Here is a 120,258-nt window from a genome sequence, read left to right as displayed (position 1 = left end):
CCAGAAAGAATGAAGGGATGGAGCCAAAGCAAAAACAATACCCAGCTGTGGATGTGACTGGTGATAGAAGCAAGGTCCGATGCTGTAAAGAGCAATATTGTGTAGGAACCTGGAATGTCAGGTCCATGAGTGAAGGCAAACTGGAAGTGGTCAAACAAGAGATGGCAAGAGTGAACGTCGACATTCTAGGAATCAGCGAACTAAAATGGACTGGAATGGGTGAATTTAACTCAGATGACCATTATATCTACTACTGTGGGCAGGAATCCCTCAGAGGAAATGGAGTAGCCATCATGGTCAACAAAAGAGCCCGAAATGCAGTACTTGGATGCAATCTCAAAAATGACCAAATGATCTCTGTTCCTCTCCAAGGCAAACCATTCAATATCACAGTTATCCAAGTCTATGCCCCAACCAGTAACGCTGAAGAAGCTGAAGTTGAACAATTCTATGAAGACCTATAAGACCTTTTAGAACTAACACCCAAGAAAGATGTCCTTTTCATTATAGGGGACTGGAATGCAAAAGTAGGAAGTCAAGAAACACCTGGAGTAACAGGCAAATTTGGCCTTGGAATGCAGAATGAAGCAGGGCAAAGACTAATAGAGCTTTGCCAAGAAAATGCACTGGTCATAGCAAACACCCTCTTCCAACAACACGAGAGAAGACTCTACACATGGACATCACCAGATGGTCAACACCGGAATCAGATTGATTATATTCTTTGCAGCCAAAGATGGAGAAGCTCTATACAGTCAACAAAAACAAGACCAGGAGCTGACTGTGGCTCAGATCATGAACTCCTTATTGCCAAATTCAGACTCAAATTGAAGAAAGTAGGGAAAACCACCTGACCATTCAGGTATGACCTAAATCAAATCCCTTATGATTATACAATGGAAGTGAGAAATAGATTTAAGGGCCTAGATCTGATAGATAGAGTGCCTGATGAACTATGGAATGAGGTTCATGACATTGTACAGGAGACAGGGGTCAAGACCATCCCCATGGAAAAGAAATGCAAAAAAGCAAAATGGCTGTCTGGGGAGGCCTTATAAATAGCTGTGAAAAGAAGAGAAGCAAAAAGCAAAGGAGAAAAGGAAAGATATAATAAGCAACTGAATGCAGAGTTCCAGAGAATAGTAAGAAGAGATAAGAAAGCCTTCTTCAGCGATCAATGCAAAGAAATAGAGGAAAAGAAGAGAATGGGAAAGACTAGAGATCTCTTCAAGAAAATTAGAGATACCAAGGGAATATTTCATGCAAAGATGGGCTCGATAAAGGACAGAAATGGTCTGGACCTAACAGAAGCAGAAGATATTAAGAAGAGGTGGCAAGAATACACAGAAGAACTGTACAAAAAAGATCTTCACGACCCAGATAATCATGATGGTGTGATCTCTAATCTAGAGCCAGATATCCTGGAATGTGAAGTCAAGTGGGCCTTAGAAAGCATCACTATGAACAAAGCTAGTGGAGGTGATGGAATTCCAGTTGAGCTGTTTCAAATCCTGAAAGATGATGCTGTGAAAGTGCTGCACTCAATATGGCAGTAAATTTGGAAAACTCAGCAGTGGCCACAGGACTGGAAAAGGTCAGTTTTCATTCCAATTCCAAAGAAAGGCAATGTCAAAGAATGCTCAAATTGCCCTCATCTCTTAAAGTTAGGTTAGGGCATGTCAGTGGCCCTTTATCCACTGACAAATGAACTGAGGCGGTTCTCTGCTGTTGTGACACATTTCTGATTGTGGCCGGGTGGCATCATTACAGCTACAAAGGTTGCATAGAAGTTGGAGAAAGGGCGGTCAGGGTCAAGCCCCAGAACTCACCTGACAAGGTCCCATCGCTGCCCCTGAACCCAGACTCTGTGACTGTCCCCTCTGACCCTGGACACATACTCTAATAGTTAAAAAACCATAAACACCTGGTAGTATCTACTGACTTTTTAAAATTTTTCTAAAAATTTTAAGTATAGTTAATTTATATAATATGGTATTAGTCTCAGGTGTACAGTACATTGAATTATATATATATACAATCCACCTGCAATGCAGGAGACCTGGGTTCATTTCAATTCCTGGGTTGGGAAGATCCCCTGGAGTAGGAAGTGGCACTCTACTCCAGTATTCTTGCCTGGAAAACCCCATGGACATAGAAGCCTGGCAGGCTACAGTTCATTGGCTTGCAGAATCGGACATGACTGAAGCGACTCAGCATGTACACACGTGTCTCATAAAACCTAGCCAATAGCTTAAATCTAATTAACATTTATTGAACCTGCTCTTGGTGGTTCAAAGGGGAAGGCACAGGAAGCTTAGCAGAGAAGAGAAGGAAATAAACAGACCCGAAAAGCGATTTGCTCAGAGGTCACAAAATGGGTTGAGGAGGAGAGGGGGAGGGGAGGAGGGGAAAAGGTCAATGGCACACGCACCCTGATTTGTGTTTAAAACTCCAAAATCCCGTGGGCCCCTCGAAGCCTTGGATCCTGATGCCCCCACCCCAACATTTGACCAGCATTGTGAGAGGAAGGTTTCAAAAGAATTTCTATGAAGAAATCGAGGCACAAATGTACCAGGAGAGATCACTTCAAAGCCAGCAGAACTTCAGCAACTGTGGCCTCAGCTGTCGGTCTCTTGCACGTGTGCATGCATGCTCACGCGTGTCTGACTCTTTGCAACCCCGTGGACTGGAGCCCGCCAGGCTCCTCTGTCCAGGCGGTTCTCCAGCCAAGAATACTGGAGTGGGTTGCCATTCCCTCCTCTGGGGGTCTTCCTGCCCCGTGATCGAACCCCAGCCTCCTGCATCCCCTGCTTTGGCAGGTGGACTCTCTACTGCTCGGCCACCAGGAAAGCCCTGTCTTGGTCCCAGATGCATACTCATTTGTGTCTTTCCTAAGCCAGGACTTTCAGTGGCAGGCACTGAGGGGCAGGCCTGTGAGAGCCAAACCTCTGTGGGTGAGCCCAGCTGGCTGCCTAGCACCCAGCTCTGAAACTTCGTCTGTTGGTACAAAGCTACTCTGCCCGGGGAGGTTTTTTTAATTGCTAGGTGAAGCGGCAGATGTGAAAAGATCTGAGAACACAATCATTCTCAGGTGTAAGTAGTTTCGAGTAGTGAAAGTGAAGTCACTCAGTCGAGCCTGACTCTTTGCGACCCGGGGACTGTAGCCCACCAAGCTCCTCTGTCCATGGGATTCTCCAGGCAAACATACTGGAGTGGGGTGCCATTTCCTTCTCCAAGTTTTGAGTAGTAGGGCGTGTCAAATACACAGAAGACCCTGCTCCCTGATGTTGACAAGCCTCCTGCAGGGGTTCAGTGGGCAGCTCATCCAGGGTCTGTTTCATTCATCCAAGGCGCCAGAGGCACAGAAAACACAAATCAAAAGAAACAGTGGAGAGGGAATTCCCTGGTGGTCCAGTGGTTAATACTCAGCACTTCCATCGCCATGACCTGGGTTTAATTCCTGGTTGGGAAACTCATATTTCGCAAGCCCCAAGGCATGGCCAAAATAAAAAAAAGAAAACGTGGAGCTACCATAGGCCACAGCAATTCCACTTCTGGGCATTTGCCTCAAACAGTTGAAAGCAGAAACCTGGAGACTTGTCTGTACCCCCATGACCACAGAAGTGTTATTCACAAGGGCCACAGGAGGAATCATCCCAAGTGTCCACTGACTAATGAGTAGATAAGCCTAATGGGGTGTATGCCTCCAAGGGGATGCTACTCAGCCTTCAAAAGCAAGGAAATTCTAACTAATATGCTATGGCATGAATGAGCCTTGAGGACATCAAGCTAGGTGAAATAAGCCAGTCGCAAAAGGACAAATGATGTCTGATTCCACTCATAGGAGGGCCCAGTCACAGGTCGTCGAACTCAGAAACCAAAAGGAGAACAGTGGTTGCCCAGGGCTGAGGGGAGGGGGATAGAAAGCCAGTGTTTCAAGGAGAGGGGCGGTGTTCACTTTGGGATGAGGATGAGGGATGCTGGTTCTAGAGAGGAATGGTGGTGGGTGTTACACAAGATGTGAATGTGTTTAATGCCACAGAACCCTACACTAAAAGCGGTTAGAAGGGTCAATTTTACAGAGTGTATATTTTGTTGTTGCTGTTGTTTAGTCACTGAGTCATGTCCAACTCTTCTGCAACCCAAGGGACTGTAGCTTGCCAGACTCCTCTGTCCATGGGATTTCCCAGGCAAGAATACTGGAGTGGGGTGCCATTTCCTTCTCCAGGGGATCTTCCCGACTCGGGGATTGGCTCCCACATGGGCAGGTGGATTCTTCACCTATAAGCCACCTGGGAAGCCCCGGTATATATTTACTGGGATTTAAAACGAGAGGTAATAAACAGAAAGTCACAGTCGGATATCAGAGCTGGGACAGGAAGCACGTGACTTGGAGAAGGGAATTCAGTCAAAAACCAGGCAACACTTGTTGAACCAGCAGCAGCCCAGGGAACAATGTCTCCTGGAAGTGGACCCCGGCCACCCTTTTTCCCCATCACGGCAGTATCCGTTAGCTGATACAGGTAAGGTGGTGCTCCCTGCTTCCCTCTTGGCAGAGTGGAAAGAGCTTGGGATCGATTGTCAATCAACACTTGAGTTCTTGTTCTTTCTCTCCCTGTCTCCCCGTAAGCCCAGAGGCTGAAGTTGCTACAGAATTTCCTCCGGCTCCTTGGTCCTTGCATGAGGAGCTCATGTCAGCCATCTCTCTGAGTCCAACAGCCTATTGCTCGGTGGTTATTTCCTGTTTTTGTCCTTTCTCTTCCTCTCCTGCTCTGTCAACCACACCACCCTCTTAGAAGTCTGGAGCTGCCTTCCCGCCACGGCCCACATGGGTGGAGGTCATCTGGACTGAGCTCAGAGCTGATGCTTAGGGGACAAGTATAGTCCCCAGCCTCTTGGGGTCACACCCAAGGTTCCTGATGAATCCCATTCAGTGAAATCCTACCTGGTTAGAAGGGACTTTCCTATCCTGTGGCTCATACTTCCAAGGAGCCTCTTCTTTCTAGATAGGTAGGAATTTCTCGTTTCCCTTTGTATTCTTTCTGTAAAATGTAATATGTGACACGTAATGAACACTTATATGTAACATGCATGTGCATTGCACAGTGAGATAACCTGACGATCAGCCCGGAACCCAGCACTCAAGGATGAACTGCCACCAAACCTTCCATCTACCTACTGTGCCACTCACCTCCACCGAGACATAAACAACCTCCCTCCCAAAGTCTGTTGTTATTGTTCTCTTGATTCTTTCTTTAATTTAGTGCTTTATCACACCCATTTATTTTCATTTTATGAAATAGTTGTAGAACCTATTCTGTGTGCCAGCTACTGTTTTGAATACCTTTTAAATATTTTCATTTAATTCGTTTAATCCACACACCCTTCCCATAAGGAATGTGCCATGGTTAATCCCATTTTACAGAAGAGAAAACTGAAGCACACAGAGATAAAGTGACTTACTCAGGGTCACACAGAAACCAGGTCTTCTGGTTCTTAGTACAAAAATTTCTCTAGGGCATATATCTAAGGGTGGAATTGTGGGTTATAGGATATAACACTATTCAGCATTAGAAGATAATGCCTCATTATTTCTCAGAGAACCAAAATACACCCTCACCAGCAATATACGAGTTCCTATTGACCCACGGCCTCTCCAACAGTTGGTCGTGTGGACTTTCTTAACTTCTGCCAATCCAGTAGATATAAAGTGGTTCCTCATTGTGGTTTGAACTTCCCCGGCTTTTACTGAGTTAAAGCATCTTTTCGTTAGTTGAGACATTTTGTTTTCTTTAAAATATTCATGATGTCTTTAATATACTCACAATTATCAGTTGTTTATTCTAGCAGTGGTGACCTTGAGGTCTTGCTCTGGAAATCTTTCCTTGCCCCAAGGACATAAACATACTCTCCTGTATTTTCTCATGAGCTCCCCCAGTGGCCCAGCAGTAAAGAATCTGCCCGCGATGCAAGAGCCGCTGCAGGAGCCCAGGGTTTGAACCCCTGGATCAGAAAAGTCTCCTGAAGTAGGAAATGGCAACCCACTCCAGTATCCTTGCCTGGGAAATCGTATGGACAGAGGAGCCTGGTGGTCTACCGTCCATGGTGTCACAGAGTTGGACATGACTTAGCAACTAAACATATTTTCTTATAAAAGTTTTTAAAGTGTTCTTTTACATATGAATCTTTAAATTAGATAGAATTGATTTCTTCGTTCCATGTGAAGTAGAGACAAGTATAGTCCCCAGCCTGTTGGGGTCACACCCAAGTTTCCTGATGAATCCCATTCAATGAAGTCCTACCTGGTTAGAAGGCGGATTCTGTCAAAACCCATCTTTTTTCTCCCTACAGTTAACCACTTGATCTAGTAGCATCATTCATTTATATCTCCTTCTTCCACCCCGTGATCTACAATGCTAGTTTTGCAGAGTTTCATGCAAGTCTATTCCTAGGCACTTTATGCTGTTCCATTGGTTAATCTATCTACATCTATACCAATATCATATTTTAAAGTAAGTCTTCATACTAGTAGCAAATTCCCTCATTTTATTTTTCTTTAGGAGTGTCTTGGTCCTTTTGTTCTTTCCATAATAAGTTTTAGAATCATCTTTTGTGTACCATGAAACCCTTATTAGGATCCATTGGAATTTCATTAAATCTGTGGGAAGAGGATTGTCCTCATTATAGTATTGAATCTCTTAGTCATGAACATTGGCTGGTTCTACATTTATTTAAATTGTACTTAATGTTTTTCAATAGTGTTTTATAACTTTCTTACTATAGGTCTTATGTACATTTTGCTATCTTTTTGCTTCTGTATATATACATATATATAATTTCTATCTTTTTGCTACTATACGTAGTGTGCGTTTTAAATTACTTTTTTCCCCTGGATACTCCATGCAGCATGCAGAACTTCCCTGACCAAGGATCAAACCTGCGGCCGCTGCAGTAGAAGTGCAGAGTCTTAACCACTGGACCATCAGGAAAGTCCTAAATTACAGTTTTGTATATTACCGTTATACACAAAAGCAATTGCTTTTTGGATGTTGGTCTCACAGCTAACTGTCTTGCAAAAATCTCTTATTTTGAATCATTCACCCAATCGATCATTCATTTGGATTTTCTACCTAGGCAACCATATCATATGAAAATACTGATGGTTTTACTCTTTTCCCATGCCTAGGCCTTTAATTTCTTTTTCTTGTTTTACTATATTGTCTAGGACCTGTGGGAAAATGTTACATAGAAGCAGAGATAGTTGTCATCATTGTATGGTTCTGGATTTTAAAGGAAATGTCCTAAAATTTCCTCATCAAAGAAAATAATACATATGTAAAATAAATAATAGTACGTATAAAAACTGTCTCTGATTTTCCTTTATCACATTAAGGACATTTCCATCTAGCTTGCTGAGAGCTTTTGTCATGAAAGAATGTTGAATGTCATCATTTTTTTTTCATAGCTCTGTTAAGATGATCATATGTTTTTTTCTTCTTAAAACCATAATGTAAGTTTTTAGTCTGGGCTCCTTCAAAAGCAGAGCTTGCAACAAGGACTACAGTTCAGGTAGATTATTTAATTATTGAAGCCAGGAGGCAGGAAATAAGGAACAGGAAGACTGGGGCAGGGAAGGAGTGAAAGCCAATAGAGGACGCATAACTGATGTTGCAGGTGTGAGCAAAGGAAGCTCAAGTCTGTCGGGACCTCTGATAGGTCTACAGGATGCTGGCCAGCATCGCCTCTCCAAAAGGACGAGGCTGGAGCTGTATCTGCCAGTTCTTGGCTCTTGTTGGTCGAGGGTTTCACATTAGGGAACTTGACACTCCTAGGCTTCTGGGAAACACTAGCGGGTAGCTAAGTGACTCCTAAAGCCTTGAAGAAGATTGAGAAAAAAAAAGGAAAAAGAAACATGGTGTAAACCTGAGGTGGGACCTTGGAGCATAAGGTGAGTCTAAGGTTGCAGGAAGTTATCCACTGTAAATGCAGCTGATTTTAGAGAAGGGCATAAGCAATGTGACTTAGAGCACCACAATTTACTACCACCAACAATAATAAATGACGTTCATAGCTTTCTCTCCTATCATTCAACCAACTTTTCATAGCTAAGCCTAACTTGGATATGATGTCTAATATTTTCAATGCATTCCTAGGTATTTTTCTTATTTTTCATGTATATTCATGAATGAATATAAAATATAACATAAACAAAATGTATAATATAAATATAATATATAAAATATATTCATAATATAAATTAAAATATAACATAAAATGTAATTTAATTAAAAATTTTCTGTTTCATCTAATTTGTCTCATTTTGGTATTAAGGTTACACTGGCCTCATAGAAAGAGAGCATGTCCTACTATTTTCATTCTCAGAAACAGCTTTTGTAAAATTAGAATTATCCCTACTTAAACCTTTGTAACACTGTCTAGATTTGATGTTTTCTTTGTGGGAAGATTTCAAATTATGGATGTAATTTTTTTAATAGCTGTAGAACTATTCAGGCTTTTTCTTTCTTCAATCAAGTTAGGTAAGTTCTACTTTTTCTAAGATTTGGTCTACTTGGTTTCATATTTCTTGGCGTAAATGATTTATAGTCTTTTAATTTTTAACTTCATTGAAGTGTAATTGATTTACAACATTGTATTAATTAAATGTTCGATTATGGTAAAATACGCATAACAAATTTCACCACTTAACCATTTTTAAATGTCTATTTGGTTGTCTTACATTCACATTGTTTCACAGTGGATCTTGAACCTTTTTTAGCTTGTGAAACTGAAACTCTACACCCATTAAACAAACAGCTCAGCATTCCCTCCTGCCCCCAGGCCCTGGCATCCACTGTTCTACTTTCTGTTTCTATGAATCTGTATAGTCTTCCTTGTGATTTACTAGATATATTATTTTAAGTTCCTGGACTGGCCTATAATGTACAATATCATGTAGGCTTCAGGTATTCTACACAGTGGTTTGGTATTTGCATACATTTTGAAGTTATCCACAATAAGTCTAGTATCTACCTCTCTCCATACAGAGTTATCAAAACATTTGACCATATTCCTTATGCTGTTTTACATACCCGTGGCTTATTTTTCAATTGGTGCTTTATACCTCTTAATCCCGTTCATCTAGCTTGGAGCCCCTTAGTCTCCAGCAACCACCCATTCGTTCTCTGTACTTAGGAGCCTGGTTTTGGTTTTGTTTGTTTTGTTTTTCAGAATCCACATACAAGTGAGATCATATTTGGTAACTGTCTTTGTCTGATTCACTGCACTTAGCATAACAGCCTCTAGGTTCATCTGTGTTGTTGAAAATGGCAAGACTTCATTCTTTATGGCTGAATAATATTCTGCACATCTTTATCCATGCATCCATTGATGAACACTCAATTTGCTTCCACATGTTGGCTGTTGGAAATGATTCCACAGTGAACATTTATGTGCATATATGTCTTCGAATTAGTGCTTTTGTTTTCTTCAGAAGAATACCCAGAAGTAAAATTGCTGGATCATATGGCAGTTCTATTTTTAATTTTCTGAGGCACCTCCATACTTTTTTCCACAGCAGTTGTACCAATTTACAATCCCACCAACAGTACAAAAGCGTTCCCTTTTCTCCGCACCCTTGCCAATGCTTTTTGTTTGTTCCCTTTTTGATGATAACCATTCTGACAGTGGTGGGTGATATCTCAATGTGGTTTTGATTTGCCATTTCCCTGATGGTTAATGATGTTGATCATTTTTCACATTTGCTTCATTATTCATAATAGAGAGATGTTGTATTAAAATTTCTTGCTATGATGATGGTTTTATCTCTTTGTTTTTCCTTCAAACTAAGCGCTCACAAGTTTAGAACTCTTATAATTTCCAGATGAACTGATCCTTTAATCTAGGTACTCCCTCTGTCCCTAATAAATATTTTTGTCTTAAAATTCCCTTTTGCTTGATATGAACAGACCTTTCCTGGTTTTATTTTGGTTAGCTTTTCAGGCAAAAGCTATCTTATCATTCTTCGACTTTCAACCATTTCACACTGTTATTCATTCGACATGCCTCATAAAAAATGTAGATCTAAGTTTTCTGTTTAAATATTTTTAAAATGTAATCTGAGATGAGAATTTAGGAATGATTGAACAAATGACTCCCTATAAACCTGGCTAAAAACTCAGTTTAAAAGCTTGCATTTTCTTTCTTTTTGGCCATGCAATGCACATATGAAATGTTAATTCCGAGGGGATCAAAGACTAGGGCTCCAAGGCTCACCCTCTGTGTGGAAGCGAAGAGTCTTAATGACTGGATACCAGGGAAACCCGAAAAGGAAAATCCTAAAAGCCTGCATGTTCAACAACAATCCATAGTTGGCAAGAATCCTAACCAAGAAGATTGTCTTTCAAGGTGGTGTGTTTGAGCTATTTTTCTGTTCTTGTTCAGTCTCTAAGTTGTGTTGACTCTTTTTAGACCCATGGACTATAACATACCGGGCTCCTCTGTCCTCCACTGTCTCCATTAAAAAAAAAAAGCAGTTTTAGGTTTACAGCAAAACTTAGGGGAAGAGGAGGCTTGCCACATACCTCCTGTCCCCACACATGCACAGCCTCTCCTGTTACCAACATCCCCCACCAGAGGGTCCATTCCTTATGACTGATGAACCTGCACTGACACGTCGTTATCACCCAAAGACCGCCGTCGACATTACGGCTCAGTCTTGGTGTCTACATTCTGTGGGTTTGGGCAAGTGTGTACTGACACGTATGCGCCATTGTTGTAGCAAACAGAGCAGCTTCTCCGTCCTAAAGTCCTCTCTGCTCTTTCAGTCCGTGTCTCCCTCCCTTTAATCCCTGGCAACCACCAATTCTCCAACCAAACGCTCCTCATTCCTAAATTCTCACCGCAGTTCCATCACCTAATATCATTGTGATTTAGGCAAGTTATTAACTCACCTGAGCCCTGAACTTCCTCAGATGCACAATCAAAATTGGTAGATTTGGTGTGATGATGAGACAATGTATTAAAATCTTGACTTAGTCCCTAACAGAGAGTTCAGTTCAGTTCAGTCCAGTTCAGTCTCTCAGTCGTGTCTGACTCTCTGCGACCCCATGAATCGCAGCACGCCAGGCCTCCCTGTCCATCACCAACTCCCACAGTTCACTCAGACTCACGTCCATCGGGTCAGTGATGCCATCCAGCCATCTCATCCTCTGTCATCCCCTTCTCCTCCTGCCCCCAATCCCTCCCAGCATCAGAGTCTTTTTCAATGAGTTAACTCTTCGCATGAGGTGGCCAAACTACTGGAGTTTCAGCTTTAGCATCATTCCTTCCAAAGAAATTCCAGGGCTGATCTCCTTCAGAATGGACTGGTTGGATCTCCTTGCAGTCCAAGGGACTCTCAGGAGTCTTCTCCAACACCACAGTTCAAAAGCATCAATTCTTCAGCACTCAGCCTTCTTTACAGTCCAACTCTCACATCCATACATGACCACAGGAAAAACCATAGCCTTGACTAGCCGGACCTTAGTCGGCAAAGTAATGTCTCTGCTTTTGAATATGCTATCTAGGCTGGTCATAACAGAGAGTAGGTATAAGGAAATGCTAGTTTTCTTTTCCTTTCTCCTTGTCTTAGTTAACGTGAAATCACATTTAACTAAGGAAAGAGACAGGAAAGTGCCTGGGGACCCTGTGTATCCCAGAAATCTAAGAGGGAGGGGGCCAGAGGAAGGAGGAGAATGTCCAGCTATCGCCTCCCAAACCCTTTTTCCAACTTGGAAAGTCCCTCCTAGGTTGACCCCAATAATGAGTCCTGTGGGATTCGGGGTTCCCCAGATCTGGGGCTTGTAGCGGTGACTGTCCTGTGTCCACACACACATGAGTCCCGGTTGCTCGCCCCACCCCTGATGGCAGCGTGCCAGGAGAACTAGGCTATGTCCTGGCTTCCTCTGCCCAATTTCTTATAGACCTGTGGCCCTGGGAGCTGGCCTTCCACATGGCCCGCCCAAGACCACTCAGATAATGAGAGGAAATACGGTCATCAGCTTACAGAAGGCTGGGGGTTCCGGACTGCAGCTGCAAGTCCTCCCCCGCCGCCTGCCTGACCGGAGCCCTTCACCTCTCTGCAGGCAGTCCTCAGCTGTTCCCTGTGAGCCTGTGGACGCCACCCGAGATGTCCCCTTTTGGTGGCTGGGGAACGCTCGCAGCCTTTCTCGCCCTGCTCTGCTGCGAGGTGAGCCTGGGGGTCCAGACTGGGTGCGTGCCAGCCAGAAGGTAGGTCACCTGTACCCCTGGTATCATGCGGAGAAGTGGGTCCTGGTCCTGAAGTTGCTGAGGCTTTGAGCACAGCAGCCACCTGCTACGGGTGTGGGCTGCTGTGTGAGCCTGGCTTCCCCATGACCCCATGACCCTGGGGCAGCAGGTTGGGGTCTTGGCCTCCACACACTGGATTGAACGGGCCCCATAACTTCAGGGTGTGTGGATGTGGCAGGTCGTGGAGACTGATGAGGAAATGAAGGGAGGCTGAGGCTCAAGGGAAGGTGAGGGCATGTCCCAGCTGGTCTTCAGAGGTGACCGAGTGGACAGCAGAGGTCAGTGGAAAGTGAAAACGAAGCCCCTTCCAGGGAGTCCAGGGGACGGTGAAGGAGAATGCCTCCATGTGCTCAGTGCTCTGTTTTGGAAATCCTGCCAGGTGCTTTCGTGGCAACCATGCAGGAAAGGGATTACTAACCCATTTGACAGATGGACAAACTGAGGCTCAGAAAGAGAAAGCACTTTGCCCAAGACACAGAGCTGGCAAACTCGGGATTTAAATGCAGCTCTCTCTCTCCCTGTAGAGCCTCCCTCTTGCCCCAGCTGAGAGCTAGGGGGGGCGTGCGGGTGTGGCGGGGACACAGGGCACAGCCCTGGCCCAGCTGGCCAAGACCACTTCAGATTCCTCACCTTCTTCCTCCCTGGGCTCTGGCCACCCTGGCCTCCTCTCTGCCCAGGGTCAGTGCTGGTGGTTTTCTGCCCTCAGCAGACACCTGCCAGCCAAGCTGCCCTCATCTCCTTCATCCTTAGCTCAAATGTCACCGTTTCCATGAAACCTGTGCTGAGCACAGTATTAACATGGCAGCTGCACCCCACTCCCTATTTCCTTTCCCAGATACTTCCCACCAACGGACAGACAGGTTAGTTTGCTTGTTGGTTACTCTGTGTCCCTCGCGGCAGTGCGAGCTCCACAGGGGAAGTCTTGGTCTTCTTCCGTTTCTGAGGGCTCCACAGAGCCTAGAACGGTGCCTGCCACGCAGCCGGTGTTCTCCAAGGATTTGCATAAGAGAGGGAAGGAGTGCGGGAGGAGCCGAACTCATGGACACGGGGCCTGAGAGGACACGATCCACCTCCAGTTCAGGGAGGCCTTCACAGAGGAGGGGTCATTTGGGCTGGGGGGCGAGTTTGAATATATTCATCTTGGGGATAGGAGATGTGCACGAGAAAGTCTCACCTGGAGGTGAGAAGCTGGAAGAAGAGCAGGCAGGGGCAGGGAGACAGCTAGGGGGTAGCCCCGTTGGTCTAGACCACAGGCAATAACGTCTGCACAAGAAGAGAGGAGCAGAAGTGCCCTAATCAGAGTGCCCACCACGGGCAGCTCCTCCAGGCAGGGCAGCGGGGCTGTCTGCTGAGCAGTGTTTTCTGGTCTTCCAGGGTCTGGTGAGGAGTTGTTCGAGGTACCCAAAGAGCCAAAGCATCTGATGGTGGGGTCTGGAGAGTTTCAGGTAATTAATTGTACTGCCAATTGTACGGACCCCAAGAAACTTGTTCTGGAGACAGCCCTACACAAGACTCTCCTGGAGGGCCAAGCTCAGTGGAAGTTGTTCAAGGTCGTCAACATCTCCGAGAACGTGGAGCTCCTGTGCAGTTTCACCTGCGGCGGCAGGCAAGAGATGAAAGTTTTCATCATCACCGTGTTCTGTGAGTGTCGCCCACGGGCCCTGCTCCCCGAGGCCGGAGCCTGGGTCTGCACACAGAGCGGCTCTGTCACTGCTCCTGGGCACTGTCCTATGGTCCCCACCTCCCTGGGCTCCTGGATCCAGGCCACGGGCTCAGAATCTGCTCACTCCCTCCCCTGGCCTCCTCGAACCCTGCCACAACCAGGATTTTGAGATTTGCTCAGAGGCAGACAATCCAAGCAAGGTTTAGACAAATCTAAAAGTCATTTCCACAGTCCCCTCCCAGCTGCGGAGCACCGCCATCACCAGAACACCCTGCATTCCGTGACAAGCAACAGGGACCCCATCAGGAGGGCTGGCACAACCACCACTGACCCATTCACCTCCTGGAGAGAAGGTCGAGGTTTTATATCCCCCTGAGGGCCCTTTCCAAATGTGTGACCATCACATACACACACACCTGCCCACCGGCCACAGAGACCATGGAGAGACCGGGGTTCTCCCAGAAGCTCGGCACCCAGGGTATCACCCAGAACAGTCATCAGTGGATCAAATGAGTGTAAAGATGTCCAAAATCTACATATTATCCTGGGGTAATGGGGGCTAGGTATTCTAGTTCAAATATGAACCCAGAGAGATGTCCTGGTGGTCCAGTGGCTGAGACTCAGCACTCCGAATGCAGGGGACCCGGGTTTGATCCCTGGTCAGGGAACTAGATCCCACATAGCACAACTAAGACCTGGCTCAACCAAAGAAATCAATCTTGAGTTAAAAAAAAAAAAAAAAAAAACACAGGAACTCAGGGAACTGTGGAGTTTAATAGTAAGGGATAGTGATAGTTTTAAACCTGATCCTGAAAACCAAGGGAGGTCTGACTCTTGCCCCCACCTCTGAAGAATCTCACAATTCATGGCCCCATTCCAGTGAGTACTCCCTTCTAAGTTTCTCTCAACAAAACTATCCAACTGTTGAATTTTTGAAATTTCTATTGAATTTATGGAGAGGAAAGAGATACAGCTAAAACTTTAATCTTTCTAGTTGCCTGAACTGATTCTGAACCTTTTCTTTGTAGACACCAGGGCACCTCCTTTCTTGTCCATTGCAGAAGTCATCAGGTCCCTGAAACTACCACCCAGACATCCTTCACCCTGAACTGCTTCCTCCTGCCCACCCCAGCCCACTTCCTGAGGACACCGTGGTCACAGGGGAGGGTCTGGGCCGGGTGGGGCCTGCCGGAGCAGCATCCCCATCCTGAGCAGACCTCCCTTCCGCTTTCCTGCAGACCCTCCAAAGCAAGTGCTCTTGACACTGTGGCCCACCTCAGTGGCCGCAGGGACACTGTTCACCATCGAGTGCAGGGTCCCCGCCGTGGCGCCCCTCGAAGGCCTCACTGTCACCCTGCTCCGTGGTACTGAGATCTTGTACAATCACACCTTTGTGGGGACAGCACCTTCCCTCCATGATGCCTTGGTCAGCCATAACACCACAGCTCACGGGGAAGACGGCCACCATAACTTCTTGTGTGAGGCCCAGATGGACCTGCGCTCTCACGGCGGTGGCGTCGTCCACAGAGTCTCAGATCCCCAGAGGCTTGAAGTCAAAGGTGAGGCGGAGCCCACAGATCAGGAGGGGGTACCTCCACTTTCAGCCCTCAGGGGAAGAAAACGCCTTTGCCCGGCTCTCTGCCAGCTCAGGGGAGGCACTCGGGGAAACGACACTTGGTCCCTGGGGTTCCCTGGAGCGCCTGGCGAGTTCCTGGCTTGGACCCTGACTAGTTGCTTGGTCATGAGTGAGCTGGGTGACCTTAACCAAGTCAAGCTCCTCTCTCTGGCCTTGACCGCTCTCTGCAATGATAAATTTGACTGGACTGACCCCGAAGGTCCCCTGGAGTCCCGCTTCTGTGACCCTAGATGGTCAAGATCCTCTGTCTTCAGAGAGTTTGGCCAAAGCTCTCTCATCTCTGCCCAGGGAGGGGCTTGGCCTGGACCTCGCCACAGTGCAGACCATGAGGTCTGGCAGCGCATGGCAAGGGCACCCTCTGAGTCCATCAGCCCTCATGGTCTCACAGAGGCCGGCTGCTGGCCCGGACCCCGGTCCTCCTTCCCTCCAGTGATAACACCGTTTGCCACTCATCTCTGCAATGCAGAGTGACAGCAGGCTGCCCAGGGGTGGATGGCTGGGTGACGGGTAGACAGCTGGCCCTCTGGAGCCTGGCGCCTGGGACCAGAGGACTTCTGTGACCTCTAGCCCTTCCCTCCCCAGAGCCCGAGCCCAACACCCAGATGGTGATCATCATCGCGGTCATGATAGTGCTGCTGCTCGTGTTTGTGACATTCGTCTTCCTGTGCTTTGTCTTCAGCCAGAAGTGGCACCGGGGGCGGACAGGTCATTACCCTGTGCATGACCGTTGGAGACGGCTGATAGAGAGCCACCGGGCACAGACCCTGTGAGCAGCGCGGCCACTGTCATGGCGGCCACTGAACTCAGTGTGGCTCCTTAGGCTGCGGTCCAGGCCTGGGGAGGGACCGTGTGAAGCAGCCTCAATACAAACACCTGTTCTTAAGCCCGTGTCCTCGTGTCTCCTCCTGGGAATGGCCAGGAGGGGAGCCACCAGGCCTGGCTGAACTTCTGTCTCCAAATGTCTCCTCAGCCTCCCTCCGCCCTCTCCTTCAGAGGCCTTCCTGAGCCCCAGCAAACCCAGACCCTGGTGTGCCCCCAGGCCTACCCGCCCGGGCACCCAGCACCCAGCCTGAAGGGACCCTGAGTGACTCCTTCCTCCTGAGGGAGGGTGGGGAGACCCGCCCTGGCCCAGAGGGGCAGAGAGACACTCTGTTCCCACGTGGCCCTCCAGGACATGGCTCTGACTGCTCTCTTCTGCCAACAGAGCCAGCATCCAGGGGTGAGTGTGGGGGCCCAATGGCTTGGCTCCAGGAACCTCCCCGCCAGGTCTCCCCCGCCACTCTGGGCCTTCCAAGAGCCATGGAAACAAAAGCTGTCCTCGCCTCTTACCTCCAGTTCTGTTACTGGGCCAAATGGGGACCCCACAGCCCTGGTCATCCAGAGAGAGGGGAAGGGGAGGAGGTCGAGGGAGGGCTCCGTCTCCCAGGCCTCTGCCAGCCGGGCAGCGATCAATGGGACAGGGTTGGCCTTCATGTGGCTTCTGGATCCTGGACGGTGTAAGGTATAGTTCGGGCCGAGGCAGAAAGCGGAACAACAACCTCAATAGCAATAGGTTACCTTTATTCAGGCAAGGAGGGGCGACAGCCAGCCTAACAATCAGGCTGAGTGTGGAGAGGGATCAGGGAGGCCCCATATTTGTAGGGAGGCTTGTGGAAGGGATAAGGGAGACATTAATCAGGCGGGATGTTTTGGGTATTCTTTAGTTGAGATGGCATTTGTAGTTGGGCAGGCGGTGATAAGTCCTCCGGGCAGTTGTAGGGGGTGGAAGGTTTCTGGACAGGGGATGATAAGTCTTCTAGGCATGTGTGGGGGTAGGAGGTTTCTGGACAGAGGGTGATAAGTCACAGATAGATGGAACCAGCCTGTAGCATCAGGGCGGGACCTAAAGTTTTGTTTTGTTTTCTCCGATGTTAGATGATTCAGCAAGGGCCTTTGAAACTGTTGTTTTCTTTTCTCGACCCAAAAGACTCCTTCAGACGGGGCTGTAAGGGGCTTTCACCAGCATCAGAGATCAGGTTGGTTCAAGGTCTCCATGTGGTGGAGACAGGACTCATTCACCTCAGGGACAGGGCCTGGTTGGGGCTGGGGTGGGGTAAGAAGTGTTGCCAGGTGTAGAAAGGGGTTGGCAGGCACGAGGGGGACCCGGGGGCTCCAGGGCTGTGCTCAGTCGCTTCAGTTGTGCCCGACTCTTTGCAACCCCATGGACTGGAGCCCCCCAGGCTTTTCTGTCCATGGGATTCTCCAGGCAAGATACTGGAACGGGTTGCCATTGCCTCCTTTGGGGGATCTTTCTGCCCAGTGATCGAACCCCAGCCTCCTGCATCTCCTGCTTTGGCAGGTGGACTCTCTACCACTCGGCCACCAGGAAAGCCCTGTCTTGGTCCCAGACGCATACTCATTTGTGTCTTTCCTAAGCCAGGACTTTCAGTGGCAGGCGCTGAGGGGCAGGCCTGTGAGAGCAAAACCTCTGCTTGTGGGTGAGCCCAGCTGGCTGTCTAGCACCAGCTCTGAAACTGCCTCTTGGTACAAACTACTCTGCCAGAGGAGGGTGTTTTTAATTGTTAGGTGAAGTGGCGGCTGTGAAAAGATCTCAGAACACAATTGTTCTTAGTTGTAAGTAGAAGTGTTTGGTGGTTGGCATGTCATATACAGGGAAGGCCCTGCTCCCTGATGTAGACAAGCCTCCTGCAGGGGTTCAGTGGGCGGCTCATCCCCGATCTGTCTCCTTCATCCAAGGTCCCCAGGAGCACAGAAACCACACATCCAAAAAAAAAAAAAAAAGTGCAGAGGGAATTCCCTGCTGGTCCAGTAGGGAGTAGTAGTTTCCCTGCTGTGACCCGAGCTTAATTCCTGGTTGAGGAGCTAAGATCCCCAACCAGGGAGTCTTCAGCATTTGTGGCCTCAACTGTCTTGTCCCTTGAATGCATGCGTGCATGCTCAGTCATGTCTGACTATTTGGGACCCCATGCACTATACCCCGCCAGACTCCTCTGTCCTTGGGATTTCCCAGGCAAGAACACTGGAGTGGGGTGTCATTTCATTCTCCAGGGGATCTTCCTGACTCAGGAATTGGCTCCCACTTTGGCAGGCAGATCCCTAAACAATGAGCCACCTGGGAAGCCCCAATATATATTTACCGGGGTTGAAAACAAGAGGTAATAAACAGAAAGTGATGTTAGTAGGGGTCCGAGCTGGGAATGGAAGCATGTGCCTTCTGAAAGGGAAAGTCAGTTAAAAACCAGGCAACACTTGTTGAACCAGCAGCAGCCCAGGAAACAACGGCTGCTGGAAGCTGGACCTCGGCCACCCTCTTTCCCCGTCACGGCAGCACCCGTTTGCTGATACAGGTAAGGTGGTGCTCCCTGCTTCCCTCTTGCCAGAGTGGAAAGGGCTTGGGATAGATTGTCAATCAACACTTGAGTTCTTGTTCTTTCTCTCCCTGTCTCCTCATAAGCCCAGGGGCTGGAGTTGCTACAAAATTTCCGCCGGCTCCTTGGTCCTTGCATGAGGAGCTCATGTCAGCCATCTCTCCGAGTCCAACAACCTATTGCTTGGTGGTTATTTCCTGTTTTTGTCCTTTCTCTTCCTCTCCTGCGCTGTCAACCACACCACCCTCTTAGAAGCGTGGGGCTGCCTTCCCGCCACGGCCCACATGTGTCCAGGTCATCTGGACTGAGCTCAGAGCTGATGCTTAGGGGACAAGTATAGTCCCCAGCCTCTTGGGGTCACACCCAAGGTTCCTGATGAATCCCATTCAGTGAAATCCTACCTGGTTAGAAGGGACTTTCCTATCCTGTGGCTCATACTTCCAAGGAGCCTCTTCTTTCTAGATAGGTAGGAGTTTCTCTTTTCCCTTTGTATTCCTTTTGTAAAATGTAATATGTGACACATAATGAACACTTATATGTAACATGCATGTGCATTGCACAGTGAGATAACCTGACGATCAGCCCGGAACCCAGCACTCAAGGATGAACTGCCACCAAACCTTCCATCTACCTACTGTGCCACTCACCTCCCACCCAGACATAAATAACCAGCCTCCCAAAGTCTGTTGTTATTGTTCTCTTGATTCTTTCTTTAATTGAGTGCTTTATCACATCCATTGATTTTCATTTTATGAAATAGTTGTAGAACCTATTCTGTGTGCCAGCTACTGTTTTGAATACCTTTTAATATTGTCATTTAAATAGTTTAATCCACACACCATTCCCATAAGGCATGTGCTATGGTTAATCCCATTTTACAGAAGAGAAAACTGAGGCACACAGAGATTAAAGAGACTTGCTCAGGGTCATACAGATGAAGAACGGGACAGGTCGTCTGCTTCTTAGTGCAAGAGTTTCTGTAGGGCATATATCGAAGGTGGAATTGTGGGTTATAGGATATAACACTATTCAGCATTAGAAGATAATGCCTCATTATTTCTCAGAGAACCAAAATACACCCTCACCAGCAATATACGAGTTCCTATTGACCGACAGCCTCTCCAACAACTGGTCGTGTGGACTTGCTTAACTTCTGCCAATCCAGTAGATATAAAGTGGTTCCTCATTGTGGTTTGAACTTCCCCGGCTCTTACTGAGTAAAAGCATCTTTTCATTAGTTGAGAGGTTTTGTTTTCCTTGAAATGTTCATGATGTCTTTAATATACTCACAATTATCAGTTGTTTATTCTAGCAGTGGTGATCTTGAGGTCTTGCTTAGGAAGTTGTTCCTTGCCCTAAGGACGTAAACATACTCTCCTGTATTTTCTTATGGATTTCCCTGGTGGCTCAGCGGTAAAGAATCTGCCTGCAATGCAGGAGCTACTGCGGGAGGGGAGGCCTGGGTCAGGAAGATCTCCTGAAGTAGGAAACGGCAACCCACTCCAGCATTCTTGCCTGGGAATTCCCATGGACAGTGGAGCCTGGCAGTCTACAGTCCACTGGTTCGCAGAGTTGGACACGACTGAGTGACTAAGTATATATTTTCTTACAAAAGTTTTTAAAGTGTTCTTTTACATGTAGATCTTTAAATTAGATAGAATTGATTTCTTCATTCCAGGTGAGGAATGAAGGGATACATCCCTCCCAATGAAGAGAGCAATGTAGGGATCTATTTCCCATCATTTTTCTCCATATAGTTAACCAGTTGATCAAGCATCATTCATTTTTATCTCCCTCTTCCACCCGGTGATCTACAGTGCCATTTTTGTCAGGTGTGTGAGTTTCACGCAAGACTATTTCTGGGCACTTTTACACTGTTCCATTGGTTAATTTGCCTATATCAACACTGAAATTATATATTATAGTAAGTCTTCATATCTAGTAGGGCAAATCCCCTCATTTTATTCTTCTTTAGGGGTGTCTTGGTCCTTTTGTTCTTTCCATAATAAGGTTTAGAATCATCTTTTGTTTTCCATGAAATCCCTTATTTGGATCCATTGAAATTGCATTAAATCTATAGGAAGAGAATTGTCCTCATTATAATATTGAATCCCTTACTCATGAACATGGGCGGGTTCTACATTTATTTAAATTGTGTTTAATGTCTTTCAATTGTGTTTTATAACTTTCTGACTATAGGTCTTATATTCTGCTGTCTTTTTGTTTCTGTATATGTGTTACTTCTATCTTTTTGCTACTATACATAGTGTGCCTTTTTAACTACTCTTTTTTCCTGGATACTCCTGGCAGGGTGCAGAACTTCCCTAACCAGGGATCAAACCTGTGGCCCCTGCAGTGTAAGTGCAGAGTCTTAACCACTGGGCCACCAGGGAAGTCCTAAATTACATTTTTGTATGTTACTATTATATACAAAAGCAGTTTCTTTTTGGATATTGATCTTACAGCTAGCTGTCTTGCTAAAATCTCTGATTATTTTGAATCATTTGTCTGATCATTCATTTGAATGTTCTATCTAGGCAACCATATCATATGAAAACACTGGTGATTTTGCTCTTTTCCCATCCCTAGGCCTTTAATTTCTTTTTCTTGTCTTACTATATTGTCTAGGACCTCTGGTAAAATGTCAACATAGAAGCAAAGATAGTGGGCATCCTTGTTTGATTCCAGATTTTAAAGGAAATGCCCCTAAGATTTACTCATTAAAAAAATAATACAGATGTTAAAGAAATAATAGTACATATGCAAACTTTGTCTAAGTTTCCTTTGTCATGTTAAGGATATTTCCTTCTAGTCTGCTAAGAGGTTTTATCATGAAAGAATATTGAACGTCATCATTTTTTTTCTAGATCTGTTAAGATGATCATGTTTTTTCTTCTTAAAACTGTAACATAAGTTTTTAGATTGGACTCCTTTAAAGTAGAGCCTGCAACAGGACTTCAGTTCAGGTAGATTATTTCAGGTGGATTACTTAATTACCGAGGCCAGGAAGGAGGGAGTGAAGGAATAAGACTGGAACAGGGGAGAGAAAGCCACCAGAAGATGCAGAGCTGATGCTGCAGGTGTGAGCAAAGGGGGCTCAAGCCTTCCAGAATCCCTGATAGGTCTACAGGATGCTGGCTAGAACTGCCTCCCCAAAACAAAGAGGCTGGAACACGTTTCTCCTAGCTCTTGGCCTCTCCTTGGTTGAGGGGTTCATGTTAGGGAACTTGACAGTCCTAGGCTTCTAAGAAACACTAACAGGTATCTAAGTGACTCCTAAAGCATTGAAGAAGACCCTGAGGCAAAAAAGCAAAACAGAAGCATGGTATAAACTTGAGGTGGGGTCATGGAACATAAGATGAGTCTCAGGTTGCAGGAAATTATCTGCTGTAAATACAGATGATTTCAGAGGAGCGCAGAAGTATTGTGACATAAAGCACCGCAGTTCACTATTCCCAACAATAATACATGACATTGGCAGCTTTCTCTTCTATCGTGAGACCAGCTTTTCATAGCTAAGCCTAACTTGGATATGATGTCTAATATTTTTAATTCACTCCTAGATTTGGTCTGTTTGTATTTTTATTTTGCCTTTTTATTCATGAGTGACACTGGCTTCTAATTTTTCTATTTCATCCTATTCTTGTCTCATTTTGGTATTAAGGGTACACTGGCCTCTTAGAACGAGAGTGTGTTCCTGCTATTTTCATTCTCAGAGAGAGTTTTTGTAAGATTAGAATTATCCCCACTTAAACTTCTGTAATGCTATCTAGACTTGATATTTTCTTTGTGGGGAGAGTTCAAATTATGGATGTAATTTCTATAATAGTTGTAGAACTATTCAGGCTTTTTATTTCTTCTTCAATCAAGTGAGGTACTTTTTGCGTGTCTGCAAAGAGTCGGACACGACGGAGCGACTGCACTGAACCACTTTTTCTAGGACTTGGTCTGCTTGGTGTCATATTTCTTGGAATAAATGATTTAACTTTTTAATTTTTAAGCTTATTGAAGATTTACAATGTTGTGTAAGTTAATTTTCAATTATGGTAAAATACACCTAACACAAAATACCCCACTTAACTGATTTTAAATGTACATTTGGTTGTGTTATATTCACATTTTTTCATGATGGATCTCAAAACTTTTTTATCTTAGAAAACTGAAAGTCTATACGCATTAAACAAACAAACAACTCACCACTTCTGCTGCCCCCAGGCCCTGGCAACCACTGCTCTGCTTTCAGTTTCTATGAATCTGTAGTCTTCTTCTTTGGGAATGGCAACATACATTACTTTAAACTTTTAGACTGGCTTATGATATACAGTATTATGTCACCTTCAGCTGTGCTACACAGCGGTTTGGTATTTGCATACATTATGCGAATATCACCACAATAAGTCTAGCATCCACCTGTCTCCATACAAAGTTATTCCAATATTACTGACCATATTCCTGATGCTGTATTGCATCCCTGTGGCTTGCTCTGTAATTGGTGCTTTGCACCTCTTAATCCCATTCATCTATTTTGGACCCTGCTCAGCCCCTTTGCCTCCAGCAACCACCCATTTGGTCTCTATAAGTAGGAGCCTGGTTTTGGTTTTGTTTGTCTTGCTTTTCAGATTCTGCACATATGTGAGATCATCTGGTATTTGTCTTTCCCTGTCTGAGTTATTGCACTTGGCATAATGCCCTCTAGGTCTGTCCGTGTTGTGGAAAACGGCAAGATTTCATTCTTTATGGCTGAATAATATTCTGTTGTGTAGCTATACCAAACACATCTTTATTCAAGCATCTATGGATGAACATTCAGGTGGCTTTCTCATGCTGGCTATTGGAAATGATGCCACAGTGGACCCTGGTGTACATATATGTCATCGAATTAGTGGTTTTGTTTTTTTCAGGAGAATACCCAGAAGTGAAATTCCTGGATCATACGGCAGTTCTATTTTTAATTTTTGAGGCACCTCTACACGTTTCTCCACAGCATTTGCACCAATTTACAATCCCACCAAGAGGACACGAGGGTTCCCTTTTCTCCACACCCTTGCCAGTGTTTTTATTTGTTGTCTTTGATGATAACCATTCTGACAGTGGTAGGGTGATGTCTCATTGTGGTTTTGATGTGCCTTTCGCTCATGATGAATGATGGTGAGCATCTTTTCACATTTGCTTCATTATTCATAATAGAGAGATGTTGTATTAAAATTTCTTGCTGTGATGATGATTTTATCTCTTTGTTGTTCCTTCAAGCTAAGTGCTTACAAGTTTACAACAATTATAATCTCTGTATGAACTGACCATTTAATCTAGGTACTCATTGTAGCCCTAATAAATATTTTTTCTCTTAAATTCCTTTTTCTTCGATATGAATAGAACTTTCCCCACTTTTCTTTTGGTTAGCTTTTGCCTGGTATATCTTTTTTCATTCTTCAACTGTCAACCATTCACCACTCTTATTCATTAGATGTGTCTCATAAACGATGTAGAACTGGGTTTTGTGTTTTAAATATTCTAAAGGGTAATCCGAAAAACTTCCCCGGATGTCCAGTGGCTACGACTTCCAGCTTGCAATGCATGGGGTCTGGGTTCCATCCCTGGTCAGGGAACTAGATCCCACATGCCAGAACTAAGACTTGGCGCAGCCAAGTAAATATACGCATTTTTTTAAAATGTAATCTGACATGAGAATTTAGAAAGGACTCAGACCATGTCTTCCTCTAAAGCTGCTAAAAACTGAGTTTAAAAACCTGCAGTTTCTTTATTTTTGGCCATGACATGCGCATATGGAATGTTAGTTCCCCAGAGCAGGGATCAAACACTTGGAAGCAGAGTCTGAACGATTGGACCCACAGGGAAGTCATACAAGCCTGCACTGTCAACAACAATCCGTAGCTGACAAGCACCTGACCCAGGAGGCTGCCTTCCAAGGTGCTGTGTTTGAGCTATTTTTCTGTTGTTGCTGATCAGCCTCTAAGTCGTGCCGACTCTTCCAGCCCCATGGACTATAACACACCAGCTCCTCTGTCCTCCACTATCTCCATTTTTTTTTAGTAGACTTCTTTTGAGAAGAGCAGTTTTAGGCTTAGAGAAAAACTTAGGGGAAAAGGAGACTTGCCACATACCTCCTGTCCCCACACATGCACAGCCTCTCCTGTTACCAACATCCCCCACCAGAGGGTCCATTCCTTATGACTGATGAACCTGCACTGACACGTCGTTATCACCCAAAGACCGCCGTCGACATTACGGCTCAGTCGTGGTGTCTACATTCTGTGGGTTTGGGCAAGTGTGTACTGACACGTATGCGCCATTGTTGTAGCAAACAGAGCAGCTTCTCCGTCCTAAAGTCCTCTCTGCTCTTTCAGTCCGTGTCTCCCTCCCTTTAATCCCTGGCAACTACCAATTCTCCAACCAAACGCTCCTCATTCCTAAATTCTCACCGCAGTTCCATCACCTGATATCGTTGTGATTTAGGCAAGTTATAATTCACCTGAGCTCTGAACTTCCCCAGATCCACAATCAACATTGGTAGATTTGGTGTGATGATGAGACAATGTATTAAAACCTAACTTAGTCCATAAGAGAATAGGCATCCATGAAATGCTCATTTCCCTTTCCTTCCTCCTTGAATTAGTAACGTGAAATCACATTTAGCTAAGAAAAGAGACAAGAAAGTGCCTGGGGACCCTGTGCATCACCAGAAATCTAAAAGGGGAGGGGGCCAGAGGAAGGAGGAGGATGTCCAGCTATCGCCTCCCAAACCCTCTTTCCAACTTGGAAGGTCCCTCCTTTGTTGACACCAATAAAGTGTCCTGTGGGAGTCAGGCTCCCCAGATTTGGCACCCTTGTGCACACATCACACACACGAGCCCCGGGTGTCCGCCCCACCCCACACAGGACCGTGCCAGGAGGACTAGGTAAGTCCCTCTTATCAGCTGACTCCTGGCTTCCTCTGCCCCACTTCTTGCAGACCTGTGGCCCTGGGAGCTGGCCTTCCACGTGGCCTGCCCAAGACCACGCAGATAATGAGAGGAAATACGGTCATCAGCTTACAGAAGGCTGGGGGTTCCACATTGCAGCTGCAAGTCCTCCCCCGCCCACTGCCTGACTAGAGCCCTTCACCTCTCTTTAGGCAGTCCTCAGCTGTTTCCTGTGAGCCTGCAAACGCTACCTGAGATGTCCCCTTTTGGTGGCTGTGGAACGCTCGCAGCCTTTCTTGCCCTGCTCTGCTGCCGAGGTGAGCCTGGGGGTCCAGACTGGGTGTGTGCCAGCCAGAGGTTAGGGCCCCTGTTCCCCTGGTGTTGTGTGGAGAAGGGGGTCCTTGTCCCGAAGTCTCAGAGGCTTTGAGCACAGTGGCTGCCCGCCACAGGTGTGGGATGCTATGCAAGCCTGGTTTCCCCAGGACCCCATGACCCCGGGGCAGCAGATGGGGGACCTGGCCTTCACACTTTGGGTTGAATAGGCCCCATAGCTTCAGGGTGTGTGGATGTGGCAGGTCGTGGAGACTGATGGGAGACCAAGGGAGGCTGGGGCTCAAGGGAAAGTGAGGGCACATCCCAGCTGGTCTTCAGAGGTGGCCCAGTGGACAGCAGAGGGCAATGGACGGCATCGTCTTCTGCTGACCATCAAAGTGCAAACGAAGCCCCTTCTGGGTGGTCCAGGGGACGGTGAAGGAGAATGCTTCTAGGTGTGAGCACTCTGTTTTGGAAAACCTGTCAGGTTCCTTCATGATAACCATGCAGGAAAGGGATTACTAGCCCATTTGAAAGATGGAGAAACTGAGGCTCAGAAAAGGAAAGCATTTTGCCCAAGGCCACAGAGCTGGCAAACTCGGGATTGAAAGGCAGCTCTCTTTCCCTAGAGAACCTTTCTCTTTCCCCAGCTGAGGGCTAGGTGGGGACGGGTGGGTGTGGCGGGAACACAGGGCACAGCACAGGCCCAGCTGGCCGAGATCAGTTCAGTTTCTGGGCCTTCTTCCTCGCTGGGCTCCAGCCATCCTGGTGTCCTCCCTGCCCAGGGTCTTGGCGCTGGGGGTTTTTTGCCCTCTGCAGACAGCTGGCAGCCAAGCTCCCCTCATTTCCTTCCTCCTTTCCTCAGATGTCAGTGCTTCCATGAAACCTGTCCTGAGCACAGTATTTAATGTGGCCTCCCCACCCCACTCCTTATTTCCTTGCTTGGGCACTTCCCACCAATTGGCAGGCTGGCTAGTTCGCTTGTTGGTTACTCTATCCTTCACGGCAGTGCGAGCTCCACAAGGGCGAGCTTTGAACTTCTTCCGTCTCTGAGGGCTCCCCAGAGCCTAGAACCGTGCCTGCCTCGCCGCCGGTGTTCTACAGGGATTTGCTGAAGAGAGGGAAGGAGTGGGGAGGAGCCGAACTCACGGACACGGGGCCCGAGAGGACACGATCCACCGCCAGTTCAGGGAGGCTTTCGCAGAGGAGGGGTCATTTGGGCTGGGGGCGAGTTCGAATAGAATCTCCATGGGGAGAGGAGATGTGCATGAGGAAGACTCACCTGGAGGGGACAAGCTGGAAGAGCAGTCGGGACAGGGAGACAGCTAGGGCGCATCCCCCTCGGTCTAGACCAGAGGCAGAAATGTCTGAACGGAGGGAGGAGCAGAAGGGACCCGTTGATGAGACTGCGCATCGTGGGCAGCGCCGCCGGCAGGGCAGCGGGGGTATCTGCTGAGCAGTGTTTTCTGTCCTTCCAGGGTCTGGTGTGAAGGCGTTCGTGGAGCCAGAGCTTCTGATGGTGGAGTCCGGAGAGTCTCAGTTATTTAATTGTACTGCCAGTTGCACGGACCCCGAGAAGCTTGTTCTGGAGACAGAGCTAAACAATATTCTCCTGGAGAGCCAGGCTCAGTGGAAGCTGTTCCAGGTCGACAACATCTCCAAGGACGTAGAGCTCCTGTGCAGTTTCACCTGCGGCGGCAGGCAGGAGACGAAAGTTTTCAACATCACCGTGTTCTGTGAGTGTCGCCCACGGGCCCTGCTCCCCGAGGCCAGAGCCTGGGTCTGCAAACCCACACAGAGCGGCTCTGTCACTGCTCCTGGGCACTGTCCTATGGTCCCCACCTCCCTGGGCTCCTGGATCCAGGCCACGGGCTCAGAATCTGCTCACTCCCTCCCCTGGCCTCCTCGAACCCTGCCAGCAACTGGGATTTTGAGTTTGCTCAGAAGCGAACAATCCAAGCAAGGCTTAAACAAATCTAAACATCGTTTCTCAGAGTCCCTTCCTAGCTGGGGAGCACCCCAATCAGCAGAATACCCCACATCTCGTGACAAGAAACAGGGACCTGATCAGGACGGCTGGCACACTCTCCAGTAACCCATTCACATTGTGGAAAGAAGGTCATGGTCTTTTCTCCCCCTGAGGGCCCTTTGCAAATGTGTGACCATCACACACACACACACCTGCCCACCAGCCACAAGAAACCATGGAGAGACCAGGGTTCTCCCAGAAGCTTGGCACCCAGGGTATCACTCAGAACTGTCATTAGTGGGTCAAATGAGTATAAAGATGTCCAAAATCTACATATTATCCTGGGGGTAATGAGGGCTAGGTATTCTAGTTCAAAAATGAACGCAGACGGATGTCCCTGTGGTCCAGTGGCTAAGACTCAGCACTCCCAATGCAGGGGACCTGGGTTTGACCCCTGGTCAGGGAACTAGATCCCACATAGCACAGCTAAGACCTGGCACAACCAAAGAAATAAATATCTTTTTTTTTTCTTTTTTATTAAAGGGGACTCAGGGTACCATGGAGTTTAAACGCTAAGGGATACAGATAGTTTTAAACCTGATCCTGAAAACCAAGGCAGGTCTGACTCTGGCCCCCGCCCTTGAAGACCCTCACAATTTATGGCCCCATTCTAGAGAATACTCCCTTCTAAGTCTCTCTCAACAAAACTATCCAACTGTTTAATTTTTGAAATTTCCATTGAATTTATGGAGAGGAAACAGACACAGCCAAAACTTTTATCTTTCTAGTTGACTGAACTGATTCTGAACCTTTTCTTTGTAGACACCAGGGCACCTCCTCTCTTGTCCATTCCAGAAGTCATCAGGTCCCTGAAACTGCCACCCAGACATCCTTCACCCTGAACTGCTTCCTCCTGCCCACCCCAGCCCACTTCCTGAGGACACCGTGGTCACAGGGGAGGGTCTGGGCCGGGTGGGGCCTGCCTGAGCAGCATCCCCATCCTGAGCAGACCTCCCTTCCGCTTTCCTGCAGACCCTCCAAAGCAAGTGCTCCTGACGCTGTGGCCCACCTCAGTGGCCGCAGGGACACTGTTCACCATCGAGTGCAGGGTCCCCGCCGTGGCGCCCCTCGAAGGCCTCACTGTCACCCTGCTTCGTGGTACTGAGATCTTGTACATTCAGACCTTTGTGGGGACAGCACCTTCCCCCCAAGATGCCGTGGTCAGCCATAACACCACAGCTCACAGGGAAGACGGCCACCATAACTTCTTGTGCGAGGCCCAGATGGACCTGCGCTCTCGCGGCGGTGGCCTCGTCCACAGAGTCTCAGATCCCCAGAGGCTTGAAGTCAAAGGTGAGGGGGAGCCCACAGATCAGGTAGGGAGACATTCACTTTCAGCCCTCAGGGGAAGAAAACGCCTTTGCCCGGCTCTCTGCCAGCTCAGGGGAGGCACTCGGGGAAACGACACTTGGTCCCTGGGGTTCCCTGGAGCGCCTGGCGAGTTCCTGGCTTGGACCCTGACTAGTTGCTTGGTCATGAGTGAGCTGGGTGACCTTAACCAAGTCAAGCTCCTGTCTCTGGCCTTGACCCCTCTCTCCAATGATAAATTTGACCTGACTGACCCCAAAGGTCCCCAGGAATCCTGCTTCTATGACCCTAGATGGTCAAGATCCTCTTTGTCTTCAGAGTTTGGCCAAAGCTCCCTCATCTCTGCCCAGGGAGGGGCTTGGCCTGGACCTCGCCACAGTGCAGACCATGAGATCTGGCAGCACATGGCAAGGGCACCATCTGAGTCCATCTGCCCTCATGGTCTCACAGAGGCCAGCTGGTGGCCCAGACCCCGGTCCTCCTTCCCTCCTGTGACAGCACCATTTTCCACTCGTCCCTGCAATGCAGAGTGACAGCAGGCTGCCCAGGGGTGGGTGGCTGGGTGACGGGTAGACAGCTGGCCCTCTGGAGCCTGGCACCAGGGACCAGAGGACTTCTGTGACCTCTAGCCCTTCCCTCCCCAGAGCCCGAGCCCAACACCCCGATGGTGGCCCTCATCACCACTGTGACAGTGCTGCTGCTCGTGGTTGTGACTCTCGTCCTCCTGTGCCAGTACCGATGGTGGACAGGTAACACCTGAGTGCAAGCCGCTTAGAAGAGGCTGATAGGGAGCCACGGGGCACAGCCCCTGCGGGCAGCGCGGCCACCGTCATGGAGGCCACTGGAACTCAGTGTGGCTCCTTAGGCTGGTCCAGGCCTGGGGAGAGACCATGTGAAGCAGCCTCAATACAAACACCTGTTCTTAAGCCCGTGTCCTTGTGTCTCCTCCTGGGAATGGCCAGGAAGGGGAGCCACCAGGCCTGGCTGAACTTCTGTCTCCAAATGTCTCCTCAGCCTCCCTCCGCCCTCTCCTTCAGAGGCCTTCCTGAGCCCCAGCAAACCCAGACCCTGGTGTGCCCCCAAGCCGACCCGCCCGGGCACCAGGCTCCCAGCCTGAAGGGACCCTGAGTGACTCCTTCCTCCTGAGGGAGGGTGGGGAGACCCGCCCTGGCCCAGAGGGGCAGAGAGACACTCTGTTCCCACGTGGCCCTCCAGGACATGGCTCTGACTGCTCTCTTCTGCCAACAGAGCCAGCATCCAGGGGTGAGTGTGGGGGCCCAATGGCTTGGCTCCAGGAACCTCCCCGCCAGGCCTCCCCTGCCACTCTGGGCCTTCCAAGAGCCATGGAAACAAAAGCCGTCCTCGCCTCCTACCTCCAGTTCTGTTATTGGGCCAAATGGGGACCCCACAGCCCTGGTCATCCAGAGAGAGGGGAAGGGGAGGAGGTCGAGTGAGGGCTCCGTCTCCCAGGCCTCTGCCAGCCGGGCAGCGATCAATGGGACAGGGTTGGCCTTCATGTGGCTTCTAGGGCCTGGATGGGGCTCTAAGGATGAGAAATCAGAGATCAGGTTTGTTCACGGTCTCCATCTGGTAGAGACGAGATTCATTCACACCGGGGAGAGGGCCTGGTTGGGGATGGAAGTGGGGTAAGAAGGGTTTCCAGGTGTAGAAAGGGGTTGTTAGACACGAGAGGGACACGGGGGCTCCAGGGCTGTTTGCAGCTCCCTGATGAAGCTGGCGTGGGCTCCAGAGTTGATGTCTGTTCTCATATCATGAGGCTCTCAGCATCATAGTAGTGAGAGAGTCAATTCCTAAGTAGGTTGATAAGAAGTCTGGGGTCCCCAAGGAGGAGGAGAAAGAGGTCTGGAATTCTCAAGGAGGAGGAAAGAACAAACGTCTTTTTTTCTCTCCATTCCTTAGCCTTCCACACATGGTATTGGTGGTATAACCACTAAGTCGTGTCTGACTCTTGTGACCCCATGGAGCCCGCCAGGCTCCTCTGTCCCTGAGATTCTCCAGGCAAGAAGCAAGAATACTGGAATCGGTTGCCATTTCCTTCTCCAGGGGATCTTTCGGACCCAAGAATTGAACCCAGGTCTCCTGCAAGGCACGGAGATTCTTTCCCAACTGAACTATAAGGGAAGTCCTTAGTCACATAAAATGCTTTTTTCTTTAAGCCCAAAAACTGATGATTACAACAACTCAATTTAAACTCTGTGCTGAGGATTATATAACAACAATGTATCCTGCTTGAGGGCAGTTTTTCCTTCATGAAAACCTTCGGGCTAATCCTGTTATCTTAAAATGTAAATTATGGGAGTGGGTCTAGCAAGATCTTTTCTTTTGATTTATTGTAATAATTAACTTAAAAAGTCTATAACTCCCTTGCTAACGCTAGTGAGGGGGACACTCCCCATTCCCTTCTGATGTCTACGTCAGAAACTTTCTCTGTGCTTTTCATACTTGAATAAAACCCTGCTACACAAAAGCTCTTGAGGGATCAAGCCTGGTCTCTGGTCCCTAAGCTAAATCTTCTTTGGAGATGATGAGTCTGACACCCTTCACTGTAAGCTATCAGTAGTCTGGGGGAAGAAGCACCCTCACCGTGACTACCTCCTTCCTCAGTGGACCCCAAGGAAGAAAAGTTAAGGGGACAGAACCTTGTCTGTGGTGATGATAATAAGACCACCCCCCACCGCCCCAGGGCACGGGGCCCTTCCAGCATTCCGATCTATCCCTTGGCTTAGGCCCTGCTGACCACCCACCCGGTCCCTACCTGAGCCGGGCACACATCTGCACACACAGTTCCCATGCCACTGGTGGGTGGGGGTGGGGGCACGGCTCTGCTGAGATGGAGAAGAGAAAAGAGATCCCCCAAGAGAGTTCCTGGGGTGGCCTCAGCAATTTCACCCACAGGTCTCCCCACACCCCCCCTGGCCCCCTGGCTACCTCCTTCCACCCCAGGGCAAGGCCCTACAGCCCCCAGACTCCCAGCCTCACTGAAGCTCCCCTTTTCTCAGATGCTGGATGGTGGTGCTGAGCCTGAGTCGAGTCCTGCACGCGGGGCTGGTGTAGGGGAGGGGAAGGAGAGGGCCTGGCCAGGGGTGCCTGGGGCCCAGGGAGGCGTTGGGCAGGGCAGCTAGTGTGGTGGAAAACTGGGGGCCCAGGGAGGCGTCGGGCAGGGCAGCTAGTGGTGGTGGAAAAGCAGAGGGCCTCCTCCTGGCGTCGCGCCTCCTCCTCCTGTTGACCCTCCAGGGAGGCCTGGGCTTTTTGCAAATGGAAGGGGACACAGTATCAGACTCTCCCTGCCTCTGGTCCTGTCGGGGCGGTGCTCAGTCGCTCAGTCGTGCCCGACTCTTTGCAACCCCGTGGACTGGAGCCAGCCCGGCTTATCTGTCCAGGGATTCTCCAGGCAAGAGTATGGAACGGGTTGCCATTGCCTCCTCTGGGGGTCTTCCTGCCCCGTGATGGAACCCCAGCCTCCTGCATCTCCTGCTTTGGCAGGTGGATTCTCTACCACTTGGCCACCAGGAAAGCCCTGTCTTGGTTCCAGACGCATACTCATTTGTGTCTTTCCTAAGGCAGGACTTTCAGTGGCAGGCGCTGAGGGGCAGGCCTGTGAGAGCCAAGCCTCTGCTTGTGGGTGAGCCCAGCTGGCTGCCTAGCACCAGCTCTGAAACTGCCTCTTGGTACAAACTACTCTGCCAGAGGAGGGTGTTTTTAATTGTTAGGTGAAGTGGCGGCTGTGAAAATATCTCAGAACACAATTGTTCTTAGTTGTAAGTAGAAGTGTTTGGTGGTTGGCCATGTCATATACAGAGAAGACCCTGCTCCCTGATGTAGACAAGCCTCCTGCAGGGGTTCAGTGGACGGCTCATCCCGGATCTGTCTCTTTCATCCAAGGCCCCCAGGAGCACAGAAACCACACATCGAAAAAAATAGTGCAGAGGGAATTCCCTGCTGGTCCAGGGGTTAGTAGCAGTTTCACTGCTGTGACCCAAGCTTAATTCCTGGTTGAGGAACTAAGATCCCCAACCAGAGAGTCTTCAGCATTTGTGGCCTCAACTGTCTAGGTCCCTTGAATGCATGCGTGCATGCTCAGTCATGTCTGACTATTTGGGACCCCATGCACTATACCCCGCCAGACTCCTCTGTCCTTGGGATTTCCCAGGCAAGAACACTGGAGTGGGGTGTCATTTCATTCTCCAGGGGATCTTCCTGATTCAGAAATTGGCTCCCACATAAGCAAGCAGATTCTTATACAATGAGCCACCTGGAAAGCCCTGGTATATATTTGATGCTGCTGCTGCTAAGTCATTCAGTCGTGTCCGACTCTGTGTGACCCCATAGATGGCAGCCCACCAGGCTCCCCCGTGCCGGGGATTCTCCAGGCAAGAACACTGGAGTGGGTTGCCATTTCCTTCTCCAATGCAGGAAAGTGAAAAGTGAAAGTGAAGTCGCTCAGTCGTGGCTCCCCCGTCCATGGGATTTTCCAGGCAAGAGTACTGGATGGAGTGGGGTGCCATTGCCTTCTCCAGGTATATATTTACCGGGGTTTAAAACAAGAGGTAATAAACAGAAAGTGATGTTAGTATGAGGTCAGAGCTGAGACAGGAAGCACGTGACTTCTGAGAAGGGAAATCAGTCAAAAACCAGGCAACACTCGCTGAACCAGCAGCAGCCCAGGGAACAATGTCTGCTGGAAGCTGGACCTCGGCCACCGTGTTTCCCCATCACGGCAGCACCCGTTTGCTGATACAGGTAAGGTGGTGCTCCCTGCTTCCCTCTTGGCAGAGTGGAAAGGGAAGGGCTTGGGATAGATTGTCAATCAACACTTAAGTTCTTGTTCTTTCTCTCCCTGTCTCTCCATAAGCCCAGGGGCTGGATGGAGTTGCTACAAAATTTCCACCGGCTCCTTGGTCCTTGCATGAGGAGCTCATGTCAGCCATCTCTCAGAGTCCAATAGCCTATTGCTCGGTGGTTATTTCCTGTTTTTGTCCTTCTCTTCCTCTCCTCTCTGTCAACCACACCACCCTCTTAGAAGCGTGGGGCTGCCTTCCCGCCATGGCCCACATGTGTCCAGGTCATCTGGACTGAGCTCAGAGCTGATGCTTAGGGGACAAGTATAGTCCCCAGCCTCTTGGGGTCACACCCAAGGTTCCTGATGAATCCCATTCAGTGAAATCCTACCTGGTTAGAAGGGACTTTCCTATCCTGTGTCTCATATTTCCAAGGAGCCTCTTCCTTCTAGATAGGTAGGAGTTTCTCTTTTCCCTTTGTATTCTTTCTGTAAAATGTAATATGTGACACATAATGAACACTTATATGTAACATGCATGTGCATTGCACAGTGAGATAACCTAACGATCAGCCCGGAACCCAGCACTCAAGGATGAACTGCCACCAAACCTTCCATCTACCTACTGTGCCACTCACCTCCCACCCAGACATAAATAACCAGCCTCCCAAAGTCTGTTGTTATTGTTCTCTTGATTCTTTCTTTAATTTAGCTCACCCACAAGGGGAGGGGCAGAGGACATAGGAGAATGTCCACCTAACTCCTCCCTTACCCTCTTTCCAACGTGGAACGTCCTTCCCTTGTTGACACCTATAAAGTGTCCTGTGGGAGTCAGGCTCCCCAGATTTGGGGATCTGTGTGCAAACATCACACACGCATGAGCACCGGGTTCCGCCCCACCCCGCACAGGACCGTGCCAGGAGGACTAATTTTGTCCCGCTGATCAGCTGACTCCTGGCTTCCTCTGCCCAACTTCTTACAGACCTGTTGCCCTGGGAGCTGGGCTTCCACGTGACCTCCCCAAGACCACTCAGATAATGAGAGGAAATACGGTCATCAGCTTACAGAAGGCTGGGGGTTCCAGACTACAGCTGCAAGTCCTCCTCCGCCGCCTGCCTGACCAGAGCCATTCACCTCTCTGCAGGCAGTTCTCAGCTGTTCCCTGTGAGTCTGCGGACACCACCCGAGATGGCCCTTTTTGGTGGCTGGGGAATGCTCGCAGCCTTTCTTGCCCTGCTCTGCTGCCGAGGTGAGCCTGGGGGTCCAGACTGGGTGTGTTCCCGCCAGAGGATAGGGCGCCTGTTGCCCTGGTGTCGTGTGGAGAAGGGGGTCCGGGTCCCGAAGTCACTGAGGCTTTGAGCACAGCGGCTGCCCGCCACAGGTGTGGGATGCTATGCAAGCCTGGTTTCTTCAGGACCCCGGGGCAGCAGATGGGGGACCTGGCCTTCACACTTTGGGTTGAACAGGCCCCATAGCTTCAGGGTGCGTGGATGTGGCAGGTCGTGGAGACTGATGGGAGACCAAGGAGGCTGGGGCTCAAGGGAAAGTGAGGGCACGTCCCAGCCAGTCTTCAGAGGTGGCCCAGTGGACAGCAGAGGCCAATGGATGGCATCGTCTTCTGCTGACCATCAAAGTGCAAACGAAGCCCCTTCTGAGTGGTCCATGGGATGGTGAAGGAGAATGCTTCTAGGTGTGAGCACTCTGTTTTGGAAAACCTGTCAGATGCCTTCCTGACAACCATGCAGGAAAGGGATTACTAGCCCATTTGACAGATGGAGAAACCGAGGCTCAGAAAAGGAAAGCACTTTGCCCAAGGCCACAGAGCTGGCAAACTTGGGATTGAAAGGCAGCTCTCTTTCTCTCCCTAGAGAACCTTTCTCTTTCCCCAGCTGAGGGCTAGGTGGGGGCGGGTGGGTGTGGCGGGAACACAGGGCACAGCCCTGGCCCAGCTGGCCGACATCAGTTCAGATTCCCGTCCTTCTTCCTTCTTCATGGGCTCCAGCCATCCTGGTGTCCTCCCTGCCCAGGGTCTTGGCGCTGGGGGTTTTCTGCCCTCTGCAGACAGCTGGCAGCCAAGCTCCCCCCATTTCCTTCCTCCTTTCCTCAAATGTCAGTGTTTCCATGAAACCTGTCCTGAGCACAGTATTTAATGTGGCAGACCTACCCACTCCCTGTTTCCTTTCTTGGGCACTCCCACCAATTGGCAGGCTGGCTAATTCGCTTTTGGTTACTCAGTGTCTTTTGCGGCAGCGTGAGCTCCACAAGGGCAAGCTTTGAATTCCTTCCGTCTCTGAGGGCTCTCCAGAGCCTAGATGGTGCCTGCCACACAGCCGGTGTTCTACAGGGATTTGCTAAAGGGAGGGAAGGAGTGGGGAGGAGCCGAACTCATGGACACGGGGCTTTAGCAGAGGAGGGGTCATTAGGGCTGCAGGCGAGTTAGAATATAACCTCCATGGGGAGAGGAGATGTGCATGAGGAAGACTCACCTGGAGGGGACAAGCTGGAAGAGCAGTCGGGACAGGGAGACAGCTAGGGCACATCCCCCTTGGTCTAGACCAGAGGCAGTAATGTCTGAACGGAGGGAGGAGCAGAAGGGACCCGTTGATGAGACTGCTCATTGTGGGCAGCCCCGCTGGGCAGGGCGGTGGGAGAGTATTGTGAGAGTGTTTTCTGTCCTTCCAGGGTCTGGTGTGAAGGCGTTCCAGGGGCCAGAGCATCTGATGGTGGGGTCTGGAGAGTCTCAGTTCATTAATTGTACTGCCAGTTGCACGGACCCCAAGAAACTTGTTCTGGAGACGCACCTAAACAAGACTCTCCTGGAGAGCCAGGCTCAGTGGAAGCTATTCAAGGTCGCCAACATCTCCAAGGATGAGAAGCTCCTGTGCAGTTTCACCTGCGGCGGCAGGCAGGAGACGAAAGTTTTCATCGTCACCGTGTTCTGTGAGTGTCGCCCACAGGCCCTGCTCCTCGAGGCCGGAGCCTGGGTCTGCACACAGAGCGGCTCTGTCACTGCTCCTGGGCACTGTCCTATGGTCCCCACCTCCCCGGGCTCCTGGATCCAGGCCACGGGCTCAGAATCTGCTCACTCCCTCCCCTGGCCTCCTCGAACCCTGCCACAACCAGGATTTTGAGATTTGCTCAGAGGCAGACAATCCAAGCAAGCTTTAGACAAATCTAAAAGTCATTTCCACAGTCCCCTCCCAGCTGCGGAGCACCCCCATCACCAGAACACCCTGCATCCCATGTCAAGCAACAGGGACCCCATCAGGAGGGCTGGCACAACCACCACTAACCCATTCACCTCCTGGAGACACGGTCATGGTCTTATCTCCCCCTGAGGGCCCTTTGCAAATGTGTGACCATCGCACACACACACCTGCCCACTGGCCACAGAGACCATGAAGAGACCAGGGTTCTCCCGGAAGCTCGGCACCCAGGGTATCACTCAGAACTGTCATCAGTGGGTTAATTGAGTATAAAGATGTCCAAAATCTACCATATTATCCTGGGGGAATGGGGGCTAGGTATTCTAGTTCAAAAATGAATCCAGACAGACGTCCTGGTGGTCCAGTGGCTGAGACTCAGCACTCCGAATGCAGGGGACCTGGGTTTGATCCCTGGTCAGGGAACTAGATCCCACATAGCACAACTAAGACCTGGCTCAACCAAAGAAATCAATCTTTTTTTTTTTTTTTTTTTTAAAGGAAACTCAGGGAACCATGGAGTTTAATAGCTAAGGGATAGAGATAGTTTTAAACCTGATCCTGAAAACCAAGGCAAGTCTGACTCTTGCCCCCACTTTTGAAGACCCTCACAATTCATGGCCAATTTCCAGTGAGCACTCCCTTCTAAGTCTCTCTCAACAAAACTATCCAACTGTTTAATTTTTGAAATTTCCATTGAATTTATGGAGAGGAAACAGACACAGCCAAAACTTTTATCTTTCTAGTTGACTGAACTGATTCTGAACCTTTTCTTTGTAGACACCAGGGCACCTCCTCTCTTGTCCATTCCAGAAGTCATCAGGTCCCTGAAACTGCCACCCAGACATCCTTCACCCTGAACTGCTTCCTCCTGCCCACCCCAGCCCACTTCCTGAGGACACCGTGGTCACAGGGGAGGGTCTGGGCCGGGTGGGGCCTGCCTGAGCAGCATCCCCATCCTGAGCAGACCTCCCTTCCGCTTTCCTGCAGACCCTCCAAAGCAAGTGCTCCTGACGCTGTGGCCCACCTCAGTGGCCGCAGGGACACTGTTCACCATCGAGTGCAGGGTCCCCGCCGTGGCGCCCCTCGAAGGCCTCACTGTCACCCTGCTCCGTGGCACTGAGATCTTGTACATTCAGACCTTTGTGGGGACAGCACCTTCCCCTCAAGATGCCGTGGTCAGCCATAACACCACAGCTCACAGGGAAGACGGCCACCATAACTTCTCCTGTGAGGCCCAGATGGACCTGCGCTCTCGCGGTGGTGGCCTCGTCCACAGAGTCTCAGATCCCCAGAGGCTTGAAGTCAAAGGTGAGGGGGAACCCACAGATCAGGAGGGGGTACCTTCACTTTCAGCCCTCAGGGGAGGAAAACGCCTTTGCCCGGCTCTCTGCCAGCTCAGGGGAGGCACTCGGGGAAACGACACTTGGTCCCTGGGGTTCCCTGGAGCGCCTGGCGAGTTCCTGGCTTGGACCCTGACTAGTTGCTTGGTCATGAGTGAGCTGGGTGACCTTAACCAAGTCAAGCTCCTGTCTCTGGCCTTGACCCCTCTCTCCAATGATAAATTTGACCTGACTGATCCCGAAGGTCCCCTGGAGTCCCGCTTCTGTGACCCTAGATGGTCAAGATCCTCTTTGTCTTCAGAGAGTTTGGCCAAAGCTCCCTCATCTCTGCCCAGGGAGGGGCTTGGCCTGGACCTCGCCACAGTGCAGACCATGAGGTCTGGCAGCGCATGGCAAGGGCACCATCTGAGTCCATCTGCCCTCATGGTCTCACAGAGACCGGCTGGTGGCCCGGACCCCGGTCCTCCTTCCCTCCAGTGATAACACCGTTTTCCACTCATCCCTGCAATGCAGAGTGACAGCAGGCTGCCCAGGGGTGGGTGGCTGGGTGACGGGTAGACAGCTGGCCCTCTGGAGCCTGGCACCTGGGACCAGAGGACTTCTGTGACCTCTAGCCCTTCCCTCCCCAGAGCCCGAGCCCAACACCCCGATGGTGGCCCTCATCACCACTGTGACAGTGCTGCTGCTCGTGTTTGTGACTCTCGTCCTCCTGTACCGGTACCGACAGCAGACACGAAACACCTGAGTGCAAGCCGCTTAGAAGAGGCTGATGGGAGCCACGGGGCACAGCCCCCGCGAGCGTCGCAGACACTGTCATGGCGGCCACTGGACTCAGTGTGGCTCCTTAGGCTGGTCCAGGCCTGGGGAGGGACCATGTGAAGCAGCCTCAATACAAACACCTGTTCTTAAGCCCGTGTCCTCGTGTCTCCTCCTGGGAATGGCCAGGAGGGGAGCCACCAGGCCTGGCTGAACTTCTGTCTCCAAATGTCTCCTCAGCCTCCCTCCATCCTCTCCCTCAGAGGCCTTCCTGAGCCCCAGCAAACCCAGGGCCTGGTGTGCCCCCAGGCCGACCCGCCCGGGCACCAGGCACCCAGCCTCAAGGGACCCTGAGTGACTTCTTCCTCCTGAGGGAGGGTAGGGAGACCCGCCCTGGCCCAGAGGGGCAGAGAGACACTCTGTTCCCACGTGGCCCTCCAGGACATGGCTCTGACTGCTCTCTTCTGCCAACAGAGCCAGCATCCAGGGGTGAGTGTGGGGGCCGAATGGCTTGGCTCTGGGAACCTCCCCGCCAGGCCTCCCCTGCCACTCTGGGCCTTCCAAGAGCCATGGAAACAAAAGCCGTCCTCGCCTCCTACCTCCAGTTCTGTTATTGGGCCAAATGGGGACCCCACAGCCCTGGTCATCCAGAGAGAGGGGAAGGGGAGGAGGTCAAGGGAGGGCTCCACCTCCCAGGCCTCTGCCAGCCAGGCAGCGATCAATGGGACAGGGTTTCCTGTCATGTGGCTTCTGGGGCCTGGATGGGGCTCTAAGGATGAGAGATCAGAGATCAGGTTTGTTCATGGTCTCCATCTGGTGGACTCGGGACTCATTTACCCCGGGGAGAGTTCTGGTTGGGGATGGGGGGCGGGGGGGGGGGTAAGAAATGTTTCCAGGTGTAGAAAGGGGTTGTTAGGCACAAGAGGGTCACGGGGGCTCCAGGGCTGTTTGCAGCTTCATGATGAAGCTGGTGAGGGCTCCAGTGTTGATGTCTGTTCTTATATCATGAGGCTCTCAGCATCATAGTAATGAGAGTTAATTCCTAGACAGGTTGATAAGAAGTCTGGGGTCCCCAAAGAGGAGAAAGGGGTCTGGAATTCTCAAGGAGGAGGAAAGAACAAACATCTTCTTTTCTCTGCATTCCTTAGCCTTAGTCACATGGTATTGGTGGTTTAGTCGCAAAGTCGTGTCCGACTCTTGTGACCCCATGGACTGTAGCCCGCCAGGCTCGTCTATCCCTGAGATTCTCCAGGCAAGAAGCAAGAATACTGGAATCGGTTGCCATTTCCTTCTCCAGGGGATCTTTCTGACCCAAGAATTGAACCCAGGTCTCCTGCATTGCAGGCAGATTCTTCCCCAACTGAGCTTTAAGGGAAGTCCTTAGTCACATAAAATGCTTTTTTCTTTAAGCCCAGGAACTGATGATTACAACAAACAACTCAGTTTAAACTCTGTGCTGAGGATTATATAACAACAAGGTAACCTGCTTGAGGGCAGCGGGCTAATTCTGTTATCTTAAAATGTAAAATATGGGAGAGGGTCTACCAAGATCTTTAAAACCTAAAGACATTCTTTTGATTTATTGTAATAACTAACTTAAAAAGTCTATAACTCCCTTGCTAACACTAGCGAGGGGGGCACTCCCCATTTCTTTCTGATGTCTACGTCAGAAGCTTTCTCTGTGCTTTTCATACTTGAATAAAACCCTACTACACAAAAGCTCTTGAGGGATCAAGCCTGGTCTCCAGTCCCTAAGCTAAATCTTCTTAGGAGATGACGAGTCTGACACCCTTCACTGTAAGCTATCAGTAGTCTGAGGGGAGAAGCACCCTCACCGTGACTACCCCCTTCCTCAGTGGACCCCAAGGAAGAAAAGTTAAGGGGACAGAACCTTGTCTGTGGTGATGATAATAAGACCACCCGCCACCACCCCAGGGCATGTGGCCCTTCCAGCATTCCGATCTATCCCTTGGCTTAGGCCCTGCTGACCACCCACCCGGTCCCTACCTGAGCCGGGCGCACATCTGCACACACAGTTCCCATGGCACTGGTGGGTGGGGGTGGGGGCACGGCTCTGCTGAGATGGAGAAGAGAAAAGAGATCCCCCAAGAGAGTTCCTGGGGTGGCCTCAGCAATTTCACCCACAGGTCTCCCCACACCCCCCCTGGCCCCCTGGCTACCTCTTTCCACCCCAGGGCAAGGCCCTACAGCCCCCAGACCCCCAGCCTCACTGAAGCTCCCCTTTTCTCAGATGCTGGATGGTGGTGCTGAGCCTGAGTCGAGTCCTGCACGCGGGGCTGGTGTAGGGGAGTGGAAGGAGAGGGCCTGGCCAGGGGAGCCGGGGACCCAGGGAGGCGTTGGGCAGGGCAGCTAGTGGTGGTGGAAAACCAGAGGGCCTCCTCCTGGGGTCACGCCTCCTCCTCCTGTTGACCCTCCAGGGAGGCCTGGGCTTTTTGCAAATGGAAGGGGACACAGTATCAGACTCTCCCTGCCCCTGGTCCTGTCGGGGCGGTGCTCAGTCGCTTCAGTCATGCCCGACTCTTTGCAACCCCATGGACTGGAGCCCACCCGGCTTATCTGTCCAGGGATTCTCCAGGCAAGAGTATGGAATGGGTTGCCATTCCCTCCTCTGGGGGATCTTCCTGACCCGTGATCGAACCCCAGCCTCCTGCATCTCCTGCTTTGACAGGTGGACTCTCTACCACTCGGCCACCAGGAAAGCCCTGTCTTGGTTCCAGACGCATACTCATTTGTGTCTTTCCTAAGCCAGGACTTTCAGTGGCAGGCGCTGAGGGGCAGGCCTGTGAGAGCAAAGCCTCTGCTTGTGGGTGAGCCCAGCTGGCTGTCTAGCACCAGCTCTGAAACTGCCTCTTGGTACAAACTACTCTGCCAGAGGAGGGTGTTTTTAATTGTTAGGTGAAGTGGCAGCTGTGAAAAGATCTCAGAACACAATTGTTCTTAGTTGTAAGTAGAAGTGTTCGGTGGTTGGGCATGTCATATACACGAAAGACCCTGCTCCCTGATGTAGACAAGCCTCCTGCAGGGGTTCAGTGGGCGGCTCATCCTGGATCTGTCTCCTTCATCCAAGGCCCCCAGGAGCACAGAAACCACACATCCAAAAAAAAAAAAAAAAAGTGCAGAGGGAATTCCCTGCTGGTCCAGTGGTTAGTAGCAGTTTCACTGCTGTGACCCGAGCTTAATTCCTGGTTGAGGAACTAAGATCCCCAGCCAGGGGATCTTCAGCTTGTGTGGCCTCAACTGTCTTGTTCCCTTGAATGCATGCGTGCATGCTCAGTCATGTCTGACCATTTGGGACCCCATGCACTATACCCCGCCAGACTCCTCTGTCCTTGGGGTTTCCCAGGCAAGAACACTGGAGTGGGGTGTCATTTCATTCTCCAGGGGATCTTCCTGACTCACGAATTGGCTCCCACATTGGCAGGCAGATTTTTATATAATGAGCCACCTGGGAAGCCCCGGTATTTATTTACTGGGGTTTAAAACAAGAGGTAATAAACAGAAAGTGATGTTAGTAGGGGTCAGAGCTGAGACAGGAAGCACGTGACTTCTGAGAAGGGAAATCAGTCAAAAACTAGGCAACGCTTGTTGAACCAGCAGCAGCCTAGGGAACAACGGCTGCTGGAACTGGACCCCGGCCACCCTCTTTCCCCATCACGGCAGTACCCGTTAGCTGATACAGGTAAGGTGATGCTCCCTGCTTCCCTCTTGCCAGAGTGGAAAGGGCTTGGATAAGCCCTCTCTCTCCCTGTTTCCTGTCTCTCCCTGTCTCCCCATAAGCCCACGGGCTGGAGTTGCTACAGAATTTCCTCCGGCTCCTTGGTCCTTGCATGAGGAGCTCACTTCAGCCATCTCTCTGAGTCCAACAGCCTATTGCTCGGTGGTTATTTCCTGTTTTTGTCCTTTCTCTTCCTCTCCTCTCTGTCAACCACACCACCCTCTTAGAAGCGTGGGGCTGCCTTCCCGCCATGGCCCACATGTGTCCAGGTCATCTGGACTGAGCTCAGAGCTGATGCTTAGGGGACAAGTATAGTCCCCAGCCTCTTGGGGTCACACCCAAGGTTCCTGATGAATCCCATTCAGTGAAATCCTACCTGGTTAGAAGGGACTTTCCTGTCCTGTGGCTCATACTTCCAAGGAGCCTCTTCTTTCTAGATAGGTAGGAGTTTCTCTTTTCCCTTTGTATTCCTTTTGTAAAATGTAATATGTGACACATAATGAACACTTATATGTAACATGCATGTGCATTGCACAGTGAGATAACCTGACGATCAGCCCGGAACCCAGCACTCAAGGATGAACTGCCACCAAACCTTCCATCTACCTACTGTGCCACTCACCTCCACCGAGACATAAACAACCAGCCTCCCAAAGTCTGTTGTTATTGTTCTCTTGATTCTTTCTTTAATTGAGTGCTTTATCACATCCATTGATTTTCATTTTATGAAATAGTTGTAGAACCTATTCTGTGTGCCAGCTACTGTTTTGAATACCTTTTAATATTGTCATTTAAATAGTTTAATCCACACACCATTCCCATAAGGCATGTGCTATGGTTAATCCCATTTTACAGAAGAGAAAACTGAGGCACACAGAGATTAAAGTGACTTGCTCAGGGTCATACAGATGAAGAACAGGACAGGTCGTCTGCTTCTTAGTGCAAGAGTTTCTCTAGGGCATATATCTAAGGGTTGAATTGTGGGTTATAGGATATAACACTATTCAGCATTAGAAGATAATGCCTCATTATTTCTCAGAGAACCAAAATACACCCTCACCAGCAATATACGAGTTCCTATTGACCGACAGCCTCTCCAACAACTGGTCGTGTGGACTTTCTTAACTTCTGCCAATCCAGTAGATATAAAGTGGTTCCTCATTGTGGTTTGAACTTCCCCGGCTCTTACTGAGTAAAAGCATCTTTTCATTAGTTGAGAGGTTTTGTTTTCCTTGAAATGTTCATGATGTCTTTAATATACTCACAATTATCAGTTGTTTATTCTAGCAGTGGTGATCTTGAGGTCTTGCTTAGGAAGTTGTTCCTTGCCCTAAGGACGTAAACATACTCTCCTGTATTTTCTTATGGATTTCCCCGGTGGCTCAGCGGTAAAGAATCTGCCCGCAACTCAGGAGCCACTGCAGGAGGGGAGGCCTGGGTCAGGAAGATCTCCTGAAGTAGGAAATGGCAACCCACTCCAGCATTCTTGCCTGGGAATTCCCATGGACAGTGGAGCCTGGCTGTCTACAGGACACGACTGAGTGACTAAGTGTATATTTTCTTACAAAAGTTTTTAAAGTGTTCTTTTACATGTAGATCTTTAAATTAGATAGAATTGATTTCTTCATTCCAGGTGAGGAATGTAGGGATAATCCCTCCCAATGAAGAGAGCAATGTAGGGATCTATTTCCCATCTTTTTTCTCCATATAGTTAACCAGTTACTCAAGCATCATTCATTTTTATCTCCTTCTTCCACCCGGTGATCTACAGTGCCATTTTTGTCAGGTGTGTGAGTTTCACGCAAGACTATTTCTGGGCACTTTTTTACTGTTGCAGTGGTTAATTTGTCTAAATTATTTATTATAGTATGTCTTCATATCCAGTAGGGCAAATCCCCTCATTTTATTCTTCTTTAGGGGTGTCTTGGTCCTTTTGTTCTTTCCATAATAAGGTTTAGAATCATCTTTTGTTTTCCATGAAATCCCTTATTGGGATCTATTAGAATTGCATTAAATCTATAGGAAGAGAATTGTCCTCATTATAATATTGAATCCCTTAGTCATGAACATGAGTGGGTTCTACATTTATTTAAATTGTGTTTAATGTCTTTCAATTGTGTTTTATAACTTTCTGACTATAGGTCTTATATTCTGCTATTTTTTTGTTTCTGTATATGTGTTACTTCTATCTTTTGGCTACTATACATAGTGTGCTTTTTTGGGGGGGGATTTTATTTCAATTTTTTCAATTTATTTTTTATTTTTTTATTTTTTATTTTTTTAATTTTAAAATCTTTAATTCTTACATGTGTTCCCAAACACGAACCCCCCTCCCACCTCCCTCCCCATAACATCTCTCTGGGTCATCCCCGTGCACCAGCCCCAAGCATGCTGTATCCTGCGTCAGACATAGACTGGCGATTCGATTCTTACATGACAGTATACATGTTAGAATGCCATTCTCCCAAATCATCCCACCGTCTCCCTCTCCCTCTGAGTCCAAAAGTCCGTTATACACATCTGTGTCTTTTTTGCTGTCTTGCATACAGGGTCGTCATTGCCATCTTTCTAAATTCCATATATATGTGTTAGTATACTGTATTGGTGTTTCTCTTTCTGGCTTACTTCACTCTGTATAATCGGCTCCAGTTTCATCCATCTCATCAGAACTGATTCAAATGAATTCTTTTTAACGGCTGAGTAATACTCCATTGTGTATATGTACCACAGCTTTCTTATCCATTCATCTGCTGATGGACATCTAGGTTGTTTCCATGTCCTGGCTATTATAAACAGTGCTGCGATGAACATTGGGGTACATGTGTCTCTTTCAATTCTGGTTTCCTCGGTGTGTATGCCCAGCAGTGGGATTGCTGGGTCATAAGGTAGTTCTATTTACAATTTTTTAAGGAATCTCCACACTGTTCTCCATAGTGGCTGTACTAGTTTGCATTCCCACCAACAGTGTAGAAGGGTTCCCTTTTCTCCACACCCTCTCCAGCATTTATTGCTTGCAGATTTTTGGATCACAGCCATTCTGACTGGTGTGAAGTGGTACCTCATTGTGGTTTTGATTTGCATTTCTCTAATAATGAGTGATGTTGAGCATCTTTTCATGTGTTTGTTAGCCATCCTTATGTCTTCTTTGGAGAAATGTCTATTTAGTTCTTTGGCCCATTTTTTGATTGGGTCGTTTATTTTTCTGGAATTGAGCTGCATAAGTTGCTTGTATATTTTTGAGATTAGTTGTTTGTCAGTTGCTTCATTTGCTATTATTTTCTCCCATTCAGAAGGCTGTCTTTTCACCTTGCTTATATTTTCCTTTGTTGTGCAGAAGCTTTTAATTTTAATTAGATCCCGTTTGTTTATTTTTGCTTTTATTTCCAGAATTCTGGGAGGTGGATCATAGAGGATCCTGCTGTGATTTATGTCGGAGAGTGTTTTGCCTATGTTCTCCTCTAGGAGTTTTATAGTTTCTGGTCTTACATTTAGATCTTTAATCCATTTTGAGTTTATTTTTGTGTGCGGTGTTAGAAAGTGATCTAGTTTCATTCTTTTACAAGTGGTTGACCAGTTTTCCCAGCACCACTTGTTAAAGAGATTATCTTTACTCCATTGTATATTCTTGCCTCCTTTGTCAAAGATAAGGTGTCCATATGTGTGTGGATTTATCTCTGGACTTTCTATTTTGTTCCATTGGTCTATATGTCTGTCTTTGTGCCAGTACCATACTGTTTTGCTGACTGTGGCTTTGTAGTAGAGCCTGAAGTCAGGCAAGTTGATTCCTCCAGTTCCATTCTTCTTTCTCAAGATTGCTTTGGCAATTCGAGGTTTCTTGTATTTCCATACAAATCTTGAAATTATTTGTTCTAGTTCTGTGAAAAATATGGCTGGTAGCTTGATAGGGATTGCATTCATAGTGTGCTTTTTAAACTACTTTTTTTTCCTAGATACTCCTGGCAGCGTGCAGAACTTCCCTGACCAGGGATCAAACCTGTGGCCCCTGCAGTGTAAGTGCAGACTCTTAACCACTGGGCCACCAGGGAAGTCCTAAATTACATTTTTGTATGTTACTGTTATATACAAAAGCAGTTTCTTTTTGAATATTGATCTTACAGCTAGCTGTCTTGCTAAAATCTCTGATTATTTTGAATCATTTGTCTGATCATTCATTTGAATGTTCTATCTAGGCAACCATGTCATATGAAAACACTGATGATTTTGCTCTTTTCCCATCCCTAGGCCTTTAATTTCTTTTTCTTGTCTTACTATATTGTCTAGGACCTCTGGTAAAATGTCAACATAGAAGCAAAGACAGTGGGCATCTTGTTTGGTTCCAGATTTTAAAGGAAATGCCCCTAAGATTTACTCATTAAAAAAAATAATACAGATGTTAAAGAAATAATAGTACATATGCAAACTTTGTCTAAGTTTCCTGTGTCATGTTAAGGATATTTCCTTCTAGTCTGCTAAGAGGTTTTATCATGAAAGAATATTGAATGTCATCTTTTTTTTTTCTAGATCTGTTAAGATGATCATGTTTTTTCTTCTTAAAACTGTAACATAAGTTTTTAGATTGGACTCCTTTAAAGTAGAGCCTGCAACAGGACTGCAGTTCAGGTAGATTATTTCAGGTGGATTACTTAATTACCGAGGCCAGGAAGGAGGGAGTGAAGGAATAAGACTGGAACAGGGGAGAGAAAGCCACCAGAAGATGCAGAGCTGATGCTGCAGGTGTGAGCAAAGGGGGCTCAAGCCTTCCAGAATCCCTGATAGGTCTACAGGATGCTGGCTAGAACTGCCTCCCCAAAACAAAGAGGCTGGAACACGTTTCTCCTAGCTCTTGGCCTCTCCTTGGTTGAGGGATTCATGTTAGGGAACTTGACAGTCCTAGGCTTCTAAGAAACACTACAGGTATCTAAGTGACTCCTAAAGCATTGAAGACCCTGAGGCAAAAAAGCAAAACAGAAGCATGGTATAAACTTGAGGTGGGGTCATGGAACATAAGATGAGTCTCAGGTTGCAGGAAATTATCTGCTGTAAATACAGATGATTTCAGAGGAGCGCAGAAGTGTTGAGACATAAAGCACCGCAGTTCACTGTTCCCAACAATAATACATGACATTGGTACCTTTCTCTTCTATCGTGAGACCAACTTTTCATAGCTAAGCCTAACTTGGATATGATGTCTAATATTTTTAATACACGCCTAGATTTGGTCTGTTTGTATTTTTATTTTGCCTTTTTATTCATGAGTGACACTGGCTTCTAATTTTTCTATTTCATCCTATTCTTGTCTCATTTTGGTATTAAGGGTACACTTGCCTCCTAGAAAGAGAGCGTGTTCCTGCTATTTTCATTCTCAGAGAGAGTTTTTGTAAGATTAGAATTATCCCCACTTAAACTTCTGTAATGCTATCTAGACTTGATATTTTCTTTGTGGGGAGAGTTCAAATTATGGATGTAATTTCTATAATAGTTGTAGAACTATTCAGGCTTTTTATTTCTTCTTCAATCAAGTGAGGTATTTTTGCGTGTCTGCAAAGAGTCGGACACGACGGAGCGACTGCACTGAACCACTTTTTCTAGGACTTGGTCTGCTTGGTGTCATATTTCTTGGCATAAATTATTTATATGTTTTTAATTTTTAAGCTTATTGAAGATTTACAATGTTGTATAAATTAATCTTCAATTATAGTAAAATACACCTAACACAAAATACCCCACTTAACTGTTTTTAAATGCACATTTGGTTGTGTTATATTCACATTTTTTCATGATGGATCTCAAGACTTTTTTTTCTTAGAAAACTGAAAGTCTGTATGCATTAAACAAACAACTCACCATTTCCCCCTGCTCCCAGGCCGTGGCAACCACTGCTCTTCTTTCAGTTTCTATGAATCTGTAGTCTTCTTCTTTTGTGAATTGCAAGATACATTACTTTAAACTTTTAGACTGGCTTGTGATATACAGTATTATGTCACCTTCAGCTGTGCTACACAGCGGTTTGGTATTTGCATACATTATGCGAATATCACCACAATAAGTCTAGTATCCACCTGTCTCCATACAAAGTTATTCCAATATTACAGACCATATTCCTGATGCTGTATTGCATCCCTGTGGCTTGCTCTGTAATTGGTGCTTTGCACCTCTTAATCCCATTCATCTATTTTGGACCCTGCTCAGCCCCTTTGCCTCCAGCAACCACCCATTTGGTCTCTATCCGTAGGAGCCTGGTTTTGTTTGTTTTGGTTTTCAGATCCTGCACATATGTGAGATCATCTGGTATTTGTCTTTCTCTGTCTGAGTCATTGCACTTGGCATAATGCCCTCTAGGTCTGTCCGTGCTGTCGAAAATGGCAAGAATTCATTCTTTATGGCTGAAAGATATTCCGTTGTATAGCTATACCAAACACATCTTTATTCACACATCTATGGATGAACATTCAGGTGGCTTTCTCATGTTGGCTATTGGAAATGATGCCACAGTGGACACTGGTGTACATATAGGTCATCGAATTAGTGCTTTTGTTTTTTTCAGGAGAATACCCAGAAGTGAAATTGCTGGATCATAACGTCAGTTCTATTTTTAACTTTTGAGGCACCTCTACACGTTTCTCCACAGCATTTGCACCAATTTATAATCCCACCAAGAGGACACGAGGGTTCCCTTTTCTCCACACCCTTGCCAGTGTTTTTATTTGTTGTCTTTGATGATAACCATTCTGACAGTGGTGGGGTGATGTCTCATTGTGGTTTTGATGTGCCTTTCGCTCATGATGAATGATGGTGAGCATCTTTTCACATTTGCTTCATTATTCATAATAGAGAGATGTTGTATTAAAATTTCTTGCTGTGATGATGGTTTTATCTCTTTGTTGTTCCTTCAAGCTAAGTGCTTACAAGTATACAACAATTATAATTTCTGTATGAACTGACCATTTAATCTAGGTACTCATTGTAGCCCTAATAAATATTTTTTGTCTTAAAATTCCTTTTTCTTTGATATGAATAGAACTTTCCCCATTTTTCTTTCGGTTAGCTTTTGCCTGGTATATCCTTTTTCATTCCACCATTCCACATGCTTATTCATTAGATGTGTCTCATAAACAATGTAGAACTGGGTTTTGTGTTTTAAATATTCTAAAGGGTAATCCGAAAAACTTCCCTGGAGGTCCAGTGGCTATGACTTCCAGCTCGCAGTGCATGGGGTCTGGTTCCATCCCTGGTCAGGGAACTAGATCCCACATGCCAGAACTAAGACTTGGTGCAGCCAAGTAAATACATATTTTAAAAATGTAATTTGAGATAAAAATTTAGAAATGACCGAGTAAATTACTTCCTCTAAAGCTGCTAAAAACTGAGTTAAAAAACCTGCAGTTTCTTTATTTTTGGCCATGACATGCGCATATGGACCGTTAGTTCCCCAGAGCAGGGATCAAACACTTGGAAGCAGAGTCTGAACGACTGGACCCGCAGGGAAGTCATACAAGCCTGCACTGTCAACAACAATCTGTAGCTGACAAGCATCCTGACCCAGGAGGCTGCCTTCCAAGGTGCTGTGTTTGAGCTATTTTTCTGTTGTTGCTGATCAGCCTCTAAGTCGTGCCGACTCTTCCAACCCTATGGACTATAACACACCAGCTCCTCTGTCCTCCACTATCTCCATTTTTTTTTTAGTAGACTTCTTTTTAGAAGAACAGTTTTAGGCTTAGAGAAAAACTTAGGGGAAAAGGAGACTTGCCACATACCTCCTGTCCCCACACATGCACAGCCTCTCCTGTTACCAACATCCCCCACCAGAGGGTCCATTCCTTGTGACTGATGAACCTGCACTGACACGTCGTTATCACCCAAAGACCGCCGTCGACATTACGGTTCAGTCGTGGTGTCTACATTCTGTGGGTTTGGGCAAGTGTGTACTGACACGTATGCGCCATTGTTGTAGCAAACAGAGCAGCTTCTCCGTCCTAAAGTCCTCTCTGCTCTTTCAGTCCGTGTCTCCCTCCCTTTAATCCCTGGCAACCACCAATTCTCCAACCAAACGCTCCTCATTCCTAAATTCTCACCGCAGTTCCATCACCTGATATCGTTGTGATTTAGGCAAGTTATAATTCACCTGAGCCCTGAACTTCCCCAGATCCACAATCAACATTGGTAGATTTGGTGTGATGATGAGACAATGTATTAAAACCTAACTTAGTCCATAAGAGAATAGGCATCCATGAAATGCTCATTTCCCTTTCCTTCCTCCTTGAATTAGTAACGTGAAATCACATTTAGCTAAGAAAAGAGACAAGAAAGTGCCTGGGGACCCTGTGCATCACCAGAAATTTAAAAGGGGAGGGGGCCAGAGGAAGGAGGAGGATGTCCAGCTATCGCCTTCCAAACACTCTTTCCAACTTGGAAAGTCCCTCCCTTGTAAAACCAATAAAGTGTCCTGTGGGAGTCGGGGCTCCCCAGATTTGGGGCCCCGTGTGCAAACATCACACACACGAGCCCCAGGTGTCCGCCCCACCCCACACAGGACCGTGCCAGGAGGACTAGGTAAGTCCCTCTTATCAGCTGACTCCTGGCTTCCTCTGCCCCACTTCTTGCAGACCTGTGGCCCTGGGAGCTGGCCTTCCACGTGGCCTGCCCAAGACCACTCAGATAATGAGAGGAAATACGGTCATCAGCTTACAGAAGGCTGGGGGTTCCGGACTGCAGACACAAGTCCTCCCCCACCGGCTGCCTGACCGGAGCCCTTCACCTCTCTGCAGGCAGTCCTCAGCTGTTCCCTGTGAGCCTGCGGACGCCACCCGAGATGTCCCCTTTTGGTGGCTGGGGAATGCTCACAGCCTTTCTTGTCCTGCTCTGCTGCCGAGGTGAGCCGGGGGGTCCAGACTGGGTGTGTGCCAGCCAGAGGTTAGGGCGCCTGTTCCCCTGGTGTTGTGTGGAGAAGGGGGTCCGGGTCCCGAAGTCACTGAGGCTTTGAGCACAGCGGCTGCCCGCCACGGGTGTGGGATGCTATGCAAGCCTGGTTTCCCCAGGACCCCATGACCCCCGGGCAGCAGATGGGGGACCTGGCCTTCACACTTTGGGTTAACAGGCCCCATAGCTTCAGGGTGTGTGGATGTGGCAGGTCGTGGAGACTGATGGGAGACCAAGGAGGCTGGGGCTCAAGGGAAAGTGAGGGCACGTCCCAGCTGGTCTTCAGAGGTGGCCCAGTGCACAGCAGAGGTCAGTGGAAGGCATCGTCTTCTGCTGACCATCAAAGTGCAAACGAAGCCCCTTCTGGGTGGTCCAGGAGACGGTGAAGGAGAATGCTTCTAGGTGTGAGCACTCTGTTTTGGAAAACCTGTCAGGTTCCTTCCTGACAACCATGCAGGAAAGGGATTACTAGCCCATTTGAAAGATGGAGAAACTGAGGCTCAGAAAAGGAAAGCACTTTGCCCAAGGCCACAGAGCTGGCAAACTTGGGATTGAAAGGCAGCTCTCTTTCTCTCCCTAGAGAACCTTTCTCTTTCCCCAGCTGAGGGCTAGGTGGGGACGGGTGGGTGTGGCAGGAACACAGGGCACAGCCCTGGCCCAGCTGGCCGACATCAGGTCAGATTCTGGGCCTTCTTCCTCGCTGGGCTCCAGCCATCCTGGTGTCCTCCCTGCCCAGGGTCTTGGCGCTGGGGGTTTTCTGCCCTCTGCAGACAGCTGGCAGCCAAGCTCCCCTCATTTCCTTACTCCTTCCTCAAATGTCACTATTTCCATGAAACCTGTCCTGAGCACAGTATTTCACGTGGCAGACCTACCCACTCCCTGTTTCCTTTCTTGCGCACTCCCACCAATTGGCAGGCTGGCTAATTCGCTTTTGGTTACTCAGTGTCTTTCACGGCAGTGCGAGCTCCACAAGGGCAAGCTTTGAATTCCTTCCGTCTCTGAGGGCTCCCCAGAGCCTAGATGGTGCCTGCCACACAGCCGGTGTTCTACAGGGATTTGCTAAAGAGAGGGAAGGAGTGCGGAGGAGCCAAACTCATGGACACGGGGCCTCAGAGGACACGATCCACCTCCAGTTCAGGGAGGCTTTCACAGAGGAGGGGTCGTTTGGGCTGGGGGCAAGTTTGAATATAATCTCCATGGAGATAGGAGATGTGCATGAGGAAGACTCACCTGGAGGGGACAAGCTGGAAGAGCAGCGGGGAGGGGGAGACAGCTAGGGCACATCCCCCTTGGTCTAGACCAGAGGCAGAAATGTCTGAACGGAGGGAGGAGCAGAAGGGACCCATTGATGAGACTGCGCATCGTGGGCAGCCCAGCTGGGCAGGGCAGCGGGAGAGTCTTGTGAGAGTGTTTTCTGTTCTTCCAGGGTCTGGTGTGAAGGCGTTCCAGGGGCCAGAGCATCTGATGGTGGGGTCTGGAGAGTTTCAGTTGATTAATTGTACTGCCAGTTGCACGGACCCCAAGAAACTTGTTCTGGAGACGCACCTAAACAAGACTCTCCTGGAGAGCCAGGCTCAGTGGAAGCTATTCAAGGTCGCCAACATCTCCAAGGATGAGAAGCTCCTGTGCAGTTTCACCTGCGGCGGCAGGCAGGAGACGAAAGTTTTCAACATCACCGTGTTCTGTGAGTGTCGCCCACGGGCCCTGCTCCCCGAGGCCGGAGCCTGGGTCTGCACACAGAGCGGCTCTGTCACTGCTCCTGGGCACTGTCCTATGGTCCCCACCTCCCTGGGCTCCTGGATCCAGGCCACGGGCTCAGAATCTGCTCACTCCCTCCCCTGGCCTCCTCGAACCCTGCCACAACCAAGATTTTGAGATTTGTTCAGAGGCAGACAATCCAAGCAAGCTTTAGACAAATCTAAGTCATTTCCACAGTCCCCTCCCAGCTGCGGAGCACCCTCATCACCAGAACACCCTGCATTCCGTGACAAGCAACAGGGACCCCATCAGGAGGGCTGGCACAACCACCACTGACCCATTCACCTCCTGGAGAGAAGGTCGAGGTTTTATATCCCCCTGAGGGCCCTTTGCAAATGTGTGACCATCACACACAGACACACCTGCCCACCAGGCACAGAGACCATGGAGAGACTGGGGTTCTCCCAGAAGCTCGGCACCCAGGGTATCACTCAGAACTGTCATCAGTGAGTCAAATGAGTATAAACATGTCTGAACTCTACCATATTATCCTTGGGGAATGGGGGCTAGGTATTCTAGTTTAAATATGAACCCAGAGAGATGTCCTGGTGGTCCAGTGGCTGACTCAGCACTCCCAATGCAGGGGACCTGGGTTTGATCCCTGGTCAGGGAACTAGATCCCACATAGCACAACTAAGACCTGGCTCAACCAAAGAAATCAATCTTTTTTTTTTCTTTTTTGTTAAAGAGAATTCAGGGAACCATGGTGTTTAATAACTAAGGGATAGAGACAGTTTTAAACCTGATCCTGAAAACCAAGGCAGGTCTGACTCTTGCCCCCTCCCTGAAAACCCTCACAATTCATGGCCCCATTCCAGTGAGCTCTCCCTTCTAAGTCTCTCTCAACAAAACTATCCAACTGTTTTATTTTTGAAATTTCTATTGAATTTATGGAGAGGAAAGAGACACAGCCAAAACTTTCATCTTTCTAGTTGACTGAACTGATTCTGAACCTTTTCTTTGTAGACACCAGGGCACCTCCTCTATTGAACTGCTTCCTCCTGCCCACCCCAGCCCACTTCCTGAGGACACCGTGGTCACAGGGGAGGGTCTGGGCCGGTGGGGCCTGCCTGAGCAGCATCCCCATCCTGAGCAGACCTCCCTTCCGCTTTCCTGCAGACCCTCCAAAGCAAGTCCTCCTGACACTGTGGCCCACCTCAGTGGCCGCAGGGACACTGTTCACCATCGAGTGCAGGGTCCCCGCCGTGGCGCCCCTCGAAGGCCTCACTGTCACCCTGCTCCGTGGTACTGAGATCTTGTACAATCACACCTTTGTGGGGACAGCACCTTCCCCCCAAGATGCCATGGTCAGCCATAACACCACAGCTCACAGGGAAGACGGCCACCATAACTTCTCGTGCGAGGCCCAGATGGACCTGCGCTCTCACGGCGGTGGCGTCGTCCACAGAGTCTCAGATCCCCAGAGGCTTGAAGTCAAAGGTGAGGGGGAGCCCACAGATCAGGAGGGGGTACCTTCACTTTCAGCCCTCAGGGGAAGAAAACGCCTTTGCCTGGCTCTCTGCCAGCTCAGGGGAGGCACTCGGGGAAACGACACTTGATCCCTGGGGTTCCCTGGAGCTCCTGGCATGTTCCTGGCTTGGACCCTGACTAGTTGCTTGGTCATGAGTGAGCTGGGTGACCTTAACCAAGTCAAGCTCCTCTCTCTGGCCTTGACCCCTCTCTCCAATGATAAATTTGACCGGACTAACCCCTAAGGTCCCCTGGAGTCCCGCTTCTGTGACCCTAGATGGTCAAGATCCTCTTTGTCTTCAGGAAGTTGGGCCAAAGCTCCCTCATCTCTGCCCAGGGAGGGGCTTGGCCTGGACCTCGCCACAGAGCAGACCATGAGGTCTGGCAGCGCATGGCAAGGCACTGTCTGAGTCCATCAACACTCATGGTCTCATAGAGGCCGGCTGCTGGCCCGGACCCCGGTCCTCCTTCCCTCCAGTGATAACACCGTTTTCCACTCGTCCCTGCAATGCAGAGTGACAGCAGGCTGCCCAGGGGTGGGTGGCTGGGTGACGGGTAGACAGCTGGCCCTCTGGAGCCTGGCACCAGGGACCAGAGGACTTCTGTGACCTCTAGCCCTTCCCTCCCCAGAGCCCGAGCCCAACACCCAGATGGTGATCATCATCGCGGTCCTGATAGTGCTGCTGCTCGTGTTTGTGACATTCGTCTTCCTGTGCTTTGTCTTCAGCCAGAAGTGGCACCGGGGGCGGACAGGTTATTACGCAGTGCATGACCATTGGAGAAGGCTGATAGGGAGCCACCGGGCACAGACCCTGTGAGCAGCGCGGCCACTGTCATGGCGGCCACTGGACTCAGTGTGGCTCCTTAGGCTGGTCCAGGCCTGGGGAGGGACCATGTGAATCAGCCTCAATACAAACACCTGGGCTTAACCCCGTGCCTTCGTGTCTCCTCCTGGGAATGGCCAGGAAGGAGAGCCACCAGGCCTGGCTGAACTTCTGTCTCCAAATGTCTCCTCAGCCTCCCTCCATCCTCTCCCTCAGAGGCCTTCCTGAGCCCCAGCAAACCCAGACCCTGGTGTGCCCCCAGGCCGACCCGCCCGGGCACCCAGCACCCAGCCTGAAGGGACCCTGAGTGACTCCTTCCTCCTGAGGGAGGGTGGGGAGACCCGCCCTGGCCCAGAGGGGCAGAGAGACACTCTGTTCCCACGTGGCCCTCCAGGACATGGCTCTGACTGCTCTCTTCTGCCAACAGAGCCAGCATCCAGGGGTGAGTGTGGGGGCCCAATGGCTTGGCTCCAGGAACCTCCCCGCCAGGCCTCCCCTGCCACTCTGGGCCTTCCAAGAGCCATGGAAACAAAAGCTGTCCTCGCCTCTTACCTTCAGTTCTGTTATTGGGCCAAATGGGGACCCCACAGCCCTGGTCATCCAGAGAGAGGGGAAGGGGAGGAGGTCGAGTGAGGGCTCCGTCTCCCAGGCCTCTGCCAGCCGGGCAGCGATCAATGGGACAGGGTTGGCCTTTCATGTGGCTTCTGGGGCTGGACGGGGTTCTAAGGGGCTCTCACCATGGATCAGATATCAGGTTAGTTCAAGGTCTCCGTGTGGTGGAGATGGGACTCATTTACCCCGAGGAGAGGCCTGGCTGGGGATGGGGATGGTAAAAAGGGTTGCCAGGTGTAGAAAGTGGTTGTTAGGCATGAGTTGGACCCGGGGGATCCAGGGCGGCTGTTTCCAACTCTTCAATGAAGCTGGCCTGGCCCCAGGGCTGCTGTCTGTCCTCACTATGGGCTCTCGGCATCGTAATAGTCTGGGGGTAGAAGCATCCTCATCATGACTGCCCCCTGCCTCAGTGGGCCCCAAGGAAGAGTTAAGGGGACAGACCCGCTTAGTAATGACAATACAACATGCCCCCCACCTCGGGACACATGGCCCTCCCCGCCTTCGGATCTGCCCCTTGGCCTAGGGACCACCTGGTCCTTACCTGAAGCTGGAGGTACATCTGCACCCACAGTTCCCGTGGCACTGGGCGGTGGGGGTGGGGGCACCGCTCTCCTTAGATGGGGAAGGGAAAAGAAACCCCCCATCAGAGTTCTCAGAGTGGCCTCTGCAACTTGACCCACAAGTCTCTCCACCCCACCCACAGACCCTGGCCAGTTCTTCCACCCCTGGAACAAAGACTTGGCAGCACCCAGACCCCCGGCCTCACTTACACCCCCCTTTTTCCAGGCGCAGGAGGGTGGTGCTGAATCTCAGCTGAATCCTGCACGCGGGGCTGGTGTAGGGGAGTGGAAAGGAGAGGGCCTGACCAGGGGAGCAGGGGGCCCAGGGCAGGCATGGTGCAGGGCAGGTAGTGGTGGTGGAAAACCAGAGGCCCCTCCTCCTGGGGTTCCTTCTCCTCCTGCTGTTGAATCTCCAAGGAGACCTGGGGATTGTGCAAGATGGGAGGGGAGACAATACAGCGTCAGATTCTCCCTGCCCCTGGTCCTCCATTCCTCTGAATTATTTCTTCAGATACACAGCTCAAAAGGGCTACTGTTTTTTGAGCATTTAAGACAAGCAAGCAAGCACTTTGGAGACATTTATTCCTTATTCTGCAGGTGGGAAAACTGAGGCTCACAGGTTAAGCAGCTTTTCTAAGGTTACCCAGCTCCTAAGTGGCCAAGCAGGGACTGGAGGGATCCAAATATGGCTCCAGAGCTGGGCCCAGGAGTCCCACTGGCCTCACCCTGTTACCGATCCAGGGTCATTGGACTCTTTCATGGACAAGGGATAGGCTACTCACTCCAGTATTCTTGGGCTTCCCTGGTGGCTCAGCTGGTAAAGAATCCTCCTGCAATGTGGGAGACTTGGATTCGATCCCTGTGTTGGGAAGATCCCCTGGAGAAGGGAACGGCTACCCACTCCAATATTCTGGCCTGGAGAATTCCATGGACTATATAGTCCATGGGGTCACAAAGAGTCGGATACAACTCTTTAATCAATAGATTTTAATAAGAAGCCAGCCAAGGAATTCAAGCTGATAATTCACTGGGCCTCAAGCCGCACCAGAGAGTGAGAATGAGAGTCGTCGGGGGCCCAAACTCCCTCCCCAACAAGAATGGGTTGGTTCCTTAAATGTGGAGAGAGTGAGGGCTGATGGTGGGTTGGGCTAGAGGGGTGGCTTAAGTGGTCCGCCCACTCTCTTGGTGGTGCCGTGTGCAGGGATCATGCGCAGTACCCTTGTTTTGCTTCCTGAAGCTCAGAAACGGCAGTTGATTTGTGACCTTTCTGTAGCTTATTGTTCGTAAGTGCCCCAGCTGCGCATGCGTGCAGTTATTTTTAGTTTCTTTGTTTTCCACTGATGGTTAGTCCAGGTGCAAGCACTTCTGTAAAGAGTTCCGGGTCCCAGCCCATCTCAAGCCCCAGTCTCTGGTCCAGTTATGCCCCTGTTGAGGTGGGGTGCTCATTCCAGGGCCACCCCCACCTCCAGGGCCGGCAGGGGAGGGGTGAAGGGATGAGATGGCAGCAGCTCCTCAGGGTCTCCCTCTGCCTCTGACCAGCCCCTCCTTGAACCTCCTCTCTGCTCCCTCCAAGCTGACTGGCCTCCTCCCTCCACCCAGCTGTCACTCCTCCAGACCTCTCACGGTGTCTAGCATCTGCTAAATAAGGCTCCGCCTTAGAGCTCCCCCCATGTACCACCCCCCCAACACACACACGCGCATGCGCGTGAAAGTACACAAGGTTTCCTCCATCCTGTCTCCGACTTTGTCGCTGTTCACCTAGATGGTGGACTGTACACCCCTCACCTCCTTCAAGCATCAGAATCATACCTGGCTTTTTTTTTTTTTTTTTTTCTTTTTGGCCCCATCAAGAGGCTTCTGGGATCTTAGTTCCCTGACCAGGAATTGAACCCCGGGCTCTCCAGCAGTGGAAGCTCGTAGTCCTAACATTGGACCACCAGGGAATTCCTCTACCTGGCTTTTAAGGGCTGGTTCTAAGGCCACGTGCTCTTCTGAGGAAACCCAACCAGGTGGCCCTCACAGTTTGTACCAGTCACAGCCAAAATTGCCTTGTATTCATAGTCATCCATTTCTTCAGTCACTTGTTCAACAAAAGCAATTGAGCCCCTAGTAATTTATCAGGTACCCTATAGTGCGAGGGTACAGTGGAACCTCTGTCCCTGGGAGTCCAGTGGGCGATGCACTGCAGGGGGATCTTTGACACAAGACCTGAGTGGTCTGGATTTTGGGACCCCCTACCTCTACTCCATGGAGGATGGCATGGCCATCTGGCATGTAATAGATGCCAAACAGAGAAGCCACATAGATGTGGGCTGACTTTTGGCTCCTCTGTCGCCTGATTTTCCTTTTTTCCCGCAAGATGGAGGGAACCCCAAATGTTTGCCCACCTCTGTCCCTGCAGGTGGGCAGCTCTGGTAGTCCACCCCCACCCCCAGGCAACGCACCTGTGAGTTAGTCCAGGAAAGCCCCTGGTTGAGCACAGCTGCCACCTGGCCACTCAGAAAGAGCTGGTTCATCTGAACGTTCTGTAGCATCATCAGCTCCAGCAGATCTAAGGGACCGGAGTTCAGCAGGCCCCCGCCAGCCCTTCTCCTGCCCTTGCTGGCGACGCCAGGGTCATTTCCCCAGCATCCTGCCCGGGAGTGGATGGGTGGGGTGGGGTGGGGGGGCGCCCAGAGAATGTGCCGGGCAGAGCAGGGTACAACATGGGGTACTCCCGTAGTCTCACCTTCCTTCACGCGGCCTGGCTGCGGGGATGGGGGTGGGATGGTCCACGGGAGGGGCTGCAGAATGGTCACCCAGGGCTGGGGGGAGGAGGGGATCAGTCAGGCAGGCGGGGAAGGGATGGGGAGCCCCTAAACCTGCAGGAGCTTCTGCCCTCTGCGCCCCCACGGCCTCCCAGTTCTCTGTCAAGTCTCTTTCTTTCCGGCTGGGATCTCTCTCCTCACCACCCCCTCCAGGGTTTCGAACCTCCAGGAATATTTCCCCAACTCAGCCCCTGACCCTCGCCTGCCCACAAGGTCGTCCAGATAAAGGCAGGCTCCGCTCCCTGACTCAGCCTTCACCATTGGGGCTGCGGTCTGTGCTGCGGGGTGACTCCAGCTCCCTCCAATCCCTGAGGCCATGGCCAGCTGCGGGGATCACGGTTACCTTGACGACACTGGAGGACGCCAAAGTCTCCTCCCACGCATGCGCAGGTCTGCAGGTCCCGCCTGCTCTCTGGTGCCCGGGGCTTTCGCCCTAAGTCCCCGCCTCCTGCTCGGCTCTCTCCAACTCTACGGAGGAGAGGTTCCCGGGGATTCCCACAGCTCCGGAGGCCGGACTCTCTCCCAGATGTCCATACCCAAATCCCTGCGCTGGGGCTCTCTGGACATCGCGTCTCATCCTCCGCTGTATCTCACAACCTTGGGCATCCCCCAGCACCAGGCCTGGGGAGCCGGGGCGCGGTGGGAGGGTGGTATTTGTTGAATGAATAAATGAGTGACTGGGGAGGCCCACCCCACCTCGCACACTTGGTTTTCAGGGCCGGCGCCCAATCGACTAGGATGATGAGTTAGGAGTAGAGAATTATACAGCTGTAGACTTGGGGGTGAGGGGCAGGTGAGCAAGGAGGGCAGGGGGTTTGCTCCACATCTCTTGCTCTGAGGCTCGATGGTAGAGAATCTGCCTGCAGTGCAGGAGACGGAGGAGACAGGGGTTCGATCCCTGGGTTGGGAAGATGCCCTGGAGAAGGGCTTGGCAACCCACTCCAGTATTCTTGCCTAGAGAATTCCATGGACAGAGGAGCCTGGCGGGCTGCGGTCCATGGAGGTTGCAAAGAGTCAGACATGACTGAGCACAGACACTCTGAATCAGAGGGCCCGCCTGCAGGCCAAGAGAGGCTTCTGGAGCAGACATGGAAGGAAACACCGACCAAGTTCGCAGAGAAGGCTGGTCCCTGTTTGCTCCCTGGTCCCTGGTCAAGGTGAGCCATTTCTCCAAAGTGGAGAGTGGGGAGTTTAACATCAGTGCCCCCATTATTGTCCTTATCTTTTAAAAATTACCAAAGCATGCATTCTTTCGACAGGAAGTTATCAAGGTCTTCTTTGCTTACGAACAGGTGAAGGGAGAGATCTATTTCGGCAGCTGTGACCATCCTAAGATAGGCCCTGAGCAGCAGTCGAAGAAAATCCAGACAGGAAGCTGGGATTAGCACCCTGGAGTTGCCCTTCCCCCACCCTCCACTTCTGTTGTGTTCTCCTTCCCAGCAGTCCTGTTGTCTAGAACCAGAAAGGCCATTCACACCTCTTCTTCAGTAAACCTTCGTCCCTGTCTCTGGGAGACGGGGTACTGTGGGCAGTGTGTTAGCTGTCCCCAGGGGTCTTCTGGCTTCAACAGCCATGACCAAGCTGAGATGGGGCACTGTGGTCTCAGGCCCACCCTTACTCCAGGTAGAAAGAGAGAACCAAGCTTTGTGCCCAGGAGGTGCCTGGGTGTGCTCCTTCGGAGCACTCTAGGCACAGCGGTGTATCCTTGCTGGTTCCAGCATTGTTGGGAAGTGAAAAACGAGGGCACAGTGTAACCTAGGCAAAGCCTTCTGTGAGGAAGGATCATGAGAAAGAGATGACTCTGTCGCTGAAGGATGGAGTTTTGAAGGAAGCGGAGACCCTTAGAATGGGGCCAATGGATGGGACAGGGCAGCCCAGGCTGGGGACACAGCCAGAGCAAACGGACAGGACCTAGAAAGGTCCAGTGGCTCAAAATGCCTGGCAGGGTGAGGGGAGCTGGGCAGAGGGACGTTCCAGGCAGACCCAGGTCAGACTCCATGGCCAAGTTATAGAAGTGAGGCTTTTCCATATGGGTAATGGGAAATTCTTGGTGGGTTTTGCAGGAGAGAAATAAGCAGATGATGTGTACATAGCTATGTTTTAGGAAGATTTATCTTGTTTGTCGTATCTCTCTTTACGTCAACCAGAATTTGAAACAATAGATGTCTGATGGGATGTGTCTTCCCAGTGGAATAGTTGTTCCACCATTGAAAATTTTGGTACAAAATATATCTAATTGACATGGAACAATGTCCAACAGAGTCGAGCAAGGCAATCAGAAAGCGGCATAAGATCTTATTTTCTTTTTTAATTATATGTATAAATGTGCATGTGTGTGTGGAGAGAGAACGAAAGAGAAGAAAAGAGGCAGAGAGAGCGAGAGAGAGGGGGGCCCACCCCTGCCAGGCTCCCCGCTTCTTCACCACTTCACAGTGCCTCCTGGGATCGCCCTCCAAATGAACTCCTTGCTCCCAAGTCCTTGTTTCAGGCTCTGCTTTGGGGGGAATTCAAACACCAGTCTCACCCCTTTTCCATGTCTTCTGCCCAGGCTGCTGCTAGCTCTGGGGGAAATCTATTCTTGTAGCTCTCTGATGAATTTGTGTCCCATGATGAGCAATACCAAAGTAGACACTGAAGAACGTTTGTCTGGGGATATAAAGTTCCGTGGATTAAACTGAGGCAAAGCTGGAGGCAGGGAGGCCAGAAGGAAGCCCAGGGAGGGCTGGAGGGGGCTGTGGGAAAGAGGCAGGAAGAGTGATCATTTTGATACCTCACATGTAAGATTTTATGTTAACCTTATGTGAGACTGCTTGTATTTTGGAAGACAGGGCTGAGTCAAACAATCTGGTTCTGATATCCAATTAGAGTTCATTGTCAAAGGAAACAGAAGCCCCTGCTCTTTGAATAATGGGAAAGCCACACACTTTTCTGGCAGCGCTGTGATGTGCAACAATGGAGTTGACTTCCTGACTCTTCACCCTGCCTACTATTATTTTGTCTGGGGTGTTGAACATTCCACATAGTCCCTTTCCTTTTCTTCTCAATGGGGACTCTTATTTACACGTTCAGTTTTGTGTGTATGTGTGTGTGTGTGTTTTTAATGTCCCAAGACAACATGTACCAAAAGTCCTCCCCATTGTCTTGGTAAATCTGTTCCTGGCAATAAGCTAGACATGGAAAAAAGATTCCTACTCCAATGTGTCCATTGCAGTGTTATTTTTAAGAGCTGAAAGTTGAACTTTGGGAGAAGGCAATGGCACCCCACTCCAGTACTCTTGCCTGGAAAATCCCATGGATGGAGGGGCCTGGTAGGCTGCAGTCCATGGGGTCACTAGAGTCGGGCACAACTGAGCGACTTCATTTTTGCTTTTCACTTTCATGCATTGGAGAAGGAAATGGCAACCCACAGTCGGACATGATTGAAGCAACTTAGCAGCAGCAGCAGCAGTAATAGGGAAGTGGTTATGTAAATGGAGGCAATTCACTCCAAGGAAGAGTGTGCAGCCATTAAAAACCGTGGGATGGGAAAACGTGGCTCCCTCCTCTCTTCCTCAGATGGAAATGGAGAGATGAGGGTCCTTTTAAGAATTCAAGCGGAGGGGCTTCCCTGGTGGTCCAGGGAAGTTAGGAATCCACTTGCCAGTGCAGGGGGCGTGGGCTCAATCCCTGTTCGGGGAACTAAGATCCGACGCAGCACCGAGCAACTGAGCCCGTGGGCCCTAACTACAGAGGCACACAGCCAAAGAATTAATTAATAATAATTAAAAAAAAGAATTTAACTGGAAATGTCCATATTTCTTTTCAGTACAGATGAGGAGGCGCCACGCGGAGAGAGACTGACCTAGTGGCAGGCTCTTTTGGGAGGGCCCAGTTCCTAAAGAGGCACAAGTTGGAAGGAATTAGAACATGACGGTTGAAGGAGAGGTGTTAAATACCAGTTTGCAGAATTACAAGACTAATGGATTTGTGGAGAGAAGTCTTGAAATTGTAACAGTAAAGAAATTCCATTTTTCCTCTTAGAGGCTCCAACTCTGCTATTTCTACAAATTGTGGTTATCCTTGTGAGATGTGTATGTGTGGTGGGTGGGGAGGGGGGAGGTTATCCAAAAGGCCCCTGGTGGTACTTTGCAGACTTATAAACATGTAGATCAGGCTTCCCGGGTGGTGCTAGTGATAAAGAGCCCACCTGCCAATTCAGGAGACATAAGAGACCCGGGTTTGATCCCTGGGTCAGGAAGAGCCCCTGGAGGAGGGCACAGCAACCCACTCCAGTATTCTTGCCTGGAGAATCCCCACGGACAGAGGAGCCTGGAGGGCTACAGTCCACGGGGTTGCAGAGTCGGACACGACTGAAGCGACTTAACACGCACACATAGATCACACGATGGGACTGGGATGCTGTGTGCTGGGGTCACAGTTTCAAGGTCTCACCCACCAGAACAGAGCTATGATATGGAGTCCAGAAGACTCCCTTTCTGGGCTCCCTGGAATTGGGGTGCCCCCAACCATGGGGGAGCACTTGCCAAACTGCCTGGAAGTCACCCTTGACTGAATGATTCAGGGAAGAAATTGACTGCTCAGGCCAAGGGGTGGGAGATGGGACAGGATATGCCAGGGCCAGTTTCTGTGGGTCAGGATGAGATTTTCTGAAAGAGGATTCTAGTGTGCAGAATTCTTTGGCTTGTGGGCAACTGAAATTCAACCTAAATCAGTTTAAATAAAAGGAACATTTTGGGGCTCGTGTGATACAGGACAGTGATGGAACTGGTTCATAGTGTAACTGACTCAGGTGTCTTCAGGTTCCTCTAATCCACCCTCTTTGTCCCCCTTCCGTCTGTATGATGTCCCCCCTTCCTATAAATAGACTCTCTCACTTCTGACAGACATACCCTAGGCACCTTCAGATGTGCTTCATTACTCTAGACAAACTTAGAGAATCCCACGGAGAGAGAGATCTTTCTTTTGTATTGATACATATAAATCCCCAGGAAGGACTATCACTGGCTGTTTGACTGACCCTATCGAGTCACATATCCAGCTTTTGGACCAACCACTGTGGCCAAGAGGATTGGCCAGACCTAGGTGACAATGTCCATCTCTGTGGCCAGGGCAAGGTGGCTGTCCTGTAATCAGCAGCTCAGCCAGAATCACATATTTGGAGTAGGGAAAGAGCAGTTCCCCAAAGAAAGGAAGAATATTGTTATCAATAGAGAGGTATGCATTCCCCTTGGAAAAAAAGTCGTATTTAACACACAGCTTCTGTTTTCCCATGAGCCCCATCCCTAATCCAAATGGCACCTTGTGCAAATCAGAAAAATTAGCCCCTTCCTCGAGATATTTTGCCACCATCTGCTAGAAAACTATCATCTTAAATATACTAATCTATAACGACTATAGATGTGATTGGTTCCCAGAATTGCACAGTGCGCAACCCATACGACCGAATGCATACAACCCCTGCCGCCTTTTGTGCTATAGTTCCCTTCACTAACTTCAGTCCCTCATTAAAGAAAGTCTGACTCCATAGAGCTTTGGGCAGAGACCTAAAGGGCAGAGCCATAGTTGGGAATGACAGCTGCCTCCCACCACCTCCCCTCCAGTGCCCACGGACAGGGAGCAATGTGCTATCAAGGGAACACTGACCAGGAATTCCAGACGGTGGCCAGCAGCAAAGCAAACTGGAGCTGCATCAGGACTGGGAGTGGCGAGAGAATCCCCGAGGCGCAGTTTCAGGGAGATGACTTGCGAAGGATGGGAGATAAAATCTCATGTTTTCTCTGAATGCCAGAAGAAGCAAAGAAGAAGTTGGGGCCGGCAGAGGCTGGACTACATTAGCAATACAACCACATGGAAAATGGTTGTCAGGTCAGTGAGCAACGCAGGATAAAGAACCTTGCAGCAAAAACACCAAGGCTTCCACCTTGGTCTAAAGACACGCCTCTGAGGGTGTGAATGACTCACTGGGAGATGTTCGAAGTCTGGGCAGAGCAGGAACTTCTCAGACCACAGCCAGGCCTGGCCCCCAGGGAGGGGCTGGACTGTGCTGAAGCTGGAACCGCAGAGAGCCTCTGGGAGGAGAGGCACCATGGGGCCAGCTCCCCGGGCTTCCCTCTGCCTCTTGCAAAGGTCACTCTGGCCTGGGCTCAGCTTAGACAGAGGTCTGGCTGCCAGAAAAGCCAGTGGCAGTTAGGGGTATGGGAGACTGGGGGACGTTTTGGGGGACGGTTTCTGTGGATTCACTCAAGAGATTCTCTTGTTTGCCCCGGGGCAGGAGCTAATGAGCAAGAGGTGGGTCCTTTCTAGACACCTCCACTAGAGGTCACCACAGCCCCAGAGTGGAAGTGGGGGAGGGGGCTAAACTAAGGAACATCCCTCCCCCCCCCAACTTCGAGGGACAGATGTCTAGTCAGTGGGGTGGGGCAGTGTTGGTAGAGAAATGACCCTCAGGGCTGCTGTGTGGTCCAGCTAAGCAGCTGTGTTGGGGGGAGGAGCTCATGGGTGTGAGATGTGGGTGTGGGCATATAGACAGACACACACTTGATAAAATCCTAGTCACCAGAGACGTGCCTGGTGGTCCAGGGGCAAGAAACTCCGCACACTGGGGAAAGCACGGGGCCCAGGTTCGATCCCTGGTCAGGAAACTAGACCCCACACACCACAGCTGAGATCCCGTGCAATCAAATAAATAAATAAAATCAATATTTAAAAGAAATATAACGACCATAGGTACATATAGGTGGCCCTGTGTACATGTGAATGGAAGCATGTTACGTGGGCACAGACAAACACCCGGGTATAAATAACAGGCCTGAAATGCCCAGTTGCATGGGCATGACAGTGGTGTGTGCACACACTCGATACAACTGTAGTGTCTGGGATATGCAACATCTGTGCTCATCTGGGCAGAAGAGTGCACGTGGCTGCATGCGTGTAATAATACACATCTGTGCACAAACCTGCTGTGAGCGTGGGAGTGTGCCTATGTGAGTAGCAGGTATGCATTTGAATAAGTGTGACACGCAGTGGAAGCATTTGTGTGACTGTGTGAAGGGTATACTTTACGTGCCCAGCTGAGCATGTATGAGTGTGACAGTGGGCAGGGGGGAACGCAGCCGTGAGTGTGTAGAGTGTGCCAGCCAGTGTGTGTCCTGGGAGTGCTTCTGGGAACGAGTGTGAAAGGAGAGTCCTGTACAAGAATGAGCCTGTGGGCTCAGGCTCATGGCCACACAGTGGGCGTGTGTGCGTGGGTGTGTGTGAGAGAGTGGACGGACGTGTTGAGTGTGTCACGCTCTGGGTCAGCGGTCCCCCAGCCCAGGCAGTCCCAAGCCGAGCCCCGGGCACCCATGAGGCAAGCGCGGCCCAGGCTCCCACCTGAAGATTGGCCGGGTCCTCAGGTTTCACTCATGACCCTGTGACATCAGCGGCAGCAGCTGTCCCCGCCGGCCGGCCCCCCGGCCAAGTCCCCCAGAGTCTCAGCCCCAGCCCGAGGTGGGCACGCCGCTCCGAGCTTGTCTGCTCCCGTCCAACAGTGAGTACCGCGTCCCCGCCCTGAGCCCCGCCGGGCCAGGCACCCCAAAGGCAGGCCACCCCCAGGGGCCCAGTGCCCTGGCCCCCAGCCCAGCCTGGCTCTGAGGAAGTCACCGCTTTGCTCCAGGCACCACTGTCCTCCTGCCCACGCCGGGCCCCGCTCCGCGGACACCCTGCCCGAGCTCCTTGTGCCACGACCCCGGCCGGATCCCTGTGCTTGCCTCTCCCTGCCCAGTCGGCCTGTGCCCCTGTCTGGCTGGCCAGCCCTGCCCTCAGCCAGGGTCGTCGTCCTGATCACAGACGGCCCAGGGGCTAAGGCTCGGCTCCAGACGGGGTGACCCAAGGGACAGAGATGGGACTGAGTTTCTCAGGGGAGGAGGGTGGAGGGCCCAGAGCAGTGACTCGGCTCGGCCTGACCGCAGTGGCCCAGAAGGCAGGGCTGGCGGCGGGGAGGAGAGCGGGAGGCCGGCTGGGGGGTGGCGGCGGCTCCTTTGCTCTGCTGGAGCAGGAATCTGCGAGATGCCAGCAGAGGACACATCTCGGGCTGAGAGGCCGGCTGGGCTCTGCCCACTGCCCCTGCCTCTCCCTGCCGCGGGGCACACTTGGGCTCCTCTCCTGGAGAAACCAAGGGGGAGGTGGGCAGAGGAGCAGCTCCTCTTAGTGAAGGGGGTGTGGGGACAGGGAGCCAGAGAGTCCAGGGTGAGGGGCATCCCACATGGGGCCGCCGCACTGAAGGGTCTCTGCGGGACTCAGAAGGAGACTGGGGCTGGGGTCAGTGGGCTGGAGTGAAGGGGCAGGGGTGCGTCACCAGGGCAGAGCACAGACACCCCTCCCCCCTTCGCTGACAGAGCTGGGCACCCAGGACCCTAGGAGGGAGCGTGGGCAGGGGCTGGCCAAGAAGGCCTGATGGTCTGAGCAGAGATGAGAGAAGGTGTTTTTGGAAGCTCATGGAGCTGAAGGGAGGTGTGTTTTGTGTGTGTTGGAGGAGTTTGTTCAAAAGGTCGAAGATGCCACATCTAGAAGGCCTGGGGAGGGGGGTGGGACGGGAGGCTTCCAAGAATGTACTGGTAGGGGCAGGGGGCCCTGAGCCCCTTCCCACTCCGCCCCGTCAAGTACTGTGTCCCACTGCCCCTCACCCTGCTCAGGGCATGGGGTCAGGGCAGGGGGCCAGGTCCTGATGAGAGCTTGTGACACCCCGCTGTGGGGAGATGGCTTTCCAGGTGGAGACTAGACAGGTCCGCCTCCGACTTATACTGTCTGCTGCAGGCGTCTGCCCCAGAGCCCAGGAAGGCTAGAGCCCAGGGGAGCCTTGACATGATGTAATTGTCGCTCTCTCTTGTCCGCCTCTTTGCGACCACATGGACTGTAGCCCACCAGGTTCCTCTGTCCATGGGATTCTCCAGGCAAGAATACTAGAGTAGGTTGTGATGCTTTCCTCCAGGGGATCCCCCAACCCAGGGATCAAACCTGCGTCTCCTGTATCTCCTGCACTGCAGGCAGGTACCTTACCGCTGAGCCACCTGGGAAGGCTTGAAGGCCATTTAATTCGGCCCCTAAAGATGCGCCAGGTCGGGGAGGGCAGCGAGAGACCAGTTTCCGTGTCTGTCTAGTCTGGTGAGGGGAGGAGGCTGACAGAAGTTAGGGCAGAACAAGAGGTGAGCGTTGTTGTCACTTGTCTAGGGCGGCAGTGACTGAACCCAGGTGTGCAGAGCTGGGGTTGGGGGCAGGTGTCAGAGGGCTGCTTCTCCCAGAACCCTCCAGCTTTTTCCAGGGTCATAGCTAGTCCCCTGCTCGTGGCCAGTGGTGTGGATGATTATACACACTGCACCAGGATTTGGAGCCACGTTCCCTGTGTGGGGTGATGCAGGGGCCCAGACATAGCCCAAGGCCCACTCCATCTTCATGCCTGGCAGCTCTCAGGGGATGGGAGGGGTTTGGGGAAGGTACTTAAGGGTCCTTCCTAGGTGGTCCCATCCCTGCCTGGCTTCCTTGTCATTCTTGCATCGGGACCTGCTTAGGGTGGAGGCTCAGGACTCAGGGTCGCCTCCAGCTCTAGACTGGCCTGAGTGTCAAAGTCTGCCCAGCCGGCTTCCCTGCCCTGACCCACCCAGGCCCAAGGGTAGGGGAGCCCTGAAGCTCATGCTGAAGGCATTGAACTCCTGGCCAGATGCTGGAGGTGGTCCTGACAAAGTCCCTGCCTTTGGGGGCAACTCTGTCCACCAGAACAGAGAAAAGCATGGGTGATGGCAGGAAAGGGTGGGTTTAGAGAAGGCTCCCAGGGGAGGCAAGGCAGAGAGGAGAGAAGGGATTGGACCCTCCAGACCAGTGGGAAGTCTCACTCTCTCCAGGTGATAGGAGAGATGCCTAGAGGGAAAGATCTGAGCCCAGGGGCCTTGGCGAGCAGGTAGAGAGAAGGCGGGGGCAGGAGGAGGGAGCGTCAGCAGCCCCAGTCCACATGACACAGACCTCTGTCCCTCGAGTCCTCTTAGAGGGAAGGCTCAGGTTCAGAGGGCCCTGTCACTTACCTGGGGCACAAGGCTTGTGAGGGGCCACGGCCCCTACTCCCTGGGGCAGAGCTCGCCCCCGAGACCCTGGGGGCAGTGGGTCCCCGGTTGCATCCCTAGGGGTCCCCAACTCTGCAGTGGCAGGAACAGGCCCAGACTCCCCACGGCTCCACTGGAAGGTGCTCGTGGGGCTGGGGAATCCCAGGGTCTCTCCGCCTCCGCCACCCCAGCCCCAGGCCTTTCATGTGCTCTGGCCCCCATTCTGCCTCGTCAGCACAGCTATTTTTATTCCCTACAGTTTTCAGTCAACAGCCCTTGTGTGTGTGTGGCGGGAGGGGCGGCAGGGCATGGGACAGCCAGGGGAGTGGGAGGGGCTCGAGGAGCCCACTGGGCAGTGGGGATGGCAGGGGAGCCATGGTGCCCCTCAAAGGGCAGGCTACCCCCGGCCCCCCGCAGGCCTCCCTGCCCTCTGCTGGGAGGCCTAGCAGAAATGTTCAGTGCAAAACCCACAAGAGTCACCAGACCCCACTCTGTTTTTGAACTGGTTTGTGAAACCAGGTGCCAGCCCCTCCTCCACCCCCATAGGTGCTAGAAGGTCATGGCCCAGTTTAGACACTGACCGGGGTGATGATATACCTTAGTGGTTCAGAGCCAGGGTCTCTTCCGAGAGCCCCAGGGGTCAGGTTTCCAGCCCCAATTTACTACATAAATAACACCTGGCAACTTCCTTATCCTCTCTGTGCCTCCGTTTCCTCATCTGCCAAATGGAATAATAACAATAGGATCATGTCAGGATTACATGAGCTCATTGCATGTGAAACACCCAGCATAGTGCTTGGCAAGTACATAAGTGTTAACCAGGAATTCATTATTACGCTTGTTATCAGGTTATGACTCTGAAATAAATGTCTCCTTGTTGGGGGGTTGGGAGTCACAGAAGGGGAGAAGAAGTTACAAGTTGGGGTGCCTGGTAGGAAGCATTAGACCCTGTCCAGCTCTGGGTATCCTACATACCTGGGAGGAGGTGGGTTTTTTCCTACCAAGAGATGCTTTTATTATACTGACAGCAGAGCTCCCCTTATGAGAGTGTGTGGTTTACAGGTATTGCCTCAAGCTCTGTGAAAGTAAAGGACAAAGCCGAGCTTGCCCCTACCCCAGCCTCCCCCTACCCCAGGCTCAGAGTTCAGTAAGAGCTGCAGGTGAGTCTTATCTTTTTTGAGGCTTGTTAAGTTCTTGATTGGCCTAATTTGGGAGAAGGATCTTCCACAGGGTCACTGGTGAGAAAACATCCCTGGAGCAGTTTCTGGGGTTGAACCAAATTCTCTGAGTGGCAAAGCCATGCTGCTGAAGGGGCGGGATGCCGCTTGGGGGTTTAGGTTATAGGCTCAGGTTCTGTGGGCCACTCTTCCTAATGCTCCTTGTCCAATTCCCTGAGCCTGGCAGGGACCTAGAGCCCAAGTATGGGGTGAAAGGGGTCAAAGCCTATGCTATCCAGATGGTTAGGGGTTGATGGAGGGAAGCGGGGCCAGATAGGCCCTGGAACTCTCCAGGCTCAGAATCAGTTTCGAACCGTCCTCTTCTCATCCTCTGGGTAGACCTAAGGCAGGAAAAAGGCCTGGCAGCCATAGTCTGGGAGTGGGGAGAGTGCGTGGCAGAGAGAACAGAGGCCAGCAGCTCCAGGGGCTGACCTAGGTGGGAGCCCGCAGGGTGAGGGGAGGCAGCCCTGTGTGCAGGGGTGAGTCTGCCTGAGGATGGGCAAGGTGGCTCTGGATGTGTGTGTAGACGAGGCTGTGCACACACAATTTGGAGGGGGACCGACCATGGAGCCCCCATCACCATGCTTGGGGGCACCTTTGAGAGAGCTAGCGGAGGGCAGGAAGCCTCAGGCCTGGGTGGAACTAATTAGCCTTCCCACCCCTTGGAGCAGCTGGGAAATGACTCATAGAAGCAACGAGTGAGTGAGCGAGTGTGTGTGTGTGTTTGGTGTGTGTTTGTGTAGGAGCAGGCTGGCTGCTGAGGAAGTTGGGAGGGTATTTTACAGTTGATTGGTGCAAATGAAAAACCAGACCTCGACAAAGGCTCTTTACCAAATTACAGGTGGGGGCCCTTAATCCCCACCACTCCCAACCCCCAACTCGAGGCCCCAGGAAGCCTGAGCCTGGGGCCTGCCAGGGCTTGCCAGATGCCCACCCCAGCCCACGCCTTTCAGGGGCTTGGCCCAAGGACTGGTCTGTCCTTTGAAGAGGACAGACAGGTGAGGATCAGGCCAGCCCAGGGGGAAGCTGGATGGGACTGCAACCTGGGCGTGCCCCGGGCTGGGGGAGGGCAGCCAGGCCGAGCACCATCCCTCACTGGGAGTGCCAGAGGGAGGCTGTGTTTGTAGTAGCAGGCACGTGGATTTGGCCCCTCCGAGAGCCATATTCGAATCCTGGCTGCACCACTTAGTAGCTGGGATGATGAAACAGTGCCTGGCATGCATTTAACACCAAATGAACATACGGATGACTGCTCTCGATCAAGAAATAATTCTCAGTGCTGGATTTCTAATTTTAAAAAAATAGATATACAACAAGCAACAAAGCTTTACTGTCTAGCACAGGGAACTATAGTCAATATCTTGTAAAAACCTATAACGGAAAATAATCTGTGAAATGATAGGTGTATATTATAACTGAATCACCTTGCTGGGTATCTGAAACACTAAGTCAACTACACTTCAATGAAATATACATTTATATATATATATATATATATATATATATATATATATATATAAAGAAAAAAATAATTATTGGGCCTCCAACTCTCAGGCCCTCACATGTCAGGATGACAGGTGAATGCACTGAGGTTTGGGGGTCAGAGGAACCACCCCACTCCCACTCCTAATAGAATCTTCCCCAAGCTGATGCTGATGAGGCCTGGAATTTACACCTTGAGATAAGATCAATTCCTTTGATTTAAGGCTCAGTCTTGGGAGAAGGGGGGCTTCCCTCATATGTAGGAGACCCTGGTTTGATTACCGAGTCGGGAAGATCCGCTGGAGAAGGGATAGGCTACCCACTCCAGTCTTCTTGGGCTTCCCTTGGGACTCAGCTGGTAAAGAACCCGCCTGCAATGCTGGAGCCCTGGGTTGAGAAGGTCCCCTGGAGAAAGGAAAGGCGACCCTCTCCAGAATTTTGCCTGGAGAATTCCATAGACTATAGTTCACGGGGTCACAAAGAGTCAGATACAACTGAACGACTTTCACTTTCACTTCACTTGGGAGGGAAAACCCATTCCTGGGAACCCCATCTCCAGGCAAACAGTAAGTCGAAACGTCACTCTAAATCTTTGTTGTGACAAGACAAAGAACCGAGGAACATACACTCGCGTGACATTTAATAAATGTGGCCACACTATGATCATTCTTTCCCCATAGGCAGGACAAATCATCAGCCTGGTTAAATCAGGTGCCTGAAAAAGAGAGGCTTATTTCAACCCCATGAGCCCCAACTGGAAAGTGTCATCAGCGTTAGCCCACCCCTTGTCCAGGGTAACCCTCCCACTCCCCCACGGTGTGACCATGAGGGTTTCTGGAACTCTCATAGCTCCTAAGTGTCCAGAGGTTTCTGCATTAGGCTCCAGGCTGTCCTCCAAGACCTCTTCGAGCAGATTTCCTCCACAGAGAGTCAGACCAGAGGGGAGGGCTATCTGGAGTGACTTCCTCCAGGCCCCTGGCCTGCCAAGGCTGAGGCCCTAAGTGCTGGCAGAGAAACAACACAGCTACCCCCTTCCCATCCTTACCCCCAGCCTGCCCCAGCTGAGAAAAAAGCTGTGATTTGAGATTTACAACTAGGGGGACGGGAGGAAGGGATCCATTTTGCATTCTTGGTGCTGGGCCACAGCAGAAATGCAGGAATTTGGGAAGTAGGCCACCAGGATGCCCGGTGCTCTTTGGCCAGGACAGAGAAAGTTTGATCTGTTTCCGCCTCCCAGAAAGTCCTGAGTCTGAGCCCTCACTGCAGGTGAAGCTTGAGGACTGGCTGCAGCTCTGGGTAATTTTGCCCTCAATCCAGAGAGAAACAGCCTGAGCCTGGACTGCAGCTTTACTAGAGATGAAGGGCATGCTTGGTTGGCAAGAGAGATGGTGCTGAGCAAGGCCAGCAAGTCATCCACCATCTCTGCATCCTGGGAAATGGGCCCTGAGTGAACGGAAAGGCTGTGAGGGGCAGGTCTCATCCATTCTCAGTCTTCCGGAGGTTTCCCACAGCAACTGTTACCAAGCTGGCAGGGCATGGCTGAGGCTCCTTGGGGGGTTTCAGGCCAATTCAGTGCAGCTAGGTGGTGTGAAGGACCCTCATTGGAAGCTTGGTGTCCCAAGAGAAAAGGTTCTAAAAGCATATAAGTGGCAGGAGGTGGGGATGTCTGTCATGAGTTTTGTTTGGCCAGTAATTTGGGACAATTAGGATCATAGGCACTCAGCTGTGAGGGATTGGTCTTGAACTGAGCGGGGAGAATCAAATTTTTACAAAAGATTGCAGGTTAAGAGGTGCAATGAATGAGAGGCACTTAAGTGGAGGTAGATGGAAAATCCTACACCCAAATTTGGGCTTCCCAGGTGGCTGAGTGGTAAAGAATCCTCCTGCCAATGCAGGAGACGTGGGTTCAATCCCTGGGTTGGGAAGATCCCCTGGAGAAGGAAATTGCAACCCATTCCAGTATTCTTGCCTGGGAAATCGTATGGACAGACGAGCCTGGTGGCCCTACAGTCCATGTGGGTCACAAAAGAGTTGGACATGACTTAGTGACTAAACAACACCACCTGAATTTATATTAACTTTACATCCTGAAACTCTGCTATAATCATTATTAGTTCCAAGAGGGGATTTGTTTGTTTGTTTTTGGTCGATTCTTTTGGGTTTTGTACAAAGATAATCATGTCATCTGTTAAAGACAATTTTATTTCTTCCTTCCTGATCAGTGTAAATTTTGTGTCCTTTTCTTGTCTTATTGCATTAGCTAGAACTTCAGTATGATATTGAAAAGGAGTGGAGAGAGGTGACATCCTTTCTTTGTTCCTAATCTTAATGGGAAAAGTTCCAGTTTCTCACCATTAAGTACTATGTTCACTGTAGGATTTTTTAGGAAAATGTTCTCTATCAGGTTGAGGAAGTTCTCGTCTATTCCTAGTTTGCTGAGCGCTTTTATCGTGAATGGGGGTTGGATTTTGTAAAATTCATTTTCTATATTCATTGATATGACTATAGGATTTTTCTTCAGCCTGTTGATATGACAGATTAACATTAATTGATTTTTGGAACTTTCCTGTGCTAATTTTCTTAGCACAGTGTCTAAGACTCTGTGCTCCCCATGCTGGCAGCCCAGTTCCATCCCTGGTCAAGGAACTAGAACCCACATGCCACAACTTAAAAAAAAAAAAAAAAAAGATCTGGCATTCTGCAACTAAAACCCAGTAGAGCCAAATAAATAAATAATTATAAAAATTAACTGATTTTCTAGTGTGGAATCTGTGCTGCATACCTGGGGTAAATCCCCTTTGGTTGTATAGTCCTTTTTATATGCTGTTGGATTTGATTTGCTAATATTTTGTTGAGCTCCACCTGGATTTAAAAGAGAAAAGTCAGTTGCATAATTACAGGATGGTGAAACTCTGATATGGCCACAGTTCATGATGAAAACTCCAGGGGTGTCTGTAAACTCCCCTTGTAAGTGGGCTGCTGAAAATGTAAATGCCATTTTGGGATGAATGAACACAATGGGTGTCCAGGCCAAGGAGAAAAAGCCTCTCTCTCTGCGGTCAGACTATATCTGGAATTGGGTGTTCCGACCTGGCAGCCCCACAGAGAGAGACAATGCAGGGCTGGACCCGCTCCAGAGAAGAGCTGCCTCGCCCTCCAGTGTCCTCCCCGCCCGGGGACAGCTGGCCCTCGCCTGGCTCCCTGACTCGGGACCCTTCTTTCACACCCCTTGCCTCTAGGTTCCCAAGACTTTAACCCCGACTTCCGCCCAAACTTCCGTTTTGACGCAGTTTCCGACGGAGCTTCTCACTTCCTAACTGAGTTCTGGTGCCCAGGGAACAGGGTTTTAGTCTTGGCTGAGCCTTTCATTTATCATTCTCTAAAATTATCTTATTTGCTTCCTTATTTATTATCTGCCTTCTCCCTCGGGAATGCAAGCTCAGTGAGGACCGGGACTTCGCCACTCCTGTATCCCTGGTTCCCCAAATAGAGCCCCGCATAGCGTGGATGCTCAGGAAATGTTTGTTAAAGGAATAAATGTGTGGTCTGGGAAGTAGGGAGTTACTGCTCCGTTCAAGGCCTCAGTTTCCCCATCTGCAGAATGAGGGAGTTGGACTCCATGTCTCTGGTCCTTGCAAATCTAACATTCTTAAATTCGGGGGGGGGGGGGGGGGGGCACTTCCTGATGGTCCAGTGGCTAAGACTCCACACTCCCAATGCAGGGGACACAGGTTCGATACCTGGTCAGGGAACTAGATCCCACATGTTGCAACTAAAGCAGCAACAAAGATCAGAGACGGCGAGTGCTGCAACTAAGACCTGGCACAGCCAAAAAAAAAAAAATTTTTTTTTTCCATGAGAAGAGGTTCCCCCAGGCCCTCAAACACCACATTTCTGAGATGGAGGCCAGAGACTGGCTGGCGGAAGGAGGGTTTGAGCTGTCACATGGCTCCCTTTACTCCAGGCTGGATTTGAGGGGCCATGTGGCGATCTGCCTGCAAGACACCCAACCCACTGACATGGGACATTATCAGTACTTGTCCCTGCCAGAAAGTCGCTGTGTGTATACCCCAGATGTCTTTTCATTCTCCGCTGGTGCCACTGCAAATAGCCCAGCTTGTCATTCTATTCTAGACACACTATTAGGGTGAGCAGGGGGCACATACCCACTGGCCAATGTAAGCAACCCAGCACCCCTGGGAGGGGCTTTCCAAACCAGGGGGATGAAGTCCAGACTCCCAGATGTGGTCTTTGAGGCCCTGGCCTAGCTGCCCAGCCCACTTCCCCAAAGCCCATAAACAGGGATTCCCTGGTGGCTCAATGGTAAAGAATCCCCCAGTCAATGCAGGAGACATGGGTTCAATCCCTGCTCCAGGAAGATCCCACATGCCACAAGGCAACTAAGCCCATGTTCCCACAACTACTGAACCTATGCTCTAGAGCCCAGGAGCCGCGGCTACTGAGTCCATGTGCGGCAACTACTGAGCCCACGTTCCACAACAAGAGATGCCACTGCAATGAGAAGCCTGCTCGCTGTAGCTAGAGAGTAGGCCCCACTCAGCCACGGCTAGAGGAAAGCCCACACAGCAACAAAGACCCAGTGCAAACAGGAATAAATGATCTTTTAAAAAAGCCCATACGGATTCCAAGCCTTCCAAAGACTGACACAGCGCAGCTCCCTAGGTCCGGCTTCTGCATTTCCTCTGGCTATCCCTTCTCCCTGGAGTGTCCTTCCCTTTCACTTCCCTGCGCCCATAACTTCCTCATCCTTTGTGACTCAACTGAAAAGGCACTTCTTTCCTTTCCCTGGTCTGGAAGTCACCACTCCAGCCACCCGAACTCCCGTAGCATAATCCACTCCCTTCTTTATTTATTTATCTTTATTGGAATATAATTGCTTTATAATGTTGTGTTAGTTTCTGCTCCCTTCTTTAGGGCGAACATCTCTGTCTCCTCGTATCAGAGCTTCTGTGACCATCTCCCCAGCTATCAATTCTTGGAAGGCAGGATGCATAGCTGGTGCATCTTTGTGTCCTACTCAGGGCTAGCTCAGCTTCTGACTTATGAACAGAATGAATGGATGGCTGGGTGGGTGGATGGATGGATGGATGGCTGGGTGGATGGATGGATGAAACCTTTCAGAATCCATCTTATTCTCAGAAAGATCTATATCCAAGGCCTCATCCACACACTGAGTATCTGTGAAGTGCCCAGGCCTGGGACCAGCCGTGGTGATCTGGACAGACAGAGTTCCTGCTCTCTCGGCATTTTGGTCTGGTGAAGGAGATAGACAAATAAATTAGGCCAATAAACAAGTGATTATGAGTTATGATAAATAATGTCAAGGAAAATACACCATCATGGAAAGTACAAGGGGCTTGGACAGAGAGATGAGGAGGAGAAATCCTCTTGGAGAAGGGACATTAGAGGCTTGATGGGAAAGTAAGCAGGAAAAGCCATGTGAAGAGATAGGAGACAAGAGCTCCAGAGAGAGCAAAGATCCAAAGGCAGACTTGAGTTCAGTGGTCAAGAAGCTGGAAGGAGGCCGGAAGGACTGAGGCAGAGTGGGCAGGGAGAACAGATCAGCAGACAAAGGTGAAGAGGTATAGATAGGGGCTGGATCACCAGGGCCTTGGAGACCACCAAAAGAAGTTTAGGTTTTATTCTAAGCACAATAGGCCATTACTGGAGAAATTTAAGCAGGAGAAACAATATGATTAGTTTCTTATTTTTAAAACAGTACCCGCTGGGACCTCCCCGGTGGTCCACTGGCTAAGATCCTATGTTCTCAAGGAAGGGGGCCCAGATTTGATTCCTGGTCAGGGAGCTAGATCCTACAGGCCACAACTAATGATCCTGCCACAACGAAGGTAGAAGATCCTGCATGCCACAACTAAGACCTGGCACACATAAATAAATAAAATATATTTTTAAATGTTTGCATAAACCAGCACCCGCTGCTTTACTAGACTGGTTTGGAGAGGGCAGGGGCAAAAGCAGGCAGCTATTGCAAGAAAATGTTGTGATATGGACCAGGGTGGGTAGGGGAAAACAGAGGTTATCGGAATTTTGGAGCTGTTATTAATAGAACTTTGGACAGGCTGAATATAGAGATGAGGGAGAAGAAGAATTCACAAAGACATCTCAGCTTTTGATTTGAGCAAATTTGGGGCTTGGATGGATGGTGGTACCATCTCCTGGGTTGAGGAAGAGGGTGAAAAAGACAGTGATCTTGAGGAACCTAACCTTGAGGTTGATATCAGAAATGTGGGCGGTCTTGGGTGGACTGTATCCTCAAGCTTAATAGTTGATTGTAACCCCTTTTGGGAGTGAAACCTGTTCTCCATAGTGGCTGTACCAGTTTACATTCCCACCAACAGTGTAGTAGGGTGTCTTTTTCTCCTCACCCTCTCCAGAATTAATTCTCTAGACTCTTTAGCAATGTTGAATCCTTTTTCATGTGCATTCTGGTCATCTGTATATCTTCTTTGGAGAAATGTCTATTTAGATCTTCGGCCCATTTTTTAATTGGATTATCTGTTTGTTTGTTTTGAGAATATATTTCTGTTATCTTTTGATTTTATATTGGAATATAGTTGATTTGGGGCTTCCCTGATAGTTCAGTGGTAAAGAATCCGCCTGCCAATACAGGAGATGAGGGTTCGATCCCTGGGTCAGAGGATCTGCTGGAGAAGGAAATGGCACCCCACTCCAGTACTCTTGCCTGGGAAATCCCATGGACAGAGGAGCCTGGCAAGCTACAGTCCATGGAGTTGCAAAAGTGTCAGACAGGACTTTGGGATTAAACAACAACAGCATACTTGATTTACAATATTATGTTAGTTTCAGGTATACAGCAAAGTGATTCAGTTATACATATACATGTATCTCTTCTTTTTCAAATTCTTTTCCCGTTAGGTTGTTACCTATTATTGAGCAGAGTCCCCTGTGCTAAAAGCAGGTCAGTGGGCAAATGTTTCATTCCAGATGCTATTGGCTGCATGCCTATTACTATCCACATAGTGGGGTCTAGGAGCCAGTTGGGTATTTCAGTCTAGAGTTCAGAGGAGAGAGTTGCCATACTCCTATAACACTACCTACAGTCATAGGAATGATGCCATCCAGACCCAGACAGAGCCCTGGGGCGAGGAAGAGGGACAAACACAAAGGACATTGAGAAGGAACAGCCAGAGAGGCAGGAAGTAAAGCATGCGTGAGCTGTCATGGAGGCTGGGTGGGTAGAGCCTGCCCAGAAGCGGGCCACGGCCAACTGGGTTGAATGTTTCTAAGAGGTTGAGGGAGGTGAAGACAGAAACGTGTGCAGCAGGCTTGGCAGCATCGAGACTGCTAGTGACTTGACAAAAGCCACTTCCGTGGAGCGGGGGAGGTGACACACGCCAGGTTGGAGTGGGTTGGAGAGGGAATAAAAGGTAAGGAAGTAAAGACAGCTGGTGTAGACACTTTCCTAGCAGTCTGTCCATGAAGAGAGGCAGAAAAATAGAGCGAGAGTGAAGGGAGGTGAGAATTCCGTACTCCTAATGCAGGGGACCTGGGTTCCATCCCTGGTCAGGGAATTAGATCCCACATGCCATGACTCTAAGATCCTGCATGCCACAACTAAAAAAAAAAAAAAAAATCCATCTGCCGCAACGAAGATCGAAGATCCTTGTGCCTCAGCTAAGATCTGGTACAGCCAGATAAATCAATAAAAATAAAATATCTCTTTAAAAAGAAGGAAGGGAGGCGTGGAGGCAGGAGGGTGCTTTTTGTCACCACTACCATTATTTTGAAGATGGGAAGGCCTGGTCACTGAGAGGGAGGGGCTGGTGGTGGGAGAAAGAGACGATACATAGAGAAGGAGGTCCTTGGGAAGGCAAGTGGAGTGAGGGGCCCAAGCCGAAGTGGAAGTCCTGGTCTTGCTTCTTCTGTTGGTAGGATGGAGGAGGAAGGGGCGGGCAGTGAGGCTAGGTCCATTGGTTTGACTGAGTGTGATGGATCCCATGTGTGAAGACAGAGACTAAGTCATCAGCTGGGAGCACTGTGGGGAGGATGGAGAGGGGATAGTTGGAGGAAAGAAGAGAAAGCACGAAATAGTTCTCAAAAAGAAGAAAAGTGAGACTCACAGGGAAACCTATCCTTAGAGGGTGGCACTCAGGGAAAACCTGGAGCTTATAATCACAAAGGCAATGTGAACCCAGCCAGGTCCTGCCTTGGCAGCAGTAGCACCCAGCAGCTCAGGGCCCTGACTCAGGCAGAGCATAGCTGGGCTACCAGGTAGATGAAGGTTGCCCCTGGTGAGGGGTGGAAAGAGAGAGAAGGCTATGCTTAAGGGTATTTTCTTTTCTTTTCTTTCTTTTTTTAAAAAAACTGGACTGCCAGGGAAGCCCCCTAAGGGAATATTTTTTACTATTGTAGTGTAAGCATTCTATTGCTGTTCAGTTGCTAAGTCGTGTCCGACTCTTTGCAACCCCATGGACTGCAGTGCACCAGGCTTCCCTGTCCTTCACTATATCCCAGTTTGCTCAAACTCATGTCCACTGAGGCAATGATGGAGAAGGCAATGGCAACCCACTCCAGTACTCTTGCCTGGGAAGTCCCATGGATGGAGGAGCCTGGTAGGCTGCAGTCCATGAGGTCTCAAAGAGTCGGACGCGCCTGAGCGACTTCACTTTCACTTTTCATTTTCATGCATTGGAGAAGGAAATGGCAACCCACTCCAGTGTTCTTGCCTGGACAATCCCAGGGACGGGGGAGCCTCGTGGGCTGCCGTCTATGGGGTCGCACAGAGTCGGACACGACTGAAGCGACTTAGCAGAGGCAATGACGGCATCCAACCATCTTGTCCTCTGTTGCCCCCTTCTCCTCCTGCCCTCAATCTTTTCCAGTGAGTCAGCTCTTCACATCAGGTAGCCAAAGTATTTGAGTTTCAGCTTCAGCATCAGTTCTTCCAATGCATATTCAGGGTTGATTTCCTTTAGGATTGACTGGTTTGATCTCCTTGCCATCCAAGGGACTCTCAAAAGTCTTCTCTAAAGCCACAATTCAAAAGCATTTTATTATAGAGGATAATAACGGGTAAAAATGAAGAGCCAGATGAAAAGGTACACAGGGAGAAGTCTGGAAGGATTCCAAGCATAGAATCTTTGGTCTCCCAACAGTATTTTCATGGGGGGATTATGATGGCTCTTGTAACTGAGGCTGGAAGAGGAGGGAGGTGAAGTCTGAGGGGCTGATGGAGAGGGAGAAATCTCAGGGTCAAGGGCAGAAGACAAGGAGAAGCTCAAGGATTACACAACCCGGCACTTGAGCTGAGTAGTAGCAGGTGGGGGAGGGGAGTGCTCAAAGCAGCCATATCAAAGGAGATCCAGGTTCTGTTCATGATTTTAGTTCAGAGTGGGCTCAAAGGAGAAATAACTCAGGTGGAAGGGCCCTCTCATTCATTCATTCATTTGATAAACTCTTCTTCAGCATCAGGCACACAGGTGATCCAAAGGGGAAATCCACCTTACCAGGGAAGGCTTCCTGGAGGTGGTGGTTCGTGTGTAGGTTGAGCCTGACAAATTAAAGCTCTCCAGGGTGACATAAAGAAGGAGTGCTGCAGGAGGCATGGGCTTCAGTGAAAAACAGTGTGGCCCATTTGTGAAAATGGAGGTACCATGGCCAGAGGCCGGGTGCATGTAGAGAAGGGCTGGGTGACGAGGTAGAGATCGGATCATGGAGGGCCTGGGAGCCACATGGAGGAATGCAGATGCACTTTTAAATAAACTTTTTATAATGCATTGGGGTCTAGCCGATTAACAATGCTGTGATAGTTTCAGGAGAACAGCAAAGGGACTCGGCCATACCTATACATGTATCCATTCTCCCCTAAACTCCGGTTCCATCCAGGCTGCCACATAACTTTAAGCAGAGTTTCCTGTGCTTTATAGCAGGCCCTTGTCGGTTATGGATGCATTATTAATCCAGTGAAGGATTAAGCAGAGGGTGACCGGAACAGATTTATGACTTTAGAAATGGGGGTAGAGACTTCCCTGGTGGTCAGTGGTTAAGACTCCACTCTCCCAATGCAGGGGGCCTGGGTTCGTTCCCTGGTCAGGGAACTAGATCCCACATGCCACAGCTAAATGGGGATGGTGGATTGGAGGAGAGCCAGGTGGGAGGCAGGGAGGCAGGTGGGAGGCTGTTTGAATGGAGCAGGTGAGGGGTGATGAAGAACCCCCTGCAGGATGGAGAGACAGCTGGGTGCTGGAGGGAGCCTCGGCGAGGTTGGGAACTGACCAGATGTGCCACTGGGATGATTTTGGCCATCACCAACCAAAACCTTTGCCTCCACTGGCCTAGCTAAGGAGGGCATCCACCCACTGATATAACACAACATCCAGACGCTAAGTGGCTCCAGGGCTGGTGAAGAGGGAGGGAGGAAGCAGGGAATTTAGGACCAAGTGCAAATTCCAAAGGGAGGGATGAGGAGTCCACTGGGGGCCAGCTAGGGGCCAGCAGGAGGAAGTGCCAGGCTAGCTGTGCTGGCTGTGGGCCCCGTGCCAATGTGCCAGGCACCAGTTCAGGGTGACCCCAAGCCCTGGTCTCTGAGGATTCTGGTGGGGGAGACAGACACCCATCACACAAGCAGGGCATGAGCCACCATTGACCTAAGAACTGCGAAGGCGACACAAGAAGAGGAGCCATGACCTGACCTGTCCTGGGGCCAGTGCAGAGCGTGAGCAGAAACCATGAGAGGAGGGGGATGGTGACTGTTCCCAGAGCAGAGGAGAAGGGCACTGGGAGAGGCGCCTGCTGCGAAAAACAACTGAAAACAGGGCTGCAGACCAGGCCTTGGAGAAGCAGCGTCTTCCAGGGCCAGGAAGGAAGCGCTCACAGAGCAGATGTAGAGAGAGCAGCCTGATGGGGAGGCCACATTCCTCTCTCAAGAACAAAGGCTGTGGGGACTTCCCTGCTGGTCCAGTGGCTAAGGCTCAGCACTCCCAACGCAAGGGGCCTGCATTCGACCCCTGGTCAGGGCTTGCCAGGTGGCTCAATGGTAAAGAATCCACCTGCCGATGCAGGAGACGTAGGAGACATGGGTTTGATCCCTGGGTCAGGAAGAGCCCCTGAAGGAGGAAATGGCGACCCACTCCAATATTCTTGCCTGGAGAATCCCATGGACAGAGGAGCCTGGCAGGCTTCAGTCCATAGGGTTGCAATGAGTCAGATATGACTGAGCAACTGAGCATGCACGCATGGGAAACGAGATCCCACATGCCGCAAGTGAAGACTGTGCATGCCACACAAACAAGTATCTCAAAAGACCAGGCAAAATAAACAAGTACGTAAACAGAAGGAGAGGCTATGGCCGGGAGATGCTCGAGGGAGGGTCAGCTGTGCAGAGACCACCGGGTCTGACTGCTGGGGGCTCTGGAGACTCTGGCCAGCAGTTTCCACCGGCGCTGGGGCCCAAGCTGGACTGTTTGTCCCTGGTTTTCTGTCATCCCACTTTGATCTTGTTGTTCAGTCTCTCAGTTGTGTCTGACTCTTTGTGACCCCATGAACTGTAGCACACCAGGCTTCCCTGTCCTTCACTGTCTCCTGGAGTTTGCTCAAACTCATGTCCATTGAGTTGGTGCCCATCCAGCCATCTCATCCTCTGTCCTCCCCTTCTCCTCCTGCCCTCAATCTTTCCCAGCATCAGGGTCTTTTCCAATGAGTCGGCTCTTCCCGTCAGGTGGCCAAAGTACTGGCGCTTCAGCTTCAGCATCAGTCCTTCCGATCAATATTCAGGGTTGATTCCCTTTAGCATTGACTGGTTTGATCTCCTTCACTTGGGCTCCTGCAAAGGAGGAAGGGGGCAGCATCAGGCCAGAGAATTGTGCCAAGCGGGGCCCATGAACCAGGAGGGTGCTCATTGGCCATGGTCTCTTCAGGGCCATCTGGCAGGTCAATGTCTTCTGTTCAGACACGTACGTGGGACCAGTGATGGGGATGAAGGAGAGAAGGTGTGTGGCAAGTGGTGGGTACAACTGTGGGGTCAGTGTGAGGAGAGGTTTCAAGCTGGGTATACGCACTTCTGTGTGTGCACGAGTGCACATGTGCGTGTCCCTGCACAAACACATTTCCACGCACATGACTGGGCCGATGAGCAGCTGAGGGGCAGGGTGGGCAGGAATGAGCAAAGTCATCCCCGTGGAAACACGACTCCCCGGGTGATGGGAGGGAGCAGCTGGGCAGTCAGGCCGGGGGGCGTGGCCTGCTCTGCCCAATGGTTCTGGCCGCTCCCTGGGCCGCCCTCCCCACCTGTTGACCAAGCCTGAGGAAGTGCCGGCACTGGCCTGGGCACTGCTCAGGCGTCTGGGCCCACTGTGACAGAGCTGCCCTCTGGTGTAGCCCTGGGTATCTCTGGAGCCTCTGTCCGTGGGGTCCTTGGGAAGGCTCTGTATGACCAGGTGGCTGGGGTGTCCCTGCGTCCGTCTCCTGATGTGGGTCATTCCCCAGGGCCTTTGCCATAAGTGACCCACCACCACCTCCCTTCCACAAAGAACAGGCTCAAGAAGGCTTTGGGGGAGGAGGGGAGTAGTAGCAACCAAGGGACTGGCCAGGAGACACAGTGCGTAGCTCTTATGGCCTCCAAGGCTCCTGGCAGGCGCCCCTCTATCTGCCCGGTTCATACAGGGACCACCAGCCAAAAGCAGTCCCTGGGAGCTCCGGTCCTGCCCCCACCATCGAAACTGTCCATCTCTTTCTCCCCAGGACCTTACCTGTGTGTCCTGCTCTTCCATGTTAACACCCGCAGGCTCTCCTGACGTGGCCCCACACACACCTTGCATTTTCTTGCTCCAGTTCCCCCTCCCTGCCCATAGGTTAGATCCCGTGGGTCACAGAGGAGGAAGCTATTGGAACTATCCCCAGAGCCTGGGAATCTTCCTTCTTCCCGCTCCCCATCCAACATCACACCTCCCCAAAGCTCAGGACAAGGTGCTACATGTTCACACATCTTCCTTGTCTCCTCCCTCCAAGCAAGACATGGTGAACAGCGGCAGGTACACGCATTCTCCTCATTCACGCCCCCAGCAGACATTACTAATCAATCCCCGCAGTCTCCTCGCACCGAGTCTGTCTCCAGCCCACATGGTCTTTGCCCACATCTCCAGGCAGCCTGGAGAAATCCAGGGACGGCAGAGCCTGGTTGGCTGCCGTCTGTGGAGTCGCACAGAGTCGGACACGACTGAAGCGACTTAGCAGCAGCACCAGCCAGGTAGCCAAGAGCAGCTGATCGACGTCGGCCTTCAAGATGAAATCCGTTTGCCGTTCCCGCTTTAGGCTGACCCCGCCGGGCCCCTCACCTCGGCCCGTCCTCTGGGTCTGCCCTCACGTCTCACATCCGATTCCTTTCTGCGTCACTGCAGGGTCGAGGTCACGGGGGTATAGCCACCTGTGGTTTTCTCTGTTCCCCGTAGGCTGAAGCCACACAGTTCCCAGAACTCGGGCCCAGGAGGCAGTTGAAGGCACGGGGGCGTTGGCCACGAGTCCCCGAGGGAGAAGAGGACCTGGTTGGTTTTCTGTCAGTGCAGCGGGGAGCCAACCCCCTGCTGGGGCGAGTGTGGTGCAGGGCTGCGGGGGTGATGCTCTGTGTCCAGCATCTGTGCAAAAGCAGCACCCGGGCCCGCAGGCACACCCTCCAGTTCTGACAGCGCCTGCTCGCCAACCTGCCTGCCCTGGCCCCAGGGCAGGTGGGAGGTGAGTAGCGGGACCGCAGGCCCAGGGCGGGGTGGCCGCCCAGCACCCCGGGGGCTGCACGCTGCAGCTGCCCCAGCTGCCCGCCACCCTGCTGGCCCCTGAGCCCAGGATGCGAAGATGGCCAATGCGTCTCTGCCCACGGTGGTGCCTCTGGGCCCCGAGAGCCTACGCCCCTTCACCCGGGAGTCCCTGGCAGCCATAGAGCGCCGGGTGTTGGAGGAGGAGGCCCGGCAGTTGCGGAACAAGCAGATGGAGGTCGAGGAAACCGAGCGGAAGCCACGCAGCGACATGGAGGCTGGCAAGAACCTGCCGCTCATCTACGGGGACCCCCCGCCGGAGGTCATCGGCATCCCCCTGGAGGATCTGGATCCCTACTACAGCGACAAGAAGGTCCGCGCCGGGGAGGCCTCCCTCCACCTGTCTGTCCCTGGTCCATCCGTCTGCCTGTCCCAGGCCTCACAGCTCTCTCCCTCCTGCAGACTTTCATCGTGCTCAACAAGGGCAAGTCCATCTTCCGCTTCTCAGCCACTCCTGCTCTCTACCTCCTGAGCCCCTTCAGCATCGTCAGACGCTGCGCCATCAAGGTGCTCATCCACTCATATCCTGGCGGAGTGGGGCGAGCACAGGGGTGGGGAAAGGCAGGCAGGGGTCAGGGACGGGCAAGAACGGGGCGCTCTGGGTGAGGAGGCCCTCTGTCCTCCTCTCCTCCCCACCTGCTCCCTCACTTTCCTTGACCCTCCCCCCAACGCTGTTCAGCATGTTCATTATGATCACCATCCTGACCAACTGCGTGTTCATGACCATGAGTGACCCGCCTTCCTGGTCCAAGCACGTGGAGTAAGTGCCCCGCCCCCACTTCCCCTGGTTCCCCAGTGTCTCCACTCGGAGGACGCCCCAAGTGACCATTGCTCTGTGTTCCAGGGGGACAAACACTGTCCCCGTCACTCCATCAGCACCCTAAGTCCCCAGAGTGGCACACACCGGCCCTCTCACCGATGTCCTCAGCCCCCTGGGTCCTCCGTCCCAGGAGGCCCGCCTCTGCCACCCACATCCTGGCCCTGGCCCGCCCTCTCCCCGCCAGGTATACCTTCACAGGGATCTATACCTTCGAGTCCCTCATCAAGATCCTGGCCCGAGGTTTCTGCATCGATGACTTCACATTCCTCCGGGATCCCTGGAACTGGCTGGACTTCAGCGTCATCATGATGGCGTGAGCAGGGGCCCCCAGGGGGCGTCCAGAGCCCCATGCGAGGGAAGGGAGGGGGCCAGGCCTTGGAGAGGGCAGCTGAGTGGGCTGGGTGACCGTCTGAGGCTGGGCTGCAGGGCTGTGGTCCGGCGTGCACAGTGGGCTGCACCTTTCCAGGAGCTGTCACTCTCGGGGTCTGACTTGGAGGCTGTCCATCCGGGTGCCCCTCCACACAGTACATATGACCTGGCCCCCAGGCCCCCACCCACTGGGAGAGCTGGGCTACCCTTGCCACTCCCCCACTCCTCAGCAAAGCCCCTGCAGTGTCTTTCCCACCTCTCAGGCCCCGATAGGAGCCTATGGTCCTTGACCTGTCCCCTTGCATCTCCACGGTAACCCCAAATACAAGGATTCCTTGGGAATCCTCATTCTGGGCCTCGTTCTGCCCCATCACCCACCCCTTGGCTCTGACACAGCCCTCACACCTACCCCCCATCCAGGTACCTGACGGAATTTGTGGACTTGGGCAACATCTCAGCACTGAGAACCTTCCGGGTGCTGCGGGCCCTGAAAACCATCACAGTCATCCCAGGTACAGGGGAGGAGCAGGGACCCTCTGCCTGGGCCAGCTGGCCTGCCCCCTTGCCCATGCCTGGAATGGGGTACTCAAGTTCTGGGAGCCTGACCCAGGGTCATAACCCTCCCAGGTGGCGTAGCACCCTCATCAAAGCCTGGACACAGAGTAGGGGGAGTCCACTGTGTCTACAGGGAGAAGAAGAGGCCCCAAGTGGGAGGATGGGCTTTGAGAGGCAGCATAGCAAGGTGGTTAGAGCACAGACTCTGGAGCCAGACTGCCTGGGTTCAACTCCCATCTCTACCGCTTCCTGACTTTGACCCTGGTTAAATGGCTATCCTGTCTGCTTCAGTTTCCATATCTGTAAACTGTGAATAATGACAGTACTGCTCACTCAGTTATTATGAGAATTCAAAGCCTTGATAGCAATAAGGTGCTTAGAGCCATGCCTGGCACTGGGAGGTGGTGGTGGTTTAATCCCTAAGTCGTGTCCGACTCTTGGCAACCCCATGGACTGTAGCCCACCAGGCTTCTCTGTCCATGGGATTCTCCAGGCAAGAACACCGGAGTGGGTTGCCATTTCCTTCTCCAGGGGATCTTCCCCACCCAGGGATCGAACCTGAGTCTCCCACATTGCAGGGAATTCTTTACCAACTGAGCTACCAGGGAAGCCCTGGGATAGGGTTCATGCTTTAAATAAAATAAACAGACTGGACAGAGCAGAGCGCTCCAGCTGAGAGACACAGAGGGACTCAGTGACGGAAAGTCCACACCCTGAGAGCTCAATAATGAACACGTCACATACCCACTGAGCCATGAGGCCAGGGCAGTTCCAAAGTAATGCATCGAGAAAAGCATGAAATAAATAGAATCTGGATCATCCAGACCCTCAAAAAAGCATGTGAAGAAACTGGAGAAGGTTCATTAAAGGAGAGAAGTGTAGTCACTCACTCATGTCCAACTCTTTGCAACTCCATGGACTGTTGCCAGCCAGGCTCATCTGTCCATGGAATTCTCTAGGCAAGAATACTGGAGTGGGTTGCCATTTTCTTCTCCAGAAGGAGAGAAAGATGATCTGAAAGGCATGGAGAACAGGCTCTGGGAGACAGGGAAGTTGTCTTAATGCTAGGAAGCACCTTAGTTTTCTCTAGTCCAAAGCCCTTGTGAATTGCAGTTGAGGAAGGAGGGACGCCCAGAGAGAAGGCAACTCGGCATGTTAGCCACTGAGTCAAGGCCACAATACCTGCCCTCAGGACCACACTTTGGCATCCTCAGAGCCCATAGGGCTTTTATGATGACGCTGCTGAGCATGTGTCTTCATACCAGCATAAGAAAAGGAAATAAATATTGAAGTGAGAGACACCCTGATTAGGCCCAAGGAAGAAGTTATGGTTCTTCCATAAATGATGGGATCTGAGCCTATGCCTTTGCCTGTTCAGAGGGGCAGAATGCAATAATATTGCAAAGTCAGCCTAGAGCTTCTTAGAGTGAACCCTGCTCTTCCTTGGGTGTTAACAGGCTAAAAGAGAAAGGGTTCTGTGTCAAATAAGCTGAAACATGGTATTGAAAAGTTTTTGTTTCTGCAGAACTTTCCCAAGCCTCTGGTAGGACAGTCTACATAAAGACCCTCCAGAAGGGTATCACAGGGTTGGTGATTGTTGTTGAGTTGCTAAGTGGTGTCTGACTCTTTGCAACCCTATGGACTGTATGTAGCCTACCAGGCTCCTGTATCCATGGGATTCTCCAGGCAAGAATACTGGAGTGGCTGCCATGCCCTCCTCAAGGGGGTCTTCCTGACCCAGGGATTGAACCCACATCTCCTTCATTGGCAGGCAGATTTTTTATTACTGAGCAACTATGGAAGTGCCTTCCAAAAGCACGATTGAACCGCTTTCATGAAGGGCGCAGCTTGTGAGATTAGTGTTCTATGAACACTTTGGGATTCCTGACTTAGTGACATGTATGAAGTTACACCGTGTGCCTGAGTGGTGTTGTTCTCCTGTGTTAGACAACACCCTGTGGAGTCTTCATAGTCCATTCTTCTAGTGGCTGAGATTCGGTGGCCACTGGAAGGCTCGAGATGGAGGTTGTAATCAGAGATGGATGGGGCTAATTTAGGAAGGCTTCAGGGAAGTAGCGCCCCAAGTAAGCCAAGGCCCGAAGGAGATGGAGCAGGCAGAGGCTTGGAGGGGCTGAGTCGGTGAGTTACCCCCTGCCACACTCTCCCGCTCTCTGTGATCAGGGCTGAAGACCATCGTGGGGGCCCTGATCCAGTCGGTAAAAAAACTCTCGGACGTGATGATCCTCACCGTCTTCTGCCTGAGCGTCTTTGCCCTGGTAGGGCTGCAGCTCTTCATGGGAAACCTGCGGCAGAAGTGTGTGCGCTGGCCCCCGCCCTTCAATGACACCAACACCACCTGGGACGGCAACAACACCTGGGACGGCAACAACACCTGGGACGGCCAGGAGAGCTGGGCCAGCAACTATACCTTTGACTGGGATGCCTACATCAATGATGAAGGTAAGAAGGGAGGGTGGGGAGGCCAGTGGGGTCTTTCCTAGCCCCATTGGCAGCCCCTTATGTGACATAAAGAACATGAGGAAGGGACTTCCCGGGTGGTCCAGTGGCTAAGACTCCATGCTCCCAACGCAGGGGGCCCGGGTTTGATCCCTGGGTGGGGGAACTAGATCCCACGTACCCCAACTGAGTTCTCATGTTGCAACTAAAAATCCAGCATGCTGCAATGAAGGTCCCATGTGCTAAGACCCCATGTGGCCAAATACAGAAATAATTTTTTTAGAAAAAGATCATGGGGAAGACTTGAGTGTGAACCCAGTACTTAACAGCTCAGGTAACCTCTGACAGGCCACTTCATCTTCCTGACTCTCAGAAGCTTTACCTATAAAATAAAGACCACAACACTGCTCTCAAGTTTCCCTGCTGGCTCAGTGGTTAAGAATCTACCTGCCAATGCAGGAAACCTGGGCTTGATCCCTGGGTGAGAAAGACCCTTGGAGAAGGAAATGACAGTCCGCTCCAGTATTCTTGCCTGGGAAATCCCATGGACAGAGGAGCCCAGTGGGCTACAATCTGTGGGGATGCAAAAGAGTCGAATCCAACTTGGCAACTAGATACCAACGGTTACCCTCTCAAAGGGTTTACAGCAAACAAGGGTAACAGCAAACACCAAATTGTTTGGAAAATCCTAAAGCTTTGGCTAGGAAAAGCAACAATCCCTATGTGCGGGCTCCTTGTTCTCCTCCATCGTCCCGGCAGGGCCAGCAACAGGCACCCACATCCCGTTCACATACCCAGACTTCACAGGTGCACACACACAAGACAGCGTTTCATGGAGCCACTCCTAGTCCACACGGTGCCTCCTGGCAGCTTAGAAAATGGACATGGAATCGCCAGCTTAGAAATGCCACCTTCTTCAACCTGGCATCCTGGATTCTAGCTCCCCACTCACCCCTCCACTGGGGGTCCTGCTCAGGTACGTGGTAGCCCCAGGCACACACATACATGCCCCCCCATCTCCCTCTGTACCCCCACTATACCCCATACAAGGCACTGCGCTGACAGTGAAATGTCTACCCAGAGAGCTTAGGACTTGGAGCTGCCCTTAAAGGAGAAGGAAAAGAACAGATAGCTAATGAGACCATGCTGTATCACTCAGGCGAAAGTGGAAGTCGCTCAGTCGTGTCTGACTCTTTGCGACCCCGTGGGCTATACAGTCCATGGCATTCCCCAGGCCAGAATACTGGCGTGGGTAGCCTTTCCCTTCTCCAGGGGATCTTCCCAACCCAAGGATCGAACCCAGGTCTCCCGAATTGCAGGCAGGTTTTTTACCAGCCGAGCCACAAGGGAAGCCCGTGTGGCACAGGAATGCTACTTAATGCACTGTGGTGGCCTGAGTGGGAAAGAAGTCCAAAAGGGACTCCACGCATATATGGGGAATGTATGTGGCAATGGATGTGTGTGCATGTGTGTGTGGCTGAATCATTTTGCTATGCAGTGGAAGCTAACACAACCAAAGCAACTATACTCCAATACAAATTATTTAAAAAAAAAAAAAAAGGAGCGGGAAGGGGCGCCCTGAGAGCATCCATGTGGCGGTGCCCATGGTCCACACAGATGTGTCCACGGGTGTGCAAAGGGCACTCTGCCCACAGTGTCCACGCGCTGACATGCTTCCTTTGTGACCTCTGACTCCCACAGGGAATTTCTATTTCCTGGAGGGCTCCAACGACGCCCTGCTCTGTGGGAACAGCAGCGATGCTGGGTGAGTGACACCCAGGAGGGTGGGGGGTGAATGGAAACAGTGGCCCCAGGGTTGCCAGAAGATGGGGGATGATTGGGGATGAGAACCTGGGGTGGACGGAGGTGTAAAGACAACTCGTGAGCATGCACGTGTTTTCAGGATGCAGACAAGACTAAAGGATGTGTTTTTTTTTTTCTCGGAGTGCCCCCCATGTGGCCCCTAGTTGGAGCTCTCCTTTCTCCCTAACACCAGTCCCCATCCTGTCCACAGGCATTGCCCTGAGGGTTATGAGTGCATCAAGGCCGGGCGGAACCCCAACTATGGCTACACCAGCTATGACACCTTCAGCTGGGCCTTCCTGGCTCTCTTCCGCCTCATGACCCAGGACTATTGGGAGAACCTCTTCCAGCTGGTACAGCGGCCCCCTGCCCTGCCCTGCCCCTCAGCCCCACAGCCCTACCTCCCTCCATCTCCATGGCCTCCTCGGGGCTTGGTAGGACCCTTACCAAAGCCATCCCTTCCATGGGACCCACCCCCCCGTCAGTGGCCCTATATATGGGTTCTTGGCACCTCTGGCATTTGGTTCCTGCCCAGATCTGAGCCCCAGCCTTTTCTTCCTTTTCCTCATTTGCTTAGGAGCTGAGATCTAAGCTTAGCACAGACTCCCAGGCCTCCTCACAGTAACCAGTAGAGCTGCTTAGACACCAGTCCTGCCCATAATGATTTACCTTCCACAGTTTGCAGGTGGGCAGGTTGAGTCTGGAGAACAATGCCTTGCAGTGCCTGGTGATGTTTCTAAGTGATTAAGAATCTGCCTGCTACGTACACCTGTGGCTGATTCATGTTGCTGTATGGCGGAAATCAACATAATATTGTAAAGCAGTTATCCTTCAATGAAAAATAAATAAAAATTTTGAAGTAAAAGAAAAAGGCCACAACTAAGACCTGGCACAGCCAAATAAATAAATATTCAAAAAAAGAGAAGAAAGTGAGTCTGCCTGGCCATGCAGGGGACATGGATTTGATCCCTGGTCCAGGAAGATCCCACAAGCCATGGGAGGCAACCAAACCCATGCGCCGTGACTACTGACCCCATGCTCTAGAGCCACACTCTGAGACAAGAGAAGCCACCACGGCGAGAAGCCCGTGCCCCACAGCTAGAGTAACCCCAGCTCTTCGCAACTAGAGAAAGCCAGTGTGCAGCAACAAAGACCCAGCACAGCCAAAAATAAATAAATAACTGTACTAATAGTAACAACAATAGCGTCTATTTGCTGAGCTCTTACTAGATGCCAGGCATCATGGGGAAACTAGGATTCAAGCTGATCCCAAAGCCCACATTCACCAATTTTTTATCCTGGATCTCTGATCTTAAGATGTCTGGCCAGGGTCCTCAGGGGTCTCTGAGTCAGGAGCCCAGGAAGGTCTGGGTCCCAAGTTCATATATTGAAATCCCCCAGAATGTGGTTTAACCCATCAAGGGTGGCCATAGAAGAAGATAGAAAGCTGTCTCTATTTGCAGATGACATAATTATCTATGTGCATGCGTGCTAAGTCACTTCCGTCGTGTCTGACTTTTTGCCACCCCATGGGCTGTAGCCCTCCAGGATCCTCTGTCCATGGGATTCTCCAGGCAAGAATACTGGAGTGAATTGCCATTTCCTCCTCCAGGGGATCTTCCTGACTCAGGGACCGAACCCACATCTCTTATGTCTCCTGCACTGGCAGGCAGGTTCTTTACCACTGGTGCCACCTGGGAAGCCATACCTCGCCTCAAAAGCCCTCAAACTTCCAGGCTCCGTGAGGGATCCTTCCTGTCTGCCTCTCTGGGCAATGGTTGTATGGAGGGGGGCCCTGGGTGAAAGCAGGCAGGGTACCACGTGACACTTCCTCCCCTTCCCTCACTCCAGACCCTTCGAGCAGCCGGCAAGACCTACATGATCTTTTTCGTGGTCATCATTTTCCTGGGCTCCTTCTACCTCATCAACCTGATCCTGGCTGTGGTAGCCATGGCCTACGCTGAGCAGAACGAGGCCACCCTGGCCGAGGATCAGGAGAAAGAAGAGGAGTTTCAGCAGATGCTGGAGAAATTCAAAAAACAGCAGGAGGAGCTGGAGAAGGTCTGGACTTGGGGAGGTGGGGGGAGGGGAAGATCCGGGGGTCTCCCTGCCCCTCAGCCCGGGTACCCTGGGCAGGCTGAGGGGCACGGGGAGGTGTGGGGTGGGGGCTGCGAGACAGGGGACGGGGAGCAGAAGGCTCAGGTGGAGGTTTGGTGGGGTGGGAGGCTCCCAGGCAGTAGAAAGAGTATTTCGTAGCTCAGTGCCTCAGTTTCCCCATACATAACCAGGAATCTGGAGTAGTTAGACCTGAAGTAGCCTTCCAGCTCAAATGCCTATGGTTTTATGATTTTTTTATGGGCAGTGTCTGGGTCCAGGCTGAGGGAAAGGTGGGTGCTGATGAGCCCCCAGGGAGCAGCTGTGCATTCACCCATCACCTCCTGAAGTGCAGGGTCAGTCAAGGCTTCAGAGAAGGAAGGGTCTTCAGGGATGAGGGTCCTCAGTCACTTTGGTCCCTACCCTGTCACCCCCCGCCACCAACCACCCCTATTGCAGTAGACTGGATGCAGGCCAAAAAGAGAGGTCCCCAGCCTGAAGGACTCAGGAAGAAGCTCTGAGAGTTCATTCCCATGGCTTGGCGATGGACTTTATGTCCATTACCATTGCTGGTCCACAGGCCAAGGCTGCCCAGGCTCTGGAAGGTGGGGAGGTGGACGGGGACCCAGCACACAGCAAAGACTGCAACGGCAGCCTGGACGCATCAGCAGGGGAGAAGGGGCCTCCGAGACCAAGTTGCGGCACAGACAGCGGTATTTCTGATGCCATGGAAGGTGAGTGCCCAGCATCCCCAGACCCATCCTGCCCACCCTGGCCATCGGGCCACTCAGGCTCCTGGAGTGGGGGCAGGGAGGGCCTGGCTGGGCCCAGCTTCAGGACAGTAACTTAATATTGGCATCGAAGAAATGGCCGTGATAAATATAGTCCTGGCTTAACCTGGCCCGATTCTGGCCACAAGGCCAGGCTGCGGCGGGAACTGGGGGCTTCCGGGAGGCCTTGTGGGCTGCCAAGGCAACGGGAAAGGACAGGATAAGAATACTAACCAGGAAGGCCCAATGTTCCGGAAACTGGAGATCCTGTTCCACAAATATCTTCTGGGTAAAAGCTAAAGGTCAAAGTCAAACTCTGCCCAGATAGAGCCACAGACCCCCCCAAAAAAACCCATGCTGCCCCCCAGGCCTCAGGAGACTAGGTTAGGGTAACAAGGAGAGGTGGGTAGACATACGCATGGATGGATGGACAGATGGATGGACGGTTGGAGGGATGGATGGATGAATGGACAGATAGTGAGTGGGTAGGTGGGGGGATGGATGGGTGAGTGGATGGATGCATGAGTGGATGGGTAGGTGAATGGATGGATGCATGGGTGAATGGATGGACAGATGGTTTGATGGATGGGTGGGTGGGCTGAAAGATTAATGAATGGGAAGAGACACAGGTGTGTGGATGGATGAGCGGGAGGGAGGAGGAGGAAATGATGCAGGAAAGGAAGATTCAGGGAAATCTGACATCAGAAGGGATTGGGTCCCCTCCCCAGGTGTCTTGCCTTTTGACAGGAAGAACTTGAAGGACTTTGCAAACCTCTATCCCAGTTGACCTTGCCTGAAGGGCATCCAGGTGTCTGTGCCCTGACAGAGAACACCCCAGGGCATGCTGGGCAGAGCCAGCCAAGGAGATCACTCAACACTGCCCTTTCTGGGACCACTGTGGGAAGTTTGGGACCTCAGACACAATTTGAGGCACCTGCAGTAACACCTGGGTTGGGAGTGGCGGTGTTACTGTCAGAACCTGCAGCCTTTGGGAGGTCCGGTTTACTAATTGCTGGATGGGGGAGAGGCTCAGCTGTCCCCTCCCTGGGGTGTCCCATTCAGGCCCTCAAACCCACATGTCTATGGGACAGCCCCTGACTCCAGTTCCCTTTCCTCATCTCTGACATGGGGGCACTAATATTCTTACCTCATACATTTTTCGTGGATTAAATGAGATCACGCCCTGGCTGAGAACTCCCATGGGCACCAGAGGCCTGGAAGACCTGGAGGAGATGTAGCATATCTGTGGGCCTGACAGAGCCCCAGGGGTTTAGAGCTGGAGCGGCAGGGACAGGGCATGTTTCCAGGAAGCTGCCCTGGTGGGAAAGGACTGGCAGGGTCCGGTGTGGAGGAGCCAGCGGCAGCGCGAGGCAGAGCCCCCAGGGAGGACTCGCTGTGCTCCTCAGAGGCTCTGGCCAGCAACAGTTGGAACTGGGACCCAACCTTCTGCAGTGGGCTCCTGCCTCTCCCCGAGGCCCTTGGGCCCCTCCCTAGCCGGGATCCTGGGCCGGCAGCCCTGGGCCATAGGTAGTGGATGGAAGTCACCCTATGGCATAGGGGGATTTTGTGCTGAAAAGGTGGAGCTGAAGTAGAGCACTGGGAGAAGGGACCTGGGCTAAGGCTTCTGAGGGCATGGCTCTTCATGGGGCTGCCCTGGTGCCTCACACAGTAAAGAATCTGCTTGCGATGCAGGGTTTAATCCCTGGGTTGGGAAAATCCCCTGGAGAAGGAAATGGCAACCCACTTCAGTATTCTTGCCTGGGAAATCCCATGGACAGAGGAGCCTGGCCGGCTACAGTCCATGGGCTCTCAAAGAGTCGGATACTACTGAGCAACTCTGGGAGTTGGTGATGGACAGGGAGGCCTGGCGTGCTGCGATTCATGGGGTCGCAAAGAGTCGGACACGACTGAGCAACTGAACTGAGCTGAACTGAACACCTTCAGTTTCAAGGGACTGGTCATTGGAGGCTCGGAGCACTGAGGGTGGGGCCATGTGGGCGGGGTCTAGGGGTGGGTCTTGAGGGTGACCCACTGAGAGGCGGGGCTTGGGGGTGGGCGTCCCTGAGAGGGCGGGGCTTGAGGTGTGGTGCTCTGAAGGGCGGGGCTTGAAAGGTGGGCTCAAAGTTGGAGGTGGAAGAAGGAGCAGGTGAAGGAGCGGATCCTCATCTGCCTTCTGTTTTCAGAGCTGGAAGAGGCCCACCAGAAATGCCCACCATGGTGGTACAAATGTTCCCATAAAGTGCTCATATGGAACTGCTGCACCCCGTGGGTGAAGTTCAAGAAGATCGTCCACCTGATCGTCATGGACCCCTTTGTGGACCTGGGCATCACCATCTGCATCGTGCTCAACACCCTCTTCATGGCCATGGAGCATTACCCGATGACAGAACACTTTGACAGTGTGCTCAACGTGGGCAACCTGGTACGGAGGGGACAAGGGAGAGGTGGTCCTTACTGGGCAGGACAGGAGAGGGGCCACAGGGCCCACGGGCTGTGTGGAAATGAGGGGCACAATTAGGGGCATAAAGAGACAGGCTGGGGTTATTTTCCTAGCATACGGGAATACAGGGACATGAGTTGATGTACCAGGGGAGGTACATGGGGTACATGGGGATCCGAGGAATTTGGGTTTCAGGGTATTTGGGGGCAGAGAGAGTGGGGATGAAGTACTTGGCTTCTTAAGATCAGGACTCCAGGGGCTCTGGAGTCCAGGTCATGCCCTAGAGGCAGAGATGGGGGAGTGGGAGCTTGGGAATGGGGAGTGAAGTGCTGGATGGCAAGCCTCTCCACTTTCAGAGGTTGTTGTGGGCCCCTGGAGAAGGGCATGGCAACCCACTCCAGTGTTCTTGCCTGGAGAATCCCACGGACAGCGGAGCCTGGCGGGTTATGGTCCACAGGGTTGCAAAGAGTCGGCCATGACTGAAGTGACTTAGCCCGGGGGCCTAAGCGAGACCAAGGGACCCAGAAGATAGAGTGTAGAGCCATGGGCACCCAGGCCCAGGAGGCCCCAGCTCACCCTGAAGGCCCCAGGGCATCGTCCCCTAGCCCTGAGGCCCCCTGCCCACTCCATTTCTCCAGCACGACCAGGCCAGCTCCCCTCTCAGCCCTTTCTGCTCCACTATTGTTGACACACACTGATCCCCCTGCTTATCCCTGCCCATTAGGAGCATTATCACCTCGTTGCCAGCCCCGGTGGAGCCTGACAAAGGGAAAAAGCCGCCGCCTCCTCCTTCAGCCCGGCCCCACCCTTCCCAATTCCCTTCTCAATCTGTCCAGGGCAGCCAATGGGCTAGATGCTTCCCGCACCCTGAGGGTGAGGGGAGCCCAGGGAAAGTAAGATGTGAGGCCTGGAGCAAGATGAGGCTGGGGTGGGCGGCATGGGATTCAGACCCTGGGCTCCCCAGCCCCTGAGGCAGGCACATCTACCCCACGGAGATGCCCCAGGCAGCTATGACCAGGCTGGGCTGGAGGGGCAAGGGCGGGCTCGGGACTCGCTGCGCAGCTGCTGGGGTGTGCGTGATGGGCCCGGCCTGCTGCCTGCCCACCCCCTGCCCACACTCTGCTGCTGTCTGGGCACCTGCTATGGTTAGGGACAGCTCCTGGGCGGGGCTCAGCATGTGCCCGGGCAGGCTGTGGACCCGGGGCAGCTGGTGCCTGGCAGGAGGGCGGGGGCCGTGCCCAGGGAGCTTTTAGGGGCTCTGAAGCCCTCAGACAAGTCCAGGATTGTGGGGGACCAGCTCTGGTTCTCACTGATCCTCAACTTCACCTCCTGTCTGACCCCCCCAGATTTCAGAATCCACCCAGATTTTCTGGGTCCTGGGACCACCCCCTGCCCCACCCCCACAAACTAGGATAGAGAGGCTGTAGGGTGTAGAGACAGGAAACTGAGCTAAGCACCCCAAGACCTGGGTTTGAGACCTGACCCCATATGGACAGCGTGGTCGAGAGCTTGTCACTGACTTCTCGGAGCCTCAGTCTTTCTTCTCTGGGATGGACGTGGTGATCATCCCTCCCAGCTTCATGGAGATCAGGATACTGATGAGGCCATAGCGTGAAACACAGAATGCTCTACGAGTGTCAAATATCATTATGAGTGGGTTGAGACCCCAGGAGTCACAAGGCCAGGAAGAGATGGGCCCTGGTCTCTGAGCGGTACCCACTCTGCCCGGTGGCATGGCTGTTCAGCTCCTCGTTCATTCACACACCGCTGTGGGCCATGGGTACACATGTACCATGCCCGCCCCCTCGGGGCTCTGTCACCCTCTCTCCTGGCCTCGAGGGCTCTGCCCGGAGGTTTAAGAGTGGGGTGGGAGACTCTGGAGGCCCTGTGCCCCTGAGGCTTTGCACACCCCACCCCCCGCAGGTCTTCACAGGCATCTTCACAGCCGAGATGGTGCTGAAGCTCATTGCCATGGACCCCTACGAGTACTTCCAGCAGGGCTGGAACATCTTCGACAGTATCATCGTCACCCTCAGCCTGGTGGAGCTGGGCCTGGCCAACGTGCAGGGGCTATCGGTGCTCCGCTCCTTCCGTCTGGTACGTGAGGCCCCGGGGCCTGAGCGAGGGAGGGTGGGGTGTGGATGTTTGGAGGACACAAGCAGAAGCCCCCAAGAAGCCAGAGGACTGGAAAGGAGGCCCCTCTGCCCTAGTGTGCACCCCTCTGCCTCTCGGAACTTCTCTTACTGGCAAAAGGGAGAAAGATGCCCTCCCCCTTATCACACAGGGCTGCTGGTAGATCAGAATGGCAGCCCAGGAGCTGCCATTTGGACTTGACTCCTAAGTGAACTTGAGGGGCAGTGGGGCGGGGACTTCAGCCCATATTGCAGACCTGAAAACTGAGCCTCAGGAAGTTCATCAGTAGTAGGATTGGGACTCTGAATTAGCATCCTTTTCACCACCTCGTAGGGACCTTTCATGCATCCACAAAAATATAGAGAAAGATCCCCCTCTGTGTGCCTTTCAGCTGGCTCCAGTGGCCATTAATACCCTGTAGTTCTTGCTTTGTCTGTCCCCCCACTTTTTATGGGGGAGTATCTTAAAGCAAATCCTGAGATTTTATTTCACTTGTAAATGTTTTAGCTTTTATATGTAAGAGACGAGGACTCTTTCTTTTGATCATGTGAAGAGGATGAGGTGGTAGGATGCGAGCATTCCCATTTGACAGAGAGGTAAACTGAGGCCCCATATCCCTCAGGGGGTAGGAGCTGGAGCCATTCATAAGAGTTCTTTCTGGGAAACCCCTGGTGGTCCAGTGGGTAGGACTCTGCGCTGAGAGTCTGGGTTCAGTCCCTGGTCGTGGCTGCCTCAGGGTTGGGCCAGGGGGTCCCTGGGTCTCACCAACCCCTGCCTTCCCCCCTGCCCGGCAGCTGAGGGTCTTCAAGCTGGCCAAGTCATGGCCGACGCTGAACATGCTTATCAAGATCATCGGCAACTCGGTGGGGGCGCTGGGCAACCTGACGCTGGTGCTGGCCATCATCGTGTTCATCTTCGCCGTGGTGGGCATGCAGCTGTTCGGCAAGAGCTACAAGGAGTGTGTGTGCAAGATCGCCGCGGACTGCAGCCTGCCCCGCTGGCACATGCACGACTTCTTCCACTCCTTTCTCATCGTCTTCCGCATCCTGTGTGGGGAGTGGATCGAGACCATGTGGGACTGCATGGAGGTGGCCGGCCAGGCCATGTGCCTCACCGTCTTCCTCATGGTCATGGTCATCGGCAACCTGGTGGTGAGTGAGTCCGCCTGGGCGGCTCCCATACCTTCACCCGGAAAGCCCAGGTGTCCAAGGTGTGTCCGTGCCTTTGTTGCTGTTGTTTAGTTGCTAAATTGTGTCTGACTCTTTCGGGACCCTATGGGCTATAGCCCACCAGGTTCCTCTGCTTGTGGGATTTCCCAGGCAAGAATACTGAAGTGGGTATTTCCTTGCCTACGGGATCTTCCTGACCCAGGGATCAAATCCCGCCTTGGCGGGTGGGATTTTTTTACCATTGAGCCACCAGGGAAGTCCATCCATGCCTTTGTTTCCCTTAAATCGGACTGTTGAAGGGTTCTTTTCCTATGAATCCGTGTTGTGTAAAATCGCCGACACGTGATGGTTTTATTCCTCCCCTGACCCTGGATGGCAGTTGTGTATGGTTTAACCCAGTGGCTCTCAAATTTTAACCTGCTTCAAAGCTCTCGTGAGTTTCTCAAAACCTAGATTCCCAGTCCCAGCCCCCCAGAGTCAGATGAGGCAGCTCTGAGCCGGGCCCCCTAGACCTGCATTTCTAATGAGCTCTGGGTGATGTCCTGTGCAAGTAGTTGAGACCTAGTGTTTTGGGGAAAGTAACATGATAACCGGAGTCAGACTGGCCCGTGTTCCAGTCCTAGCTCCTTCGCCATCTGTGACCTTGAACGAATCACTGCTCTCTGGTCGGCTGGGTTCTCTAACTCCACATGGGAGAAAAGTGGTAGACTCCTCAGGGCAACGGTGCCCAACCTTTTTGGCACCAGGGACTGGTTTCATGGAAGACAATTTTTCCACGGACTGGCATGGGGTGGGGGGTGGTTTTGGGGTGATTCAAGCACACTGCATTTATTGTGCATTTTATTTCTGGTGGTTCAGATGGTAACGAATCCACCTTCAGCGCAGGAGACACAGGTTCAATCCCTGGGTCAAGAAGATCCCCTGGAGAAGGGAATGGCTACCCACTCCAGTATCCTTGCCTGGAGAATTCCATGGACAGAGGAGGCTGGCGGGCTACAGTCTATGGGGTCACAAAAGAGTCAGACACGACTGAGCCACTAACACTTAACACCGTCTTTCTATTATTATTATTACGTCAGCTCCCCCTCAGATCATCAGGCATTATATCCCAGAGGTTGGGGGCACCTGCCTCGGTGGGTGGCCAGGGAGACTGACCGTGATGAAAGAAGGCACAGTGTGGGTCGGTACCAGGAACTCCTGGCCCTTTTGTTCTCCTCCCCTCTCACCCTCTGCTCCTGGGAATCAGGCCCCGCGTGTTGGGAGGATGTGGAGATGGCCTGAACTGCATCTATCCTGCCACTTTCTGGGTGGGGCGCTGGAGGAGGGAAGGGGGTGCAGGGGCCCAGGAGAAATGGGATGTGAGGTCATGGTCCAGCTGACCAGAATTTCTGTGGCCGGGCGGAGGGAGGCGTTTCTCCTCACCTTGTCGACCCTGCTCCTCGGGGCGGGGTCACCCCTGCCAGGAGAGCTGTGCTCGGCTGCCCTGGGCGGGGGCGATGCCACCCTGGGCAACAGTGGGTAGGAAGACGCACGTCCCCACGTTCCGCAAAGGCCGGTGGAATCCTTGAGCTGCTCCGTCAGCGCTTCTCAGATAACGCTGAGCTCTGCTGGGGCAGGGGCAGACCAGTGGCCAGGGGAGTTACCGCGACTGAGGAGGGGACGGTGGGATGGGGTCCGACACAGCCAGACAGCAGAACCCAGGCCGACTGCTCCTAGGAGGGGGTCTTAGGGAGCGGGGAGAGTAAAGGAAATGCCTCAGCAGGACTTGGGGCAGGATTCCTGATGGGGGGGTGGTTTGCAGGCTCTGAATAGATGTTTGTGCGGGCCAGTTTAAGGGTCGCAGTGGTTTCTGTGTACATGTAAACTCAAAAACATTTCAGGCCCCCTACTGTGCCACTTTCTGACTGGGGAACTTTGAGCAAGTTATTTACACTCTCTCTGGCCTCAGTTTTTCTCATCGGGAAAATGGGGATGAGGCGGGTAGTGAATACTCTGCTGGTGGTCAGAAGGATTACACCGACCTAAGTGCTCAACAAAGTGCTTGGCCCACAGGCCAGGGGAGTTCAAAAGTTACAGGCATCCAGGGAGCTGTGGCAGATTCCACACCTGCCACCAACCGGTGCCACACGCCAGGCACTGGGCTCCTGCCACGTGCCAGTTCCTGTGCCAGGGGCTTTACGTGTATTATCCCTACTGCTCCTGACAACCCCGTGAGGCAGGTAATGTTGGCTCTGTGCTCCCCGGAGGCGCAGCCCAGAACCACACAGCGAGTGTGAGACTGAGCCTGGGCTAGAAACTGAGTCCGTGTACTTTCAACAGCAATAGCATCAATATCATCATTAGTGATACTAACGATGAGTTAGCATCAGAGTACCAGTGGTGACAACCAACCTCTGCTCACGCTCATACAGCATTCTGAGCACTTTCTGATGTTAAGCTCTCTCTTTTTAAAAACGTGTATATATTTATTTATTTGTGGCTTTGCTGGGTCTTCATTGCCCTGGGGGCTTTTCTCTAGTTATGGCGAGCAGGGGCTACTCTTCGTTGCAACGTGTGAGCTTCTCATTGCAGAGGCTTCTCTTGTTGCAGAGCTCAGACTGTAGGACACTCAGGCTTCGACAGCTGCGGCACACAGGCTCAGGAGTTGCGGCTCCCGGGCCCTAGAGCCTGGGCTCAATAGCTGTGGTGCATGCGGTTAGTCCCTCTGAGGCATATGGGATCTTCCTGGATCAGGGATTGAACCCGTGTCTCCTGCACTGGGAGGTGGATTTTTTACCACTGAGCCACCAGGGTGGCCCCGGGTATTGATTCCTTAATGCTCACCAGCCTCCATGTGGTGTGTGCTGGATTTTGTTTTGCTTTTAATATTAAAATATCTAATAATATTTAATTTTAATTGTCTGTGTCGGGCCCCAGTTGCGGCACACAGGATCTTTCATCTTCTTTGAGGCATGCGTGATCTTTAGCTGTGGCATGTGAATTCTTAGTTGCATCATGTGGGACCTAGTTCCCTGACCAGGGATCGAACCCAGGCCCCTTGAATTGGGAACTTGGAGTCTTAACCATTAGACCACCAGGGAGGTCCCAGGGATGTGCTGTCTTATCTCTATTTTGTAGACAAGAAAGCAGAGGCTCAGTGTGAACCCAAGGAGTCAGGTCCCAGAATCCAGAACCACTGCACAGCAGTGTGTGCCCCCACGCCTCCCATCACACACACACACACACACGCACACACACACACGCACACCCTGATACCCTTCTCAGGCCCAGCTTTGCAGCTCTCCCACTTTGCTCAAAGGGAGCTGAGCGGCCCGGGGAGGCGCGCTGCCAGCTCCTTGGGCACTGGCCCCGCCTACTACCCTCCCAGGCCTCATGGAAGCAAGTGTCTGCCAGAGGGCATGGGGCACCCTGCCAGAGAGGGTGGGGACCCAGGTCCCCAGTGTCCATGGCACTCAGGTACTTCCTTGAGGGTGAAGAAGAGGAAATGACCAGGTCATATGGAACCCTCCCGTCGGAGCCCACTCCTGGGGAACCTAATGTCCATCCCCCTTCCCTAATTTAACCCACCCCCCATGCCTTGCCTGGGGCAGCTATTTCTGTCCCAGGCAGGAGCCGTGTGCAAACCCTGGTGACCCAGAGAGCAGCTAATTCCCATCTCAGATGTGTTTCTGGCAACTGGACACCTCCCCCCAGAGAGGGAAAGAAAGACCAGTACATTGTGGTTGGGGGCAAAGGCAGGACAGTAGCCAAAAGGCGTGGTGATGGAGCGAATCCCCCAGCACATTGCCCCAGAGAGAGAAGATGAACAATACATAATAGATACATATATATTTTTAAATTTTTCTACTCCCATTCATATTTATTTATTTTTAATTGGAGGATAATTGCTTTACAATGTTGCGTTGGTTTCTTCGGTATGACAATGTGAATCAGCTTTAAGTATACACATATCCCCTCCCTCTCAAACCTCCCTCCCTATAATTATTTTAAAGATATGTCAACATGATAGTTAAGACAATGACAAAAAGACCTTAGAGGACACTGGTGAAAGCCAGACAGATTCACATGTACGGTCCTCCCCTGGTCACTCAGGGAATTGGTTCCAAAACCCCCTGTGTGTTAGTTGCTCAGTCGTGTTGACCCCATGGACTGTAGCCCACCAGGCTCCTCTGTCCATGGAATTCTCCAGGCAAGAATACTGGGGTGGGTAGCCATTCCCTTCTCCAGCAGATCTTCCCAACTCAGGGATCGAACCTGGATCTCCTGCAATGCAGGAGATTCTTTTTCGTTTGGGGGGCAAGCCCCCAAGACCCCTTGCAGATACCAAAATCTGGGAATACTCAAATCCGATAGAAAATGGCATAGGGCAGTTGACCCTACTTCTTTCATGTCCAGTCGCACACTCAGCCCCACCCTGAGGCCCCCAGAATAAGAGGCCTCCCTGCCTCTGGTTGGCAGGAGCCGGGACCTCCCCCTCCTTAGTCAGGCTGCACCGTCCTCCTCACTGTCCTGGGAGGTGGGTTGGTGGAAGACAGGGCCACTGCATTGCACAGCTTCTGGGGTGGCCATTCACACTGTAGTCTAAATAAATGATGTCCTCTAAAGTTGTGCAGGGCTTTCCAGGGAGCTTCAGTGGTAAAGAGTCCACCTGCCAGTGCAGGAGATGCAAGAGACTTGGGTTTGATCTCTGGGTCAGGAATATCCCCTGGAGTAGGAAATGGCAACCCACGCCAGTATTTTTGCATGGGAAAGCCCATGGATAAAGGAGCCTGGTGGGCTACAGTCCATGGGGTCGCAAAGAGTAGGATATGACTGAGCACACACACACCAAGTTGTGCAATGACAGGAAACCTGGATTCTAGTTCTGAATGTGCTGTGTGTCCTTAGGCAAGTCACTCCACCTCTCTGGGAGAACTCAGGCCCCTCATTCATCAAATGCAGAGCTGGCCTCAGAGTCCATCGCACTCCTCCCACCACCGTGTAAAACCTTCTGTTACCGCACACATAACAGCCCACACGTTTTGAGTGCCTGCTGTGCGCTCTAGTTGTATTGACCTTTCAACCCTCACAACAACAACGTGAGGAGGTAGGTACTGGAATCATCGCCGTTGTACAGATAAGAAAACTGAGGCACAGGGCAGCAATAGGACTTGCCTTTGGACGCACAGCTAATCACTTGGGGTTCAAAGCCAAGCGGCATGGTTTCAAAGCCTGTGAACCCCAGTCTCTACTTTGTGCAAACCCACTGCGTTGTAATCGTCTGATCAAATGTCTGTCTCTAGGCTGGGAGCAAACTGAGGCCAGTCATTCCCGCACACCGTGGGAGAGGCTCAGTAAATATCCACCAATAAATAAAGCCGAGGGAGGTAGACCAGTAGCCTCTTAGCGTCCCTTTCAGTGGGGATAAGAGACGAGAGCCAGTAGAGCAGGGAACCCCGGGGGAAGGAAAGGGAGTGAGCCGAGGCAGATCGGACGTCCTTCCACAGCAACCGGGGACGTAGGTCTGAGTACTGGGAACTCCAGGCGCCACTAGTAGTAAAGAATCCACATGCCAATGTAGGAGACACAGGAGACGTGGGTTTGATCCCTGGGTCAGGAAGATCTCCTGGAGGAGGAAATGGCAACCCAGTCCAGTCCGGCATTCTTGCCTGGAGAATCCCACGGCCAGAGGAATCGGGCTGGCCTCAGCCCATGGGGTTGAAAAGAGTCAGACACGACTGAGGACGCAGGAGCACGTACCAGGAGCCCGTGGACTATTAAAAGTCCCACTTACAAGACAAGAGAAGGCTCAAAATAGTCAGGCTCCCTATAAGTCCTAGAAGCTTGGAGACGTGAGCCCTAGTTTTTGACCTGCCTCCTCTAGCAGTGGAAGTGGAGGACAGAGCCCCTGTCACCCAGTGGGCCTCCTCAAACCCTGCCTCCGCCTTGGTCAGCAAAGTCCTCTCTTGTGCCCAGGCCTCAGTTTCCTAATCTGTAAAGTGGGCATGGCAGTAGCACTTCTCAGCTCCAAGAGCAGTTTTGCGGGTTCTGTTAGGTGCTTCTGCTGATGGTTAGTCACTCAGCCGTGTCCAACCATTTGCAACCCCCAGGACTGTAGCCCATTGCTCCTCTGTCCATGGAATTTTCCAGACAAGAATACTGGAGTGGGTAGCCATTCCCTTCTCCAGGGAATCTTCCCAACCCAGGGATCGAACCCAGGTCTCCTGCATTGCAGGCAGATTCTTTACCATCTGAGCTACCAGGGAAGCCCTCTCTTAGATGATGCCCCTCTTTAATGCCCACCAAGAGGTAGGTCTGACTTGGAGGCCCAAGGACCCTCATGTGGACTGCAGGTGGCACCCTCGGGGCCCCGCAGCTAAGCTCAGGCTCCCCCTCACCTCCGCTCTCCAGGTCTTGAACCTGTTCTTGGCCCTGCTGCTCAGCTCCTTCAGTGCCGACAGCCTGGCGGCCTCAGACGAGGATGGCGAGATGAACAACCTGCAGATTGCCATCGCTCGCATCAAGTGGGGCATCGGGTTCGCCAAAGCCTTCCTCGTGGGGCTGCTGCATGGCAAGGTCCTGAGCCCCAAGGTTATCATGCTCAGCCTCGGAAGCATCGGCGAGGCTGGGGAGGCCAGCGAGGCTCCGGAAAGTGCCCCTGAGGATGAGAAGAAGGAGCCTCCGCCCGAGGAGGATGGCAAGGACCTCAAGAAGGACAACCATATCCTGAACCACATGGGCCTGGCTGACGGCCCTCCCCCCAGCATCGAGTTGGACCACCTCAACTTCATCAACAACCCCTACCTGACCATCCATGTGCCCATCGCCTCCGAGGAGTCTGACCTGGAGATGCCCACAGAGGAGGAAACTGACACCTTCTCCGAGCCTGAGGATGTCAAGGTAAGCCCGTAGCAAGATCCAGATTCAGGGGTCAGGAATCAGACAGTCACAACTCTACATTTGTGTATGACCTTGAACGTGGCACAAAGCCCTCTCCAAGCCTCAGTTTCTCCATCTGTAAGGTGGGGTAATGGTACCTACCTTGTGGTGTTACTGTGAGCATTAGATGAGATGCTGTGTGCAGAGCATCTCCGTGAATGATGACTTATAAATACCATTATTATGACCTGCTCCACTTGTCTGAACACCCCAGGCCTCTCCCTGCTCTCCTGCCCTGCAGCTCCTCCTGGGTCCCCTCTCACCAGTAGGTGGCGCTGTGAGATCGCATATTCTCACCTGAGAAGCCTGAATCCAGGGCTGGAACCCAAGGGGCCTCTCTTAACCCTGCCCTCGGGTTGAGAAGCCCCTACCAAGTTCTTGCTATTATCATCTATTTCTGTGTAGACGCCCCCTGGTGGTGGTGAGGACCCGGTCCCAACTTCCCAGCATGGGCCCGAGTGCCAGGTCTGGGCTCGAGACACTGGGGAGAGGGGGTCAGGGATCCAGTGGGGTGCAGCTGAAGGAGAACTGGAGAGCTGGGCCCCAGCCTCAGCTGGAGCCCTGATGCCCACCCCCTGCCCCTGCCCCTCCCCTGTGAGGGTTGGGGAGGCCCTGGCGGTAGGCGGACCCCCTCACCCACCCTCCAGCCCCATCAGGGGAAGGATCAGCACATAAGCTAGGGCAGGGCCCCCTGACCACCCCCACCCTGGCAGCTTGGGCCCAGCAGGCACCAGAGCCTGAATAAACTTTGCCCTGAAAGCTCTTGACTCCTTATTCCCCCCAAATACGTGGCATGCTCACTTACCAGGGAGCCGAGCGGCTGCCAAGCTATAAATACCCCGGGAAACGTGGCACCAACCTCGGTATGAGGAGTGGGGGTGGAGAAGGGCCGGACAGCAGCCAGGCCAAGGCACTGGGGACTCTGGAGGGGGCAGGCATGGCTCCCGAGGGGCAGTGGGAGGTGGGGGGCACAGGCAAGGCCAGTGGCTCAGCGGGCATCCTGCCCGACCTAATGCCCCGTGCCTCAGTTTCCCTTTCTGTCAACTGGCCACCATTCTGACAGCTGCCCCCTGCCACCACCCCGTGACCCTCTCCATTTTCCTTTTCAGGGGCCTCACCCCAGCCATAAAAGGGGCCCCTTGGGGAGTGGAGGCTGGGCCAGGAGGAGGTCAGGGAGGTCTGGCCAGGCTGGACTACCAGGCCCCCACCCCCACCCTTTCTGGACTCCCCCGTCTTCCTGGATTCCTCAGCTGAACAGAGCATAGGAAGGCTCGGACCTTGCTCCATCCTGACCCCTTCCCTCCCTAGCCAGCATCTCTGAGCCTCTTCAGATCCAAGTGCCCCGAGGTCAGGGCCAAAGCCTGGGTCCTTCTGCACAGACCCAGTGCTGGCTCCACAATCCAGGGCTGAATGAATGAATGAATGAGTCTGCTCCACCTCCCCCTACTCCACCCCCCGCTTCCCCTTCTCCCTTCTGGGCCCTCCCCTCGGGGCTTCCATCTGGACCCCCTCTGCCCCACATGGCGGGAGGACCCGGGGGTCACATGACCCTGTGGCCTCCGCAGAAGCCGCTGCAGCCCCTGGATGGGAACTCCTCCGTCTGCAGCACTGCCGACTACAAGCCCCCTGAGGACGACCCCGAGGAGCAGGCCGAGGAGAACCCCGAGGGAGAGCAGCCTGAGGAGTGCTTCACCGAAGGTGAGGGCCAGCCCGCCGGGGTGCCTCCCCCAGCCCGGCAGGCCCCAAGAGGGGCAGGCCAGGCCAGGGCCTGAGGCGAGCCTCAGCCTCAGCTCACCATCTCCTCGGGGACGGCCTGGGGACAGGCAAGTCACCAAAAGCGATCAGGGCCTTCTTCCTCCGATCGTACCCTGCCCTTCTGCACCCGGGAGAATGTGACCCCAGGAAGCGGTGTCAGAGCAGATGCCTCTGAGCCCCTGCCCCCTCTGACCCCTGCTGTGTGTGCCCCGGGTGACAGTCCCAGCAGCCTGCAGGCTACTGCACAGAATCCCCGTAGAGCCCTGAGTATGGCCAGCACAAAGCAGGCGCTCAGCACTGGCTTCTCTAAGGCTGTCCTCCTCAGCTTTGTCTTCCAGAAAGAGGCCTGTCTGGCCCTTACAAAGCATTCTTTGCCCAGAGAGTTTGGGCTGTGCAGAGTGGAGGCTGCCTGGGGGACATGGGGGAGGATGGGGACAGCTGAAAGCTGTGGAACCTGCGTGGGTGGCCCGCACCCCTGTTCTTTGGAGTGTCTCTGCATGCAGTCAGGATGGGGAGGGGGCACATCCTGGGATGGGGAGGGGGGGAAACGGGCTGACCATGCTCCTCAGGCAGCCCATGACGGGTGCCCCTGCCGCCCTCCCTCCCCAGCCTGCGTGCAGCGCTTTCCCTTCCTCTATGTGGACATCTCCCAGGGTCGAGGGAAGAAGTGGTGGACCCTCCGCAGGGCCTGCTTCAAGATCGTCGAGCACAACTGGTTCGAGACCTTCATTGTCTTCATGATCCTGCTCAGCAGTGGGGCCTTGGTAGGCGCCGCCCTGGGGGCCGGGCACGGGCAGGGGCAGGGGCCAGGCCGGAAGCAAGCCGTCCCAGGGCTCCCTCCTCGCTGCACCATGGGAGGCACACTTGCTGGACAGGCCGGAACCCAGAGAGAGAGCCCTGAAGAACTCACCAGTGCTTCCAGGGTGTATGGCAGACTGCGCTCATTTTTACAGAGAGGAAGATGGGCTCTGACCCCGCGAGCCTCCCTGGCTTACAGGTCCCGACCAGGGAGCAGGTGGGAAGGGAATGTGGGGTGGGGGGCCAGCCTGTGTCACAGCAGACCCCCCTGCAGGTTAGTGAACATTCCTATCGTTAGGTCTGGGGAAGGGGAGCTGAGGGGCTTCCCCGCACCAGGAACTCCCTTGCTCACCCCCTTGATGGGCGCAGGGAGTCTGCCCCCACTAACCTGACGCCAGTGCCAGACCCCTGGGAACCGGCAGCTGTAGGGACATGGTGGCTGCCCCAGCCTCCGGGCCCTGGTCACCCACCTGCTGGTGCCCCCAGGCCTTCGAGGACATCCACATCGAGCAGCGGCGAGTCATCCGCACCATCCTGGAGTATGCCGACAAGGTCTTCACCTACATTTTCATCCTGGAGATGCTACTCAAGTGGGTGGCCTACGGCTTCAAGGTGTACTTCACCAATGCCTGGTGCTGGCTCGATTTCCTCATTGTGGACGTGAGTCCGCCCCACTCCTGCCCGGCCCCACCACCAGCTCCGGAGGCGCTCCCTGACCACCCACCCTCCCGTTTGCAGGTCTCCATCATCAGCCTGGTGGCCAACTGGCTGGGCTACTCGGAGCTGGGACCCATCAAATCCCTGCGGACGCTGCGGGCCCTGCGCCCCCTGAGGGCACTGTCTCGATTCGAGGGCATGAGGGTGGGTGTCGAGGAGGACTGTGAGTAGGGCTAAGGATTGGGGGAGCAGCCACAGCTTGGGAGGGGGCTGGGGGCGTGTCTGTACTCTGGCCACCACTGGGAGTCCAGGTTTGGGGGGTCCCCAGGCAACTGAGGGCAAAAGGAGAAGGGAGTGGCAGAGGATGAGATGGTTAGATAGCATCACTGACTCAATAGACATGAATTTGAGCAAGCTCCGGGAGGTGGTAGAGGACGGACGAGCCTGGCGGGCTACCGTCCATGAGGTCGCAGAGAGTCGGACACGACTGAGCGACTGAGCAACGACAACAACAAAAGGCACCCCCACACACCAGCCCAGGTGCGGGTTCCTGCCCGCAGCCCCCTCCTTCACTCCTCTCTGCCACCGCTAGGGGGCAGCAGAGGCTGCAGCCGCTCCCAGGAGGGGCCTGAGGGCACCCAGGCAGGCGAGGAAGGAAAGGTCTGTGGGTTTATAGGTGACTCTCCCCAGCCTCAGACTGGGGCCCCCCAGGGCTCCGAGCCTGCCCATCCGTCCCTCAGCCCCCTGAGGGCGGAAGTGACAGGTAAATACAGGGTTCGGGCAAGACCAAGGGGACTTCCCCGGCCAAGGCTGGAAGTAGGGGTTCTGTTAAGAGCAAGGCCTACTCTGGAGGGGGACAGACTTCCATGAAGCAGATGGTTGCAGGTCAGCAGGGCACTCAGCCTGGTGTCTCCCATACAAGAGCTCAGCCCAGCCAGGGACCCCTCCCCACTGGGGGAAAATGACCTGGCCTTGGCCGCACAGCTGGTTGGTGCCCCAGCCAGGAATAGCATTGCCCTGGGCATCACCGGGCTTACTCCACTCACTTTGTCTGGAGGTCATGAAACCACTTCTCCTTGAAAACAGATAATTCTCAGATTCAGCTCAGCCAGAAACAATGAGGTTGGCCTGTGTGGCCAGGGCTGGCTGGGCACAGAGCTCCAGTCCCCAAGGTTCCTGCTGCTTCAAAGGCTCCGTTCTTTTCTGGGTCTTTGTGTCTAATCCTGTGAGCAGATGAGCCGGGGGGCCAGGTCACGGGGACTGAGTTTCCTATGGGGGCTGAGGAAAGAGTGTTTGTCTCCTGCCTGGTGACCCGTGGCCGGGCTGCTTCCAGAGAAACCCAGCTCCCCACCCTGGGCTGTTGGCTCCAGCGAAGCAGAGAGCCCTCTTCAGCCAGCAGGCCGGCAACCCCCTACCCCTGCTCCCTGCTCCCACCATCCCCCACCCCCACAAAAAGCCCAGTAGACTTCTCCTGCAGCCTGCGTTCATTCAGATCAGCCCTCCTCCAGGAAGCCTTCCCTGCCTGGTCCCTTGGTTGGTGTGGGTAGGGAGCCCTCTCCCAGAGGAGGCTGGGTGATGCCCCCTACCCTGCTGCCCGGGAGAGGATGTGGCAGTGACTCCCTCCTCCCCACCCCGGCCCCCCAGGTGGTGGTGAATGCCCTCCTGGGAGCCATCCCCTCCATCATGAACGTGCTGCTCGTCTGCCTCATCTTCTGGCTCATCTTCAGCATCATGGGCGTCAACCTGTTTGCTGGCAAGTTCTACTACTGCATCAACACCACCACCTCCGAGAGATTCGACATCTCCGAGGTCAACAACAAGTCCGAGTGCGAGAGCCTGATGCACACAGGCCAGGTCCGCTGGCTCAACGTCAAGGTCAACTATGACAACGTGGGTCTGGGCTACCTCTCGCTCTTGCAGGTGGTGAGTGACGTGCGGCCCCTGCATGAGGCGGGGGTGGAGATGCCCCTGGAATCTCACTGGGACTGAGCCCACGGCCACTCCTCGTTAGGGAACCTCCCACCTGCCTCCAGGGCTGGAGGACCCAGAGGTCGTGTCCATACCTGTCTGTATTTTGATGGTCTGTATTTGATGCCTGCCCAGTGGGACTTGGAGCAGGCAGCTTCTGGGGTGGGCAGGGAGGGAAACTCATGGATGGTGGAAACAGGGAGCAGCCCCTCCCCTCACACCAACCACACTCTCGCAGGCCACCTTCAAGGGCTGGATGGACATCATGTATGCTGCCGTGGACTCCCGGGAGGTGAGTGGGGGGCCCCGAGATGTGGCTGGTGAGTGAGCCTGGGGAGAGGACTCGGATCCATCCCCACCCCACGCAGCCTCCTCGGGAGCCCCCGAGACCCCGCCGCCTACAGGGGTGGGTGGGCTCACGGCGGGACAGGGAGCAGGCAGCGTGTGCCCCGAGCCCACCCCTCATGCCCGCCCCTGGCCTGTGACCGCTGCAGAAGGAAGAGCAGCCGCAGTACGAGGTGAACCTCTACATGTACCTGTATTTCGTCATCTTCATCATCTTCGGCTCCTTCTTCACCCTCAACCTCTTCATTGGCGTCATCATCGACAACTTCAATCAGCAGAAGAAGAAGATGAGTGTCCAGCCCGCCTCCCCCTGGGTCCTCCCCTCGCTGGGCCCACTCCTCCCACCCGCTTTGCCCACTCCTCCCTCCGCATGTTCACAAACACCGTCTTCGCACCCGATCGAGGCAGAGCCTGGGTTCCGATCCCACCAGGTGACCTTGAACTAGTGACGGGGCCAGTGTGGACCCTGGTTTCCTTCATGAGGCTCCTGCTGCCTGCTTTGCTGGCTCCTTCTGAGGACCCAGTGAAATACTGATGGAAGGTGGCCCAAAACGGGCCGTGAGGGCTGCGCGGGCCCCTTCCCTCTGTGTGTCACCCACCCCCGCTTCTCTGGACCCCTCCGTCCCCCTTCCCTGCCTCCGTCAAGCCCCATCTCTGGCCCTCGAGGCAGGTCTCCTTCCCTCTTCCCACCAGGGCCCCCTGCTGGGATGGGGGCGGGCTTTACAGGTGATGTCTGAGGTAGGGAAGTCCTGGAAGCTGGGAAGGGGGACTCTCCAACCTTACGGGCTCCATCCCATTGTACTTTGGAGGGAAAGACATCTTCATGACAGAGGAACAGAAGAAGTACTATAACGCCATGAAGAAGCTTGGTTCCAAGAAGCCTCAGAAGCCAATTCCCCGGCCCCAGGTACCAGCCCTCTGGGGCCCTCCCCCTACAGCCCATATGAGGCTCCTGCCCAAGGGGGCCCTGTGCGGGGGATGCAAAAGGTAGCCTGCTCTCTGCCTACCAGGCTGTGTCCCTGGTGTGAGGCTGGGGCCCCCTTCAGGAAGGTTGGGCCCACCTGCTGGGAGGAGCACCTCTCCGTAACGACACACGTCATGTACAAGCAAGCAGCAGCCCAGTGAACTCCAGTCACTGGTTTACCCCTTGCCCAGCCCTGCACGGCTCCCCCAGCATCCATTCAGCTCCTTAGCTGGTGGCCTCTGGGGGCAAGGGCCCCTGGAGAGGGGAGGAAGAGGATGTCCAGACAGCTCCCCCCGTGAGCAACCACTTCGGGAGAAGGATGAGGGGTTGCTGAGGGCCCTTAATTCGGGAAGAAGTTCCCAGAGAGAGGAAGGAGGCCCACAGACCCCACAGAATGGCCCGTTTCCATGGGCCTCCCCGCCTCCCGCGGCCCTGGCCGACTCCACCACAGGCCCTCACGCCTCCTTTCTCTCTCTTTCGCCTCCCCACCCGCCACACTCTTGGGTCGCGTCCTCCCGCATCTCCTGCCGGCCCACGTCCTGCTCTGACCACGGTCCCCACCCGCCCGCCTCCCCGCCCTCCCACCCCTGCTGCAGAACAAGGTCCAGGGCATGGTGTACGACCTGGTGACCAAGCAGGCGTTTGACATCACGATCATGATCCTCATTTGCCTCAACATGGTCACCATGATGGTGGAGACGGACGACCAGAGCCAGCTCAAGGTGGACATCCTGTACAACATCAACATGGTCTTCATCATCATCTTCACGGGCGAGTGCGTGCTCAAGATGCTGGCCCTGCGCCAGTACTACTTCACCGTCGGCTGGAATATCTTCGACTTCGTGGTGGTCATCCTGTCCATTGTGGGTGAGCAGGGCCAGGCTGGGCTGAGTCATTCGGGAAGGCCCGGGGTCCCCCTCCTCGTGTCTACACGCACACCTGCTCATGCACTTGGTAGGCTTTTACACACACACAGACACACACACACACATGCATTTGCGCCCGGTGTCTACACCAAATGCACAGAAGCACAGACGGTGGGTTCCCAGGCAGCCCGTTACCTGTGCACACACGGCTACAGCTGCAGAAGCATTCACCTGACCTGGAGATGCACGTTCAGGTGCCGATGTGCTTCGGGGAAGATGTAAGAAGATGGTTCCGGGACTTCCCTCATGGCCCTGTGGCTAAGACTCTGCACTCCTGATGCAGGGGGCCCAGGTTTGATCCCTGGTCAGGGAACTAGATCCCGCATGCCTCAACTAAAGATCCCACATGTTGCAACTAAGACCCATCACAGCCAAATAAATAAAGTCTAAAAAAAGAAGAAGAAGATGGTTCTAGGAGCCTTACGCACAGGAGAGGTGTGTGTAATTATGACAGCAACTAGCTATCATTTATCCATCACTGACAGTTTGCCTGAACTAGGCCATGCACTTCATAGTATTAACTGTGTAATTAGTAATTGTTCCTAACAAATGTCCTGAGACTGGGACCGTTGTCACCTCCATCTTACAGATGAGGAAACTGAGTCGCAAACCAGGTAGGCGACATGCCCATCTTCACACACCCAGAGCTGTTCTCCCCCTCCCTCTCATCCATGGCATCTGTGAACAGCCTTGGCAATGGGCCTTACCCACCCTCCCATCCACTTTGGCACATCCCACCTCCACCAGGCTGCGTCAGGGCAGAGATGGAGCCCAGGACCCCAAGAGGCCTGGGAGAGGCTAATGGGTCAGGCCACTCGGGCTGTGCACGGAGCGATGAATTTCTGTTGCTCCTTCCTGGGGTAGACGAGCCCAGCACTCCGTGCCCCATGGAGCCGCGCCTTCCCCCTGCTCCCCACCCTGCCGCCCACCCCCAGGGCAGCAGTGCTTCCTCGCCGCTTCCTCCCTGCAGGCCTGGCGCTCTCCGACCTGATCCAGAAATACTTCGTATCACCCACGCTGTTCCGTGTGATCCGCCTGGCGCGGATCGGGCGGGTCCTGCGGCTGATCCGCGGGGCCAAGGGCATCCGGACGCTGCTCTTCGCGCTCATGATGTCGCTGCCCGCCCTCTTCAACATCGGCCTCCTCCTCTTCCTGGTCATGTTCATCTACTCCATCTTCGGCATGTCCAACTTCGCCTACGTCAAGAAGGAGTCTGGCATCGACGACATGTTTAACTTCGAGACCTTCGGCAACAGCATCATCTGCCTCTTTGAGATCACCACGTCGGCCGGCTGGGATGGGCTGCTCAACCCCATCCTCAACAGCGGGCCCCCCGACTGTGACCCCAACCTGGAGAACCCGGGCACCAGCATCCGGGGCGACTGCGGCAACCCCTCCATCGGCATCTGCTTCTTCTGCAGCTACATCATCATCTCCTTCCTCATCGTGGTCAACATGTACATTGCCATCATCCTGGAGAACTTCAACGTGGCCACGGAGGAGAGCAGCGAGCCTCTCGGGGAGGACGACTTCGAGATGTTCTACGAGACGTGGGAGAAGTTCGACCCCGACGCCACGCAGTTCATCGACTACAGCCGCCTCTCCGACTTCGTGGACACCCTGCAGGAGCCGCTGAGGATCGCCAAGCCCAACAAGATCAAGCTCATCACGCTGGATCTGCCCATGGTTCCGGGGGACAAGATCCACTGCCTGGACATCCTCTTTGCCCTGACCAAGGAGGTTCTAGGTGACTCTGGGGAGATGGACGCCCTCAAGGAGACCATGGAGGAGAAGTTCATGGCTGCCAACCCCTCCAAGGTCTCCTACGAGCCCATCACCACCACCCTCAAGAGGAAGCACGAGGAAGTGTGCGCCATCAAGATCCAGAGGGCCTACCGCCGGCATCTGCTGCAGCGCTCCGTGAAGCAGGCCTCCTACATGTACCGCCACAACCATGACGGCGGCGGGGACGGGGCCCCCGAGAAGGAGGGGCTGATCGCCGACACCATGAGCAAGATGTACGGCCCCGACAACGGGAACAGCGGTGTGCTGAGCAAAGAGGAGGAGAGGGGCTCCACGGGGGCCCCCGGACCTGACGTGGGGCTCAGGCCCATCAGCCCCTCCGAAACACCCCTCCCTCCAGCCCCACCCCTGGGGCAGACGGTGCGCCCCGGGGTCAAAGAGTCTCTCGTCTAGCAGGTGGTGGTGAGGTGGCACAGCCCCGAAGGACCCCCTTGGTGCCTGCTGCTGAGGGAGCTAGGGCTCTGCGTCCGGGACTGACCCAGCTCCCTGGCGGGGACAGGCTTTGTCCTTGCTGGGCGGTCACCCAGGCCATGGAAGGGGGGAATTGTACCTGAGGCCTCCACTCTGGGCCGAGGCCACTGCCTCCGCGATATTTACCTTCAAGTTGCTCTCACCTCCTTGTGGGCCCTGCTGCCCTCCTCACAGCCCCGAGGGAGGCTGTGCATCAGAGTCTCTGCTCCCCACTTGGGAGGAGCCGGCCTGTGATGGAGGGATTGGCTGCCCTCCTGCCCCAAGAGTCTTAAGGGCTACTGACCTCTCTGCAGGCAGTGGCTCAGGCCTCCAGCTCCCTCTGGGACAAGGAAGTCTTAACCTCAGTGAGAGCAGACACCTGAGCCCAGGGCCTGCCACCCTGTCCAGCCTCTGGGAAGCAGCTCACCCTGCCTGCTCAGGAATTCTCAGGAGAAGGAAAACATCCCTGGTTCAGAAATAGCTCCACATACCCGGTGGAGGGGGTGAGGCGGGGAGGCCACTGGATGCTGAGACATTGGGCTGGGTTGTGGCCCCTGAATCCTTTCCCGATTCATCCATTGCCAAGGCCCTCCGGCTCCCTGGCTGGCCCCTGGGAGAAGAGCAGAAGGGAAGATTCCCCTTGGGAATTATCTTTTTCTAGAAAGCACGATGGGGTAGGTAGCAGGGGTTGGATCCCACTAGTGTATCGCTGCACTGGGGGCTTCCTTGGACTGAGCACCCAGATCTCGGGTGGGGTCGGGGTTGCCGGGGCTTGGGAAGAAGATTCCCTCCCTCTCCACCAGTCTTCCTCCTCCATCAGCACTTGGGCTCTGGGCAGCCTCCCTAGCCCCAGGGTCCCCTCCTGACCCCATCCCTACCCCCTTCTCTTCCTCTTGCCTCATCCTTCCTCCCCTCCTCAAAGTGATCCTAGGAATGTTCTAGCTGAGCTCACGTTCGAGATTTCAACACTGAGGTGGGCACCGCTCACCTGGCTCAGGCCCAAGCTTCCAATTTCCGGCCACTGGAAACTGCGGTGCATCTCTTGACACTACTGATCTGGGCTCCCGCGAATAGATAGAGGCCGAGCTTGGAGGAGGGGGTGAGATGCCAGCTCAGGGTCACTGGATTTACTCACCTGTGTGTGTGTGCGTGTGCGTCTGTGAACCACTGTGTCCCGTAGAACCTGTACATGCACTTGTCTATGTGTATATCTGTGTGCTGGAGCGCCTAACCAGTGAGTATGCGTGTGTCTTCTCTGTTGGCCAGTCCGTGGAAGTGTCCCTGTGCTGCGAGTGTGTATGTGAGTGTGAACACATGTGGTAAGGGTTGCACATTGAGCCCCCCACCCCACCCCCGCTGCACTTAGTTCCTCTTCTTTTTCTTCTTGTTTCTCGTGAACAGTTTGATTAAAACTCAGGAAGCAGCAAAACCTCCAAACAACATGTGTGTGTGTTTGCTTGTGTGCACACCCACAGGCCGGAGCCTTCCTTTCTGTCTGCCCCGCTCTGCCTGGGCATTCCTTTCTTCCACCGCCCGTGAGGCCACCCTACTGCCTTCTCTGCTTCTCTTCCTCACACCCACTGCCCAGCCCTGCTCCCCGGCCCTGCTGGGTCCTCTCTGGAAGGAGGCCCCTGCTCCTTCCATCTCTTCCTGCAGCAGTTCCGACTCTTTCTGCAGAAGTTCCTCCAGGGGTCAGCCTCCTCTCCAACCAGCACCCTGCCCACGTCCTTTCCTTCCTTCTCCTTGGGGCCTGGACGAATGTGGCCCCAGAGCCTCAGCCTCTGTTGGACTGAACTCTCTCCACTGGGCCGGGTACAGAGCCAGCATGGCTGAACGGGGTCCAGGCCTCCTGCCTCTGCAGACCCACGGCCATTGCACCTTGTCCGGGTGGGAACAGGCCCAAGCCAGGCCAGCAGAAGGCTCCTTTGTACAGTTCTTATAATAAACCTCCCGGTGCCTCGGATGGGTTCGCTTTTTCCTTCTGTGCCTCTGCGTGCGGACGTGGACGGGAGCTGAGGGTGACAAGAAGGGCTAGGGGGGTTGGAAACAAGTGGAGAAGCCTTGAGGAGCTGCCAGGAATTGGGGAGGGCAGGAGAAGGAGGGCCCCAGCTCCCTCCTCGGGCTCAGTCCGGCTGTCTCCTGCCCTCTCTGAAAGGAGGCTGGAA

The 120,258-nt window shown here is 52.2% G+C and overlaps 6 protein-coding genes and 1 non-coding gene across 20 annotated transcripts; 5 read left to right on the top strand and 2 right to left on the bottom strand.

Annotated features, from left to right (window-relative positions):
• The first annotated feature begins 4,436 nt into the window (after positions 1–4,436).
• Positions 4,437–24,322, top strand: LOC121820715 (intercellular adhesion molecule 2-like). Of its 3 annotated transcripts, XM_042256827.2 has the most exons (5): positions 4,437–4,523; positions 11,961–12,226; positions 13,681–13,947; positions 15,208–15,528; positions 16,188–24,322. In XM_042256827.2, exons 2-5 carry the CDS (start codon positions 12,016–12,018, stop codon positions 16,373–16,375), a joined length of 987 nt encoding a protein of 328 aa, XP_042112761.1. In that variant the 5' UTR covers positions 4,437–4,523; positions 11,961–12,015; the 3' UTR covers positions 16,376–24,322. The 3 variants fall into 3 exon arrangements, with proteins under 3 accessions (XP_042112761.1, XP_060250925.1, XP_060250924.1); XM_060394942.1 differs by having other exon boundaries at positions 12,123–12,226; positions 15,208–24,322; XM_060394941.1 differs by having other exon boundaries at positions 15,208–24,322.
• PRR29 (proline rich 29) lies at positions 16,419–60,666 on the bottom strand. 3 transcript variants are annotated; one of them, XM_042256176.2, is made up of 6 exons: positions 60,584–60,666; positions 59,963–60,322; positions 58,301–58,348; positions 57,729–57,940; positions 57,500–57,570; positions 56,895–57,325 (listed from the first exon to the last, which is right to left on the bottom strand). In XM_042256176.2, exons 1-6 carry the CDS (start codon positions 60,641–60,643, stop codon positions 57,300–57,302), a joined length of 777 nt encoding a protein of 258 aa, XP_042112110.1. In that variant the 5' UTR covers positions 60,644–60,666; the 3' UTR covers positions 56,895–57,299. The 3 variants fall into 3 exon arrangements, 2 of the variants coding, with proteins under 2 accessions (XP_042112110.1, XP_027830146.1); XM_027974345.3 differs by lacking the exon at positions 58,301–58,348 and having other exon boundaries at positions 59,963–60,069; positions 60,247–60,322; XR_009595363.1 differs by lacking the exon at positions 56,895–57,325 and adding an exon at positions 16,419–16,439 and having other exon boundaries at positions 57,500–57,940.
• On the top strand, positions 17,449–32,030 carry LOC101102254 (intercellular adhesion molecule 2-like). Of its 6 annotated transcripts, none has more exons than XM_042256171.2 (7): positions 17,449–17,620; positions 18,870–18,952; positions 26,106–26,210; positions 27,684–27,941; positions 29,207–29,527; positions 30,187–30,291; positions 31,463–32,030. In XM_042256171.2, exons 1-7 carry the CDS (start codon positions 17,520–17,522, stop codon positions 31,495–31,497), a joined length of 1,008 nt encoding a protein of 335 aa, XP_042112105.1. In that variant the 5' UTR covers positions 17,449–17,519; the 3' UTR covers positions 31,498–32,030. The 6 variants fall into 6 exon arrangements, with proteins under 6 accessions (XP_042112105.1, XP_042112104.1, XP_042112107.1 ...); XM_042256170.2 differs by having other exon boundaries at positions 18,867–18,952; XM_042256174.2 differs by having other exon boundaries at positions 17,567–17,620; positions 18,788–18,952.
• On the bottom strand, positions 21,294–21,366 carry TRNAV-UAC (transfer RNA valine (anticodon UAC)). The gene has a single exon. It is a non-coding gene; the product is annotated as a tRNA-Val (tRNA).
• On the top strand, positions 34,190–41,361 carry LOC101102001 (intercellular adhesion molecule 2). Of its 2 annotated transcripts, none has more exons than XM_042256177.1 (5): positions 34,190–34,303; positions 35,485–35,589; positions 37,023–37,280; positions 38,534–38,854; positions 39,516–41,361. In XM_042256177.1, the coding sequence occupies exons 2-5, from the start codon at positions 35,529–35,531 to the stop codon at positions 39,629–39,631; spliced, it is 756 nt and encodes a 251-aa protein (XP_042112111.1). In that variant the 5' UTR covers positions 34,190–34,303; positions 35,485–35,528; the 3' UTR covers positions 39,632–41,361. The 2 variants fall into 2 exon arrangements, with proteins under 2 accessions (XP_042112111.1, XP_014954360.2); XM_015098874.3 differs by having other exon boundaries at positions 35,323–35,589.
• Positions 43,230–63,522, top strand: LOC114116836 (intercellular adhesion molecule 2). 3 transcript variants are annotated; one of them, XM_027974342.3, is made up of 5 exons: positions 43,230–43,342; positions 52,144–52,248; positions 53,721–53,978; positions 55,172–55,492; positions 56,153–63,522. In XM_027974342.3, exons 2-5 carry the CDS (start codon positions 52,188–52,190, stop codon positions 56,338–56,340), a joined length of 828 nt encoding a protein of 275 aa, XP_027830143.1. In that variant the 5' UTR covers positions 43,230–43,342; positions 52,144–52,187; the 3' UTR covers positions 56,341–63,522. The 3 variants fall into 3 exon arrangements, with proteins under 3 accessions (XP_027830143.1, XP_027830141.1, XP_060250926.1); XM_027974340.2 differs by having other exon boundaries at positions 51,982–52,248; positions 55,019–55,492; positions 56,153–56,451; XM_060394943.1 differs by having other exon boundaries at positions 43,230–51,928; positions 55,019–55,492; positions 56,153–56,451.
• A 4,269-nt stretch (positions 63,523–67,791) lies between these two features.
• On the top strand, positions 67,792–120,056 carry SCN4A (sodium voltage-gated channel alpha subunit 4). Of its 2 annotated transcripts, XM_027974338.2 has the most exons (25): positions 67,792–67,853; positions 86,543–87,212; positions 87,302–87,420; positions 87,570–87,659; positions 87,904–88,032; positions 88,509–88,600; positions 90,825–91,103; positions 92,802–92,865; positions 93,115–93,256; positions 94,755–94,964; positions 95,578–95,731; positions 97,951–98,189; positions 100,131–100,304; positions 101,135–101,491; positions 107,900–108,388; positions 109,993–110,125; positions 110,792–110,946; positions 111,467–111,640; positions 111,719–111,841; positions 113,282–113,560; positions 113,844–113,897; positions 114,100–114,237; positions 114,753–114,857; positions 115,511–115,781; positions 116,811–120,056. In XM_027974338.2, the coding sequence occupies exons 2-25, from the start codon at positions 86,940–86,942 to the stop codon at positions 118,034–118,036; spliced, it is 5,469 nt and encodes a 1,822-aa protein (XP_027830139.2). In that variant the 5' UTR covers positions 67,792–67,853; positions 86,543–86,939; the 3' UTR covers positions 118,037–120,056. The 2 variants fall into 2 exon arrangements, with proteins under 2 accessions (XP_027830139.2, XP_042112103.1); XM_042256169.2 differs by lacking the exons at positions 67,792–67,853; positions 86,543–87,212; positions 87,302–87,420; ... (2 more) ...; positions 88,509–88,600; positions 90,825–91,103 and adding an exon at positions 91,887–92,076.
• Positions 120,057–120,258: the final 202 nt, after the last annotated feature.

Source organism: Ovis aries, chromosome 11 (assembly GCF_016772045.2).
Source record: "Ovis aries strain OAR_USU_Benz2616 breed Rambouillet chromosome 11, ARS-UI_Ramb_v3.0, whole genome shotgun sequence".
Taxonomy (NCBI): Eukaryota; Metazoa; Chordata; class Mammalia; order Artiodactyla; family Bovidae; genus Ovis; species Ovis aries.
The sequence above is the reverse complement of the archived record's forward strand: the minus strand, read 5'-3'. Positions and strand labels throughout refer to the sequence as shown.

Excerpts from the sequence above, each read along its gene's own strand:
- LOC121820715 (XM_060394941.1), top strand. The coding sequence starts at position 12,016 with ATGAGAGGAAATACGGTCATCAGCTTACAGAAGGCTGGGGGTTCCGGA. Across the intron at positions 12,227-13,680 it reads TCGCCCTGCTCTGCTGCGAG|GGTCTGGTGAGGAGTTGTTC; the intron begins GTGAGCCTGGGG and ends CTGGTCTTCCAG. Across the intron at positions 13,948-15,207 it reads TTTCATCATCACCGTGTTCT|ACCCTCCAAAGCAAGTGCTC; the intron begins GTGAGTGTCGCC and ends GCTTTCCTGCAG.
- LOC101102254 (XM_042256170.2), top strand. The coding sequence starts at position 17,520 with ATGATTCAGCAAGGGCCTTTGAAACTGTTGTTTTCTTTTCTCGACCCA. Across the intron at positions 17,621-18,866 it reads TCACCAGCATCAGAGATCAG|CAGCAGCCCAGGAAACAACG; the intron begins GTTGGTTCAAGG and ends TTGTTGAACCAG. Across the intron at positions 30,292-31,462 it reads CCAGTACCGATGGTGGACAG|CCTTCCACACATGGTATTGG; the intron begins GTAACACCTGAG and ends TCCATTCCTTAG.
- LOC101102001 (XM_042256177.1), top strand. The coding sequence starts at position 35,529 with ATGGCCCTTTTTGGTGGCTGGGGAATGCTCGCAGCCTTTCTTGCCCTG. Across the intron at positions 35,590-37,022 it reads TGCCCTGCTCTGCTGCCGAG|GGTCTGGTGTGAAGGCGTTC; the intron begins GTGAGCCTGGGG and ends CTGTCCTTCCAG. Across the intron at positions 37,281-38,533 it reads TTTCATCGTCACCGTGTTCT|ACCCTCCAAAGCAAGTGCTC; the intron begins GTGAGTGTCGCC and ends GCTTTCCTGCAG.
- LOC114116836 (XM_027974340.2), top strand. The coding sequence starts at position 52,188 with ATGTCCCCTTTTGGTGGCTGGGGAATGCTCACAGCCTTTCTTGTCCTG. Across the intron at positions 52,249-53,720 it reads TGTCCTGCTCTGCTGCCGAG|GGTCTGGTGTGAAGGCGTTC; the intron begins GTGAGCCGGGGG and ends CTGTTCTTCCAG. Across the intron at positions 53,979-55,018 it reads TTTCAACATCACCGTGTTCT|ACACCAGGGCACCTCCTCTA; the intron begins GTGAGTGTCGCC and ends TTTTCTTTGTAG.
- PRR29 (XM_042256176.2), bottom strand. The coding sequence starts at position 60,643 with ATGGCCTCAGGGATTGGAGGGAGCTGGAGTCACCCCGCAGCACAGACC. Across the intron at positions 57,941-58,300 it reads GGAAGCCCAAGAATACTGGA|GTCTCCTTGGAGATTCAACA; the intron begins GTGAGTAGCCTA and ends CACAATCCCCAG. Across the intron at positions 57,571-57,728 it reads GCGCCTGGAAAAAGGGGGGT|GAGAGCGGTGCCCCCACCCC; the intron begins GTAAGTGAGGCC and ends TCCCCATCTAAG.
- SCN4A (XM_027974338.2), top strand. The coding sequence starts at position 86,940 with ATGGCCAATGCGTCTCTGCCCACGGTGGTGCCTCTGGGCCCCGAGAGC. Across the intron at positions 92,866-93,114 it reads GGGAACAGCAGCGATGCTGG|GCATTGCCCTGAGGGTTATG; the intron begins GTGAGTGACACC and ends TCCTGTCCACAG. Across the intron at positions 114,238-114,752 it reads TCAATCAGCAGAAGAAGAAG|TTTGGAGGGAAAGACATCTT; the intron begins ATGAGTGTCCAG and ends ATCCCATTGTAC.